Source organism: Mus caroli, unplaced genomic scaffold (assembly GCF_978045245.1).
Source record: "Mus caroli unplaced genomic scaffold, Mus_caroli_1 scaffold_4, whole genome shotgun sequence".
NCBI classification, from domain to species: Eukaryota; Metazoa; Chordata; class Mammalia; order Rodentia; family Muridae; genus Mus; species Mus caroli.
Genome location: NW_028227259.1, coordinates 100,185,504 through 100,316,595, shown reverse-complemented (window position 1 = coordinate 100,316,595; position 131,092 = coordinate 100,185,504). Strand labels below are relative to the sequence as shown.

At 37.8% G+C, this 131,092-nt stretch overlaps 1 protein-coding gene and 1 pseudogene across 5 annotated transcripts; one reads left to right on the top strand and one right to left on the bottom strand.

The window, feature by feature from the left end:
• Positions 1-31,948: 31,948 nt before the first annotated feature.
• On the bottom strand, positions 31,949-32,386 carry LOC110295413 (interferon-induced transmembrane protein 2 pseudogene; annotated as a pseudogene).
• A 9,942-nt stretch (positions 32,387-42,328) lies between these two features.
• Cnot6l (CCR4-NOT transcription complex subunit 6 like) lies at positions 42,329-129,711 on the top strand. Of its 5 annotated transcripts, none has more exons than XM_029476935.2 (12): positions 42,329-42,412; positions 72,371-72,492; positions 75,242-75,428; positions 77,433-77,518; positions 93,488-93,577; positions 101,108-101,176; positions 104,829-104,986; positions 107,413-107,567; positions 113,961-114,112; positions 117,256-117,483; positions 120,234-120,436; positions 122,650-129,711. In XM_029476935.2, the coding sequence occupies exons 2-12, from the start codon at positions 72,381-72,383 to the stop codon at positions 122,860-122,862; spliced, it is 1,653 nt and encodes a 550-aa protein (XP_029332795.1). In that variant the 5' UTR covers positions 42,329-42,412; positions 72,371-72,380; the 3' UTR covers positions 122,863-129,711. The 5 variants fall into 5 exon arrangements, with proteins under 5 accessions (XP_029332795.1, XP_021017945.1, XP_021017944.1 ...); XM_021162286.3 differs by lacking the exon at positions 42,329-42,412 and adding an exon at positions 44,416-44,479; XM_021162285.3 differs by lacking the exon at positions 42,329-42,412 and adding an exon at positions 44,663-44,727.
• The last annotated feature ends 1,381 nt before the right edge of the window (positions 129,712-131,092 follow it).

The following is a 131,092-nucleotide window of genomic DNA, read 5'->3' as shown; positions in this document are numbered from 1 at the left end:
TCCGTCTAAGAACATACGCAAATTCTCCTGTTGCTGGCTCTTAGATTCATCTCATCTCCACAGCTGGAGTCAGTTGGTCCTCACCTGAAAATGTCTACCATGAGAACACAACCATCCAGTCAGAACTCACAAAATGTAATAAGCTTACACCAGTATTATTATTAAAACAATGTCCTGTATAAGTTCAATGTGCCTTATTGCCTGCTTTGGTCACCAGAATCTGATGGCATTCAACAAGTAAGATCCAGAGTTCAGATATTTGCAGATAGATAGATGATATTCATTAGCTTAAGACTTTAGAAAAACTATAAATTAAAAGCTACTCTGAAATGGGCACTCCATTATAATGATCATGACTTCATTATCATCTTGACTGGATTTAGAATTATGTAGGAGATTGAGGAATACCTCTGGGTATTTCGGTAATGATATTATTTCTAGAGAGAATTAATTAGTGGGGGAAACCCATCCTATATGTGGGTAGCACTGTCCTGTGGGCAGTGAGCCCTGTGAGCTCGGACAGAACAAAGGGGAGATGAGAGAAAGGCAGCTGGCAGCTGAGTGCTGGCTTCTTTCTGCTTGCTTTTGGTCATGGCACAAGCCACTCTGCTATGTGTTTCCCCAGCTATGATGGGCTAAATCCTGTAAAACTATAAGTCAAACTAAATCCTTCTTGTTTTAAGACATTTCTGCCAGTTATTTTGGTCACAGTAAGGAAAAGATAACATATACCAAAACTCTGAATGTTTGATACATAAGAATCCTTCCTTGCTAAAGAAAGCTATTTTGGTTAAGTGGGGGATATTCTGGAGTCAAACTTCCTGCCTCTGAATTCCAATCCCGAGTGTGTGCAAAACGGAGCAAGTAGCTATAACCCTCTGGGCCCTGTTCCCTTATTTGTGACATGGGGATAACAATGAGATAATTTTCTGAGAACTGTACTAGAGTGTCTGTCACAGAGTCAACCCTGAATGAATACTAAACGTTGTTATTAAAGAACCAGATAAAATTCCTAGTCAGAATGAAGAAAATGAAGCATCTGTTTATTAAAACCATGCATAATATCCTCGTTCCCACACACGCTAGGATAGTGCTTTTACTAGTATTTTCAAAGTCGCTTGTCTATGTCGTTCATCTTAAAATACAAGGTTTGCCGGTTGATTTCTAGGAAGGCTTAGCCACTCCAGCAGTCCTGGCAAAATGCCAGCAGCCTCCCTACTTGGCTAGTTTCCCTGGGGGAAAAATATTTAAATATGTGCTTAAGCCTGCAGTTGTTTTGATCCACATCTTCAGACTTCTTCGAGCATTTCCCAGTTCATTGGGAAATCTGTACTTGAAGAAAAGCTACTTCCTCCTGTTCGAGGTTAGAGTTGAGAGAAAAAAAAATAAGGAAAAATAAAGAAATCTAATTCTTTCTCTTTCACTTCTGTGTAAGAATTACTAAGAAAGCCTCATCAAACTCAGACTGGCCACTCTCCACCCCAAGATCTTCTGATCCATTAAGTATGGAGTAGGAGTCTGAGCATTTGCATTCTGGGGTGATACCTAGGGACCACACATACAAAAACTCCCTAAGAAACATTTGCACATGTTTAACATTAACATGGCGAGGAGTGATTATTCTGTATAAAACACATAAAATCCTCCCATGGACAATCGATCTCCTGTTATCTTCTCTAACTTTACTCTGACACTTCTAGGTTTCAGCATCAAAATTCTGCTGCCAGTAGGCATAGTTTCCAATGCTTGCCTGCCAACCGTGATTTTAAGTATTACCAATGCTCATGTTGCCTTCCCATATTATGGCCATTTCAGAATCAGGTTATGGTTAATGTTTTTACTACCAAGAATGATAGCATTTCAGTATAAAAGTTGGAAGTTCTGTGAGTGACATAGTAGAACTCATATTATCTTGTCTCTCAAAGGCAGGAGCTTCTTTGCTTCTCTAGGAGTCTGGCTTAATTACAGATTGAACTAGGGGATTCAGAATTGTGCAGTGCTATGCTAAGAAAAGCTTAACAACTGGTTTTACAGTACAAAGGAAATGAATTTGTAACACTTGCACATTTTCATGCTGTAAATTCTCTCACAATAATTAGTTTCAAGCTGTTAATCTTAAAGTCAACCAGGTCAACAAACCCTTGATAATTTTTAACTTGGTTCTCATATGGCTATACTATGCTATTCAAAGTTTCCTAGTAAAAAAGCTTTTAAAGACCTCTAAACCAAACCAATTCTTTCTTGTCCCACACTTCTCAAGATGTATGAATACTAAAGTCACCGGAAAATCTGATTAAGTCACCAGGAAATCTGATTAAAACGTAGGTTGTGATTTGATAAATCTTTAACAAGATCAGAGAGGCTGATTTCTAGGAATGTACAATGTGGCTAGCCCATAGGTTCTACTTTACGTACAAAGGTCCCAATAACAGCAAACAACAAAATCGGTATTTCTTTCAGTTTATCTGCTTGTTTGTCTTTGTGTTTTTGAGAAAGGGTTTCTACACTGCACATCAGACTGGCCTGAAACTTACTACATTGCCCAGACTGGTCTCTATCTGGCAGAAGTATTCCTGCCTCCCAAATGTTGGGACAAAATCTACATCACTATCATTAATTCTAAACCATATTGTTTTGCATAGACTCGCCTAATAAGGAATAAGCTTAAGTAGAGTCCTGCATTTCTGAGTCTGTACTTCATGGCTTCCATCTTCAGTGGCGAGAGAAACCTTCCTGTCCCACCCACCTACATCTGTTTCTGGTCTAAACTTCCTCTCTCACTTAGATAAAACTTTCCAGGCCCAGTTATTTGAAACTTCTTTTAATTCATGTTGAGGCTGAATTCTTCAATGAAGCAATGCTGGGAGGTAGGGCCTAGTGGTGATGTTTGGATATTTAAGAGAGTAGAGCCCTCACAGTGGGTTGAAGTTTTCCTTCTGGGGAAGGTTAAGTGTGTCGGGAAGTTAGCCCTTCTGTCTCTTACATGTGCCTGGTCTTCCCTTTCCGTTTCTTCAGGTTCCCAGTTGGTTTATGGCCACGAAGCCCTCATGAGAAGCCAAGCAGATGCCATTTCCAAGTTCTTGAACTTCCTAGGCTTCTTCAGAACTCAGTCAGATAAAGCCCTATTTTTTATAAGTCACACAGCCTCAGACATTCTTCTATAGGAAGGGAATAGAAATTAAGGTGCCATTTGACACAAGGAATGACTGTTCATGCCTGATCATAATTTGGCTCAAAGAAAACAAACAGCAAGGACAAAAGCCCTGAACCAATCATTTCTCTCTTGATGCTGAGATTGAAAGAGACAGACTGAAATGTTTAGGTGGGCGGATTTAAGCTGGTAAAGCCACCCGGGAGATTCAGAGCAAGGGAAACCTTGAAAGGCAAATGAAACCTGCAGGGACCTAGAAGCAAAGAGTGAGTTACATGAATCAGTCACTTGCAAGAATAGAGATGGTGTGGGAATGGTGGGGGAAAAGCAGAGACTGATAATGGGTGGAGGAAAGGGACCCCAGGCCAGGAAGATTATCTCAGGTGCCTCAGCTCCTATTACAGTGCCTATCAAGATGCTGGGTCCCTGTTCTTCCCCTCCATTCTTGTGAGAGCCTTTGTCTGCCCTGTGTGCTTCTACAGTAACTCTTTATCCCCTCAAAATAGTACCCGTGAATTTTTTATATTTTCTAAAAATAAGAAAAGTAGAAAACCTGTAGGAGTCCGCAGGGTACAAAGGCGCATGCCTGTAACCCTGGCACTTAGGTGATGGAGGCAAGGCAAGGGTTGAAGCTTGAAGGCCAGTCTGGGCTGGGCAGGGAATTCTGGGCCAGCCTGAGCTACAGAGTATAGCTACTCTAACTTTTCATTTATTACAAAAGAAAGAGAGAAAAGAGAAAGAAAGAAAGAAAGAAAGAAAGAAAGAAAGAAAGAAAGAAAGAAAGAAAGAAAGAAAGAGAGAAAGAAGGCAGCACATTCACACCCCCACCTCTGTAGGAATCTCGCTGTTCTAGTAAAAACTGTGTGAATTGACAGCTCTACTCCAGAATTAGTAACAAACCCTAACCTCGTCATCTCAGAATTTGAAAAGCTTTGGTTATCTTCCAGCTACTTCATTCACTGCAAAGCTCAGATGAATTCTGGTGAAAAAGGTGAGAATTCTGAGATGTAGTTCGTCACATTTGCAGTCAGTTCTAATTGTTAGATAAGGGCTCTTGCAGATACTAAATTTGAAATCTCCCCCCCCCCCAACTTAAACCTTTTGGAATGTTTTTGGTCAGTTTTATTTCCACCTGCGGAACTTTCCGGAACATGAGGACATGCATGTACCCTCTTTTAAATCTGCCCTTCATTTGGCTGATACTCTCCTAACTCTAGTTATCCAGTTTTTCCTTCCTGTAGGGGGAGGGGGCCAGCAAGAAATTCTCACTTTCCTGGGGTCTTACCAAGGACTCCAGTCTGCCTGTCACAAACCGAACAAAACACCCCAAGGCAATAATACTGATTTAGCAAATATTGTTGCCACCTAAAATTGCATTAACTTCTGCAACAGTTCTAACGGTGTCACTTACCACTTGTTTTCCTTCAGCATTTCTTCATTTATGATGAGAAGTTACCACAGATATCTTGAATTTTGAATTAAACTAGACAGAAGCTTTTTGATGAACTTTTTGCTTCCCTATTTTCATATTCTAAAATATCACTAAAATAGGGCTAGAGAGATGGCTCAGAAGTTAAGAGCACCGACTGCTCTTCCAGAGGTCCTGAGTTCAATTCCCAGCAACATGGTGGCTCACACCCATCTGTAATGGGATCTGACGCCCTCTTCTGGTGTGTCTGAAGACAGCTACAGTGTATTTCTATATAATAAACAAATAAATCTTTGAATAAAATAAAATGGCACTACCAACACAAATATAATACATGTCATATATGTATTATATAAGTTTTCTAGTAATTACATTTAAAGAGTATAGAGAAACACAGGGGCCAGTTGGATGGCTGAGTGGGTGAAAGAACTTGCTGCCAAGCTTGATAGCCTGCTTTTAATCTCTGAAACCCAATCACTGAAGGAGAGAACCAACTCCTGGACATTGTCCCCTTGTGGACCATGGCAACATATATCATGTCAACAGGGACCATGGCACGAGTGTGTGTGTGTGTGTGTGTGTGTGTGTATGCCCATGCACACACAAGTACCCACACAAATAAATGCATATTAAAAAAAGAAAGCTGATCTTAATAACAACCAAATATGCCCATAAGTGTAACATAGTCAACGTAAAAATTGCGATATTTTCCATATGTTTTTATACTAAGTCATTGGAAGTATGTGCTTTTCACTTGAATGTAATTTTCACTTGAAGCACAGACTACATTTCAAATATTTATCTGTGCCTACTTTATCGACCAGCACAACTCCCAAATAATAGGAATCATTGTGATAGCTGGCTCTTACTGAATACTTACTGCATTACAGCCACTGTTCCAAGTGAGTTACATCATTTAACTCCTTAAATCCTCACAACACCCTTCTGGGATGGGCACTGTAATTATTCTCACTTTACAGATGAGGGGAGGAGTCACTGAGGAGTTAAGTAACTGGTCTAGCTAGTTAAGTTAGGACTCGAATCTACAATGACTGGCTCTCGGCTCACATCCTTACTGTGTGTTGTATCATACATATATGTCACATGGGTCACTGTGCTAAGTGCTAAACATAAAGCATTATGGGTAACCTCCTTTTACAGAGGAAGAAATAAGGCCCGAGATGTTAATTTCTTGCCCAGGATGACAAGTTGTTAGTAGACCCTGACATCAGAGCCAGTGTATCTAACTAACCTTTGAACTTTCCACCTCCACTTCACTGCTACCCCCAAACTCTGGGGTTTACACATATTTACACCCGTGAGTCAATATGTTTGTTGCTGATAGTTTAAATGAGAGAATGACCAGATAACATCAGTGTGTGTGGGAGAAAGCAAGCAAGTCATGAGCACACTGTGTTTTGATCTTCAAAGCTAAGTATGTTAAGTCACAGGCAGCAGCAAAACACTAATTAGAGTGAACTATCTCAAACACATGAGAAGCACCTGAAGGAGTAAAAGTTGTTTCAAACATTTATCTAAAATACGGAGACATGTGTGTAAAAGAAGCTGTATACAACAAGAAAAACAACAATGCCAACAAAGCAATCCTCAGAAAGACATCTTCTTTTTACCACAGTGCTGGGAACTCACAGAGCAGGCGAGGAGACAGTAGTGGCTGGAAGGAGGTGATGCCCCTCCTTCTGTTCCCTGTGGCGTTACTCTTTTGAAAACCTGCCATTCTGTCCTTATACAAGTTCTAGACCTTGCTTTTCCTTTTAACTTTTAGGTCATTTTGAGGTTGAATCCCTCACCAAATTCTAGCATTGGGGGTTAATAAAACCTTCCCAGTCTCTAGGCATCTCTTTTTTCACTGCTTTGGAAATTAATCTGAGGTTTTTAGTGGAACTTGGGAAATATAATGATTTTTGTTGTTGTTGTTTTAATGACTGAGTCTTCCTATGTTCGCCAGGCTGACTTTGAACTCTACATTTTTCTGTTTCGGGGATCCTAAGTGCTAGGATTATAGGCTTGTGCTACCATGACTGCCCACAGTGGGCAAGTGGTCATGGGTGGCAAAAAAGGCCACTGAGCACGCCCTGGGGAATAAGTCAGTAAGCAGCCTTTCTCTGTGGTCTCTGGCTCAGTTCCTTTCTCTAGCTTCCTTCTTTGGAATCCTGCCCTAACTTCCCTCTGTCGTGAACCTAGACCTGTAAGATGAAGTAAACCTTTTCTTTTCCATGTTGATTTTGGTCAGTATTTTATCACGGCAATGGAAGGCAAAGCAGGACCCTGCCTATTGTTGTTGTTATTATTATTATTATTTTATACAGAACATTGAGTTCAAATACTTTAGCCTCACCTGAGCACAGTAGTATCACATTTTTGTCACAACTGTTTTATTCGTTCCTCTGATTTTTCTGTTGCTACTACTGGGTTAGCATTTTTCCCCCCATGGTATAACTTAGGTATGGAGTATTCCCCAAAAACCTTATGTGCTGAAGGCTTACTGTCCTATTTGTGGGTTAAATAATTGGGTGACGACTAGGTCATAGGAACTCTGACCTAATTAATAGGTTAATCCATTGATGGATTTAAGCTTTGATAGCATAATCAAAAGTAGTGGGAGATGGGACATGGTTCAAAGAAGTAGGTCACGGGCGATGAGTCTTTAAAGGCCAATCCCTGTCTGCCTCTTTTGTATCCTAGTTGTCAAAAGATAAGCATCTCTTCTTTCACCACACCCTTTTCCGTGGAATTCTCTCTCTAGATCCAGGATTATGAGACCAGCCTCACGTTGACTTCCTGAAACTGTGAGCCAAAACAAGTCTCTCTTCCCTGAAGTTGTTATCTTAGGTGTTTACCACAGTGACGAAGTGTGTGATAACCACACCCTGGTTACTACATGATAAAGACTGCGGAATGGTAGAGAAAGAGGGTCTAGTAATTAGTTTTCTCACTGCAGTGATCACAAACCTGAGCAGAAGCCACTTAAGGGAAGGTGGTTTATTTTGACTCCCAGTTCAGAGGAATGCAGTCCACCATCAACAGAAGAAATGGCAGTCGAGTAAATCTGGTTTGCGGTGTCTATGAGGAAGCAGAGAAGGGGGATGCTAGTGCCCAGCTGGGTTTTCCCTTTTCAAACTTTTTTATTTAGTCTGGGACCCCAGTCCATGGAATGGTAATACTCACAGTTGAGGTGAGCCACTTCTCCTTAGTTTTCTCTGGAAAACTCCCTCAAAGAAATGCTCAGAAGTGTGTCTCCTAGGTGACTCTAAGTCTGGTCAAGCTGGACAATGAAAACTAATGATCACAAGAAAGAAATGGACTAGGAAGATTCAACAATCAAGGAAAAGCTAAACTTTCCATACATGATCAACTAAAAAGGCATGCCTCTACGCAATGCTTTGATTTCTCCATCAGAAAACAGAGATGGCAATATTTTTGTAACATGACTTTTCCACTGAAGTTCTCAAATTCAGTGACTATTCTGAATGACTGTAAGCTTGCTAAATGTTTAAAAAAGGTACTTTTCTATCTTTTCTGGAAGACAGAGCAAGCCCTAGCCAAGCAAGGACCAAGGGGATACACAAATGATTAGGAATAGGAAATATTCGGCATCCTAAGCTCTCAGAAAAACTAGGTTTATTTAGAAAAAAAATAATATTCAGTGGCCCCATGAAAATAATCATGACTGGGATAGGTATATAGATAGAATATAATTTTTGAAAAGACTTTAATAATGTTTTATGCCCTAAGTTATATAACTTCTTAATTTGTAACAGTACGGATAAAAAACAAGTGACTCTTTAACATCCAAGTACAACTCCCTAAAAATACACTAGCAGACTACACACTGTGGACTAGAGAGAACAAGAGGCCTTGTTTCTCAAGACTCTGCCATAGGTAAAGGCCCAATACCTTTATGGTTGGTAATACAAATAGGGAGTTTTCAGTGTTGCCACAGCTTACCACGTAAATAGCACACAGTGGATTCAGGAATCAGTGGTTATACAATAGGAGCACACTGCTAAATACAAGCCTTACACATGTGAGACTCCATAGCCTGAGAATCAGATATAGACACACAAATGACATCCTGGCATCCTCCAGGGGTCTTTGCATGGCTCTGGTGAGGAGCAGTGGGACTTGAGGTGAGTGAGAGCACTTGAAAGGCAGAGGAACTGTAGAAAAGGGGAGGGGACTCTGAGTGTGTAGCACAGGCCTCTGCTCTACCCAGTGCCTTCCAAGTACCAATGTCAGAACTCAGGAAGGAGAAACAATACAAATATGTGTAGGGTTGGCGTGGTGGTGCACATCATTAATCCCAGTACTGAAAATCTCCATGGCCCTTTAGAAGGTAACAAGATACATGACTTGGAGAAAAACAGAAAGACTGTTGCCATGCAGGGACAACTTTAAGAACAGGCATCAGGAGCTAATAAAGAGCCTTTGAAGGTGTGGAATATGGAGTCAATAATTACTGTGGGGTCGCAAAGGCAGGGGAATGGTTTAGAAAACATGAGCTGCATAGGTATAGCCATCTGGTAATATAAGCAGGTACAATTATTACAATCATGTGATATTTGGCAGGCTTTATTCTCTGTTTCCTTTTCCTAAATTTTCTTCTATTAGGATAAGCAGTTTGTCTCACTGTATCTTTTTTATAGGAGATTTTAATTTTAGGTTAGGAATTAAAATGACAGGTGGTACCCCATCCCTTAACTAATTATTAACTGAGTTAACCGTGAAAACCTTTCCTGCCACGTTAAATCGCATCAAGTCATCACAGCTGTTGACTGTTTTCCTAGCCTTCGATGCATGAGACTTAAACCTGGTGTTTGCTTCTCACTTTTCCAGACAGGGGTTCACTGTATAGTACAGGCTGGCCTGGAACTTAGTCCAGACTGGCCTCTAATTTATGTTAATCCTCATCAGCCTCCCAAATGCTAGGATTAGAGGACCAAGCCACCAAACCTGGCTAGAATTAAGTAATTCTCATAGGCTACAAGAAGATATTATGAGGTTCATTGTAAATTCTGACTAGACTATATTCACGAATAACTCTCCTTTGCCATTTATGCTACCTCTTTCAGATAATCTAATAGGTCAAAGTGACAATTTATCTTTTGTGTTACTGTCCTTATAGACAGTTGTAAATTCCTCTGCTTCATTATCTTTATTCATTTTTTTTTCTAATAGGCTTTCCCATTCTTTCCATATTCCAGTGAATTAGTAGTCAGGTTTCCTTTTAAGGAGCACTGTAGGACTGGGATACAGCTCAATAGTAAAGTGCACGTGTAGTACAGATGGCGTCCTTGATTCATTTAGGAAAGCAACGGAAGCAACCTGCGCGAATAAAATCCAAAGAGTACGTTGCATCCCAACAGCATCCAGTCTTCACCCTTTCTACCCTGCGTGGTACCCATGACAACATCCTTTCACGTGGAGAGCCTAGAATTGTTTGTCCGATGAGTTCTCATTGAGCTTGGCCATAGAGGGTACCAGAGGGGTAAACACAGTGCAGGAAGAGAGAGAAGCCGGGTTGTTCTGCAGCTCCTTCCGGTCTGGTTAGCCATGGAGATGTCCACATGCGTTCAGCCACAGCACTCACTTAATTCCAGTGACATAATACGGCTCTTGATCTTGTGACCTATGTGTCACTGGAGCTCCCACACGTGGAGTCAGTATTTATTTTCAATATTAATTTCAACATTCTTTGTTACCGTCCTTAATCCTTCCTACACCTCTGTAAATATTCTATCCTATTAAACCCGGTTGAGTTAAATTCTTTGAATTTTCCTACTGGGTCACTGGCCAAAAGACCACTAAATTGGATTGAAGTTGAAGGATAGGATAAACAAATGGAATTATTTATATTGGGGGAAAAAACAACTAAACCCTATGCTACTACTAATAATTTCTTTAATTCAAAATAGATATCACAGAGAAGTTAAACTTTTTGAGATCCTGTTAAAATGGACATGACTTCTTAAATATATGTTGACGTCTGTGCCTTGCATTAAGAACCTGCTGCCTCCAGTGGTCTATTCTGTGTAGGTCTTTGCTAAAGACCTTTCAGATAGATATAGAGCAGCCTTGGCCCATGCTTCATTTCCCTCTATCATAGTACGTGTCAAGAAAAATATCCTGAGAACTTCCAATGAAACTGCTCTTTATGCCCACCAGCACCCCCCAAAACACACATTGTATCAGAGGCAAGCGCTGCCCCCTTGGGATGTCCTTAACAGAACTGTTTGCTTCCCCAGCCTGAGACAACTGTATTAGCTTTTCCTTTGGACCAAATCCTGGAGAAAAGCAACTGGGGGGAACAAGGATTTATTTTGCTGAAAGGCTCTGAGGTCCCGATCTAGGGGACCAGGGACAGAGGGTACAGCAGATCAAAACTGCTCAACTCCTGGCAGCCAAGAAACAGAACAAAGACAGGAAATGACCAGGACAAGGTGTGCCCTTTAAGGACAGGCTGCCAGTCAACTGCTTTTGATGATTAAGAGCAACCTTCTGCAATTCCACCATCTTCCAATAGTCTGTTCCAGTTTTGGAAACATACCTTAGGTCAGAGCTCTTCTGGTCTAATAGTTTCAATAGCCCCTGAATCTAATCATTTGACAAAGATTCTCACAGTGATGAAGAACCTATTCAGAACATGGTCTTCCTGTCCAGTGCTCTCTCTACCTCCTCCTCCTCCCTTGAAGCATTCTTTCTTGTACTTTTGTTCCCTAAGAGGGTTGGTTTGGAGCAGGCGATTCTAGCTCCTCTCTTCGCTGTATGATGCTATGCCTTGGATACATCTAGATCTGACTTCTACCAACTTTCATTTGCCCCAAATTAGTTTTCAAGTGGCAAGTACATCATGAGGTTTAGGAGCTTAAGACTCACAGAAGAACCACAGAGGATATTACAATCTAACCTTTAATTTTCTCCAGTAGCATGAGTTGAAAAAAAAAATGGGTCTTTGTTATAGTTATCTAGCAAATAAATGACTATTAAAACATGCCTAAACAAATAACACTCATCTTTAAAAAGAAATAGGAATCACACAAATTCATTAGTATGCGTTGCTGATATGGTATTTTCTAAAGTAATTAATAGATCTGATGAAGATGTTGATTTGTAGTCTTTACATAATAAATAGCCAGGAGACCCGGCCATGCTGAGCCTAATTTAGACAGTCTCAAAATGTGCTGGAATGAGGTGAACATTGCAGTTTTGAATGAGGCCCTAGCTCCTGGAGCACCATGTTCCTCCTTTACTGCAGTGCTTCTCCACAGTCTCCACTCATGCATAGCATCTGCCTATACTCAGCAGACACTTAGCTTTGCCACCTCTCACCCAGCTCCTTTTAGAAATAGGTTAATAAGAAATAGGCCCATTGTTTCAAAATAAACCTCGTAATGGTCACTGCATTAGGCCAAACCAATGAATCAAAGCTTTGAAATCATTAATTGTAAGGATCTTGTGGAACAAATAAGAGAGGTAAGGTCCACTTTTTATATTTTAAGCAATTTTAAGGTTACTAGCATCTAATATATAATGTATATATCTAATATATAATATATAATGTTCAAGTATAATTGAACATTATATATGTTCAATTGTATTTGTGCAACTTGATTCTGTTGTAACTAGGGCATAACTTTGGTATGTCAATGAAATCCTTTTCTCAATTTTCCTATTCAAACTGCTTCAGGTAAAGGTTTTAGAAAATTTCACAGAACTCACTAGCATCATGCTTTTTAATGGAATGAGTTATTTGAATCCTATAGTGTTTGATGCATTTTGAGTTAGTTTTATATTTTGTAGAATACAATGCAGTTCCAGCTGATACATCTTTTGTCTGTGGTTCAGGATTTTTGTTTGAAACCTAATTTCTCCTCCTCCTCCTCCTCCTCCTCCTCCTCCTCCTCCTCCTCCTTCTCCTCTTCTTCTTCTTCTTCTTCAAACCTATTTTCTTTTTTTTTAGCATTCTGTTTTTTTAATTTATCTTTTTAATTAGGTATTTTCTTCGTTTACATTTCAAATGGTATCCCAAACGTCACCCAGACCCTCCCCCACACTCCCCTACCCGCCCACTCCCACTTCTTGGCTCTGGCGTTCCCCTGTACTGAAGCATATAAAGTTTGCAAGACCAAGGGGCTTCTCTTCCCAATGATGGCCATCTTCTGCTACATATGCAGCTAGAGACACGAGCTCCGGGGGTACTGGTTAGTTCATATTGTTGTTCCACCTATAGGGTTGCAGATCTCTTTAGCTCCTTGGATACTTTCTCTAGCTCCTCCATTGGGGGCCCTGTGTTCCATCCAATAGTTGACTGTGAGCATCCACTTCTGTGTTTGCCAGGCCCCGGCATAGCCTCCAAGAGACAGGTATATCAGGGTACTTTCAGCAAAATCTTGCTGATGTATGCAATGGTGTCAGCATTTGGAGGCTGATTATGGGATGGATCGCCGGATATGGCAGTCTCAAACCTATTTTCATCTAATACATTTAAACAATTCAATACTATATATAAAGAAATATAATGCAATATCTTGCTTAATTTATGAAATTGATACCATACTGTGGAAATTTCTAACTGGATTTGCCATTGGGGAAGCCTTCTTTCTTTCAACAGTGCTAAGTCTTTTAAGACAATACCAATTTAAACTTAGCCACATTTGAGTCTCCACTGAGTTAAAAGAAGAAAGAAAAAATATTTCACTTAAATCAATTAGTCACACTCCCTCTCATGGATGCATTCAACACTATGGAAATGTATCTGCAATCTCTCTCTAGTCTGTCCCATCATTTCTCCAACCGCAGTTTCATGTGGGAGAGTTTATTTTTATTGCAAATTTGTTTATGGTTATTGCTGAAGTATGTGCACAAAAATGATTTTTAAATATAAAAACTAATTTGAGCACTTTGGAAAGCCATGATACAGATGTAGCCAAGCTACGTCACCACTGTTGCTGCCAGATTTTGGATAAGAAGACAACAGAGGTTGTTTTAGTCAGGGTTTCTATTCCTGCACAAACATCATGACCAAGAAGCAAGTTGGGGAGGAAAGGGTTTATTCGGCTTACACTTCCATACTGCTGTTCATCACCAAAGGAAGTCAGGACTGGAACTCAAGCAGGTCAGAAAGCAGGAGCTGATGCAGAGGCCATGGAGGGATGTTCTTTACTGGCTTGCCTCCCCTGGCTTGCTCAGCCTACTCTCTTATAGAACCTAAGACTACCAGCCCAGGGATGGTCCCACCCACAGGGGCCTTTCCCCCTTGATCACTAATTGAGAAAATGCCTTACAGTTGGATCTCATGGAGGCATTTCCTCAACTGAAGCTCCTTTCTCTGTGATAACTCAGCTGTGTCAAGTTGACACAAAAATAGCCAGTACAGAGGTCATAACTGATAGAGCCCTTGCCTAATATGTGTAAGGCTCCATCTCTTGCAACTCCCATCCCTGCTTCACACCCCCTGCAAAAATACTAGCTATCTGTGTGAATTCATCTTCATGTTGCTTTACAAGCACATGGTCCACTTTAGTGCAAATGTTTATCTCGCCTACTAGATGCCAGACAAAGGCTCCAAGTGCTTGACATAAGTCAGCTCATTTTTTAATTATCTTATCAGATGAACACTGTTGCTGCTCTCATTTTATAGAAGAGGGAATTAAAGCATTAAGAAGTTAGGTAGAAACATTTTGAATTTGTGGTTTGGAGCCTGGTTTTGAATCTAAGCGTGGATGTATTGTATGTATGTTATAAAACATACAATACATATGAGTGTGTTGTATGAGGCAAAGGTAACAATCCACAGCATCAATCAACAGAGCCATGTGGAAAGGAAGGCTTAGTGAAGTGCATCCCTCAGATATCTTCCTGTCTCCTCAACTGTCATTCATTTGCAAAGCCATGGCTTCTAACTGAACTAAGTAAGTTTTCTTTAATCAAGAGAAGCATATATAACATTGACTCAGGCTAGAAAGAAGCTGTGACTTCTTATAGTATAAAATACAGAATTTGATATTAAAATTATGACCTTTCAGCAAATAGTGCTAGGATAATTGCACACCTACACTATTGGAAATAAACTCTTACATGTACCTCACACTTTAAAAAATTAATTTAAGATGGATCATAGAAAGAGATGGAGATAAGCAAGCATTATGGTTGGGCAGGAGGAACTGCATAGCAAGGTCCAAGGCCTTTTGGGCTACTCTGTCACAAAGAAACAAGGAGAGACAGGGTTTCTCTGTGTTAGCCCTGGCTGTCATGGAGCTCCTCTGTAGACCAGGCTGCCCTCAAACTTGGAGATCTACCTCCTGAGTGCTGGGATTAAAGGTGTGGGTCATCACCCACTGCTCGGCCAGGATCTTAGCTTTTAAAAATGTGTGTGCATGTATTTTGCTATCTCCCTAGCCCAAAGTAACTTAACTTAGACTTTTTTGTATCGCATGGTGTATGTGTGAAGGTCAAAGGACATATGGAAATCTGTTTTCTCCTTTCATCTTGTAGGTGATTTGAACTCAGGTTGCTGGGCATGGCAGCGTCTCACTAGTTCATGTACCTTGACTTGAAAAGGTGGCAGTATTTTATTTTTGTGATAAAATTATTTTATCAAATCCAGGTGAGAGAGAGGGAATTAAGTCAGAAGAAACACTGAAGAGGAAATGAAGATACATACACAGATAATTGACAGGAAACAGAAACAGGATTTGTAAATATATTTATTTATTTATTGCAGGATGTCACTGCATATCCCTGGCTACCTTGAAACTTGCTAGACCAGGCTAGCCTTGAACTCATAGATATCCTCCTGCCTCTGCTTTCCAACTGCTGGGATTAAAAGCATGTACCATCTCACTTGACTAGGACTTAAAAATACGTAGAAAATAATATCTAACTGGTGTCCTTATCTTACATGTGTCTGAAGCCGTTCTAGCCACTCTACATAGAGATGCCACATATGTATATCAACTGTGACATGAGTGCTGTAGTTTCATGTCCATCTTCTGAATAAGGAGATAAATGTGTTAAATGTGTTTTGCTCAAAGCACCACACTTTCAGTCTAAGTCTAAGAGATGACATGTAAACACAAAGTTTGGCTCCTGGTTTTAGCCTCCCATATTTCTATTATACTGCCTCTGAAATCACCAGGCATTCATCTAGTATCTACTCAGTGGACATTGTGTGAGACACAGAAGGAAAAAAAAAGAATATTTTGCTTACAAGAAACTTATGCCGTTGCTGGTGAGTCATCTTTTCAGCCCCCACCTTGTTTTGGGGACAGGGTCTCTCCTTGCCTGGAACTCCCTGACTAATCTTGGCTTGCTAGCCAGAGACCCAGGGCATTTGCCCATCTTTACCTCCCCAAATGCAGAATTACAGGGGTGCTCCACACACCTGGCACTTTGGTATATGGGTTGCAGGCCTCCACCCTTGCATGACAAGCACATCACCAGTTGAGCTATCTCCCCAGATCTTCAACATTTTAAGAACGTGTGTAAGTTCAAAGAGTCAGATTTTCATTACTTAGATTTACTCTCAGTACATCGAATCTCAGGTCTGTATTATGTTATCCAGAAGAATTTGTTCCACGGAGTAAAAGAATATCACAAATGGATGTTTGTGATGCCTCAGATATATTCGTGGTTTTGTATGGAATCAAAGTCATAATAATAGTATGCATTTATCAGTGTTTTTTTTTTAATTGAAACCCAATGCCAGCAAATACTTGTATAAAGATCTAAATAAAACCAAGAATTAGAGTTAAGAATAGGAAAAAAAAAAAAACAGATTCAAAGAACATTCGTGTACTACACACAACTATGAAAAAAGAGAGACTGTGTGCCTTTTAGTCCAAAGCTATAATTCAGCATTGATGTCAGCCTAGCTGCTCTATGGGTTGCATATACCAGGGGAGGTGCTAGGCGTAAGTGGTAAGCACTATGAGTAGATTGTGTTCTAACAATTATAGACTACAAAAGAAATTTGTGGTTTTGAGAACAGTTTGTCATGTAGGTACCCAATTCATGTGAAGGAAAACTGCCTTTCAAACCACGAAGAAAGTAAATATCTAAAGCCAAATAAACACAATAAGGGTTCAAGTGATTGTCACATAAACTGTGTGTTGGGGTGAGTGTGGGGGCTCATTTCAGCTCAAGCAACAAGTTTCTCCCATAGCAACTAGCTTAATTCTAACCACAGAAACAAAACAAAGAAGAAAAACAAACAAACAACCAGGGAGAGCAACAATCTTGGAATAAGACAAAGAAAACAAGACAAACTTTGGCAAATTGCCCAAAACTTAATTTTTGTGTTTTTTTTCCTTCAAAATAAGCATCAATTTAAAAAAGTGAAATTCAATAAATTATTTAAGCTGTACCTGAGTATTCCAGCTCCACTTAAACTTTATTTTCTCTTTCTCAATCTTTCCAATCTCTCTATTTTCCTCTCTTGCTCTTTCTCCATACAGAACAGGCTGAGGGTGACATTTTCTCTTGGCATTAGAAAATAAATATCAATTTGTACATGTAAGGTCTATGAAGCCATGTTCACAGCAATCAAGACATTTACTATAGACAACTGTAAACTAAGATACTAACCCACACCTTCAGTATGTACCCCTCCCCCTCTTTGGGAAGAAGGCTGTGTAGCTCTGGCTGGCCTGGGACTCACTATGTTGACCAGGCAACCAGGCTGGCCTTGAACCTGCATGGCAATCCTTCTAACCTGCATCCTGAGTGTGCACGACCACATTGAACTCGGAAGCAGGCATTTATCTGACTTACTCTTGTCATCTTTTCTTGCCAAATTGTTACCAGAAACAAAATTTGTTATTTATTGTTTCAGGAAAAAAAGATTTGAGGAAGATAAGGATTTGTGGGCTGTCTTTTTGTTCTGAAAAACAGGGTGGAGCTCAGGGAACCAAAAAGAAGCCTGGGGAGATGCATTCAGTGGATATTAAACCTATCTTTGTCTTTCCTTGCCATTGGGATCTTTTTTTTTTTTTTTTGGGCAAAATTTGAATTTCTTTTATTTTTTATTTATTTTTTTAGAGACTCTTTTTTTTTATTATGTATTTTCCTCAATTACATTTCCAATGCTATCCCAAAAGTCCCCCATACCCCCCCCCACTTCCCTACCCACCCATTCCCATTCTTTTGGCCCTGGCATTCCCCTGTATTGAGGCATATAAAGTTTGCAAGTCCAATGGGCCTCTCTTTCCAGTGATGGCCGACTAGGCCATCTTTCGATACATATGCAGCTAGAGACAAGAGCTCCCGGGTACTGGTTAGTTCATCATGTTGTTCCCCCTATAGGGTTGCATATCCCTTTAACTCCTTGGGTACTTTCTCTAGCTTCTCCATTGGGAGCCCTGTGATCCATCCAAGAGCTGACTGTGAGCATCCACTTCTGTGTTTGCTAGGCCCCGGCATAGGATTGGGATCTTAAACAAAGCATTTATTCATCCATACATTCACTGAAGTATTCTCTTTGAATTCAGATGCTCGCATCAGAGATGTTATGAAAAGTAGCTAATTAAATAATATCAAAGAGCTTTATCAGGTTGGTGTATCACTCTAGTAGAGTATTTGCCTAGGATAAGGCCCAGGATTTGTCAACATAAAATCCCACGTTTAATCATTTCTTTAGAAACTGAAATACTCTATTTAACTTATTTGTTTAATTATTTTTTATATAAAATGGTTCTTGAATATAAGTGTGCTGGCTAGTTTTCTGTCAACTTGATAAAAGCTAGAGTCATTAGAAAGAAGAAAGGCTCAGTTGAGAAAATGTCTTCATAAGATCCGGCTGTGGGTAAGCCTATAGGCCTGTAGTGTATTTTCTTAATTATTGATTGATGAGGGAGGGCCCAGTCCATTGTGGGTGGTGCCATCCCTGAGCTTGTGGTCCTGAGTTCTGTAAAAAGTAGGCTGAGCAAGTCAGGAGGAGGAAGCCAGTAAGCAGCACTCATCCGTGGCCTCTGTATCATGCTCCTGTCTCCAGGTTCCTGCCCTGTTTTAATTCCTGCCTTGGCTTCCCTTGATGGACCGTGATATGTAAGCCAAATAAATCCTTTCTTCCTCAAGTTGCTTTGGTCATGGTGTCTCCTCACATCAGTAAAAACCGTAAGACAATAAGTAAGGGATTTTTTTTTTTTGTAAGATACATTTTAGAGACACTTTTTTTTTTTTTTTTTTTTTTTACTAAGCAGGGAAACCTTGGACCATGACTTAAATCCTTATCTCTTAGGTTTTATTGTGGTTTCCAAATAGAAGAAGTCAGATTGATTCATCCACCTAACAAGTATTTATTGATCATCTACGATGCATACAAACATAGTTTCTCACTTAAACAAAAAATTAGGCACACTTCTTTGGATGTACCAATGAAGAAGAAAAATGAAGATGATTTTTCTCCCCAATGCTTATAAACATAAATCAAGTTGGGAGAACAACTTTAGAAAAGTAGGCTGAGCAAGTCAGGAGGAGGAAGCCAGTAAGCAGCACTCATCCATGGCCTCTGTATCATGCTCCTGCCTCCAGGTTCCTGCCCTGTTTTAGTTCCTGCCTTGGTTTCCCTTGATGGACCGTGATATGTAAGAAATTTAGAAAATGGGGAATTTTTTTCCATGTCACTAGGAATGGAACCCGGGTTCTTGCTTATGCTGAGCACGGGCTCTACCTCTGAGCTACATTCCTAGGGCCCCAGAGAACTTTCTTCAGTCTGAGAATCACCTCCATTGTCCAAATTATCTGGGTAACAAGCTTATTTTCAATTTTGAATTTTAGAGACAACATGACAAAAGTAACACTAAAAACCCCAAAGAAGAGTGGATATTCTTTTCTCCCAGTAACTTCCCTCCCCACAGAAACAACCCTGTTGCTGTGCTTATATGTCCAGACTTTCTCCCTCCATGCACTAAATTACAGTAAATGACCCAAGAAAGTGCAATTTTCCAAAGCCCTCCTAATTGTGACAGTCCATCCCTTCTGCAGTTGATGAGAGCCCAGGAGAACTGTGGTGAGCTAATGAAGTCCTGAGTGAGCATTGTTTGACAGGGGCTCAGTAGGACAGCAAAGCCTTCCTCTGGTCTGAAGGCAGATGTTGATAGTGTATGCAGAACAAGTGCACTTCCCTACCATCCACAGCCATGTTTAAAGACTGCTCCACAGCAGAGCATGCTCCTGCTGAGATTAGCTGAACCAGACTCCTTGTTCAGCTGTGCACATTAACCCAATCTTCCTGTTTAGCTGTATCAATAACTCTGCCGCCCTGTTCAGCTTTAGGACAAACATGCAGAGATTTCACGTGCTGCAGCTTCTCCATCAGAAATTCTAGACTACCAGACCCCAGCTTCTGTGCGTCTGTGTGTTTTTTACCACCCTAATTATGTCAAACCCTGGAGCCAGACAAGGACACAGCACAGGACCTTAAGCTAATCAAAGATTAACACCAGTTTCTGCCTTTTCCAAATGATCTGCAATCTGTTGTGCTTCTCTACCATACATCCATAGAAGAAGAGTTGGAGACTTCAAAACTGCTGAAGCTTGGCCACTACTCTTGGTAGTGTGTTGTATCAACCTGTTAATAATTCCTAGATTTGAAATTCATGATACCACATTATATCTTTCCAGCCGTAAGATATTCAGCATGTCCCCATTCCCAGCCAGTCTACTAATGTGAGAAACTATCACATCAGTATATCAATAAATGCTAATACTGATTTCATTGGTGATTGCTTTGGATATTTGATTAGAGAGACTCTCTTATAAGCAGTGCCTATCAATAAAAAAGCCTATATCCAATGAACTGAGGCAGAAAGTAGGAGGTGGGTCATCTATCCTCTTCCTGCCTGTGTCCTACCTACCTCTTATTTCCTATCTCAGTTCATTGGCCACAGGCTTTTTTATTGACAGGCATTGCTTATAACAGTTTCTCTCTATGTTACTTTATACTAAAAACAAATACAGTGAGAGGATACTAAAGTTAAACTTTCCATTTTAGGCTGAGAGCTAGAGGACTTTTCCAAAATCAGACAGCTGTTTAGGCAGAGACAATTAACCAGGACCCCATGGGTCTGTGTCCAGGAGAGATCATATCTAGGAAGAACATTTCTAGGAACAAGAATAATCTCTCCAAGAAAAACAAAACTTTAAAAGAGAAATATATTAAAGGTAGTATGATTAGATGCTTAATAATCTTTTGTGGCTTCCAAGAAATTACTCCCAAGAGCAGAAAAATAGAGTGATGTACAAGAAACATCAAAAGTAAGATGCACAATTTACTCTCGTTTCTGAGAAAAACATCCTAAATTCTCCATGAAAACTACTCCTAAGAGGTTTTTATCTCAAAGGACTTTCTAACTACCAGAAAGAGAACAGTAATAGCTCAGAATTCTGGGAGCACAAGAAGAGCCTGCTGCATTGCTTAAGCATCTTGGACATTACAACCTGTTCTGTAAAGGGAGACTGACATGTCTGTCTGAACAACCGCACCACTCTGCAAATTGATGCTGTAGAAATACAATTTGATGGAAATAGGAACACATTGGAATTTTAATCCATATCTTTGATAAAAAAAAAAAAAACATTGTTTTTAATTTTAGGTGCAGGTGCCTATGGAAGTTAGAGGCATTGGATCCCCTGAAGCTGGAGTTCCAGGTGCTCATAAGCCATGTCACTTGGATGCCAGGGATCTAACTTGGGTCCTCTGGAAGAGCAGCAACAGTTCCAAACCATGAAGCTGTCTCTTTAGGCCCCTGATCTGCATCTGAAGAGACTTGCTGACTTTTTAAACCTGATTTTAACAATTTCATACTCTTGGAAGGACAAACAGTTCACAAGCACCTAAGATACAAAAATGACCGTCATGCAAGTATCTTAAAATACAATGTAGAAGAGCAGGGAAGTCCCAGAACTCACGAGGAAGCTTGGAAGATGTGGTGACCACTCGTTATTCCCACACTCAGGAGGCAGAGACGGGATCTCTGATGCCTAGCTGAACTAACCAAGTGCTGAGGGTAAGCTATAGGTTCAATTTGAGAGACTGCACCTCAATAAATAAAGTGGAAAATAGTCCAGGAAAACACCCCTGTCAACATCAGACATGCACACATGCCTGCACATACATAGAACACTGGCATGTGCACACAGCTGCTCAACTTTGGGCTTCCATTTGTACACATGTATATATGCATGCACATGTGACCATACACATGCAAACATGCTCTCACACATGCACATGCAAAAAAATGAAACAGGCATGGTGGTGCATGCCAATAATCCAAGCACTTGTGTAACTGAGGCACAGGGCTATGAGTTTATGGCAGACTATGGTAAATAGTGAGACCCTGCCTAAGTAAACAAGACAAACAAATGATGAATTTTCACTACAAATATTTTTGGCTCAAGTCTGCTCTTATGTGAAAGTTATAGTAAAGAAGAGATGTTTATATTTTTCTTCGCCTTTAGCTGGTTTGCAGTTTATCAACACAGCAAGGCAGCAAGATGCATCTGAGCATCAGCCATCTGCAACATAGACATGTGTGTAGCTACTGAAGACTTCCAGAAATGATGTACCATGAGTCTTTCATTTCTATATCACTTGTGCTTTGTAATTTCCATCTAATGTTTCAGTTTGAAAAGTAATGCTTCAAATTCACTTAGAGTTCAAGGAAATTGTGAGGAAGGGGATGGAAGCTCAGTGGGAGAGACGTGTGTGAGGTCGTGGGTTTAATCTCCACCAGTACAGACATCAACAGAAGGAAGGGAGGGAGGGAGAGAGGGAGAGAGGGAGGAGAGAGAAAGAAAATTGCCAAACTGACTGTCAAATGTTATTCTATTGAGACAAATATCTTATTCCACAATACCTTGACTGAGAACAGAGAATCAGGTCAACCAGGAATGGTGGCACAGCCCTTAATCCCAGGTACTTTGGAGGCTGAGGTAGGAAGATCCTACCCAGATAGTGAGGCTTTGACTCAAAATTAAAAAGCTTAAAGATTTTAGGTATGTATTGTAGTGGTGGAGTACTTGCCTAGCATGTGCAGGGACCTGGGTACAGTGTGTGTGTGTGTGTGTGTGTGTACATTACTGGTATATTCCCTTTACCCTTTAAGCTTTTATTTTGGTATTGGCATTGGTGAAGACAATTGAATGCTCACTAATCCATCCCTTGAAGCTAATGCCTTTGGATCTAATACCATTATTTAGATATAGATGTCACTTTTCAGTTTTCTCTAGTTCCTATGCTTCATGTAGCATGGTCTTCAGTAATAGTAAGGTTTGAGTTCTATCAGATGAAAAGTTTAGGCCTCTTGGTTATCATAGAAATAATAATTAATTTTCTATACAAAGGTGTAGCCTCCCCTCCCCAACCTGAAACCTGTTTGCTCAGGTTTCAGTATTAGAGAGCATCGGGGCGGAGCCTGCCACTCAATCGTTCTGCCACGCCCACTGCTGGAGCCTGCCACCTAGCTGTTCCAGAGCCTTCACGTGTTCACCTGCAACCTTACTCCAAGATAATTTGGCGGAATTGGGCCCCTCTCCTGCTTCATAACTGAGTGTCGTAATAGTAAAATTGAATCTTGATCAGAATGACTGTCTTGGTTACATCTTTCTTTTGCACAGCCTAGTCCCCTCCTCTTCTCTTCCAGGTTTCCAAGATGCCTTTCCAGACTAGAACCCAGACATGTGAGCCGCTGGCCGGACACAACACAAAGGTTTAGTGAAAAGTATCTCTACAGTAGAAGTTGTGGTTCAAATATTTCAAATAAGTACCTTTCTATTTTATCTTACTCTGCTGTTCCTCGGTCTTAGCTTGTGTCTTATTATATGCCTGAAACTCAGTGTGAAGCTGAAGCTGCCTTTGAACTCATTGAAATCTTGCTGTCTTGGCTCCCCAAATGATGAGACTTTAGACAAGTGTCACCACTCCCAGTTAAAAGCATATTTAAATGTAAATATAAATGAGTTGGTGGAATAACGTACCACATGAGAAAACAGAAGGCTTATGCCCTAAAAGATCGAATGCTTGAATTTGAAACCAAAGCTGCCACATACAAAGAGCTTTTATGACTTAGAGACCTTGTTGGTACCTCTATCCACTGGGGAGGGGCATTGCAGCTTGAACCCAGGGGCTCACACATAGTGCACTACTCAGCCCCCCTCCCAGCCACCTCTACATTTTCTACTAAAAATGATAGATAAGGTCATGATGCAATATTGTTATGAATATCAAATGAGCTGATTAAACATAAAAGCATTTCAAAATTGTAAACCAGCAGACAAAAATCAGAAATATAGTAATAAAATATCTGTTAAAATTCCAAGTACTATTTCATTTATTTTTATAACATGATAACTGGGGAGATTTGGAATAGCATTTCCCTTTTTGTTTTAATTCATTTTATTGAACTTTTGCTATATAGTTCAGATCTGAAGTAACTATTGTCCCTGTGGTTGTAATGAGAAAATTCTATGTATATTGCCTATAAGATATCTCTATCCTTAGTAATTTTATCCAGTTTGTGTAGTATGTTTCAGAGCAAAAATACACCAACACATTAGGGACAGACTTTTATCTTCACTTATAAATGGTTTACTACTAATATCTTAAGGGAGCTAGTTAGGAATATAGTAATGGTAAAGCTCAGGCTTAGCATGTGGGGTAACCTGGGTTCAATGCCTAACAGCATACATGGAAAGAGGCTAGGGGAGAAGAGGCGGAGGGGAGGAAGGAAGGGGATGAGGAGGAGGAGGAAAAGGAAGAGGAAGAGGAAGAAGAAGAAGAAGAAGAAGAAGAAGAAGAAGAAGAAGAAGAAGAAGAAGAAGAAGAAGAAGAAGAAGAAGAAAGGAGAAGAGAGGAAGAGAAGGAGAAAAGAAAAATGTCTTCTAGGGAAAATGTAAAGCTCTGAAAGATTATTTTACCAAAAGTTAAGACTAGCCAACTTGAAAGAAAATGGAAAAAAAAAAAAAAAGATAATCAAAGAGAAATCTCCCAGGAAGATTCTTCTCTTGCCAAGAAGTATGTTCTCAAAGCTTATTTAAAAGAGATAGAAAAGAGCTATCGCTGTAATAAGAAGAGTTGATAAAAAAGCATATAAGAAGAGTGTCAAGGGAGAGAATCGGGCAGGGAAGACCGGGCATCAGAAGCACAAGTGTTCTTAAGGGAGAGGAAATCTGAACAATGCTTCAAAGGAAAAGAAAGGCAACAGCCCAAACTAACCTGAGGTGACATAGCAAAGAGTTGTTTATGCCTGTGCCTGTGCCTGTGCCTGTGCCTGTGCCTGTGCCTGTGCCTGTGCCTGTGCCTGTGCCTGTGCCTGTGCCTGTGCCTGTGTCTAGTCATTTGGCTCCCTCAAGCCAGCTGCCACATCTTAATAATCTTTGTGTCCTCATAGCTGCTAGCTCTGTTCTTATCTCAGAAGTACTGTGTGGGTGTTGAGTTGAACACGAATAAAAGTGACCTGTGCTGAAGTTCATACAACAAAAAGACCAGAGACAAAGCTTTATAATTACACACTGGCTCTTTTATTCACACACTCTTCCAGAGCATCCTGAGCTAGGAAGGCTCTGAGGGCATAGCAACAAATCTGTTTTCCTTTATAAAACTCATGCATTCCAAGTATAGCATTAGAATTTCCTGATGTTTCGGACACAGCTGTACCACACAGGCATGTCATTTCTCCCTGCTTTTCTTCCTATTAAGATCTCTAAATGGAATGATGTTGGGACAAACATACAGGAGAGAAAGAAATTCTGAACCAGGCATTATGGATAAATGACTTTCTCCTGTTTTCCCAAATTACAGCTAAAATAGTTTACTACAGACAGGGGTGGGAGGTAGGGTATTAGGGAGATGGGGTATTAGGGGGGTGGGATAGTAAGAGGGTGGGCAATAGGGGGTGGGGTAGTAGTGGGTTAGGCAATAGGTGGCGGGGTATTAGGGAGATAGGGTATTAGGGGGTGGGGTAGATGGGGTAGTACTGGGATGGGCAATAGGACATGGGGAGGGGAGGTGGATGATGTTTAGTGTTAACTGTCAGCATGACAGGATGTAGATCCTCTGGGACACAGGCCTCTGGAAATGCCTGTGGAGAAGTATTGCACTAACTGAAATAGGAAGACCCACCCACCGTGAGCAGCAGTCCTCCTGGCTGGGATTCCAGGCTGTTTAACTGGAGAATGGATGCTGAACAGCTGCCCTCGGTCATTGTGTTCTGCATCCAGACTGCAGAAGCCCTCGCCCTTGACTTCCCTGCCCAGTGAATTGGAGTCCAGAGGCACAAGCCCGGTCTCCTTTGAACTGTTTTTGTCAGGGCATTTTATCCCAGCAACAGGGCAAGATGCTGAGACAGTGAGTGGGTAAGTCCTTGTGATGGCAGCGCTTGTGCTGAAGCAGGAGGATTGCTTGAGCTCAGGAATTTGAGACTGACCTGGGCCACATAGTGAGAGGCTGCCTGTAAACCAACTAACTACTTAAAAGGTTGAGTCAAGAGGGTTGCTGGAGCCCAGGAATATGAGGCCGGTTTGAGCAATACAATGAGACTCGAAAACATAAACAAACAAAAGATTCTCTGAGTGTGGTGTGTACTGGCTCATACCTGTAATTCTGTCTTGCATGAAATAGTAAGATCATAAGTTCAAGGCCAACTTGGGCTATACTGGGTTTCATGTTGAGATCTCCACCACCACCCCCTTTCTCTCAGTGTAAATAGTAACATGAATTTCCAGAGTCTGTGTTGAAGTTATCCAATTTTGCAGAGCTTATGTACCACTCCAGAATACGGTTACAGGTGGGGAATATAAAGGGAGGGGAATACAAACAGGGGGCTGGAGAGACGGCTCAGCAGTTAAGAGCACTGACTGCTCTCCCGGAGGTCCTGAGTTCAAATCCCAGCAATCACGTGACTCACAACTGTCTGTAATGGAATCAGATGTCCTCTTCTGGTGTGTCTGATGAGAGCTACAGTGTACTTACATATAATAAATAAATAAATCTCAAAAAAGGAAACTATATAAAAAGTAAAATTAAAAAAAATACAAACAGACGTTATCTGTATCCTTACTTTTAGACTTCCTGTTTCCTGTTTAGTATCATATTGTGGATGAGGGGAGTCATCTTTTGCTCTTAAGTGTTTAAAACCTTTTTATCGATTCTTTGTGAGTTTTATATCATGCACCCTGGTCTAGGTCATCATCCTGACCCCTCATATCTACCCTTCACTCTTGCACCTCCCCCCAAGAAAACACACACACACACACACACACACACACACACAAACCATAGAAAACCACCCCATCGTGGAAGCTGTGGCATGTCACACTGTGTCCCACAGTATACCCCTCTGTCCACACATCTTCACTTGCAAATGTTCATTGCAATGAGTCTGGTTCCAGGTCTCTGCTTCTATGACACCATCAATATTGCATCTTCACTGGGACTCCTCCTGGTTATCCTGTTATTGCCCTGTGTCATGGGGATCCTGCAGCTTTGGATCAGCAGGACCAGCCCTTTCACATGCTCCACCAGTTCAGAGATGATGTATTTTGGGGGTGGGACAACTCAGAGCCCTGGATCTGGACCTGGGTGGTTACTTAGCTGCTCAGCACACTGGCTCTCCCTTATCCTCAACACCAAAGTGAGCTCTCCAGCACAGCTCTGGCTAGGCTGCCCAAAGCTGCCACCGGCAGAAGGCAAGGTCAGCTCTCCTGCTCTCATGACTTCAGGGCGGGCTTACCCACACCCATACCTCCAGAGCCAGCTCCACTGTGCTGCCTAGTCAAGGCATGGGGCCCACTCTTCCAAGTGGGACAGCCTGTGAGGGGCTGGGTCAGCTCTCCCAGTTCTCACACCCTTAGGCTGGTTCACCTGTGCCTTTACCATCAAGGCCAGCCCCACTGTTGCCAGGTGAGATATAGGACTACTCTCCAGATGCTACAGGCAGAGAGGGGACTGGGCTAGCTCTAAAGCTCTCGTGCCTTTTGTAATTACTGCAGGTGGGGGTGGGTGGGGATGAGCATCACCGGAGGGGAATCATCTTTAACAACAACTATTTAATGGTATATTCCCAAGCATTTGGATTCCATGATGTTTGGGTGTCAGATCATGCCCTATTGGTTTGGGTTCACTCAGTAAAGTGTTTCTGTCTGAAGACTCTCTTTCCTTGGAAACTATCCACAAGAAAAATACAGTTCTTCAGACAAAAACTCTACTTGCTGGTTGCAGATACTTGATGATAATTGCATCAGAACACAATGATCTGAACATCCCTCGAAGACATGCACACGTATGCACAGTAATAGAAGAGGTGGGAACATTAGCTCTCTACCATGAAGCATAACTCTCTTTTTCCCCCTTCCCTTCTCCCTCTTGCTCTAGCCCCACTCGCTCCGGCCAATTGGTTTTTTATTTGTTTCTCATTATGGATGGTTGTGATGGATGTGAGCCATGTGGTTGCTGGGATTTAAACTCATGACCTCAAGAAGAGCAGTCAGTGCTCTTGACCGCTGAGCCATCTCACCAGCTCGAAGCATAATTCTTTAATTTCTTCTTTCACTTCTCATTAGATAAATGAGCTGTATATGTTCCAAAAATAACAATTATAAAAACCTAAAAAGAGTTGATTATTTCTGGGAGCCCCTTCATATTCCATATTCATATAGTCCAGGAAAAATGTATGTCCATAGCTTCAAAACTGAGTCCCCCCCACTCTCTGATTGAAAACGTGTTAGTCAACCTTTTGTCGTTAAAACGAGATACCAAAAGTAGGGCAATTTTATTAAATGTTTTAGCTCACAGTTCAGGAAGTTAGAAGTCCTAAAAGTTTTGAGCAGGGTCTGTCTGATAAATGTTAGGGTTGTCTCTGTTTTTCTCATTTGAGTGTGTGTGTGTGTGTGTGTGTGTGTGTGCGCGCGCAAATTCAAGTACATTCTCTGCTCCTTATAACATCAGAGTTCAATTAAAAGGGCTCCACTCTAATAGCCAAATATGACCTACTCACTTTCTGAATGTTCCACCTCTAAACGCCATAGTCAGATCAAGTTTTCACCATCTTAAAAAACATTACCTTAAAGCATTTGAGGATCAACTTGGCATGAGTTGGAGGCTGGGAAGGACAAGCCACATTTAAACCACAGCTGCACCACAGAAGGCAGAGGGTTACGAGGAAAGGATACCAGGAAAGAAACTCAACTCTTCTGCCTTCTGAAGTGCTTCCTGCGTGTCCTGTCAGTGTAATCCCAGGAATGCTTACAAACACCACCTCGTCGAATCCGTATAGCTTCATAAAGTAGAGCTTAGTTTGCTCCTTTCTGTAGGGTTGAAATGAAAACTCTGAGATGTAAGTGAGCCCCCTAGTCATCTTCCACTGCTGGTCCACGTTTAGAAACCAGCTTAGAAAGAGTCAACGTTACTGGGCTCATCACCTCGAAAGCTTCAGTTCATGGTCAGTTGTCCCTGTTGGTCTGGGCCTGTGACAGCATACTATCGCAGGAACACGTGGCAGAAAAAACGTGCTAACTCATAGCCTAAACTTAAAGGAGGGAAAGAGGAAGAGACTAGTGTCCCACAGCCCCTGCCATCCTCTCCCTTCTCCTAATGTTCCTCCCCCACACTCTTCCTCTTCTGTATGTTGTTTGGTTGATCTTGCTTATTTGGTTTTTGTATTTGTATTGGAACTGTGTGCTGGCGATTGCTGGAGTCAGGACTTCACACAAGCTAAGCAGGCTTTCTACCCGTGAACTTCCCTCCTCCCACATCCCCTTTGAGAGCATGCGCCTGGTGGCCTGCTTTTTATATGCCCCACCTCTTAAACTGTCCAACAGACCTTAAGTGGGAGTAAACTGGAGTCAAGCTTTTTACACACGAGCCTTTATAGGTCCAAACCATATTGAAGACTGTTCACTTTAACATGGTTAAAATTTTTGTGCCAATTACACTGAACCATTGAATCCGCCGTCATGTAAATCCGTCGGTAGTCACTACGAGTTTGTTATGTACAAACATTACAAGGCATTATAGAAGAAATAAAGCAGTATATATTCCCTGTCCCTCCGATTGCTTCCGTTCTAGTCACACACACACGGTGATGGTGGTGGAATGGGACTGACTCTAATAATGAAGTCACTCAGAATGAGGGAAAAATATTTTGAGAGGCAGGGTTCTCATGTCTTAAAAAGCAAACAACTGACGAGGACGAGGAGAGGATGAATATGAAACCGTGTACTCTCTCGGCGTGTTGGTGCAGGTTTAAAATTCCCAAGCTCCGTCAAAAATTGAATTTGCTCGGTTATATTGAGTCATTTATTCAGAGATAGCCTTAGGGTAGGGACATTAATTAAAACCAATTGTAGCAGATCCAAATACAGCACAGAGCACTTAAAAGGCTGGAGGAAGAAGGGGCGGGGAGCAACCTCCCGCGTTAACCGATGTGAATTGTTCTACAGAGATCAAAAAGGAAAGGCGTTCACCGAGGAAAAGGCGAGAAGTTTGATCAGAAGGTAAACAGAGTATGAACCAAGGAGCCTGGCCACTCTAAGACTATACTTGGCAATATGCTGCAGTGGCTAAGCATATGAATTCTAACAGCAAAATCACCTGGTTTGGATGCTGGGTCTCCCGAAGAAAGTTACTTGACATCTTTAAGGGGGAAATAATAATAATACTTACCTTATATGGTGCTGATAAAGGTCAAACACACACACAGAGATGTACAAACAGACACACATGAAAAAAAACTATACTTTTTTGATAATATTTTACAAATTACTTTTTAAAAAAGCCAATAACTGCACTTTTATAAATTCAAACAGAATTTATTAAAAGTAAACAGGGTCTGTTGTTATGGTTCCATGATTTAAGAAAATGGTGTTGAACTGGGTAACTATCTAATTAGTTGGTAACTTCTAATGTCATATTAAACAACAGGAATGTTATTAGGTGATCTCTAAAATACTTTCTGTAATTACAGCTTGTAACTGGCATGTCCTTATTTATGGAGGAGAGCACTGAGAAGTGCTAAGGTAGCTTTTTAGGCAGGCCCATCTCTCTCCTGATCAGGAAATAATACTTGAGATAGGTGAAGATCCAAAAATTCTCAGGAAAGCCCTGTACATGGCAGGATGCATCATATAAGACTTTGAAATGTCACTATGAAAAGTGACAAGTCCTTGCCATCCAAAGTCACCCATGAAGGCAGGTGCTGTAGCTTAGTGTTAGATCCCTTACCTAGAATATCTGAGGCCATGAGGTCAATACTCAGCCCTGAGGAAAAATCCCCTCTGGACAAACAGGAAAAGCATGTTTACAATGTCTGAGCCTAGAGTAAACTCTGTTTCACTCATAAAGTACTTGGGACTTTTGAGGAAGAAGATTAATACTTTTTTAAAAAGATATGCAGCTATTATGTAATTTAAAAAAAGGATATAACTGTTTTGCTTGGAATTTTCCCAAGAGTAATTCACCATTTTAGAAATATCATGTCATTTTTATGACCTACCACACCTATATATCTGTTGGTCTGCTGTTATAGTCATGGGATCCACATTAAAGCTACATGTAGATACAAGCTTCTAACGTCTTTATTTTGGCATTCATTGTAGTCAAGTCTGAGCACTGCAATATAGTATTTAATGATAAATTACTTTGCTTTTAATTACCCTATAGCTTATAACTAAGGCATTATATTATTTTTAAAGAAATCATTTGTGTACATAAAACATGTTATTCATGTGTACCAGGTCAGAACAGGTCAGGATAATAAAGAAAGATTACAAAATATTTGCTGTTAAATGAGAACGTTGGACCTGAAAGAATTGAGCAATATACGTAATGGCATTACATGACATGAACACTGTAACAATGAGTGGAAAAAGTAAATTTCACAGTATAAGCTATGGTTCATTCTCACACACACACAGAGATGCATAAACAGACACACAACAAAACCAAAAAAAAAAAAACACACAAAAAAACCCCACTCCATTGATAGTATTTTACAGACTATAAAAAAGAGAGAGCTAGTAATTCCACTAAAGAGCCCTCTTCTCTGTTCTCCTGCAGTATTTTAATTCATGTTCCTCACTTCAAGCACAGACTGATGGCAGTGTAGTGTTTGGATTTCCAGGAGTCAGATGGAAAACGAAATTTATGTTCTAATCCTGGCCAACTCATTTATCCTGCCCCCACCAGTTTTCTTTCTTTCTTTTAAATTATTTGATTTTCTTTTTGCTACCACGTGCACTTTATTGAATCCACTGTGGACAGATATGTGAAGGTAACATTTGCATACGCATAGGATAAAGGGTGAAGGCTTCAACCTAGTGGGAGGGCCAGATGTGGATCGTGGAACACAGGGCAGCTAGAATCCAGAATGTGGCATCCTTTGTGAAAACGATGGAAAGACTATCACAGAGGTGTTAGAGAAAATAATGATGCAGATAATGACCATAAGGATGCTGAAGATCAGGGAGCTGATATTCAGGCACTTGGCAGTGGAGGCGTAGGCCTGGGCTCCAATCACATTGCCCACCACCGTCTTTCTGTCCCTGGACTCCACAGAGTAGGCATAGGCAATGAAGCCCAGGCAGCAGGCATTGAAGAAGAGTGTATTGAACAGGGACCAGACCACATGGTCAGGCACAGACACCTCTCTGGGCATGTTGATTACGGTAGTCCTCACAGCAGCTGAGTTGTTGGGTTCCCCCAGCTCAGTCAGCCCATACTCCTCTTTGATTGTCTCATAGCTTGGAGGAAGTCCGGCATTGGTGGGCAAGAAGGCTTTAGAATTGTGGCCCATGGTATTGACTCTGGAGCAACTGCCCTGTCTGGAGGATGGCTGCTGCTACCCTGGTCTATTTGATTTTCATATATGATATATATGATGAATTTTACTACTTTCCACCTTCCATTATTACCTTCTCTCATCTCTCTCCTCCCACTGAAACACTTCTTCCCAAGCCCCTCTCCTGGTTTCATGCCTTGATGTGTGTGTGTGTGTGTGTGTGTGTGTGTGTGTGTGTGTGTATTTATCTATATGAGTGAGAGAGAGCACCACTGAGTTTAGCTAGAGTTGCTAGCATGAGCAGTGTGTGTGTGTGGTCACTTACTGAAGAATGGATAAACTTTTCAGAGGCTGCACCATTGAAGAAAGTGACTCACACCGTGGTCCCACCCTTCTACAGCCTTACCCTACCACCCCACCCGGCAACCATTAGCTTCTAGTAGTCCCCCAGTGTGAAAAACCAGAGACTTATCCTGGAGATTAGTTACTTTAGAATCACTGTGACTTGACCACATAAACAAGGGAGAAAAGATTTATTTTGGTTTGTGCTTTCTGAAAGATTTCAGTCCATTTATAGTAGAAGAGACAAAGAAGCTCAGGTCATGGTGATGGAGGCATGGGTTCACATCATGGTATATCAGGAGGTAGAGGTCCTAGATCTGAACAAGTATAACCTTCAAAAGACTCACCCCCTATTGGCCTAATTCTCTCAGCTGGGGTTCACCTTCTAATGACTCAGCAGTCTTCAAAATTGTGCTGTGCTACAAGATGGGGACACACTGCTCAAAACATGGGCTTGTAGGTGACATTCCTGATTCATACTATTACAATAACATGTGACTCTAAAGGGCTACCCAGTTGGGAGGGGAGGTGGGGAAGAACTGGGAGGAGGAGGAGGAGAAGGAAGAAGAGGAGGAGGAGGAGGAGGAAGAGGAGAGTAAACCATAATCAGGACATATTGTATGAAAATCTATTTTTAATAAAGGAAAAAATCTATAAATAAACTTATAACCATCCTAAGTAAGCAAGTAAACTACAACAAAACAAAGACAAAAATCAAACCAAAAACCATTGCTGAGTGTAAGTTTACATTGTGCTTCCTAGCAATGTGCCAATAAGCATCAGTATGACAGGACATAAGGGTGTTAATAGTTATCTATGTTCAGTATGCATGCTAACTACTTTTCTAGTTGCTGTTGTTAAATACCTAACCAGAAAAAGCAACTTGAGGAAGGAAGAAGGGAATATTTTGGCTCACAGTTTGAGAGTTCTTGAGGAGTTGGGGGGAAGGCACTGCAGAAACTCACAGCTAAGCAAACCACTGAGGAAGAAAAAAAGGAATGTGGCTGTTTGATTGGCTTTCCCCTTCTCATTTTATTCAGTCCAGGATCCCAGCCTATGAAGTAATGCTTACCATACTCAGGTTATGTCTTCCATAGATCAAAGACACTCCTAGATGCGTGTTACATAGGTCAATCAGGATTCAGTCTCGATGACAATGGAAATTATCCAGGACAATATATTAGGGGAAAACACCAGGATAAACAAAACAAAGTATGTTGTTTTAGTAAAACTTAACTAAAACACTGTGTGTGTGTGTGTGTGTGTGTGTGTGTGTGTGTGTGTGTGTAGTTCTTAGGACCAAACCTAGGGCCTCATATGTTTTGGGCAAATACTGTGTCACTAAGCTAAAGTCATAGACCCAAGACTTCTTAATATTATTTAACTGGAGTAGTATCGGTTTTGGAGAGTAAAACAATGCAGTTGATAGCATGTCGGGATTATTTTTGCACATAATCTCCCCTCTCCCTACACACTGAGAATGTCTGGGAAAATGATGGCTAGCACAGCAGGTGTGGGAGCTGACTAATTAAGGTAATGTGGGGTATTTCAGAAGTTTTTGTCTTCAAATGACAGTTCCCACTGTTTTTCTTTTTCCAGGCAATGTAACATGCAAAGGGGAAAGGGTTTTGTGTAGTGATTCTCCTAACTTACATCATATGAAGATATTCAGACTTGTAACTTCATCTTGATAAAAAGGAGGAACCGAAAAGGTCAACCAGAGAACACAAATTAGAATGTGTGAGGAGCATGAGTCATTTTAGAACTAAAGTAAAATACAGGCTCCCTCTTCATAGCAAAAAATCAGCTACCTTGAATAAAAGTGAGAAACACGTGTGCTTGGTTCATTCAGTTCAAATGCTGAGCTTTGGAACCACAAATGTAGCTATAGAAAGAATGTGTTAGTACATATGGAAGAGTAGCAACAAGGCACTGGAAAATTTGTGATAGGGGCTGGAGAGATGACTCAGCGATTAGAAGCACGGACTGCTCTTCCAGAGGCCCTGGGTTCAATTCCCAGCAACCACATTGTGGCTCACAACCATCTGGAGTGGGATCTGATGCCCTCTTCTGGTGTGTCTGAAGACAGCTACAGTGTACTTGTATACATAAAATAAATAAAGAAATCTTATGAAAGAAACTTTGTGATATTAGAAATATTGTTCTTTCCTGGATCTTTTGGGGGAATAGGCCAGCAATCGAGACAGGCTAAACAAAGAAGTGGAATACAGCTCTGAAAGAACACAATGACAAGATTATCCATACACAGGAAGAGCATAGTCCTTTGATTAAGATCACTGTAAAGTCAGCCGTTGGAAGGTTTCCTGATTCATTTGACCCGAGTGTATTAGCACTTGGTTCTGTCATCCCTCCTCTCCTTTCTCTGGTCCTCCCACCACTTCCTTCTTTGCTGCTGGTAGGGATTGAACCCAGGACTTTGACTTTGCTTAACTTATGTTAATCATATGGCCTACCAATAAGTTGTCACCACCCAGGTCAAGACTTCTTTCATAACACATAAAGTTCCTGAGGGCAAACCAATACTGAATCCTATACTTTACCCTTACATGCATAAGTCACTGAGGTTGATTTCTGGGGGTGGGAGTGGAGCATCACCATTCGATCTAGGATTAAGTTTATTTAGTGTGCTAAACCAGATTCTGTACTATTTAATTGGATAAACATGAAGTACAGAACACACCTATGATGTATTATAACAAAAAATGTTTCATTTTAATCCAGTTAAACCTTAACTATAACATATTGTTTCCAGAAAACAGAGGAGACAATGGATCAAAACTAATGCCAATGTTTGTCTAAATAATCAGCCAAACCAGAAGTTCAGCGTTGTTTGGTATATTACTTCAATTGGCATGACTGGTTCCTTCAATAAGTCAGGATTATAAAACAGGGACTTTCAGATAAAGTCAGACTTAAGAGCCATATTAACAAGATGCACTATGGGATCCTAGATTGGAGAAGGGTTGGGAAACGAAGCTTTGGAGACCATTTGTATATCTGAAGGAAGCACCGCTCATCATGTAGATAAGGCTCACCATTGTTTCTCCTTCCTGCAGCTGTCTCTTGACAAACTCTGCTTTTCCATCTTCTTATACATGACAGGATAGATCAGCTAAGCTATCCTATTCTCATAGGAAGGATCCCCTACAGAGCCCTCAGCATAGCGATGTAGCTAGTTCAGCCTTCTCCTCACAGAAAGGGAAATGCTGTTACTCTGAAAGTGGGTGTTTCTGTTTCAGATGAAGAGAAGCAATTTCCCCAAGATCATATAATAAGTAGCAGAGCTGAAAAATTGGTATTTGGCTATATCCTTTTCTACAGTCATTGGGTTTCACTACACCTAGTTTACATGTCAGAGTACCGTTCCTCTGTGCTGTGGGCTTTCCAATAGGGATGAGGATATGCAGGGTTGTGAGAGCATCAAGAAGGCTGTAGGAATCCCTAGGGACAGATGATTGAAATAACTCTTTTGAGACGGTACAAATGGAAGGTCAAATAATGGAAGCGTAGAACAATGCCAACAGTGTCAACAACAACAACAAAAGACTGGGAAAGCCGGGGTATGTGTAACAAGCTTGGAGAAGACCTAGGGAGAGTGACAGAGACACGTGCTGAGTTTACAAATGTGGAAATCCAGGTTATAAGCATCCTTGAAAGGCAGTGGGGCACCCTGTACTATTTACAGGTTAGGTAACAGATTTATGAGCATAAAATCCACATGTTCCTAAAAGTCCAATGGTATCTGGAACAAGAAAAGGTTCTTACTCTTAAGATGAAACGGTTTTTCTTTTTTTTTCAATTTACGGAGTAAGGGAATCCATCTATTTGACATCCCAGAATTTCAATATAGATGTTCTTGAGGATACCCAAAACAAACTCTACTGACCTTTCAGCGAGATCAAGAAACAAAGGAGAAAAGGGAGTAACTAATTATGAGCGCCTGAAAACAGACTATGAATGTTTTCTTGAAAAGGCCTTACTTTCATTTAGATGAGCTTATGCTAAATAGTATAAATAGTCTAAATAGTGTGCTTGCTTTGCTAGCATTAAAAGTTTCGGTTATGGGGCTGGAGAGGTGGCTCAGCAGTTAAGGGCATGGACTGCTCTTCCAGAGGTCCTGAGTTCGATTCCCAGCAACCACATGGTGGCTCACAACCATCTGGAATAGGATCTGATAACTTCTTGTGATGTGTCTGAAGACAGCTACAGTGTACTTATATATAAAATAAATCTTAAAAAAAAGTTTTGGTTATAAAATCGGATATGCCATCTTCATTCTATTTCTCCGGACCCTGAGCCATTCAGCGTTGTAGTGTGACAGATCCTGCCTATGCTGCCTGGAGGTTTACTTACGTGCTTACCAGAAACAGTTTCTCAGCTCACTTTTCAGGTATTTAATGACCTTTCATTAAGTTTATGGCTAATGAAATCTAAGCAAATATTTTAGGCAGACCTTTCAGGAAACTGCTTACAGGGGAAAAAAAACTTTTGCATTGTCAAGAAAATAAATTCCATAGTTAGAATTCCAACCTCCATAGCATCTTTTCCTGTCTTTGAGCAGAAGAAGGCCCCATCCTAGTATATGAGTTAGAAGTTCTTCCTCTGAAGTACAAGCAACCCTTTAGTCGATGGAATTCTTCTCCCATCCTAAGCATAAATTGTCATAAATTGCATAATTATGTGTGGTGGGCCCTGACAGAAGTACTAGCCTACGAAACAGCAGAGGAAGTCACACTTTAAAGATAACATGGTCCTATTATTCAGAACTGTCCTGGAATTGGCCATTAGCAGACCTTTTAATGTGAGAGCGAGAGAAAAAAGTTATTTCTGATTTATTTTACTATCAGATAATTCCTAGTAAATGAAGACAGCATGGGCTAGATGTGGTACCACATCTGTAACTGGCGGTTGGAAGACCGAGGCAGGAGGATCCTGAGTTTGTGGCTAGCCTGGGCTGATCTACATAGTGAGTCCCAGAGCAGCCCAAGCTACATAGTGAGACCTTGTCTTGAAAAATAAGAAACAAACCAAAGATACTGATGGTATGATTGGAGGAGGGCTACCACTGATCAAACATTCATAGATAAGGAATTTCAGATTTTATTATCTGCTAGGGATAGAGCTCACAGTAAGGGATGCCAGGCAAATATGTACACTCCTAATTAAAGGATACTGTTCCCTGGTTGTTCATCTACATATTATATAGAGATAGTTGGCCAAATGGCAAATGGGAACTGTGCTTTGATAGATCATATATACAGAGAGCCTCTTAATTTATTGTTATAAATGGGCTGTCTGCTTTGTTTATAGACTATGATTCAATCCATGGTGGTGATGACAATGGTAGTGCCTTATTGTGCCTCTGTTTGGTGACTTCCCAATGTATTTTGCAGCAGTTAATCTTCTTGGGACCTTCTTGAAGAAGTTAGGTCAGAGCTTCCTTCTGGCCCCACACTCCCAGTAAAAAGATTAAGACTCAAAGTATATTTACAAATACCTTGCCCATATAGCTAGGCTCTACTCTGATTAGATTATAGCTTAGTTAACCCATTTATTTTAACCTACATTCTGCCATGTGGCTTGTTACCTGTGCTTGGGTATTGTGAGTCTGCCTCCTCACATCTTCCTGAGTGGTTCTTCCTGTGTCTGGCTCTATCCCAGAATTCTCTCTGCCTCCCAGATGTCCCACCTTCTATTTCTTGCTAAGCCATAAGCCATAGGCTTTTTAATTGACAGGTGATACATCCATACAATGCACAAGATATTCTTTCTATACATTCTCTCTATAAAAAAACCCATAATGATCAATTTAACTATACTTTCTATACCAGACTTGGGCATGATTGCTGCCCTGTGTCTGCTCCCTGCTTGGAGTAGGAAATATCTTGAGGAAATATCTTCCTCAAGAGAAGGAGCACCATAGAGAATGGAAATTACTGGGAAAACAGATAGCAATATAGACGACAGATATAAGGAGCAGTCTAGCTTACTAGTTTAGTTTTTTAATTAATTTGTTTTAGACAGAGTTTAACTATGTAGCCCCAACTGGCCTGGAGCTCACAGAGATACATTTGTCTCTGAGTTCTGTGATTAAAGGGTGCATCATCATGCCCAGCTAGCTAGTCTAGGTCTCATGTGCTTGCTTGCATGTGCTATAGTATAGGTGCTGAAGCAAGGCTTTGAAAATCCTATAAAGACCTGCAGGGTACAGTAATCGATTTTATTGATTGGAGGTGTCACATGTCAGCCACCTCCCAGTCTGATAAACTGAGGCATGAGATGTTTATTTTGTTAGTAATGATGGTCCAGCTAGGAGATTTGTGGACAATAAGGAAGTACTAGAAGGAGTGGTAATGCTATTGATGGGATTGAGGAGCAGGATCTAGATACAAAGTAATCCAGGGCTTGAAATAGATAGTTCATAAAGAAAACGGACAAGGACTATGAAGGACTCTGCTTACTGTTTTATGGTGGGTAACGTATCATATGATACAATAATAACATGTGAAACATATTCATCTATCAAGAGTTGTAGTTTGAACGTGAAATGTCCCTTAGGCTCATGTGTTTGAATACTTGGTGCCCTGCTGGTGGTGCCATTTGAGAAGGTCGTGGGACCTTTAAGGGGTGGAGCTTCGCTGGAGGAAGTGGATCACTGTGGGAAGCTCAGGCCTATTCCCTTCACTTCCTGCTTCCTGGCTGTGGATGCTTTGTGACTGACTGCTTCCTGCTCCTGCTGCCGTCATGGATTGTATCCCCTTGAACTGTAAGCCAGAATACACTCCTCCTCCTCCTTTAATTGCTGCTTGTCAGATATTTTGTCAAAGCAACAAGCAAAGTAACTAACACACCAAGACAGTTGTTTAATTTTTGGTGAAATCCACAGCCAATCTGGAGACAGGAACAAGGGCAAGGGCAATGGAAAGAGTGGATAGGCCAGGAGAAGAAGCATTAAGTCACCCATCTTGGATGTACGTACCCATGGCAGTTGGCACCTTCAAGTAATAAAATAAGAAGCATCTCAGTATGGTGCATGGTTGTAATCTGAATCCTTGGGAGGGTGGGGTAGGAGAATTGCCACAAGTTCCAGGTTAGCCTGAGCTGCACAGAAGGCCACCATGCACCATAATGTGAGACCTTGGCTCACAAACAAGCAAGCAAACAACAACAAACCCCAGTGACTTGAAGAATAGCTTGGTTGGCAGAGTGCTTGCTTAGCATGCACCAAGTCCTTGCTTGGTTTGACTATGTGGTTAGCACCACATAAAATCAGGCCTGAGAGTCCAGTCCTGTAATCAATGCATTGGGAAGCAGGATGATCAGAAGCTCAAGCTCATCTTTACTACATTGTAAGTTCAAGGCCAGCCTGGGGTCACTAGATTCTATTTCAAAACAACCACCCAGAACCCATGTTAAGAGTGTCAGTATGTGAGGATGAACTGGAGGAGTTAGAGAAAGGGGAAACCATAACCAGGATATATTGTATTGGTAAAGAACTCTATTTTTAATGAAAGAAAAAGTATGTCAGCTGTGGTAGTGCATTTTTGTTATCCCAGCACTTGAGAGGGGTAGATAGGTGTATCTCTTGGGCTTGCTTGTCTGTTAGCTTAGCCTACTTGGTGAGGTACAGTTCAAAAAAAATCCAACCAACTAACCAACCAAACAACTAGCCAACCAACCAACCAACCAACCAACCAACCAACCAACCACTAACAAGAAAATCCCTAGAAGCCAAACCTTCAAAAGCAATCAAACAAATTAGGTGCATAACTATTGAGGAATGACTGACCCCTGATCCTGGGGTTGTACTTTAACTTCCAAATACACATATGTAGGTGCACCACAGACACGTGCAAGTTGATACTTGCAGGAAATGAACACATGCAAACAAACATAAAACCCGCAATAAAAACAAAACAACAAAAAATATATAAAAAAAAAATAGAGAAAGGAGAGGGGGCGATATCGAGGACAAGAGCATAGAAAATGTAGTTCAGTGAGATGTAGAATATGTCAGGTCATAGAAATGTAGTTTAGAGGTCCTATAGGGAGACCTGGAAAGTAAAACCAATACAGATGATCTCAATGTGTATCTGTGTACATTTATGTGCCATGTTTGTATATGAGTGGTCACGAGCACATGTGTGATATGTGTGTGGGGGCACCAAAACACTTTAGCTGTTGTTTCTGAGGTTCTAGCCGCGTTGTTTCGTCCTTTTTGCTTGTTTTGTGCTTATTTTTGAGATAGGGTATCTTACTGCCCCAGGAACTCTCCGAGGAGGCTAAGTTGGCTGGCCAGTGAGTCCCAGGGATCTGCCTACCTTCCAGTTACTCCTGGCTCTATGAGGATGTGTCCCCACACTCAGCTCCTTTTTTTGTGGGTTCTGCAGGATCAAACTCGAGCCTTCTTTCTTGCAATTCGAGCACTTTACTGGCTGAACTATTATCAAGGACACTATTTCAGAGTTGAAGTTTTTGGCTCATGTATTTATGGTGCTGGGGATCAAAACTAGGGCCTTGTGTGTGCTACAGAATGATAAGCCAATGAACTACATTCCAGACCAAATTATAGTTGTTCATATTCATGAGATGGGATAAAATGTATTGAACGATCTTACTAATATTTTTTAAGATTTATTTTTATTTATTTATGTGTTTGGTTCTGTGTATGCTTGCCATGTGTGTGTAGGTACCCTTGGGGGCCAGAAGAGGGTGTTGAATCTCCTGGAGCTTGAGTGACAGGCATTTGTGAGATGCCTGATGTGGGTGGCAGGAACAAGTGTAGGCAGGGCTCTTAATGACTGAGCCCTGTGTCTGCAGCTCCAAGTTACCTCTTTAAAAGGATAAGCTTTCCTTCAACCCATTGATGTATAGTTGTACTTATTTACAGAATATATTTCTCTAAATGTGTACATTGTTGAAATGATCAATTCTAGAAAGTTAGTGTATCCATCGAGATAAAGATGAGTAGTCATCAAGGAGATAAAACTGGTGCCCAGGGAAGTCAGGAGAGGATGTTAGATCTCCTAGAACTGAAGTTAGGGATGGCTGTGAGCCCCCATGTAGGTGCTGGGTATCAAACAGAGCCTCTGAAAGAACAGCCACTTAGCCACTTAGCTCTTAACCACTGGGCTATCTCTAAAGCACACCTCCCCACCTCCACCCTATTGGGGTATATAAACATCCACATTCTTTATTCTAAATGTTCTAATTACCCCTCCCCTGTCTTCAATGACTGGGAAACATTTACTACTTAAAACTTAAGACACCAGCAGTGAACATTGACCCTGTAAATCTGAGCCTCAAGACCAGCAAGCCTCATCATTTGTCAGTACTCTTTCTATCTGCAGCTGCTCTCTGTCTTCCTGTTATTAGGCAGTAGATGGTGGGGAGTATCAGATGGCTGAGGTAAAAAAACCACCAACGATTTCCATCTGTCCTTCTAGGCATTGTTCATCTGATTTGTGTCACCTTTCATTTTTGGCTCCTTCTCTGAGAACTTCCTGTTTATGTGTCAGCTTCCTCTGCAAGCACTGTGCAGTCCACAGGCATGAGGACTGTAGCGGTTTGACTGTCTTTCCTGTGCTGGGAAAGAACACAACACACCTGGTATGTATGTGTGCTTACTGTGCAGGAGCTAGAAAGCTACCTACAGGCATTTGGAGACATGTGAGACATGTAAGTATCACATTTATCTGACTTAAATTCTGAAGTCTTTATTTTCCCCCTTTGCAACATTTGCTAGTCTTTCTATTTTGGGAGTTATGTGTCAAGAAATTTACTTAGTCAGGTGCTATGCAGGCAGGTTCACTATCCTGGCCTCCTGGGGTAACTTGTTGGCTTTGTTGTTTACAAGGCCAAAGATTACTAATTACTATTAGTATCTTATCAGGTTGGACTAAACCAGTTGGGATTGAATAGACTTCTTGCATGATTAAGGCCATCTTAACACCTCTTACATAAAGTGTTGCTGTGTGTGTGTGTGTGTGTGTGTGTGTGTGTATGGGGGGGTGGGAAGGAGGATTGGGGGAGAGGTTGCTAGCAGGAAATAGAAACTGAACCAGGATGGAAAAAAGGTAGCTGGTAGGTTTTTTTTTTTTTTTTTTTTTTTTACCCAGAGGGGCTTTTTCACTCATTCACACTTCCTGGTAACAAGAAGAAAGTGCAGTTCTGTTCTCCATAAATAATTTGCATTTATAATTGCACCCCCTTCCTCTCAAGAGATAAAGGCTTTAAACATTCAATAACAAGGCCTGAGATAAAGGCAACCAACACGGTGCCTTAAGAGTGCTGAAAACAACATATATTTGAGGATAAAACATATTGAACGGTGTAATCGACTCTGGACCGGCGTCGGTAAATACCCAGCACAAAGCCATGCGCCGGGAGAGACCGAAAAGTGCAAAATCCAAGGCACATGCAATTTGCTTCTAGCTCTGTTGGTGGAAGAAGCTTCAGGTGGCACAAGTAAAATCCTCCGGACCTAAAATAGAAAGCTCCATTCACACGGTAACCAATAATATTTCCAGTTTACACTTAAATGTTTTCACTCCGTAACGGTCGCAAACTGCCAAATACAATTTTATCGCGAGAGAGGAGAATTAAAAATAGGACGGGGTTATCGCAGAGCGTCATAGGCTTTTAAACCCACCTCCCGCCACGCAACTTACACATGCTGTTTTTAAAAAAAAAAAAAGAAGTCAAGAAACCCACTGAGGGTGTCAGAAAACATTTCCTTGGGTCGTTCCACCTCACCTGAGGTCTCCTTAATAAACCACCCAGAATGCCCTGAGCTCTGCTGTGGGCCTGCGTGGGCCAGGGTCAGGAAACAGTGCAAGCATCCGCGTGTCCCTTCCCCATCCCCAGCATCAGCACCTAGGTTCTGCTAATCGTACGAGTCTTCTCGGCTTCTACCCTCCACTCAATCTAATAAAGCAGAATTTTTTTTTTTTTTTTCAAAACACCAGCGAGGGCGAGGGTAGGAAGCGAGCCAGGCGCTTGGCCGCCCCGCGCGCACGCGCACCTCCCGAAGCGCGGCGCGCCGGAGCCCCGCCCCCTTTTCCCTCACCCCACCCCTCGGCGCCGGGGAGTGACTGACTCCCGCCAGCCCCTCCACGTCAATCAACTCTCCTCCTCCTCCTCCTCGCACTCTCTGCACCTTGTTATTAATCTCTAAAGCGATAGCGCCTGGACTTCTCTCCCCGGCCCTCGGGGTTGTGAGCGTGTGTGAATTAGAGCGAAGGCATCGAAAGCTCGCGTCTCTCTCTCTCTCCTCCCTCTCTTTCTCTCTGCTCGGCCCCGGCCTCGGCAGCGACCCGGCTCGGCATCAACCCCCGCGGCGGCGGCAGCCTCAGCGCCAGGAAGCCAAGGCCAAGGGCGGGCTCCGCGAGGCTTTCGCAGCGGCGTCTCGGGCGACCGCGGGCCCTCTCCTACGCGTCCCGGTTGCCCCGGTCGTGCGCGGCGCGGCCCGCGTCCCCCCTCCCCGCCCCCCGATCCGTCTGCTCTGCGTTCCCTTCGGCCGCCCTCCGCCGCCTCGGTGGTTCCTCAGGCGGCCCGGCCCGGCCCGCCCGCCCCGCGTCCCCTCCGGCCGGTGCCTCTCCCCCCGGCGGGCTGCCTGCATGTCTTTACTGCCCTCAGCCCCGCCGCCACCGCCGCCGCCGCCTCCCCCGCCGCCGCAGCCCCAGCAGCAGCCGCCCCGCCGCCGCCGCCGTCGCCGCCGCCCGGACCCTGGCGCGCTGAATGCAGGTGAGGAGGGGGCGCGGGCCTCGGCTCTCGGCCCTGCGCGCTCGCCTTCTGGGGCCCGGCCTCCCGCCACCGCCGCGGCCCCTCGGGGTGAGCGGGCGGGCGTGGGTGTTTGTGTTTGCGTCTGAGGTCTGGAGGGGAGCATCTGTGGGGCCCTGGTACGCGCGCGCGTGTTGTGTGTGTGTGTGTGTTTCCCCAGCCGCGGGGAAATGGCTGCTGGTGCTCGTTCTGGGCCCGCGGAGGAGAATGAGGTAGAGTGTTTCCGTGCCTCGGAGTCGGACCGGGAGTGGAGCGAGGGGGAGCGCGTCTCCCCGGGGAAGTGAGGTGGGCGAGGGACGAACGTGTGTGGGTGTGTGAGTTGGGACTTTGGCGGGCGGGAGGCGGCCCCGCGGCGAGTGGGTGTGCGTGTGTGTCGCGTGTGTGTGTGTGTGTGTGTGTGTGTGTGTGTCGGGCGGCGGGAGCCGGCCCGCGTCGCCTCAGGGGGCGCGGGTTCCCGGCCGTGTGCGTGTGGGGAGGGGGACGGAGTCGGGGACCCCAGAGCGTCGTGGTCCTTCCGCTTCGAGGCCGGGGCTCGGAGCCTCACAGGTGAGAACGGCTCGGCGGGAACCCACGCCGTGGACGCGGGAGGCAGTGCGGCCCCCACGGCAGCGGGCGGCGGGCAGCGGGGGCTCGGGCCGCGGTTCCCGAGGCCGGGGCCGCGGCAGGAAGCGCGCCGGCCTGCAGCGCGGCCTAACCGTCTTCGCGCCCGCTGGCTCGCCCGCCCGCCCGCCGGCCTCCCCAGACGCTCCTGGGACTCCGTCCTCGCGCGGGCCCCGGGCGCTGCCCCGGGCCTGGCCAGGTGAGGGTCGGGGGCGGGACACGCGGATCGTGGTCGTCTGTGCCGCCTCCGCGTCTCCCAAGGGGAGAGGAAGGCATATTTTGGCGTTCTAACTGCAGGCCTTTCCAGGCTGGCGTGGGGAACCCGAGGGAAAGTGAATCAAAACAGGAAATCTCGGAATACGTGGGGTTCGGATCTCCTCTTTCCGTCCTTCCTTTAAGGCTGTGCGAGCAGAGGCTTGAGTAAATACGTTCTTTGTTGTTGATGTTGTTGCTGCAGATACTTTATCCTTGGTTAGATTTTTCACCTCCCTGGAAATCACTCTGGAAAGGCAGAGAGGAAGAAAGGGAAACTGGCCTTGTTGGCCTGTGGTGTTGGTGGGATTGGATCAATTTTGTGAATTTGAAATGGCTTATATCCTGCCTCCTAGAGGGAAAGGCGTGGACACAGAACTGAGGAGGTCAGTGAGGAAGAGGAAGTTCCCAGAGCTGTCATCTTAACCCTACCGGCGGCTTATTTAGCTTAGACTGTTTAGGCGGATTGTGTTCAGGAGTTTAGCTGAGCTGTTTGTACACAGTGAAGGCACGCTACAGCAGTTTTAGATGCTACCTTACTGATTCTCGTTATCTTAATTCTCCATGGAGATAGTCATGTGCAACCAAACGTGTTTTTCCTTAAGTCTCCCAAACCTAGATCATCAGCCTCTATGGTCAATGTATTGTGTGCTCCTGGAAAGCTATCTTAGAAGAGTCAAAACAAAAAGCGGAAATAAAGGTAAATCTGCCACTGAGTGAATAGGGCATTTCAGAACTGTATGTAAACGGTATTTTAGTGGCCGACTAACCTCACTTTTTATTTGGGTCTAGTTAGCCCACACAGCTAGACCTTGACTGTGGGTGGAGTCACACAGTACAGTATCATTTGAAGCTTTTAGGTCGTGGTCACTGAAATGACCAGAGATTGCTTTTTTTCTGAACCTAGGCTCACAGAGAAACAGTATGTTCTTCAATGGGAGGGTGGGGGTGGGGAGAGGAGAAGTAAAAAGCTGTTTTCTATCAACTCGAGGAACAGCCGTGTGGAGTTTAATAGGAAAAGGGTCTTAACTTTTACAGACTAGTTAGAACCATGGCCATGTCATTAATACTCATTCTCATGTTCTCTTGATGTCTAGGATTTGTGTATCTGTTTTCTTGAATCAGGAAGATGATACTCTTTTAGTAAGGTTGTGAGAGGCGATTGAGAAAACATGTTTGGCATATAGTAGACGCGATCTTTTACTACTGCTACTGCTCTGATTATAAGTATCGAAAAGAGTTTTTAAGTACAAATACTCATTAATTACCTGTAGCAATATTGCTTAATTGTGAGTTAGGGGTCGAGAAAATACAGCTGGGGATGCAGCTTTGTATACAAATATGTGGGCCCTGGGTTTGGGTCACAGCACTGAGGAGAAAAAGTATTTAAGAGGTCTTTAATATACATACAGTCTATGTAAGCATATGAAATGTCCTTTTTTTCCCTAGACATAAAATTGTCAATGTAGCCTTGCATGTTAGTTTATAGAAAATAGCCAAACTTGCTATATTTATTATTTTTGATTAGTTTTAGTTTCGTTACTTTTTAATGAATTTTAAAACATAGCCCCTGGGAGAGGATCCTAAGTTCTGTATGTTGATTACAATCAAACATCAGAATAGATGAAAGAAGTAGATTCTATATAGAGTCACAAACAATAAATGTTACAAAACTGTTACATAATTCTTTTAGTTCAGGTTGACTGATTCTTGTAAATAAAACCGTTGGGAGCATCTTTCTGAGTTTTTCTACCATCCTATAATAATTTGCTGTTTCTATTTTGTATAGAGTGGGTAGTAAATGTGCTATTTATTGAGTTTTAATTTTTTTTAATTTAAATTTATGTTTTTGGAAAACCATAATGGTGAGGGGTGTAAAGTAAAACCAGTGGAAAGGTTAGAAGAATTATACTTTTTAAAATTAAATGTGTGTTTGTTTTTGAGAGTCTTGTCTTGTAGGGCAGGTTTACCACAGACTTATAGTCCTCTCGCCTTAGCCCCCTTATGGCAATTAGAGGCATTTGCATTTCACTTGGTTCTAATTTAAGAGGTTTGTTTGCTTGCTTGCTTGCTTGTTTTATGTTTTAGGGAGTGAGGATAAAGACAGTAGTGAGAATGTGTGAATGATTTCATTAAGTTCATGTCCCTTTAAAAATACTAGTTTGGGGGTTGGAGAGGTAGCTGAACGATGAAAGGAACATTATTTATACTCTTTCAGAGGACCAGAGTTGGGTGCCTAGTACCCATGTTGTGCAGCTCACAACTGACTGACAGCTGTAGGGGATCTCACCCTCTTCTGGCTTCAGAGGGTACCTACATTCAGTGCACATCAACCACATATAGATATATACACATATAATACAAAGCAAGAAAATGAATCTTCAAACGCTGTTTTCCTAGTTAGATCTTATCTTTGTTTTAATCAATGATCTTAGTATTTTCTAAATTTTGTAAGTTAAAAGTGAAATTTTCTAAAGTTTCAAAATATTCGGTGAAAGTTTTAAAATATTCGGTGAAAGTTTTAATAACCAGGCTTTGGAGATGGCTCAGCAGGTAAGAAGGTTGTGAGTTCAAATCTCAGCAACCACATGGTGGCTCACAACCATTTGTAATGAGATCTGATGCCCTCTTCTGGTGCGTGTGAAGACAGCTACAGTGTACATATGTATAATAACAAATCTTTAAAAAATTATTATAAATATCCACTGAAAAATTTGACACGCATGTGCGTGCACGTATACACACACACACACACACATACACACTTGTAGGGACAGCTTTATTAGAAGGCAAATATACTTTCATTTATCTAACATACAAAGTTTTAGGTATCACTATGGCATTTTCAAACAAAATTTGTTTTGATTTCACCCCATCTCTCCTACCCTTTAATTCTCTTTGTTTTTATCTTGACCCACTTTATTGTTTCATGTCATATATGTTCTTAGTCGTCCTGACCCTTTTCCCTCCTCATGATCTCTTTACTTGTTCTTGGTGTCCATTCTAGTATTTTAGGCTTTACCCACATTTATTCCCCCTTACATCTATACAAGCTAGGATCTGCATATAAAGAGAATATTGGTTTGTCTTTCTGCATTCGGCCACTTGACTTAATACAATGCTTTTCAGGCCTATCTTTTTTTCCTGCAGATTTCACTTTTCTTTACAGCTGAGTAAAATTTCACTGTGTATATATACTACATTTTCATTATAGGTATCTAGATTGATTCCATTTTCCTTGTTATCATGGCATCTATGCTGATTCCATTTCCCTTGTTATCAGGAATGCAGCACCAATAAGCATGTTTATTACTGTTGTAGGATATAGGGTCTATTGAGTTATAGATCTAGGAGTGATATAGCTGGGTTATGTGATAGTCCTGTTTTTATTTTTTTGAGGTAATTTCTATAACAGCTGTATTAGTTTACAATCCCACCAGCAGTAAGTAGGGATTCCCCTTTCCCTACATCCTCTTTAGCCTGCTGGCACGCGCCTATAATTCCCAGCCCTTGTGAGGCAGAGGCCCTATAGAATATAGTGAATCCCTGTTACAGAAACCAAACCAAACAACCCCTCTCCCTAAACAACAACAACAACAACAACAACAAAAAACCAGCCCCCTACTTCAAGCAAACAAAAAGGTGAAATATTTAGAGAGTTTATTTTTATTTTTGTTTTTGTTTGTTTGTTTGTTTTTTTGAGGCAACGTTTTTCTGTGTAACAGTCCTGGCTATCCTGGAACTCTCTGTAGACCAGGGTGGTCTTGAGCTCATAGAGCTGTTTGCCTCTGCAGTAAATTATTCTAAGTGTTGACATATCTTGACTTTTATTATTACTATTATTATTAATTGGATATTTTCTTTATTTATATTTCAAGTATTATCCCTTTTCCCGATTTCCCCTCCAGAACCCCCCTAGCCCATCCCCTCCCCCTGCTTCTATGAGGGTGTTCCCCACCCACCCACCCACCCCTGCCTCCCGCCCTGGCATCCCCTACACTGGGGCATCGAGCCTTCACAGAACCAAGGGCTCTCCTTCCATTGATGCCCGACAAAGACATTTCTCTGCTACATATGTGGCTGGAGTCATGGGTCCCTGATTATTTTATGTATATGAGTACACTGTAGCTGTCTTCAGACACACCAGAAGAAGGCATCGGATCCCATTACAGATGATTTTGAGCTACCATGTGGTTGCTGGGAATTTAACCATTGAGCCATCTCTCCAGCCTGGTTAGTTTATTTTTAACACTGGAAATACTCGTTCTTTTTGTTTAAAGTAAAGAAACTATAATAAAGTTAAAATGGAATATTGTTTAGGGTTTGAGATTTAATGTTACCTAAGGGAGCTTTAAGTAACCTTTCCAGAATACTCATTATAAATACCTTTAATTAAGAGGGATTGGAATATTAGGAATTTCTGTATTTATTGCTAATGATAGGATAATAAATTCAATACACAATTTTAGTGCCCTAATGCACTGGTTAGCATGGCAATTTTCTGTGTGGCAGTCTTCTTTACAGCTCCTTAAGCTTTGTGACTCCTCCATTCCTAGGATCTTGGTATTCTGCTTATTGTTCATAGACCTTTTTTTAGAACTGAAAGCGACATTTCCCCAAATTTCATGGCAAGAATTTTTCATAGCGCACTATTTAAGTATAATGAGTGTGAGAAGTAGCCCTGGACACATTGTTTAACTTCACTGCAAAGGGCTTCAGGGTATTATTTTAAATGATATTACATACTTGTAAAAGTATAACTGAAAGTTGAATTATGATACTTAAGAATTGCTTTCCATATTCAACGTAAAACTGAGGGAAAAGTTGGAGGAAAGGAGAGGGGGAGGGTGGAGAGAAATACAAGAAAATGGGGACCATAATTCTAATATGTGAAAGACTTGAATGGCATGTGAATTTTAGCAACTATTTAAAAGTTGGCAACTTTATGAGCACTTAACAGTGTTGTGAATTTGGTAGGCATGTCCTTTACTCTGCAGTAATTGATGGTCATTGTGGTTCACTGGGTTCTGGCTGTTTAATGTATTTCCTGTATTTTGAAATCAATTGGGATCTGTGAGCCAGAACTCTAAATTTTAGTTTATGGAGTTTAATTTCACAGAGCATATTTTTAAAAATTTCTTTTACTGTTACTATTTACACTCTAAAGAATCATTATTTACGTGAACCTTGGCATGTTCTACTGTTTGCTTTTGCTATTTTATAATTTTAAAGTCACTAAAATAATACATGTGAATCTTAATGTAGAAACAACACTAAAATCATCAAATAACCCTCTCCCCACCATAATTTTTAATCATGTGCTTCATGATAAAAATGCTACATCTTTGTTTTACTAGCTGCACTAATACCTTCTAGAGATGGATTTTTATCTCTGGACAACTTCAGTTTTAGTTGAATTATAGTTCATTCTTTTATTGCCCAGAAATCTTAGTGTGAAACTCTGACTTATCTTTACTTACCTTTCCCTAAGAACTTGACTGTGTATCTCTGAGTATTACTTAGCTTAGTTATTTAATTTCTCCTTTCCCCTCTCCTCCCCATTCCTTTCCTATCGTTTTTCCTTCCTTTCCTCCTCCCTCCGCCCTTCCTGTCCCCTCTTTCTCTGCCTCCCTTCCCTCTGAGGAAGATTTTTGAGTAGTTTGGTTAACTTCTTCATGGTAAATATTTCTAATGTTTTGCATTTTGAAAATTAAAAACCCTATTTGAAGACCCATTCTGTACTCATTAATATACCCGATTCTAAAGTGAACGAAGGAAGATGTAGAGGAGACATTGTAAAGCCAATCGAGGCCTGTGCATACATGCATGTCTGTTACTTTCTAATTATAATGTTCATTATACTTAAGCAAAACAAAACCCCTAAAATTACCTACAGTATATATTCATATTTAATGCAACATCTAGCAAATATTTGAAAAATAGTGAATTCTGTACAAAATGGAAATTTCTAGTCATTTGGTTACTATGACAAAATAGCCAAGAGAAACAAAGGAGAGAAAATTTATATTAGCTCATGATTTGAAACGTTTCAATCCATAGTTGATTGGCTCCATATTTTTGGACCATGGCAAGGCAGAGAAAAGCTGTTCTTTATAGTATCTAGGAAGCTGAGATGAGGTGGGAACAAGACATATCCTTCCAGGTATGCCCTCAATGACACACTTCCTCCACTTGGACCCATTTCCGAATTTCTACCACTTCCACCCCAATCATGACATCAAATTATTAGTAGAATCTATTAGTAGATTAATCCACTGATGAGTTGAAAGTCCTCATGACATCTTCCTGTAGCCCATCAGCTGCTAACTAAGCCTTTCATACAGAGCCTGCAGAGGACATTTCAGACTCAGAGCATAACAATAAACCTTGAAATAGGGTAAAATTGTTTCATATTTGAAATTTTTTAATCAGGAAAAGTATTATCTAGTTGGGTGTCTTAGTTTACTTTTCAATTGCTGTGAAGAACTCCTTCTCACATGACCAAGACAACTTAAACGGCATGGTGGTAGATAGAGGTAGGTGGATCTCTGCTTTTGAGGCTAGCCTACTCTACAGAGTGAGTTCCAGGACAGTCATGGCTACACAGAGAAAACTGGTCTGGTCAAACCAAACCAACCAACCAACCAACCAGCCAAAACCCATTTGATTTGCAAGGTAGAGGCAGAGAGAGAAAGCTAACTGGGAATGGTGAGGGTTTTGAAACCTCAAAGCCAACCCCCAGTGACACACCTCTTCTAAGGCCACACCTCCTAGTTCTTCCCAAACAGTTCAACTAGGAACCATTCAAGTGTATTAGCCTATGGGGGCCATTCTAATTCAAACCAGCACACTGGTATGGTGGCATACCTGAAATTTTAGCACTTGATGGATTTAGGCAAGATTGAATCTAGGGTGCCAAGCATGCTCTCTGTGTGTCTTTTCACTAAGTTATAATATTCAGCCTGCCTTCTTCCTTCCTCCTCCTTCTCTATTGGATCACGTCTTTACTGTGGAATGGAATTAATATGTTTTGATTCTGAGTACCAAGGACTAACAAAATTCAAGCTCATAGCCCTTACACATGTAATTTGAATTAATCTTTCTGAAAATACTGTGAGATAGACAGTATGATTCACATTTTCTAATAGGTTAAGAATTAGATCTTCTATTTTGTAACTGTCAGAAATTCATTTAATTTGTTTCAGTTTCTTCATCTGTAATAGGGAGATAATAATAGCATTTATCTTAGAGATGAATAATGATTTAATGATGTAATTCTCATAGAGTGTTTACAATAGTACCTAACATCTGTAATAAAAGCTTTAACTTAACTTCAGTATATGCTTGCTATTACAGCTTCTTACTATTAGTAAACTTATATTTGACATTTCCTGATTACAGTGAGGCATGCTTGATTCTAGAGTGCTTATCTTATTAAGAGGGGATTTAAGTTTGGTTACAGCAAACAAGTGAATATGCTAGCTGACAAAAACATTTAGTATCGCTACACACAGAGTACATAATAGGTTTTAACTTACAGGGATGAATAAGCAGAGGTCTTTTTTCCCTTAATGATGAGAGGAAAGGAAGACAAGAAAATAGGTTACAGCAACATCTTTCTCTATCAATTTCCATCATTGTCCTCTTTGTTCCTTTATACATACTATTACTGGACAGATTTATATAAATTTCATTGCATCTTTTATTTCATATGTAAAATGCTTCAATTATAATAATAGTTACTATTCTCTTGTTACATATTATATACTAGGTTGAATTCAGTGAAGAGATGTAAATATTTTGATTTTTGGATCTTTGTTTTATTATTTTTTTTCTCATAATTTAATTTTTTCCGTTGAGGCAGGATTTGACTTTACAGCCCAGGCTAGCCTATAACTCAAGACATTTCCTTGACTGCCTCAGCCTATCTAGTTTTGGAAGTATAAATGTAAGCAACAATATCCAGCTTAAGGTTATTTAATTAATACTAATATTTAAATAACCTTAAAATTAATCTTAAGGTTTTAATTATTATTTAAAGATATAAATATTAATAACTACTATCAAGTCAGGATATAAGCAGTTTGATATACCTATGCTAGATTTAAATGAAATAACATGTCTTTTTATAGTATTGGTGAAATTGATATTACTAATGCCTATAGTATATGAAAATACTGAAGTTTAACAGATTTCATGAAGGTCTCATATGAACAATTACGTTGTTGGAATTCTTAGACCTGTGTGATTCCCAGGTTGTCTTTCTGTTGTATAGTCTTCCAGAAATAGATGCACATTTCATGGCGTATTAAGGAGGGCCCATCAAGATCTTGTCCTTGCTTACTTTTCCAGTTTTATTACTTATTACTCTTTCCTCTCACGTATTCCCCAGGTTAGCCAAAGTGAGTGACTTACAGTCTTGTCAATGCTTTAAATGTGCCTATAGTACCTTATGCTTTATGACCCACCCCACTGCCTTCTTTAATAATTCACCTCAGGTGTTACTTACTCTGGGAAACCTTATCTGACACTTCCAGGCCTTGCTTTATGATTTCTCTTGTATGGCTTTAACATCCTTACGTTCCTCTTTGATAAAATTTGCCACAGGGTCTTATAATTACCTGGTTTATGTCTTGACTTTTCTAATAAGAGTATGTCATTTTGAAGAGTGCAGATGATGTATACTTCATCTTTATGGTTCAGATGTTTGAAACATAATAGGGAACATGAAATGCTTGCTATATAGTAAGAACTTAGGAAATATGTATTAAATTAATAAGTGCCATTGTAAGCAGTGGTAATTACATCAACAAATATCTACTTGTGGATGTTAAGTGTTTAGCAAATCAGTTTAACTTCTGGTTAGATTACATGACTTGAATAGGAACATGAAGTTAATTGGGAAAATTAAAGCATGATTATAGTGGGATATGTGCCTAATAAGGAATATTAATTAATTTTGTCCTTAAGTCATTGACATAGATTTCAACAAAGCAAGCATTTTTAAATACATAAACTGAGATTTCTTACTAATATTTAAATTAAAAGTTATAATGTGGCTTTATTTTAGAGGACATTCATTAGTTAACCATACTAGTAGATACTATATAGCTTTGAAATCTTATATTTACCTATACTATTAAAGATATTGGGAGCAATTGGATGATTTTGAGCAGGTTAGTAACAAAGTTTAAAGTTTACTCATTCTTTTTGCTGTGCTAGGAATTGAACCTGGTCTTGCACAGGACAGGTGAACACCCTGATTTCTGAATTTTTTTTAAGGAATATTATAACCTGGACACTTGAAGAGGTCTTTATATGGGTTGTATAGCCTGATCACCAGCCTAGTCAAGCCTGAGGGGTGTAGCTTTCGTTCTTCAGCAGAGAAGCTTAATTTTGCAGCATGTGGAGGCCACTACAGAGATCCACAGCTGATGAAAATCAGAAAGTGAGAGTCTAACACCAATTGGTCTATCTGCAATACAACCTGTACATTTAAGGCTCAGGGAAAATCATAGATGAGGGGTCAGAAAGATGGTAAGAGCCCAGAGATCCAGATTGCCTGCTGCAAGGACATGACTCAGAAGCTGAACCATGACATCTCAACAATATGATTACCTAAACAAGACCTGCATAATGACACCATTCAACATGCCATTGTGGGTGGGTTAATCTTACAAGATCCCACTCCTATATGAGGAGCTTTAGGTAATCTGTGGCTGCTGAGAGAGGGAGAGTTAAGTTTTATCAAGTGTCAGAAATCCTAATACCCAATTCTGAGTGATTATTAGCCCTAATAACATTTTTGAGTAACACTAACATATTTGAGTAACACTAAATAATGGACCTAATAGGGTGTGTGTGTGTGTGTGTGTGTGTGTGTGCAGGTGCCTGCAGAGTCCAGATACATACATACATACAGATTAAGTGATAAGTTTTGAATTTGGGAGAAAATCAGTTTAACATGGAGTTGGATATTGGAAGAGTTGGAGTAGAGAGAGTAGAAATGATGTAACTACACTACTTATACGAAATTAAATTAAATTTCAGTAAATTGATATTTTAAGTTAAAATATAGTCTGATAGACAAGAAATCAGTTGAAATGAGAATGGGAAGAGAGTTTCTTTTAACATTTAGAATTACAATATAAATGGTTAAGTCAAGAAATAAGTTCTAAAGGTGTGGTAGATATGATCAAGACGTATGAAATGCTCAACTAATAAGATTTATGTTGGGATTAAAAAAAACTTTCAAGACCTATCAGCTATTTTGTATGATGGAGAGAGCTCAGAGCCAAGTCAGAACATGATGAAGAGTCAGTTCAGAGAAGGAAATTAAGAATTTTTTGTTTGTAACTTTAATATTTTCAAACCCTATTTTTAATGATGGTTCTTAAATACTTTAACTTCCAGTTTAGCCCACTACCCACCAGAGGTAGTGGGAAAGAAAGGATAAGGGAGAAGTGGACCTGTTTAGAAAGGTTCTTTGGAGCAACTCCCATCTGTGTTGTCTGGAAATCGGCAGTTCAGTCCACAGGTCAGCAGCGTCAGCTCAGTCCACTGGCAAACACCTCACAGATACACCAGCAGTCTAGTTCAGTAGAATCACCACAAATCAACAGTGGTGGCACTAGCTAGCAGAGACAGCCAGGCCTCAGTTAGCAGGAGGGACCAGTAGGAACATCAGAAGCTTTCAGCTGTGCCTCTCTTGGGAAAATGAAGATCAGTGAAGATTTGAGACCCAGCTTAGCACAGCTAACTATACCAGCAAGCCAAACTCAGCCTCTGTCACTGTCTGTGGAGTCCTATTTATACCCTCCAAACATCATGTGTTCTCAAAGGGGTTTTTGCACATGCATCTGTCTCAGCTAACATCACTCTGCCAATCAGCCTGAGTTGGAAGCAGCAAGAAACTTCAGCACACCACCAGAATATTTTTGGTGCATTTCTTCTCTCTATGGAGTCCCAACAAATGCAGCCTAACTACACAAAGTAAGGTAGACTAATACATGCGTGTTATTAGCAAAATCCTTCATCAGGTGTCCTTATACATGCCTGCTTTAGCATGTCTGCTTCAATGTCTCTCATGTCTGCTTCAATGAAACGTTTCTTCATGTGTTTGCCCCAGTAAAACACCATCCAAATGACTTTCCAAAGAACACTTAAGTTTCTGCTTAATTTGTTAGTGGTGGCACATGTTTTTTTACCTCAGCATTTGAGAACCAGATCATCCAGATGTCTGAGTTTGAGCCCAGCCTGGTTTCATTAAGGCCAACCAGAGCTACATGGTGAGATCTTGCCTCAGAAGACAAAAATAAATGAATAAATAAATAAATAAATAAATAAACACATTTAAAAATGTGTTAGAGAAATAGGTTGGTGTGTTCTGTACTGGACTGACTTGTGTTTCCTGAATTTAGGCTCTCCTTAATTCTTGATTGAGTGTATTCCTGGCCTGTGGGCTTCAGAGATTCTTAACTTTTGCTAGGTTTTGAGAACTCCACTGATAGCCTAGGGAAGGCTGTGGTTTATTTGTATAATTGAAGGTAAATAAAAGAAAATAAATTGGATTAAAAGGAACCTGTTGGGCTGTGTATTTAGCTGATTTGGTAGATCTCAAGATCCTGGGTTGTATTGGCGTGTGCCTGGAATCCCAGCACTTGAGAGGTAGAGGAAAGAGAATCAGAAGTTCAAGGTTATCCTTGGCTACTTAGTTCAAAGACACCCTCTGATACCATACATGAGACCTGGTTTCAAAAACAGAAACAAAATTAGTTCTTCCCTCTAAAAATCCCTAATGAAACAAAACTAGTAAAATACATGTGGTAAAAAAGTATATATACTTCTTTCTTAGTGTATTTAAGAAGATATAGTGAGTCTAATATCAGCTATAATTATGAAGTAGTACATATTATGAGATTTTTAAAACAACTATAATATGATATGAACAGTAAATTTTTTTTGACAAAAATCATAGTTATGATCACTACTATGTGGATTGTCTATGTCTGTATGAAAAAGTACTGTGTTTTAGTGAATACTGTGGTACAGTTTTTTCCTATACAAATTCAGATTCCCTGACATTCATGGGCCAAAGATTAACAACCTATGCTTATTGTCTTCTGGGTTCTCTCAACTTTATGTATTTTTGTCATAGTTATGTACTTTTCTTTACAGATGATAGTAATTTTACTCTTTCCATCTTTTTGCAAGTAATACATGTTTTTTTTAAAAAGAAAAATTTGAAATGAAACTAGAGGATAATTTCCTGGTTATTTTATTTCATAGTAAGACTATTAGTATAGTATATAGAAATATTATCTAGGCAATATGCTTTTATATAACCATCAAAACATTTCATATAAATAAAAGAATTATATTACATATGATGTTTTTAATTGGAATACCATCATATTAATTTTTTTATCTAGAGGTATGTTTTATGCTTTCAAATTTTTATGTGCTACATTAAGTGCTAAATTCCTATTTTAAAGTGTATCTCAATGATTTTAGCATATTCACATTATTGTGACTATATCACCTATGTGTAGAATATCCATCAGTCCTAAAAGAAACCTGATATGGAATATTATCTCTATTTCCCCTTTCTGCTGGGAGCTATCAACTACTTGCTGGTGGTTTTGTTGTTTAGAACATTTTTTTTTCCCCCCAGACAAGATTTCACTATGTAGCTCTGGCTGGCTTAGAACTCACAGAGAACTGCCAAAATTTGCCTCCCAAGTGCTGGGATTCATATTTGGGATGTTTTTGTTTTTGTTTTTTTGTTTGTTTGGTTTTTTTCGAAACAGGGTTTTTCTGTGTAGCCCTGACTGTCCTGGAACCCACTCTGTATGTAGACCAGGCTGGCCTCCAACTCAGAAATCTGCCTGCCTCTTCCTCCCAAGTGCTAGGATTAAAGGCATGCGCCACCACGCCCGGCTCATATTTGGGATTTTTAATGGAATGCCTGTTCTAGGCATTTAATAAAAGTAGATCATATATGTGATCTGTGTAGTATGTAATATTATAAAACAACCCATGCTATTGCAGGCTACTCTCTAGCCTCCATGGCTTAGCCCCTTGTCATGGCTAGCCCCATGTGGCGGCCACCCAACTAGTGGTTCACTTGCTGAGGAACCTGCTCACATTCCCAGCCCTCTGCCCCTCGTGGTTAGCAAAGATCTCCATAACCCAGTGAAATCATAACTTTAGAGGCCTGTAATTTATCAGTCAGATTTATATTAGGAAATTCTCAATCCACAAAACACCCACATAATGAACTCAGAGCCAATTGATATTGATACACGCTACCCACCTAGATTGGACAAATTGTCCTATATTATTCTATCCCTTCTATGACATTTGTTGCTACCTGTTTATAACTACCTGTGGCTATTTAAAGCCATGTGGATTGGGTTCATCCTCTCCTTCCGCCATCTTCTTTCTAAAACTCAGCCCGCCTTCTTTTTCTGCTGCCCAAATCACAGGCTCTAGCCTTAACTTGTGCCTCCTCTCACCTGAATCTACACTTTGGTGCCCAACTTCTTTTTCATTTAGCATAATATTTCAAGAATAAGCCACTTGGTAACAGGTAATAATACTTCATTTTTTTTGAGACAGTGTTTCCTGTATCATTTTAATTCCCAACATGTCATGGATGTTATGTAGGATGTATAGCAAAGTATGACCCTAAATTCTGTATCCTCCTGCCTTCACTTTGTAAGTGTTGCCAGTACAAACATGTGTATCAGCACACCAGTTGATAGAGTGCTGGGAATGAAATTCAGGACTCTGTAGATACTAGGCAGTCTTTGTATGACTGAGCTACATTCCCGGTTCTCATTCTTTGTTATGGTTAATATGGGGTTAACATGTTTTTTGCATATGTATATTTTTGGACTATTTTAAATATTTTTGCTGTAATAGTGTATAGAATTAGTTGGGACATATGTTTTAATTTTTCTTGAGTATATACTTAAGAATGAAGTTGCTTATATAGTAACTCTGAGTTTGGAAGTCATTGATGTATGTTTCTATAAGTCATTTTTAATGGCTTCACTTTAATATATTGATATACTGCTCCTTCAGTCTCTTGCTAGTTGATAATTTATGATGATTATCAAAACAAAATAAAAAATTTAAATGTCTTTGAATACTTTTGTATGTGTGTAGGTTGTTTGCTTGTGTCTGGGAATGCCTGATATAGGCATCTAATGAAAGTAGAATATATATGCGATCTGTGTAGTGTGTAATGTTAAAAAATAACCCATGCTATTGCAGGCTACTCTCTAGCCTCCATGTTATGTGTGTATGTAGGCCAGAATACTGGGATGTTTTCTTCAGTCATACCTCTAGAGCCCACATGGCTTCTGGGGCCCTGAACTCAGACCCTCATGCTTTCCCAGCAAGTACTTCACACAGTCACCTCTGCAGCTTCCATATTGAATGCTTTTTAAAAAATACTAATTTATTTATGTATATATATATATATTAATGTGGGAGTGCCCTGTCTACATGTATACCTACATGCATTAAGAGGCCATCGGATCTCTTTATAGATGGTCGTGAGTCACCATGTGATTGCTGGGAATTGAACTCAGGACCTCTGGAAGAGTAGTGTTATTAACCATCAAGCCATCTCACCAGTCCTTGAAAGCTTCTTTTAAAGGATAAATTTCTAGAAGTGGGCTTGCAGAATCAAATAAGGATATAATTTTGATAAATCTTGTCAGATTACTCTTTAGAAATACATAAAATTTTACTACCATGGGTTTTGGGGCCCGAAAACACAAAACTCAGTGGTAGAATGTTTGGCTTAGCAAGAAGCATGAGGTCCTGACTTCTGTTCACAGTATTCCTGAAAAAATTTTATCAGTTTTTTAAAAGCTCCTTCTTTCTCTAAGCTCTCATTATGTTATTAATCATTGCTATTCAGAGAATAGTCATATATTTAAAAAAATATTTAGTTTTTTGCTAGTGAGGATTTTTTTTGTCTCATTTTGTATTCTTTTAATACTTTTACATTGTTTTGTGACTTGCCTGATCATGACATTCACCCTAAATATTCCTATTGGAATTTATACTTTTTTTTTTAACTGAAAAAAGAAAACTTATGTTTTAGAGTAACAACAACATCAACAAATATCCCATTGTACTGATGCTTATAAATATTTTAGAGAGTTTTTGTTACAGTTTCTGGGGTGTCTTTTGACTTTACTCTTTGCTTTATTAATATTAAACTTTTTGCTTCATTTATTTTTTTAAAGATAGTATCTTACTGTATTTAGGCTTGGCTATCTTGAAACCTTGTATGTAGACTAGGCTAGGCTTGAACTCAGAGATCTGTCTACCTCTGTCTCCTGAGTACTGGAATTAAAAGTGTCTGTCACTAAGCCTCCTTCATTTTTAATTTTACTGGTCTTTGCCTTGCTGAAAAGTTGTCTACATTAAAACTGTAAAACTTGTCTTTTCTCTCTTGTTTTCTGTAATGTACAGAACTAAGCTTGGGATTGCTTAGGAGGAGCTTACATCTTATAGCTGGACTTCACTTATATCTCATAGTTTTGGATTTATTTTGTTTTTCCAAGTTAAGGATCAAATGATATGCTAGGCAATATTATATTCCTGAGCTATATCTCAAACACTTAATCTATGTTTAAATTCTGTTAACTACTTTTTAGGCTTTTGACCAAAATGAAGTGGAGCATTGTTCTTACTAGTTTGCTATCTGATGTGTTCTCTTCAAGAACAACACACACACACACACACACACACACACATTCACACATATATACACACACACATATATATGTGTGTGTGTGTGTGTGTGTTTGAAGTAAGGAGATGGATAGGAACATGCTATACATTCATTCTATGTACAGACTGGGTATTGCAGGAATAGTGCATTTTGTGGGGACTTAAAAGAAATTATATTTAGGCATCATCTGTGGGATATTGATTGTTTCACAACTTTTATTGTATCTCAGTTTCCTTATCTGTAAATTGACAGTTAATATATAATTTATAAACTTAGTGAAATGATATATGAGAGTTCATGCTGTCTGGGCATTTAGTACGTGTTTTCTTTTTCCAATTCATAAACCCCATCTTTCTTTATCCTACTTAAAGTTTGGTCCAGAAGATAAGACGAAGTTTCAAGATATTGTATTCAAAACTCGAAAAGTCATTTGGGATTAGTACTGATTAAAAAGGATAGCAAATCTTCAGTTATTTATTAAGTCATTTTAAAAGGCATTTGTTCAGTAGCCACTTTTTAATAGGATAAAGGTTAATTTAAGCTGTGTAATATATATAAAGAATGTGCGCATGTATATACATTTAGAAAAATTTTATTCATCAACCTGATTAAGAATTACTCAATCCAGATTTAGTTCTCAGTGGGCTCCTTTTTGATATTTATATGTATTATTCATTATATTACATTGATTTTTTAAAATGTTTTAATTTTTGGGGGGCAAAGTAATAAAATATTTTGTAAAGAGATGTGAACTAGGAAGATGTGTATATTTGTCATAGTTCCAAAACAGTAAGAGTTTAAAATTTTATTTATAGTTTTGAGATTATAATTTAGTTGGCAACATTTCTCTTTCCTTTCATCTTTCCAAACACTCCCATATACCTTTCCCAGTTCTTCAAATTCATGACCTCTTTTTTTATTGTTACTACATGCCTATATGTATATTGTATATATACGTATCCCTAAACATAACCTGTTGGGTTTACGTAGTGTCACTGTGGGTATGTTTTCAGGACTGACTGGCACTGGAAAAATCAATTGGTGTGCTCTTCCCTGGGGAGAGACATCCCTCCTGCTCTTCGCTTTACTCAGTTGCCTGTAGTTCTTTGTGTAGGGTCAAGGACTTGTGTGAGTTTTCTGGTCCAATTTGACATGTTTGTTGGTATCTTTTTGTTCAGCTCATGTTTGGGTAGACATGTTGGTGAGACTTATCAAGTATAGCTTCTGATGTTACTAGGAGATACAATCTTACAGTTAAAGTGCCTTATGTGGCTCTTAGCATCTTTTTGCCTGCTTTCCTGCAGTGTTTACTGATCCTTAGGTGTGGGAGTGTCTTGTAGATGTATCTTTTGGTCCTGAGCTGCACAACTCTGCATATATATTTTGTGTGTTTTGTTGCTTCTGTAGAGTGTCTACCTGCCAAGAAAACAGAAACTGAAGTCAGGTTCCTGGACCTTTGTAGAAAATGAACAAATAAATTAATTTTCTTCTGATAATATATAGATTTCTTCTTTCAGTGGCTGGCTTTTGTTTTTACTTTGGGCCATAGTATGGGAACATTCTTGACTTAGAGCCTTTGTGAGTTCTCATGTTTATTTTAACCATTTATTTTAGGAACTATTTTTTTTTTGATTTTTAATATTTTTATTACATATTTTCCTCAATTACATTTCCAATGCTATCCCAAAAGTCCCCCATAGCGCCCCCCACTTCCCTACCCACCCATTCCCATTCTTTTGGCCCTGGCATTCCCCTATATTGGGGCATATAAAGTTTGCAAGTCCAATGGGCCTCTCTAGGAACTATTTTAAGGTTACCACCCCTTCCTTCCAAACCTTGTTGGCTTGACACCTTTTGATAGGTGTTTATATGAGTAGAATAGATATTTTGGTGAGAAATTACTTATGCTCCCTGCTTCACCATCATCACAAGGTTGATTTCTTTGTTTTATGCTGTAGTGGACTTGTCTATATGGTATGTGGCCCTTTTACAGTCACTCATGTAGTTTGTCTCATTTTGTTTATAGAAGCAGAGATGGTTTCATTTCTAGGATTATCTGAAGAACAAACGTTGGTGCTGTAGGATTGTTTGCCAATTTTCTAGATTGTACTGCTGATGGATTTTCTGTACTGCTAGTGGGATGTTCTCTGTGCATAACTTGTTATTAATTAGCTCTTTTAGGAGATAGCCTGGAGGGAGGAGGAGGAGGAGGAGGAGGAGGAGGAGGAGGAGGAGGAGGAGGAGGAGAGAGAGAGAGAGAGAGAGAGAGAGAGAGAGAGAGAGAGAATATGTATGTAATTCACCCGTTTGTCTGTCTAGACATGGTTTTACTATGTAGCTCTGGCTATCCCAGAACTAACCTTGAAGATCAGGCTGGCCTTGAACTCATGCATATCAGAAGGCTGGAATTCAAAGAGTATCAGAATATTACATTGAGCTACTTATAAGTGTTACAGTTGGCCCTTTCTTCTTTCCTATTGTGTTTTATCTAGGTTTGTTTGTTTTTGTTTTATCTACACATCCTGTCCACAACTACTGATTCCATTTTACTCAGATTTATCCCAGTGCCTTGTCCCCATCACTTGTGAGCTTTAAAATTTAGCCATTCTAATAGATGTTCAGTCAGCTTATTTACAGTTCCTTGATGCTTAATGTTTAACATCTTATGTTTATTTACTTTATTCTTAATATGTGCTTATTTGTTCTACATGTATCTTTTTTTTTTTTTTTTTTTTTTTTTTTTTTGGTTTTTTGAGACTGGGTTTCTCTGTGTAGCCTTGGCTGTCCTGGAACTCACTCTGTAGACCAGGCTGGCCTCGAACTCAGAAATCCGCCTGCCTCTGCCTCCCGAGGATCAAAGGCGTGCGCCACCACGCCTGGCTACATGTATCTTTAGTGAGGAATCATTTAAAGTCTGTGCAGGAGATCAACTCATATCCAAGGTATATATTCTACCCTGAGATATACCTGTAGTTCCTTTTAAGATATTAGATTGTTGTAATTTGTAAGGTTTTTTTTTTTTGGAGTGCTTTTTACTGATACATATTTTGAAAACATTCCTAATATCATGATTTAGTTTTTCAAATAGCAGATGCTTTAATTGTTTATGGAATGTATTTGCTTATTAGTAGTATTCTTGTATGGATAATTTTGTTTCTTTGAAATTTTTGTTTAAATTATGGACTTACAAAATTTATTTTTAGAACTTTTTTCTTTTTTTAAATTTACATTGGTTTTTCTGCCTCCATGTATTGACATATATGTGAATCCCCTGGAACTGCCATGTGGGTGCTGATTTGAACCCATATCCTCTGGAAGAACAGCCAGTTCTCTCAACCACTGAGTTGTCTTTCCTTCTTCTCTTTTAGAATTTTTATACTGTTTGGTTTTACATTTAAGTTCATAGTCTTTTAAGTTTAATTTGAGGAAAGGTATGGGTTAGGGTTTAGTTTTGCATATTAGTATCTCATTTAGCATTTGTTGAAAATTCTATTCTTTCTTGAAATTCTCACCTTTGTTGAAAATATGTTGGTGATATATGTGTGAATATATTTGGAATTGGTTCTGTTGTATTATTAGTACCAAACTAGCTAGGAAACTAGCTTCTGATAAGTGTTAAAAAAAAATGTGCTCATATAAATGTATTTTTTTTTTAAAGAAAAAGTCTTTAAGAAGAAATAGTTTGGGACACCATAAATTCTTTTTTACATATATTTTAGAATCAGCTTTTTAAAAATATGATGTACTAGTGGCAATTTATAAATGTTGCTGTTTTCTTTTTACCTGGCTAGTTCCCAAATAATTGAGACTAGACTATTTTATTTATTTAACAAGCTTTAAGGGCACAACAGCTGAGCAATATTATTCTTAATTTTTTAAAAAAGTTTTTATTAGATAATTTCTTTATTTACATTTCAAATGTTATCCCCTTTTCTTGTTTCCCCTCCGAAAACCCCCTATCCCCTCCCTTCTCCCCCTGCTCACCAACCCATCCACTCCTGCTTCCTGGCCCTGGCATTCCCCTATACTGGGGTATAGAACACAGGACCAAGGGTCTCTAATACAATCCTTTAAACTAGTCGGGCTACCTCCCAGTCAAAAATCCCAATGATACTTGTATTTTAGTACTGATCTTGCTCTTTGGACTCCAGGTGTTTTCTCATGGTGTTCCCCCCCCCCCCTCCCTGGGGGGAATCTCCACTTTCTCTCTTTCATTTCCTCTTTCCCTGGCTGGAAGGAAGTCCAGCCCTAGTCCCTGCCCTGCTCAGTCATTGGATGAACAGCTTTTATTGACAAATCAGAGAATAATTGGGGAGCAATGTTTATACAATACTGAGGCAGGAGATTCTCAGAATAAGGATTGCAATCAGATATGCAGGCAGAGAAATCAACATTTGAATAATACAAGGATAGTCTTTACACAGTAAATAGCTACAAGATGGTATACTGTTAAGGTGAATAGATGAATTAAGCCAAGAAAATTGCTTACTTGAGACCCATGGGAAGAAGTGAGAGGTGTTACATCTAATGTACTAGAAAACACGTATGAAGGATAAGGCAGAAAGCCAGTATAGTAGTTGTTTTTCTTGTCGTTGTGAGCAAACACTTGCCACAGACAACTTATATGGGAACTATTTAGTAGACATTTTCAAAGAATTCAGGCCATGGCTTTTGAACCCGTGAATTTAGGTAAAACATGGTGGAGAAAAAGTGTGACAGGGGAGTCTGATAAAGCTGACAGGAAGCAGTTAAAGGAAGGAAGGCATCCTAGGGATATGTAAGGTCATGGCTTCTGTGACCTTCTTCCTTCAAATACATCCCAGCCCTCACAGTTCCACACACTTTTAGGAATCTGTTTAGATTTTGAATCCATCAGCAGAACAAAACATTTCTTAGGTCAGGTCCCTTATGATTCCAGTTCTTTTGAAAACACCTTCAGAGATGCATCATGGGCATGCTTTATTAATGAAGTTACTTCTCAGTTTAGTGATAGTGACAAAGGGAAATGTCAGAAGTCATGATTCTGGGAGAATTGATTTATGAGGATTTTATTAACATTCACTTTCTGGAGGATAATTAGAAAAAATGAGAGACAGTGAAGCATAATGGTTGTTAGGAGACTAAGATCTAATTAGGATGGTAGAAAAATCATAAGGTTTGGTTTTTCAAATTGATTCTTATCTGATAGGAGTTTTCGTTAAATTTGAACTGATGGATAAAATAGCCATAGTTTTAGGTGCTTTTTGTCACTGCTATTTTCTATTATCCTAAATACAAGAGAAAGATTATAAACATGTACCAAAGGAATTGTGTCCCGATTTTTTTATAATTTACTTTTAAAATGTTAGTACATTTATTTATGTACTTGTTATACATGGGAGTAGTGGTGTGCCACAGTATATTAGCAGGAGTCAGTTCTCTCCTTCTACCATGTGGTTCTCAGGGATTGAACTCGGGGTCTTATCTTAGGCTTATTAGCAAATAGATACTTTTACTCTTTGAGCCATCTCTGTTTTTTTTTTCTTCTTTTTCTTCTTCTTTTATTTTATTTTATTTTATTTCTTCCATTAGCATTGTGATATGATCTCATCCTTTTCCAGAAACGAAATTTTCCTCCAGATCTCTCTGTATTGACATAAATATCTGGAATACCTTTGGAAAGCCATACAACATCTCTTCTTAGTCTTTATTGCCCTTGTCCCCATGTTTTTTGTTTAGGTATACTTGGGATATGAGGTAGAGCCCTAAGAATAAATGAAATAAAAACAAGACATTGAATTCAGTTATTCTTGAGACCAAAGAATTCCCATTATGGATGTTAACTAATTTTTGTCAATAAAAATTGTAGACATAAATACCATTGCCAATATAGAAAAACCATTTGCTATCACTTTAAGTTAAATATACATGTATATGTTAACTTATCTTAGTCTCATTCCCAGTATAGGATATTTGTTATTCCTGTTCTGGGAACTCTATCCTTTTCACCTCCTTGACTATTCTATAGGTTATCTATTATTAATCGCTTTTACTCTTTATGAAAAGATGGTTTCCTTTATAGCTGTTTTCATTTTAATATAATAATAGTATAAAACAATGCAACTATTTGATTAAGGGGAAATATTAACAAGAAATGTCATTATTTAAAGGATTATTTAAAAATAAAATATTCTATGTTTTCAAGTAATCAGACATTGAAGCATTAGGACATGGTACAATGAATGACAGCAGTAGAGAGTCACTGACTATTTCTTTCCTCCTCCTTTTCTTTCTTTCTCAAGCATTGTCTCATGAAACCTGGACAGGCCTTGAGCTGGTCTCAGACTAAGAGGTCTGCCTGCCTCTGCCTCTTGAGTGTTGGAATTAAGGATGTGCACGTGCACGTTCAATCCCAACCCATCAAAGCCAATTAATTAATTTTTAGACAAGGCCTCTATTTAGTTAGGACTGGCTTCAAACTTTTCAGTCTTCTGGGTTCTGGGATTGCAGACATATACTCTTATATTCAGCAACTAAATACTTCTTGAATAAATTAAATTGATTAGAAACATGGGACTTCAAAAGTTGAAAGGTTATTTTCTTCATAATGAGGATTTTTCTTTGTTTAAAGTGGTCACATAGCTGGAGACATCAAAACTTGAATGGTTGTATTATATAGACAGATCAGTGCCATCCATAGACCATTGGTTCAGGAGTGGATCACTATCAATCTCTAATTGATCCAACTATATGCGGTGCCATTTATTTATTTATTTATTTTCCTCCTCCCCCTCATTCCCTTCTCCCTCTTGCTCTGGCCCCCCTGCTCACTCCAGCCCATAGGTTTTTTTATTTGTTTCTCATTACAGATAGTTGTGAGCCACCATGTGGTTGCTGGGATTTGAACTCATGACCTCGGGAAGAGCAACCAGTGCTCTTAACCGCTGAGCCATCTCACTAGTCCGTAGTGTTATTTATTAAGTACCTTTTTAAAAGTATCAGCAGGTCTAAAGATAATAGTTGGTAATGTGCTTTTTTCAGGTAAGGTGTAAATTTATTTTATATATTACATATATATGGTATAAAAATAACTAGTGGTTAATTTAGGTATTGGTTAGGAAATAGGAACTTCAAAAATGTTGTACTACAAATATTTTATTTGGATAAATAAGATAAGCATATACTTATTTTCTCAGAAGGAAACCTTGTACTGTCAGATAGAAAGGATCAAAGTGAGAATCAAGCAAAAAATAATTCATGTATGTGTTCACCCCCCTTCACTTCCCTTTGTTTTGGAGACAAGTCTTGCTGTGTAGCACAGGCTGACCTCCTGTATCCACCTTCTAAGTACTGGGATTACAGTGATATTTTACTGTTTTTGGTGTTTTGCCTTCTTTAACCACTGAGAATAGATGCCATTATAGGACAGCTTTGTTTGAGAAATGTATGCAGTACTATAAGCCATTGAAATTTCTCTAAAATGTAAGCTGACATATCATACATACTTACAGTTTTTGCTAGCTTTTCTATCTGACATCATCATTTAATATCTCTGTAGAAACAGTATGAGTTTAATGATTTGTATTTTAGATTTGTATTGTTAGAAGTCTTTTGTGAATTACTCTTTTGGTGATTTGTAACATTCTCTATTACTCTCCAACAAAATCATGCTGAACTACAGAGACAAATTAATTTCAACTTGTGAGAGGGTAGCCGTGGTTTAATATCATAAGACTTAGATGTTTACATATACTTGAGGCTGGTCTCCCCTGGACTTTCCTCCCCCTCTCCTCCCTCTCCCTCTCCCCTTTTCTCTCCCCCCCTCCCCCCTCTGTTGTGTATATCTGCACTATATAGTGTTGTTTAATTAGCTAACAGTGATAGAGATTCAAACTTGGTTACTTTAGCATAGCTTACATGAGAACTAAGAAGCAGTAATAAACTTTCTTATTCAGTAATAAATGACTAATTTCAGAACTTTTACAGGGGGTGTCCAAAGGCTGCACAGGTGGTATAGTAAAGGACAAAATAGGTGAAATTCAAAGCAACTTGTGTAGTTAGTATTTAGAGAACCACATTTTTTCCTAGTTTTTTTTCAGTGTTTTTCCTAGTGTCTTATAAGGTTTAAATACTTAAGATACAGTGTTGTTAAGGGGCTTTTAGTTTATTTTGTTACATACTCAGGGCCTCCAGGTTGTCCTAATGTTATTATCCTTTGGAAATTGATGTAAGATATTGTAAAAATTGGAAAATTGGGAAACCCAACTTAACATCTTACCTCAAGAGGTAAAAGCTCTTGCCTAGCTTGCATGAGACTGTGGGTTTGATGTGTACCACTGTAAGAACAAAATATACAAAACAACAACAACAATAAATACAAAGAAAAAGCCCTGTGCAGCTAGGTATGATGGTAATGTCTATAGTCTCTGCATTTGGAAGGCTTAATCAGGTGGATTATGCACATAAGGCTTCTAATGTGATTGAGGCAAGTCTGAGATAGTAAGAGCTTGTGTAAAACAACTCTCTAAACAACACTAAAAATAATTCCTCCTCATCTTGAAAAGAAAATATGAAGAATTAGCTGTTAATGTTTTCTAAAGTAAACCATTTCTCTTTCTTTGGATGGAAGCTGCTCATCACTCAGTGTTTAAACCCTACACTGGCTTGTATGCACAGTTACTAAAAAACATAACCAGCACTTAGGGATTTAAATTATGTTTGAGCTTTAGGGAAAAGAGTAAGGAAATTCAAAGAATCAGCATATTTACATTGTGGGCAGCATCCAAGGGAAAGAAAATGGCAATTACACCTTTCTAACTCAGGCCTCAGGAAATTAGAGCAGTCAAACCCATGGTAGCTTATTGTGGTGGGGAGCAGGAATGGACAAGTATAGTTTATTTTAATTTATAGTTTAATTTACTCCATCTCCTTCTCTATCTCTTTAGAATAGCTTAAGTTGATTCTGCCTTTGTAGGTATAGTTTTTTGACCAGGTGATTGACTTGGCACAACTGTAATGTTAGATCTCTGCCTAGGCCAGAGAGTCTTCACCAGAAGGATGTTTTTCTACTTTAACATTGTAACTCCAAATAGCACAGTATGATAAGATTACGTTTGAAGAGTTAACTTAGGGACTGGAGAATTTTACTGTTAATAAATAAACAAATTAGGAAAACTTGCCCTCCTTTAAGTAAAGGGAAACTGACGTGAGAAATTTTGATGTGATCTTATAAACTAGCTTTGATTTCTTGGTACATGATGGAATACTACTACTTTTTTTTTTTGATATGCAACAAGCTTAAGACCTCCTGGAAGTAACTCTTATATTTTGAATACTATTTAACTTAGAAATAGATACAGATTTGGATACTTTGTTTAAGGGCACATGTGAGAAAGAACAAAGAAATATGAGCAAAGAATCCTATAGGGCTGAGAATGCAGCCTAGTAGTAGAACTCTTACATGGCATGTGCCAGGCCCCTAGATTAGATCTGTTACTGACAAAATAAAACATTATGCCAGCTGTAACTATATATGTAATATGTGATAAGGATAACATGTAGATACTTAATTTGACACACATGACTTTGTTGCTTGCTGTTTGATCTGAATGATCTGAAGTGGATTTTATCTTCTGTTTGCTATCAAAGCAGTAGTTCTAGACCCCTGGAGTAAAGTTATTTTTAGGGCTTTTTTTCATATTTAGCATATTTGAAGTGATTTTATGATTGGTTTAGTCAGCATTGATTGTGCTGTGATTATGGAAACAGTAGCATGAATTTTGTTTCAGTTGGCATGGCTCTGTAATTTACCTAGTTAAGTACTTTTGAGAGCAAAAGGGAGTGCCAGTAATTACCCCAGGACAACAGGTTTACATTAAGACTGACTATGGCAGATCAAGTTATGCATTTACCTGATTAGGATGTGGTGATGGCATGGAACAGAAGACAAAACTCAGCTTGCTGTGTGCAGGTACTGCATGTATGAGTTATTGAGAAATTTGCCTTTTCTTTTATCTTTCTAGACTGCCTTATGAGGTCCGCTTTCCTTGTAGTTGGAAGGCTATGTGGAACAATCTGGACTATGTTCTGCTTTGTTTATGATCAGCAGGAATGAGGATCCTGTTTCATCCACAAACATAGAATGAATCTTGAGCATTGTCTAAACTAATGCCAGTGTCAAGGGGGAAAATCATAGTTGTAGGTATGAGATATTTATTACTCAGATGGGAGTTAGAATTACACTATTCTCTGAGACTAGTTGAAGTTTCATTAAATGGAAACTAGTTGTAAGACCAACTTTTCTAGGAAAGTAGTGCTGTTAAGCACAGGGGAAGGAACTGGGGAGCAACACAATGTTCTCTGAAGAATCTACTGTGGTTGCTTATTTGCATTTCCCCTTAGGCATCTGTTAATGAGTTTCTTCAGAAGCCTAGAATATTGTAGTGTTTTTCTTCCAGTGAGAATATAAAATGATTTAACTAGGGGCGTTGTTCAAGAGTACACCAAGACAGATACTGTGGGAACAAGGCATTTCTTAGAAGAGTTTTTAATCCACTGATGGAGGGACAGCAGCATGGTGGAGGCTTTGAGTGAGTTCAGGACGCCAACAACAGAGACTCTGGAGGGATCTCTGAAGAGAATCAGAGTCCACTTATCAGAGAAGGGAGATTCAAACACCTTCTGAGAATGGGGTTCAGCTACAGCCAGGTTCTCAGATTCCCTGGCAGGAGACAAGGAAGGGAGACTGGAACAGGCTATGGCACCCCTTTGATGTAAAGTCTTTTCTCAGGTGAGAGGCTCTGGAAATGGCAAGTCTGCTTGCTCTATACTCACAGATGAAGTTCTAATAGGGTACCTGTGAATATTTGTGAGAGTCTTAGAGCAAAAGGAGAGAAAAAGAAAGAAAACTTAGCATATTTTTTTCTTTTTTAAACTATATTATTTTTAATTTAATTTTTATTTGCTCATATTCTCCACATACACATTGATTCCCCTTTCCTCCAAAATGATGAATTTCCTCAGATAACTATAATAATAGTAATAATTTTTAATAAAAAGTAGTATGTGAATGTGTGTGTGTATATATATGTATTTGTGTGTGTTTGGGGAAAGGGTTGTCAGAAGACAACTTTCCAGAGTTGGTAATCTTTCATTGTGGTTCCTCACCTTGAACTCAGATTATTAGAATTATGCAACAGGCACTGTAACTGCCTGAGCCATCTTGCTGGCCCTGACTGTAATAATTAATGATCCTTTTCCCCCCACAGACTAATAGGGATGCCAAAGGAAAAATATGATCCTCCAGATCCTCGCAGAATTTACACCATCATGTCCGCAGAGGAGGTAGCCAATGGGAAAAAATCTCACTGGGCAGAGTTAGAGATCTCGGGTGAGTGGAATCTGAAGCATTTTATCTGGAATATAATAGCTACAATTGTAAAGAGTATTGCTGTATTTATAGGCTCTTTGTTGTGTTTTAACTGGAAGAACTAATTGGAAATACATAAGAATCCTGAGGCACTTCTTTTTAGATCTTTTAAAATATTTTTCTTTCTTGTTGAGATTATCTTGAGCAAGGGTAGCCATTTACATTTAAAGATATTCACAGTTTGGTTTCTGAGTAAAATTAGGTTCTATAATACAATAAGTCTTATGTTGACATTTCCAGAGTAAGTTTTTGCAAATGAAAGTCTTTGCTATCCTTCTTTGCCAGCACTGAGATAATAAAAGAAGGAAACCTAGGTGACTCTGTCTGTGTAACAGACACCAGCTAAGCTATGAATAGAGCATGCTCAATAAATGTGATTTGAAGAATTTGGATCCCTGTCTGAAAGTGAAAAAAAAAATCATAAAACTAAAACTGAAGACATTGCATAAAATACCTAACTGATGTACTTCAGAGTTACCAAGATTGTTAAAAACAAAGACAAAAAGTGCCTTAAGTCAGAGGAATGTTAAGACATGCTAATTAAAAAGCCTGATTTGAATTCTAGAACAAAAAGATATAAAAACAGGTAAATTCTGAATAAAGCCTGAAGTTTTGTTACTATTACTATATCAATGTTGGCTTCTTACTTTTAATAAACACACCATGGAATATAAGACTCTAATGTTGGGGAATTTAAGCAGAGTTCATATAAGAACCTCACATTATCTTGGCAACTAATAGTATTATAAAATTAAGCTTATTAGAAATAGAAGATCACTTTTTCTTTTATGAATTGCCACAGAACAGATTATATGTAGAATGTGATCAGGACCCCACCCCCATTGGCATTGCAGTACCAACAGCAAGACTTAACTTATTCATATAACTGAAAGGAAACTGGGTAGATTGCTGAATGCTCATCATTCCGATGGGAGCAGATCTCAGCCTTGGCAGCTTACTGACAGTTTAGCCCCTATATACAATTCCTTGTGGTGGAGGGTTTTTGTGTATAGTATAGGATGCTTAGTAGCATACTTGGCTTTTACCTAGCAGATACCCTGTATACTTCTTTACTTATATCAACCTAAAATGCCAAAGTCCTTTGAGGAAAAGAATTCCTCCCAACTGAAATTGGTGTGTTTAAGTTAATGGAAGTTTCTCTTTTACCCATAGCCTCATCATTGAATACTTTTGTTTTTCTATTAAGATGCAAAATCCTAGTTGACACTTTGTATTTGATTATATACAGCAGGAAAGAGTCTGGTAGAAAGAACCCTGGATAGAGGATAGAAATAAACATTGAGTTTAGTTATATAAACAAGATAACATTGTTCCTTTGAAACTTTGTGTTCTTCAGTTTCCATTCCCATCTCTCATCTAAATTTTTTTTTATGAAAATTATATATACTTAAATAATTACTTCTTGGGTTTGGAGAGATGGCTCAACTACTAAGAACACTGGTCTTCTAAAGGATACAAGTTTGGTTCCTAGCACCCAGATCAGGTAGCTCTCAAGCACCTCTAACTACAGCTCCAGAGACTCTTTAGCAGTTCAGGCCTCTGAAAGCACCTGCATTCATGGGCACATACCCACACCAACTTGGATATAGACACTTAACTAAAGGTAAAATAAATCTTAAAATTATTGCTTTGCTTTTATGCAATTTTGTAAAATTATCTTTATGTAAATTATGCATTATAGTAAATAATTCTAATCAGGCCTGGAATGTGTCTCAGTTGGTAGAGTGCTGGTCTAGTTTTCACAAAACTTTGGCTTGGGATTAATTCCCAGCACCAAATAAACTTGGCATGGGGGTGCATGCCTGTAATCCTATCACTTGGTAGATAGAGGCAAGAAGAGCAGAATTTCAAGGACCATCCTCATCTATATAGCAAGTTGGGGGCCATTCGGAGTTACATGAGAGTTCTAGCAACTTAGAAGAGAGGATAACATCCCATTTTATAAAACCTGAGGCTAAATAATTTGCCCAGACCTATGTTGCTAATAAGTGGTAAACTAGAACTCTGAAATAGGTTTTCTGATTTAGTACATGCTTTGTACCTGCGGCTTACAGACCTTGATGTGAAAACTGTTTCCTTGAGAATGTTGCATTTAATATAAAATATTAAACTACAGTTGTTAATCTCTAACTATAACATCAGAATTTAGGGAAAATGTTTTCTTTTGGGACACTTTCCTAGTGGCTAATCCAAGGTTGGTTTTAAATAATAATAATTCATTTTTTATTTAAACTTTGTTGACCAATCCAGGCTCTGGATATAGATACATCTTATATTTGTAATTTTCATTGAGTGTGAGGAGTATTTTGTTATGATTTTAAAAAAGTAAAAGCTCAAGCCTGTTTTACCACCAAAGCTCAATTTACCCTTAAGTTTTATCCTTTGGATCTGGCTCTGAGAGAGGTCCAGTAAGCCTCACTCAATCAAGCTCTCTCTCCCCTCTCCCTCCACTTCCCCTCCCCCTCCACTCCACCCCCCTCCCCCATGAAAAGTGTGACCGTTCAAAGTGGGGTGAAATTAAAGGAGGCTAGATAATTTAGCGGTTGCATAGCTTTGCATACAAAGTTAAAAATGTCAAAGATAAGATGATATCTCTGTATGTTTGCCACCTTTTCTAGCACTTACCAATACTTGGGATTCAGATTTTGTCGTGGATCTAGAGTTTATGTTTTAGTATTTTGCCTTTTAGGTAGAGTGCGGAGCTTAAGTACATCACTCTGGTCATTAACACACTTGACAGCACTGCACCTAAATGACAATAACCTTGCTCGCATTCCACCTGATATTGCCAAGCTTCATAATCTGGTTTACCTGGATCTGTCATCCAATAAACTCAGAAGTTTACCAGCAGAACTAGGAAACATGGTGTCTCTCAGGTGAGGAAACATTTCATTATATACAATTACAAATCTATCAAATAAAAAAGTTATGGGATGCTATTTTATGGTGGGATTTCTGTGTCTGTGAAGATCAAATGACAGAAATGGTGTTAAGCACAGTGCATGAGTTGGCCTCCATTTAATATTTCTTTTCCTTTGAGTTATAGCTTCCTAACACAAATTTCTTATAACAGACTTAAGATAGAGGAAGTTAAAAGTCTTAGTGTGGAGTCAAATATGATTTGCTTATAAACGAAATGTTTAGGAACAAACTTCTGTTACAAAATATATGTTTATATTTTTATAATACAACTCTTTATTGAAGCCTAAAGACTTGATTAAAGTGAATTTATAGTTAAGACATTTGTTCTCGAAACAGGGTCTTGCCTGTGACACCCTAGCTGGCTCTTGCCTCCCAGGTTTGGGGACAGAAGGCATGTAAAACAACAGTGGTAGCATTCCTATAGGAGGAAACATTTTAGGATCATATTAACTGTTTCCAAAACAAGAATTGCTTTTTTTTTTTTGATCTTACCTATTGACTTAATAAGGTTTGTAAAAGTTGCTTTTACATGGTTAAAATTAATAATGGTTATGTTACTTATTCGTTCTTTTACCACCTCCTAACTGGTTATATGAATTCTTTTTTTGTCTTTTATTAATGAAGGTGTTATTTTTCATAATCTGTTGAAAATTTCAGTTACAAACTTAGATTTTTTTCTTTTTTTTTAATTAGATTCTTTATTTACATTTCAAATGTTATCCCCTTTCCTGGTTTCCCCTCTGAAAACCCCCTATCTCTTCCCCTGCTCACCAACGCACCCACTCCTGCTTCCTGGCCCTGGCATCCCCCTACACTGGAGCATAGAGCCTTCACAGGACCAAGGGCCTCTCCTCCCATTGATGACCAACTAGGCCATCCTCAGCTAGAGCCACGAGTCCCTCCATGGGTTTTCTTTGGCTGGTGGTTTAGTCCCAGAAAGCTCTGGGGTTACTGGTTAGTTCATATTGTTGTTCCTCCTAGGGGGCTGCAAACCCCTTCAGCTAGATCTTCTTATCTCTTTCTTTTCTGTTTTTGTTTGTCTTTGCTGATCTGTTTTGCGCTTTAGGTTATATATTCTATGTTAGTGATTGTTCTCTAGAGAACATTTTATCTTTTAATATTTTCATTTCTTTTTTTTAAATACCATTTATATGTGTGGGTGTGCACAAGTCAACTATCTGTATGTGGAAGTCAGAGGGCAACTTTGTGGGAGTTGATTTCTCTCCTTCCACTGGGGGTCTGGATGATCAGGCTTAGGTTGTTAGTTAGGCTTGGCATTAGATGTCTTTACCTACCCTTTTGCCAGCCCACTTTTTATGTTTTCTATTTAATTATCATTAACTTCTATGATACACTGTCTTGTTTTGAATTTGTGTTTTTCATTTTTCTTGTATGTTGACAACTAAGTTATAGTAGATGATATGTAGGCAGTTGGCTGCAAATTGTAGTTTGTCCTCAAGTTTATTTTAGAATTTACTTTCTTCGTGCCAAGTGGTTATGGCACATGCTTTTAATACTGGCACTTAAAAGGCAGAGGCAGGAGGATCTCTGTGATTTCAAGACCAGCCTGATCTGCAGAGCAAGTTCCAGGATAACCAGAGATCTACACAGAGAATCCCTGTTTTGAAAAAAAAAAATAATAATTTCTTCTATAAATTAAGCTTGGTTCAAGGTCTTACAGGTTTGGGGTACTAATAACTCATGTCACTCTGATTTGCATTATGTGCAATTCATACCTCTGAATTTAATCTGTGCTATAGAATGAGTGAGTCATAGAAATATTTATTAATGATAGTACTTTAATAATAGGGTATATCATTTTAGGATTAGTTTGAAGAAGTGCCTTGAATATAAATATCACTTATCATGTGTTAGAAGAAAGACAATGAATGACAAATGCAGACATTAATAAAGCATGTTATATTACACTCAAATCTTTAATTTTTTTTTTTAAACAGGGAATTGCTTTTAAATGACAATTATTTACGGGTGTTGCCTTATGAACTTGGCCGGCTCTTCCAGCTACAAACTCTAGGTTTAACAGGTGAGTGACTTAAAAAAAATAATAAAAGACAACTTAAAACTCCATATTGAGGTATTATGATGCCTTTAAAGATCATTTTTGTGAAGAGTACAGGTCAGTTTTAGTATGACTGAGAGTGTGAGAAGGATTTGTTAAAGGTACCGGAAATGTAATAGTTGAGATAAATGCTGGGATTACAAATATAAGTCACCACTTCCAGCTTCATTTTATATTGTATATGGTATGCTAAATCTTACACAGTTAAAGAAGTTATCTAGGCAGAGGTGGGATAATGGGGCAATTCTTGTTCTTGATTTAAAAGTTATGGAATGTTTGTCAGTTTTATAGTCTTAGATTATAAATCTTAGATTCTAACCTCTTTATAATTATAATTGTTTTTAATAAGGATAATTATTTTCATGTAATTTATGTATACATTTACATAATTTATATAATAATTCTTTTAAATAGGAATAATTCTAATTGCAGAAAAGCCATTTTCTACATTTCTGATTTATTGATAGACCATTAATGATATATTAGCAATTTGATATTGGACCTAAAAGACTTTAATTTTTGAGCCAAGCAACATTCCTGAAATAACAAATGTTAATATTTATATGATTTTTCATGTTACCTCCACATCCCCAAAGATATCTGCTATACTACCAATGGAATGGGGTATTCTGATTATTTGTAAATTTTACTGTCTTTTATTTTATTACAGTCTATAAAACTAGGTATTAAACTAGTGGTTCTAGGGCTGAGCATTTTACTCAGTGGTGAAGTGCTTGCCCAACATACAAGGATCTGGGTTTGATCTTCAACAACATCAAAAACAAAACAGAAAACCAAAGTAACTACTCTTTGGCTGGTCTTCATTGAAGTTGCTTTTTTTTTTTTCCTACTAACACAAACTCATTCAGTTTTCTTCTTTGACCAAATGATCAAGATTGTCAGACTAAAGAAAAACAACACTCAGCTATATGCTAATTACTCAAGTAACAATTTGAATTAAATTACAAAACATCTTCTTAAGGTGGTTGTTAGCTATTCTTAACCAACTATAACTTAGCCTTGTTCTTGCCTATGGAAACGTTTTTGTTTTTGTTTTTTTTTTTTTTTTATTAAACTTCAATTAGTTCTGTTCTAAATTTAAATTAGTGGTTTTTTTATTTCCTCTTGAGTTTTTAGTATTTATACATGTGTAACAAGGTTTTGTTTTGATTTGTTTTTTTAAAGGGTATAATTCATTTATGGTTTTTGCACACTATACACATAGCCTGACAGTAACAGTATAGATTTCTTTCTTTCTTCTTCTTTTTTTTAGTGTAGCTAGGGTTAACATCTCAAGTGCTAAGATTATAGGTATGTGTCACCATTTCTAGCTGCATATCTAAATTCTCAGATTTAGTAGGAATGTTCAGCCTGTACTCAGTTTTCTCTGATGTGAGGATCTGCTTCGTTTTCATTCAGTTCCATTTTCTTTTCAACACATTATTTATAGAAGGGCAAGGAAATTTAGAAAGGAGAGCTAAAGCCTTTCCTGCCTTTTAACATTTCTTTTTTTCTTAAGTAGTTGATGGAATGAAATGCCTTAATAAATGACAGCTTTATATACATATACACAGGAACATAAAATTTGAAATGATTTCTAAGTGATTTTTTTAGATACACTGAAGTATTTTACATGTAATGAGAGAAAGAAAAGTGGGTGAGGTATTCTAATGGCACTGTGAGATACAGTATGAGTGAGCAGCCCCTCTGATTGATGGTGTTTGTTAACTGTGACGAGAGCGCTGGTACAAGCCTTTGATTGCAGCACTCAGAGGCAGAGGGGGGCACATCTCTGTGAGTTCAAGTTGAGTTTATGCTACTAAAGAGCTCCTTTTTTGTTTGCATGTTTTCATGTCAAGTGCCTGAAATAGTGCAGTAGAGTAATTGATAGGCTTGTCTGAGGCTGACCATGTTTCAAGTAAGTAGCAAACACTGTCCCAAGCTACATAAAGCTAGTTATGTTTTCCTTGGGAAACAAGTTACATGGTAGTTATACTGCAGTTGCCTTGACCTATTTAGTTGCCTACATAAACAGTTACAGGAACTTTCTAGTAGAAACAATTAGATAAAGGTCTAAACAAGGGCAGTATACTAAGAAAGCATAGGACTTGGCTCCCAAAAACACCTTTTAAGGATTTTTTTCTTTAATTTTTGAGACTAAAGTTGAACTTGTTTGTTCATTATTCTTACTTAAGGGTATGGTGTTTTATGCACTTAATCTCCCAATACTTGGAAGGCAGAGGCAGGCTGATCTGTCTCAGTGAGTTCCAAGCCAGCCTGGTACCATGACATAGTAAGTTGCAGACCAGTCAGGGCTATATAGTGAGATTGTGTTTCAGAAAAACAGTATCAACAACAGTAATAAATAAATGAAACAACAGCAAAGGAAAAACAAAAAAACATTGGGCAAATTCTGTATTTTTCATATAAATTGTAATATGGTTGAGTGAATTTGTTCTTTGAAAGTTTGGTAAAATAGGTAAAACTATCATTACTTGTGTGTAATCTTTTGGAAAATACTTTCTCAATATATTTATAGTAATAGAATAATTATTGCGAATTAAAAAAAGTTTAAAATTATGTGTATTTGCATGTGCCCATGTGTGAGGTTTTGCTTGTGAATGCAAAGCCCATGGAGGCCAGAGGAGGTACTGAAGCCTTTGCATCTAGAGTCGAGTGATTGTCGAGTGAGCCGTGTAGGGTACTAGGAATTGAAATGAGTCCTCTGCAAGAGCGATGTATGCTCTTAACAGCCGAGCCATCTCTCCAGCATCATGACTGAGAATTTCCGGTCTTTAATGATTCAGTTTTACTAAGCTGTTCTAGCACTACAAAGTGGAACCAAACTGAACGTGAGCTTTCATTCTCCGACCTTGTCCATGGTTGAGTTGGTCAGTTACCAGGACGCTACAACATCCAGCTTTTTTTTTTTTTTCTTTTTAAATTTTTACTTCTTGTGTACTGAATAAAAGGAGAAAAAAAAGAGTGACTGTAATCTTGATATATTTTGAGTCTATTTGTACCTGTATTACCTATCATTTTAAGCAGTTTTTAAGTTTTTCTTCTCTTATGTTGTATCATTCACATTTTGACTTTATTATTTTTCCATTGTTGCACGTTGTATTTACAATTGGGAATATTTTTCTTCTTTTTTCTTTTGAGATAGTGTCTGCTGATATTAGCATGCTTGCTTCAAATACCTTGACTCAAGTGATACTTTTGCCTAGATAGTAATTTCTTATTGGATGAATAGTTTGCAAATCTTATTTTGTAGGCTGCCTCTTTATTGTACTGATTCTTTTCATGAAGATGTAATTCTGTTTTTTTTTATTTGTGATTTTGATGTCATATACAAAAGTCTTTGTGTATTAGTATGCCAAAGCAATTCCCTTATATTTTCTTATACTATCATAGTTCCATATAGTAATTGTTTCGAATTGCTTTTCTGATTGGTGAAAGATAGAGATTATAGTCTCACTCTGAGTCAGCTTATTATGCATGGGTTATATGTGTTCAGGAGTTTTTTCATGCAGATTTTACAATTTGTTGGTTTTTTTTTTTAATTTTTTTTGCCTTTAGTAGTTAATAATAATTCCTAATGATCCATTGATGTTTCTGTGGTATTGGTAATACTACTACCTTTTTCATATCTTTATATTTTTAAAGTGTTTTGTAAATCTTATTTTAAATCTCATCTTTATTCTTTCAACCTACTAAGTTTGAGCTCTTTTTTTTTTTTTTTTCTGATTCATCAATAGGTTGCTTATGTAAAATGGTTTTACTTTTTTGATATAAGTTCTTAGTACTATTTCTGTATCACATAAGCTTTGGTGATGTCATATTTCCATTTTATTTCAAGGAATGTGGAAATTTCACATAAGTTCTTGAAACTAGAAGGTCTTGGGGTCATGTTATTTAGTCTTTATATACTCATAATTTTTATAGTTCTTTAAAAATCCATGTAGTCAGAGAAAATACATAATTTTGTATTTTACAACTTTGTTGAGAAATGTTTTGTGGTGTAATATATTATGGACTATTCTGGTGAATGTTCTCTGTGCTGATAAGCAGAATGGCATTCTGTAGTAGAGTGAAATATTCTATAAATACCTATTAGGTGCACTTGGTCTATAGCTTACTTCAACTCTCAGTTTTCTGTTTTCTTTCTGGCAGATCTGGTCATTAGGAAGCATGAGATAGTGAAGTTGGTGTTTGATACATGTGTATTTCATAATTGTTTTATATTTTTATCATTGTATAAATCTCATTTTCTTGTAATTTTTTTAATTTAAATTTTGATATAAATACACCTAGGCACTCCTGGGTTCCATTTCCATTGAACATCAGCTCTCACCCCCAATACTTTGATTTTAAAAAATAATATTTCTTTGACAATTTCATGCATGTATACAGTTGATTATATTTGTCCCCAGCTCCCCTCTCCATCTCTCCCTAGACCCCATCCTAGTGTGTCCTCATCCTACATTCATGTACTGTCCCTTTCTTTTGGGAGGGGGATCCACTGGGTTCCAATCAGTGGCCTCTTTTTGGAATGCTGACTGATGCTGGCTTGATCTGTATAGGTCTTATGTAGGTTATAACCATAGTTATATTGAGTTCACAAGTGCAACCACAATTCCGTGTTTGATGACAGCATTTCACAGCACTCCTTGTCTTCCAGCTGTTATACTCTTTCTGCTCCCAATTCTATATTTCTGAGCATTGGGGGTCAGAGGATTGATAAATATGTCCCATTTAAGGCTGAGTACTCAATAATCACTTATTTTCCACCCTTTGACCAGTTATAAGTTTCTGTATAATAAACTGTTGTCCACTGCATGGAGAGTTGTTTTGTCCAAGGCTGCAAGCAGCACTAATATATGGGTTTAGAAGGTAGGTTGACAGAATGTCTGCTTAACAAAGCATAAGTAACATTTGATTAAGATTTACTGTGCCTGGCATGAAATTCCTCCTGTAGAGCAGACTTCTGATGCAATCAGAAAGCAGTTGGTTACCTCCATGGTATTCATACTTCTATCATACCAGTGGGTACATCTTTCCTGGCATGTAGGTATTGTAGCATTCTGCATACTCTGTTGAGTATTAATGACTTTTTCTCCTCCAGTGGCACTATCCAGAACTCTGAACATCAGCCACCAGGGAAAATATTTTCAGGCCATTTCCAACTCAATTTATCTTTGTTCTGCAAACAAAATGTTTTGTGTGTTTAGCAGTAGGTTCTTACCATCTAGTTATCTTTGGCATCCAAGAACAATGGCAGTAGATTGTGTTGTTTGAGGGCCTCTGGGTCCCCTCACCATTAACTTGTAGGGAGTTTTCCCATACCTGCCACTGAGATTTTAACAATCCTTGTCTTCTGAGAAGCATTGTCCACCCAAGCAGGGTACCTGTGTTCAACTTTTTCTTTTGAAGTTTACTTTTTAATTAGCTTACAAAATAGTAGGTTTCCGTAAGGACTTACTTCCATCTAACCTTAGTTTAGTTTGCTTAACCCACGTCTCAGCACTCCTTCACCTGTCCCCAACTTAAACCTTATTAAGTATATTCTATCCCTTAAGCCCTTAAGGTCTCTTCTCTTTTTACCTCTCATGAGCACTTTCCAGCTTCCTGACCACTAAAGACACCCCAGTTTAGAAATACAGCTCTTCACACCTAAGATATATATTGGGGAAGTAAATTGTGGTTTTCTTGCTGGGCCTGGGTTATTCCACTTACTAAGTATTCCAGTTCCATCCATTTCCCTGCAAATTCTATAATTTCCTCCATCTCTGTTTTTACAGTTGAATAAAATTCCATTGTGTATATGTTACACATTTTCATTATCCATTCATTAATTGATAGACATTTACTAAGTAACTGTTGTGAATAGGGCAATAATGAATATGGATGTGGATATACTTCTGTAGGCATATATGGAGTCCTTTGGGTATATATGCCCAGGAGTAATATATCTTTTTTCAGGTGTTGAGAGACCACTTCATTGATTTCTGTAGTGGCTATACTGGTTTACATTCCCACCACCAACAAGAATTCCTCTTTCCCCACACTCTTGCCAGCATTTTTTACCATTTGTTTTTATTAATCATAGCCATTCTGACTGAGGTAAAATGGAATTTTTAAATAGTTTATATTTACATCTTCCCTGTGTTTGGTGGTTTTAACGCTTTTAAAAATGTTATTAGCCATTTGTATTTTTTCCTTTTAGAACTTTGCTTAGTTCCATGATCCATTTTGTTAAATTTTTGTTTTGTTTTGTTTTCTTGATGCTTGCTACTTTAGTTCTTTGTATATTCTAAATACTAATCCTGTGTTGAATATATAGCTGGAAAAGATTTTCTCACTCTGAGGCTCTTCATTTGACTAACAATTTCATTTGCTATACAAATACTTTTTACATTTTATGAGCTCAGGTTTGTTGATTATTCCTGAGCGATTGGAATCCTATTCAGAAAGTTCTTATCGATACCTATATCTTGACATGTGCTCCCTACTTTTTTTTCTAGCAGTTTCAGAGAGCATTAATAATCACAGTTAATCTTAAAAGGTATGTATTGATTCCTGTTACTTTGTTGATTTTGCAGCATTTGTTTTTTTTTCCCCTTCTGTCTTGCTTACCTATTATTCTAGCGTTATTTTATGTCCTGTGGCCTTAGAGATAATTTTGTTTTTCTCTAGTCCAAAGGATTCCTTCAAGTTTTTTTGTTTTTTGTTTTTTGTTTTTTGTTTTTTGTTTTTTGTTTTTTGTTTTTTTTGTATAGCTTAGTAGTTATGAATTTTTTAGCCTTTTAAAAACATTTTTATTACATCAAGTTTTACTTTTTTCTTCAATGACTACTCTTAATTTTATTAGTATACCTGTCTGGGTTGGCAGTTGTCTTTCAGAACTTGAAATACATCTACACAGGCTTGCTTGGCTTTTATATTTTCAGTTGAGTAACCTGTTTTATTCTTGATGGCCTGTGTATGACTTGGACTTCTCTTTTACTATTTTTAAACTTTATTTTGTATGTTTAGTGTTTTAATTAACACATGATCAAGGGAGGTTCTCTTTTCTTTGATTTTTTTTTTTCTTTTGTTTCTTCCTCCCCCACCCAGTTTGGTATCCTAAACGCCTCCTGTGTTTGAATTAGCACCTCCTTCCCTAATTCTAGGAAACTTTCCATCATGATTCACTTTAACAATGTTTGCTGTGCCTTTCAGACTTTTCTATATTCCTTATTCATAGGTTTGGTCTGTTTAAGCAGTGTCAGCATGCACCTTAGACTTCCCACTGGTCTAAGTGTTCTCTGTCTGTCCTTGTTCATTCCACAACCCCAGCCTCCGCCTCAAGCTCTCTTCCTACATCTAGGGAATTCTCTTAGGATTATTTAAGGCATGTTTCGCCTTTAGAACTAGGTTCTTTTTCTTTTATTCCTACCATGATAAATTTGGTCCTTCCAGAATTTTATTTATGCCTTATTTCCACTGTAACTTTCTTACTGTTAGAGCTTTGTCTCTGTCTGATTGTTCTAGTTCTACTTTTTATCCATGCCCAGATACTGTGTCTCTTTGATCTATGCTATTGGCTGAGACCTAAGAGCCTTTTACTTTACTTGACTTACTATGCTTTTTAATATCCAGCATTTTGGCTTCTTTCTCTCTTTCTTCCTTCCTTCCTTTCTTTCTTTCTTTCTTTCTTTCTTTCTTTCTTTCTTTCTTTCTTTCTTTCTTTCTTTCTATTCGTGTAGAATTCTTTTTTATCTGGCTTTGTCCTGCTTATTTCATTCAACTGTTTGTGTCCTCAGTCAGTAACTTTGTCTTTGATTTATTTTAACACACTTAGATTTCTGGGATTTCATCTCAACTTATTATCTAACTAGATGCCATGACTGTAGGCTCAGTGATTTTAAAAAGAGTTATTTTTTTCCTTTTTATTATGCATCTGGTATTACTTTGTTTGGTTTTATTTATGTATTATCAGTTTTCATTCTTCAGTTGAAGTATTTGCAGTGTTCATGTGGGCCTTGTATGTGGTAGAGTTGAGTGTATAGTGAAGACCTCAGTTCCTCAGTCTAGGAGTTCAGGGTACCTGTTGTAAACTCTGGATTATTCCCTGGATAGGATATTAACTGCTAAAGCAACCACAGCGTCTTGTTACTACAGGTGTTAGACTAGTCAGTTAATAGCAATAACCTCATTTGAATTTAGTAAATGTGGGAGGATAAACAATCAAGGGTGGTATAGAGAATTCTCATATTTTAGATAATAAAATAAGGACTTGGAGGGTAAGGATAAGGATTAAATATTAATCTTGAAAAGAAAACAAAATTGAAGTGGGTAAAGTAGTTGGGGGTTTACTGGTTTACAGATTTTAGAGGTTGTTAAAGCTATGACGGCACAAAGAGGCTAAGGAGGAGAGAGAGAGAGAAGAAAACTTGTAGGAATATGGAGTATTTAAGATGTGGCTGAAGCATATAATAAACAGTGGTTTATAGTAAACTGGGTAGAGAGACAAACACAGTCCTGAGACCTAACTGAGCAATCAGACAAAACCATCATCATAACTGTAAGTACAAGAGTGGAGATTAAGTAATAGAAAGTAAAATAAAAAGGATGCTTATTGAGTAAGTTTTTGTGAGTAAGTAGAAGTGAAGTTCTGAAATGGCTATGGATCCAACAATCTCCATATGGTGCCTGTGCAGGAGTGGAGAGTTGAAACCTACTTTTCATCTATTTGTATGGCAAGGCCAGTTTCTTGTATGCTGTTCAACTAGTAAGCTAAGTGAGGATGTGTCCATGATACTTTACTTTTCCTTCTCTTTTGAAAATTTTCTTTATGTTGGATTTCCCATAGTTTTTCTAGAATGTATTTAGTTGTTCAACTTTAGCATTTGTCCTACTTGGAATTTGGTAAGGTTGATGGATATGTATACCAATGGTTTTCATCATATTTGAGATGGTTTTGGCCACAAACTCATTAACTTTTTTTCTTCTGTTCTTCTGGGACTCGTATCATGTGCATCGTTCATGGTATGTATCTGAGGTGCCTTTCATCGTTACTTTCTTTAAAGACTTAGAATCTCCCATGTCTGCACCTTTGGTCCTTTGGTCCTAGCTGTTCAAGATTCGTTGTTGAGCCATTCTAGAGAGTTGTACTGTTTGTTGTTTTCTATCTTTCTCGTTTTCTTTGGCTTCTTTTTATAGATTGTCTTTTTGTTTGTTTGTTTGTTTTTGATATATCTGTTTTTCACTTGGTTAAAATATCAATTTGAAACTGTCCCTTGATATTTGTTTTTGAGACGGTTTCTCATTGTTTGGCTTGTGATGTCCTTGATTTTGTGATCCTCCTATCAGCCTTCTAATATCAGGGATTATATGCTTGAAATTTTAGAAATTTCAGACAATTTTTTGAAGCTCATTACATATGCAGGTAGTTCTCGGGTTATGATGGAATTACATTCTAATAAATCCCTTGTAATTGGAAAGGGAATTTATTGCACCAAAATCAGCCACAGAGTGCACTGACGATCAAGATCCCTGTGGTCTGTGCCTATGTGGAACCTGCAACTTGTTATAGTTGCCTATCATCACAAGATAGTTTACTACATTTTCTGTAGCCTGATAAGATACTAGAATTGAAGTATGGTTTCTTCTAAATACATACTTCTCTTGAACAGTTCTAAAGCTTAAGAGCTGTTAAATTGAACCACCGAAGATCAGACTGTTGGTATTTTAAGTAACTGATAGGCAAGGTTTTTTTTTTTTTTCCTTTGTAAATTCATTATCTCCTCCCTTAGTTTTGCTCATTGTGGTTTTTTTTTTTTTTTTAAATCTTTATAGTTTTTACTTGTTTGTTTCTTAGAATTGTACTTTTAAGTAAAGGTGACAATTCAGAAATCAAATTTTTACCTTGTTCTTTGTTATATGCATTAGTGTTATTTGCTACTTTTCTTCTTGCTTTAGTTAATTTTCAGAAGCAATACTGTATTGTGGCCACTAAAATCTTTACCCAGAGTATTAGTCAGCTAATGATTTGTCTGAGATTGTCTTTAAATGCCTATAACGGTAAATCTTTACTCTTTGTGGTTCTGTTTGGAACATACTTTCACTACTAAGCAGGAACTTTACAAATTCTGTTATCTTTGTTTCCTGCCTAGGCATAGTTTCAAGGTCAGAGGTGAAACTTGAGCTGTGTTTTAGCCTTTTCTCTATATAACCCAACCCTTTGCATGTGGATGGTCAAGCCCTTATGGATACTGTATTCTCAAGCTTTTCCTTTGGTCAGTCTGTTGTTTGTTCTGCCTCTTGCTGTCTTCCCTACTTCCACATAGCTAAAACTTGCCAGTAGTAGTTTTCTGCACTCTGTTATCTCTTACTCAGGCATGTGGAGAAAAAAACCTTCAGCTATGGACAAGTTAGACAAATCCCATGCAGACCAGAGAGTGACTAGTCTTTATCAGATGGAACGGGAAGAGCTCTAGCTCCGCTGCTCTGATAGTGTGGATTACAAGTAAAACCTTCAGAAATCTTTTCTCTTAATCAAATTTGTCTTTTCCCTTAAATGAATCCTCTCTGGGTGTTGCAGTCTTTTGGTAAAATTTTCAAGATGGCAAATAGAGTAATGTATTGCTTAAAGACAGGACCATAGTCTTAGAAATACGCTTTTTGGAACTTTATCTTTGTGTGACTATTATAGAATATATTTATGTAAGCCTAAATAGCAAAGCTAGGAACCTCTCATCTCTTGATGCAATTCAATCCATATGGTAAATATGAGATGGCGAAGTTGCTATGATGTAACAGGGCATGTAATTTACAATATTTTTAAGTTTGTGGGAATAATATGTTCTAGTATACTATAATACATGAACAAGTAACAGTTTTATTGTCATTACATATTATATACACTACATAATAGTATATTTTATAATCTTATACAATGGGAGCACTGCCATGTTTAACACCAACATTACTACAAATACTCAAAAAATGCATCATGCTTCAGTGTTACAAAGGCCATAATTTGCATGGAATGAAATGTTTTCAGCTTCGTTGTAATCTTAGGGCAGGAACTACCATTACATATGTCATCTCTTACAGATAACTAGCTCTTACTCTTGTATCCAGATAGGATGAAATAGTTGATTCTGAACCAAATATGAACTTTCAGATTGCCATGAGCATGTTCGATAGTACAGGAGATCAAGATGAACTTATATAGCTATAGAGCAAAAGGAAGCCATTAAATCAATGCATTTACCCAATTCATTGGAAGAGGAATATCAGATAAGTGGGAATTCTCTTCATAGACTTTAGATGCTACCTTATTCTTAGCTTTAGGGCTTATGGAAGCTGATAGTTTACTTAAAATAGTATATCCTAAAAGTTGCAGCCATGTTAGGTCTAATACAGGAATTGGTAATAACTATGAAAGGGCAATCAAGATAGCCTAGGATAATTTTGTCTATTGATTTGTAACATTCTGTCTCTACAATTACATTTTAATCAGTCACTCTCCTGAATCTTCAACACAGATTTAGCCATGTTACTGATCTAAGTTGATAGTAGAACCACTTTTATTTTTATTAGTTTTGTTGTTGCTTTTATGGAGTTGCAGGTTTATTTGAAGGGCCTTTCCTATGCTACTTTTGACTACTTTTTAAATTTTGTTTTTCTTGAATGAATGTTTAACATGGCTATCTGAGAGGCTGCATCCAGCAGCTGATTCAGAAGGATTCGGAGATCCACAGCCAAAGGTGGATGGAACTTGGGAACTCTTTACACAAGAGTTGGGGGAAGGATTCCACAGGAAGACCTACAAAAGTCAACTAACCTGGACCCTTGGGGGGGGGGTCTCAAAGACTGAACTATCAACCAAAGATCATATACTGGCTGGATCTAGACCTCCCTGCTCATATGTAGCAGATGTGCAGTTTGGTCATGGGTATGGAACAGTTGGAGCTGGGGCTTTTCCAAAAGCTATTGCCTGTATGTGAGATAGGTTCTTATAGCTGTGCTGCTTTGTCTGGCCCCAGTGGGAGCGGATTCGACTAGCACTGCAGAGAGTTGATATGCCAGGGTTGGGGGATACTCAGGGCCTCCCCCCACCCTCTCAGAGGAGAGTGGGAGGAGGAAGGAGGGGGTGACCAGGAGGAAAGGCAGTGAGCAGGATGTAAAGTGAATAAATAAAATGAAAAACAAAACAAAACAAAAAAGAAATTTATCCATTTCTCAAAGCAATTTTCTATTCAGTTCTCCTTTAGCCAGGTTTTTTGTTTTGTTAGTTTGTTTTTCAGGTTTTGACTGGTGCTATATTCATAGTTTCTGTTGATAAATGAGAATAAGATTTGAAATCTCCAATATATTTTATATCACATCTTGGTAATATTTTGTTTTTGTTTTTAGCTTTTGAAAGATGTCCCCATTCTTGTTTATCTTCTGGTGTGTTTGATCCTTTTATTTAAGGTCTTCTGTTTGTCGTTATCATGGTCTAGTTTGTACTACAATGTATTTTGTTAAGTGATATCCTTTTGTAAACTTCTTTGATTATATTGTGTCCTGTATCAGCTTACTCATTATGTTTTTCCTTGAATTAGTATACAAAGTTAAGGGTTTGATTACAGCCTTTTCCTATATATGTACACAATTTTACTTTGTTTTTATTTAATCTTCCTCTTCCAGTGTCCTCCCCATACACCCTAAGCAATCTCAATCTCTCTCTCTCCCTCCCTCCCTCCCTCCCTCCCTCCCTCCTTCCCTCCCTCCCCCTCATTAAATTTATTTATTTATTTGCTTGACATTACAATATCAGTCTCCCTCCTCCCAGTACTCCCCGTGCAGATCATCCTCCCATTCTGCTCTCCCCTTCTCCTTTGAGAAGAGGAAGCCCCCCTCTAGGTATCCATCACACCCTTGCCCCTGCACATCAAATCACTGCACGACTTGGTGCATCCTCTCCCACTGAGGCCAGACAAGGCAGTGGAACCAAGGGAACAGGATTCATAGACAGGCAGGCAGTAGATTCAGGGACAGCTCTTGCTGCTGTTGTTGGAGAACCCTCATGAAGACCAAGCTGCTTATATGCTACATGATATGCAGGGGGCCTAGGTCCAGACCCTGCTTGCTCTTTGGTTGGTGATTCAGTCTCTGGGAGCTCCCAAGGGTCCTGTTTAGTTGACTCTGTTGGTCTTCCTGCCATCTTTTGAGTTCCTCAGTTTTCTTCCAACTCTTTCATGAGACTCCCCAAGCTCCATTAAATGTTTGTGTATGGGTCTCTGCATTTCTTTCCATTGGCTGCTGGGTGGAGCTTCTCAGAGGACAGTTATGGTAGGCTCCTGTCTGCAAACATAACAGAGTATCATTAATAGTATCAGGGATTGGTTCCTGCCCATGGGATGGGTCTCAATTTGGGCCAGTCATTGGTTGGCCATTTCCTCAGTCTCTGTTTTGTCTTTGCCCCTGCACATCTTGTAGGCAGCACACATTTTGGGTCAAAGGTTTTGTGGGTGGGTTTTGTTGTCCTTATCCCTCCTCCCAGCCTGGCTACAGGAAGTGGCTACGTTAGGATCATATTTCTGACTGCTAGGTAGCCCTCGTAGTCACCCTGGGGCCTTCCCCATTCCAGGTCTCTGTCATGTCTTAGAGATTCCCCACCTCCTACTCCCGGCCAAATTTACTTTTCTCTCCCCTGCTCTCCCTATATCTGATCTCCCTCACACCCTACTCCCCTCTATACCCCCTTTCCTTCCCAGTTTCCTCCCTCCATCCACTTCTGATATAGAAGATGTATATTTTATTTTTCCTTCTGAGAAAGAAAGAAATCATCCTCCTTGTTCTTTGGCTTTTTTGGGACTATAGTGTAGTGTGGAAATCCTATATTTTATGGCTAATATCCACTTACAAGTGAGTAAATACCATGCATGGGTTTGGGTTACCTCACCCAGGAAGTGTTTTCTAGGTTCATCCATTTGCCTACAAAATTCATGATGTCCTTGTTTTAACAGCTGAGTAGTATCCCATTGTGTGATTTAACTACATTTAAAAAAAAAATCCATTCTTTGGTTGAGGGACATTTAGGTTGTTTCCAGTTTCTGGTTGTTATGAATAAAGCTGCCACTAACATAGTTGAGCAAGTGTCCTGTGGGATGGTGGAGCATCTTTTGGGTATATGCCCTTCCTGGGCTCATTTGTTGATCTCTTATCTCCAGCTCATCTCAAGTGATCCTCCTTTTAGGCCAATTTTTTAAAACTTGTTTTCAATACTTTATAATTTTTTTCTATTTATAGATTGGCCAACCCCCTGTCTTTTGGTATAGGGTTGTCTATTATTTTATTTGTTGTATGAGAGGCTTGAACCGCTTCAAATAAATAGTGTTCTCTTGTCTCTTCTGTTTTTGTGTTTGCCTAAAGACTCATTAAGCAATGTCTAACGCCAAAGGCTTTTTCAGCAGTAATCATCTGTTATTGTGAAGGTACACTGTTGATGTAGTTATAAATATGAAGGGAAAGGAGATTTATCAGTTGATACAAAGATTTAAGAGACCCTCAGTTGAATGTTTTTCCATCTGTTACTGAAAACTAGAGGGGCCTATGTGGAATACTTTCCCTCCTCTAGATCTGTTTTCTTAGTGGTAGTACTTGTGGACGACATAATCAGCAGAAGTTTGGATTACCTATTTTTGGTTATAAGGATAGGAGTAGTAACTTCAAGTTCTTCTACATTTTGGACCAGAAACCAAGTTTCTAGTCATTTTTTTCTAGAGCTCTAATGTATAAACTCTCTTATTTTAAAGTTTGTGTCTTTTCCTATTCAGTATTCAGCATTTTAAGATCTGTTTATGCTCTTTGGGTAATTTTCCTGAATCTGTTTTTCCTGCTTACTGAGTTTTCTTTTCAGTCTAATCTACTGCCTACCTCATTTGTTGGAGTTTTTCTTAACAACCAGGAAACTCCCATGTCTACATCTTTGATGAGTTTTACTTTTCTGGATCTGAATGCTAGATAATTGTTGCATGGTTACATCAATCAATTTTTCTTCATTCATTAAGAAATATACCTATAAAAATTTGTTATTGGCCAGCCTTGGTCTACAAAGTGAGTTCTAGGACATCCAGGGCTACACAGAGAAACCCTGTCTCAAAAAAAAAAAAAAAAAAAAAAAAAAAAAACCCCAAAAAAAGATTTGTTATTGGTATCTTGTTATTTAATATATCTTTTTTCTTAATACTCAAGATATTTTCAACCATGTCAGAACAAAGTTTTCCTTTCACATTTTGGTGTTATCTTGACAACAAATTTTCTTCTCACTTGAAATATTTGCATTTCCTCATGTATAATGTCAATATAAATATTCCGAGGAGACTTCTCTATGTAAAACAATTTGTTTTTATTTTACATTTATCTATTCATGTGCGAGGTTGGCACATGTTTTAGTCACAGGATAAAAATATAGTTGTTGGTTCTCCTACCATGTGGTTCCTGGCAATAAAACTCAGGTCATCAGGTTTGGCAGCAAGCAACTTTATTCTCAGTCAGTTCTCTGGCCTGAGGCCTCTTTTTATACGAATCACTCATTCTTTCTTAAATAGAATTGTTATGTTTTGGTTAGCAAACTATTTTTAGAGGTAATGTAGAGTTTATAAGGTAATTTCTAAATAAACCATGATTACTATGTATGTGTTTATGAATATGTATGTATGTATTTCTTTTTGACAAATGCAGATTTTAGGATCATACACTGAAATCTGGAAATAACTCTTTTGAAGTTACTATTTATGGCTGTCTTAAAGTATTTTCTTAATATATTCATATAATTTCTTTAGATGTGTGTCACAGATAAAGCAGCAAAATTCAGTTTTGGAAATTACTATGTTGTTCTATAACATATCCCCTGAAATTGCAATTGTCATGTTTTATTCTTGTTTTCTGTTTAAGGCAATCCTTTATCACAGGATATTATGAGCTTATACCAGGACCCAGATGGAACCCGAAAGCTACTGAACTTCATGCTTGACAATCTTGCAGGTAACGCTTACTGACGAAGCATTGAACTCTACAGATGCTATCAGTAGCTGATGCACCACACACTACTTAGACAGCTGCTTAGAGGCTTGGAATTTCTGGCTTATGTAGTAATTAATGAAGTAGGCAGTAATTATGAAATTTATGAAATTTTTTTCCATGTGTGAGTACTTTCTGTTTATGAAGCAATATGATGAGAGTTTTAGTTATACTATCCTGTAGGAATTTTTACAATTTACTACAACTATGGCTACTACTACTATCACTACTACTACTTACTACTACTATTGCTACTTCTGAGATAGTCTTACTGGAGCCCCGGAATGCTCTGGACATTATAATGTAGACCTGACTGACTTCAAACTCACAAGATAATCACTTTCCTCTGAATGTTGGAATTAAAGATACAAGATGGATTCATATATGTCACACATGTAGAGGTGTCAGAGGCCAGAAGAGGGTGTTAGATTCTCTAGAGCTGGAATTGTAGGTGGAAATAATCTGTCTTAAAGTGCTAGGAACTAAAGTCAGATCTTTTGAAAGAGTAGCAAGTGCTCTTAACTATAGAACCATCTTTTTAGTCTCAGGATCTTTACATTTTGTAGTATAAACATTGAGATAAAAATGGCTAGTAATTCCAAGGCTTATGAACTCAAGATTGTCTTAATCACTAAGATAAATAGTTACTTGAATTTGGTACAGACTTTATGTAAAAGTTTAGCTGTACTACAATTGGTTTTTTTTTTTTTTTTTTTACTTTCAGTATAGTGTTCAGTAAATTAAATGAGATAAACAGTACTTTATTATAAAATTGGCTTTCTGTAAGATAATTTTTCCAACTGTAAGTTAACAAATATTCCGTAGACCTTTAGATATACTACCCTAAGGTATGATTCAGGTTAAATGTTTTAAATACTCTCTTGATTTAGTCCAGAGGGTTTGATTAGAACACAATCCCATTATAAATCAAGGTTTGTCTATAGTTCAGCTCATTGTACATATGTGGAACATTTGTGAGCAGTCTTTAAGAATACCAGAGTTACAGGACATTTACAATGGTTGTAGTCCGTATACAAATTTATTTTACATAAGAAGGCTATTCTGTATATAATAACTTATTAAAATTTTTTGATATTATTACTTCTTATTGGCTTACTTAAGCATTGAAAATGTGGGTATAAGTGTGAGATTAATTCTAATTTACACTTTTTGAGTAATGTCTTTCTAAAAATATACATATTTTGGTTGTGTGTGTTGGTTTTGTATATGTAGGGTCCATGAACTTGAATGTATGGGTATGAATACCTGTGTGTGTGCACATATGCTGAGTTATACTTTCCCCTCATTGATTACCTGGAGACAAAGTTAATCATTGAACCAGAATTAGCTTTTTCAGCAATCTTGACTGGCCAGCAGCCTTCTTGGGATATGTCTGCATACTAGTGTATGCAGGTACAACCTCTTTTTTTTATGTGGTACTGGAAATTTGAGCTTAGGCCCTTATACATGTAGAATATGCACATTTTTTTAACCACTGAGCTATCTTCTTTGTCTCTACATCTGGCCCCTTAAAAAATTAGAAACCCCATTTATTTAATTATTTATTTAACAGAGATTTATTATAGCTTTGGCTGGCTTAGAGCACACTATGTGGACCAAACTGGCCACAAACTCACATAAATAATCCACTTGTTTCTCCTGTCTCCTAAGTGCTGGGTTGGAGTAAAGTTACATGATAGTCCTATATGTGTATGTTTTTAAATTTTACTCTGAACCATTTGTTGATAGTTTTATTGTTTCATTGCTGGTTTTAAATGCTGCATGAGAAATCAAGTGTGGAGCAACTGATGTAACTCAGTAAAGAGGCTGCCTAGCATTCACAGAGCTCTGTTGATTCTAGTGCCACATAACCTGGGTGTGGTGCCAGCATGTATTTGAAATCTCAGCACTTTGGAGGTAGACAGGTGATGATCAGAAGCCTAAAGTGATCCTCAATTACATTTGAAATTTAGCCTGAAATATATGGAAACAGAAGGAAACAATATTTCCTATTTAAAAAATTTTCATACAGTATTTTTGGATCATATTCTTTCTTCTTACTCAGCTCCTCCCAAATCCTACCCACCCAAATACATACATGGTTTTTCTATCAAAAACAGAAACAATGAAAACAAACAAACAAAAAATAATATAAAAAATAAAGCCACCGGTCCTTCCAAATGTGTACTCTTTGGTTGGTGGTTTAGTCCCTGGGAGCTCCGGGGGTGGGGGGGGGGTCTGGTTGGTTGATATTATTCTTTCTATAGGGTTGCATAGGAACCCTTCAGTCCTTTCTCTAACTCCTCTATTGGGGACCCCATGCTAAGTCCAATGTTTGGCTGCGAGCATCTGCCTCAGTATTTGTCAGGCTCTGGCAGAGCCTCTCAGGAGACAGCTATATCAGGCTCCTGTCAGCAACACCTGTTGGCATCCAAAGTACTGTCTGCGTTTGGTGACTGTATATGGGATGGATTCCCAGGTGGGGCAGTCTCTGGATGGCCTTTCCTTCAGTCTCTGCTCCACACTTTGTCCCCATATTTCCTTTAGACAGGAGTCCTCTGGGTTAAGAATTTAGGGGAGCCTCTACAGGTTCTCCCTCCCCTTTGTTGGATATTTCAGCTAATCTCATCCCTGTTGGGTTCTGAGAGCCTCTTGCTTTCTTGGCATCTGGGTCTTGCTTGTGGCTATCCCCAGTTCCCATCCCCCATAGCTACACACCTCTGTTCAAATTTCTGACCCTCCGTATATCATCCCTGTCTCCTCTCATACCTGATCCTGCCCTCCATTTTCTCCCTCTTCCTCCTCTCTTCCTCCCAAGTTCCTCCCACCCTCTACCTCCTGTGATTATTTTGTTCCCCCTTCTAAGAAAGACTGAAACATCCACATTTTGGTCTTCCTTCTTGAGCTTCAGATGGTCTGTGAATTGTATCTTGGGTATTCTGAGTTTTTGGGCTAATATCCACTTATCAGTGAGTGCATACCATGTATGTTCTTTTGTGACTGGGTTACCTCACTCAGGATGATACTTTTTAGTTCCATCCATTTGCCTAAGAATTTCATGAAGTACCACATTTTCTTTATGCATTTGTCTGTTGAAGGACATCTGGGTTCTTTCCAGCTTCTGGCTATTATAAATAAGGTTGCTATGAACATAGTGGAGCATTTGTCCTTCTTATATGTTGGAGCATTTTTTGAGTATATGCCCAAGAGTGGCATAGCTGAGTTCTCAGGTAGTACTATGTCCAATTTTCTGAGGAATGGCCACACTGATTTCCAGAGTGGTTGTACCAGCTTGTAATCCCACCAAAAATGGAGGAGTGTTCCTCTTTTTACACACCCTTGCCAGCATCTGCTGTCATCTGACTAAACCACCAACCAAAGAGTCCACATGGAGGGACCCATGGCTCCAACCGTATATGTAGCAGAGGATGGCATTGTCTGGCATCAATAGGAGGAGAAGCCCTTGGTCCTGTGAAGGCTCGATTCCCCAGTGTTGGGGGAGGACAGGGCAGTGAGGTGAGAGTGGGTGGGTGGGTGGCAGAGTACCCTTATAGAAGCAGGGGGAGAGGGGGCGGGGGAGGCTGAGGGGGGCAGGAGGGATCCAGAGGGGAAACTGGGAAAGGAGATAACATTTGAAATGTAAATACATAAAATATCAAAAAAAAGTAAAATAAAATTAGAAAAGCATCCTTTCTGAGTTGGCCAGCAGCTACTTCTGGGTATAGGGCCTGCTCAGGGATGTGGTTGAGTGAGAGACTTTGGAGCACTCAGCCCTGAAAGGGGTATCTTTATCAGATTTCTTCCCTTGAGACTCTTGGATCTATGCAGAAAAAGGAGTGGAAAGGTTTTAAGAACCAGAAACGGTAGATGACTCCAAGGGGGGAAAAATGTGCCTATATATATGGATGATGGTTTGATGATAGAAGTATAAAAAGTTTTGAGATCAAAGACAGTAAAACTTCTCCCTTGATCTGATTATATTTGACTGCATGGGTGGTTTGTTTTTTATTAATTAATTTCAGATATCCTTTTCACAATGCTGTGATAGGAACTGGAGAAGTGACTTAGCCATTTAAAGCACTGGTTGATTTTTCTAGAAGACAGAGGTTTAATTTCCATACCTACATGGAAGCCTACAACCTTCTCTTCAACTTGATTGTATTGTGGTTAGAGAATGTAGTCTTTTTATTAAAAAATTTAATACCTTATAAGCCAACACATTCTTAGTTTTTGTAGGTGTTAAGCATGCACTTCAGAAGAATAGACTTCTGTAGTTGTTGATGGCAGCATTCTATTATACCAGTTTATGGTTGTTGGTGATACTGTACTAATGTGATTAATGTATATTTAATAATTTAGTTTTACTAATTGTTAAACTGTTTAAAATTGCAAATGTACTTGTTTCTTATTATCTACCTCAGAAGTTTAATTATGTGTGCTAAGGATACATTTTTGTGTATTTCATTCATTCCTAATCTTTTTTTGTATCTTTTTAACTTAGTGCTTCTTTCTTCTGTTTGGTTTATATTTTGTTACTTTTTGTAACTAAAGGTAGTAACTTAAATTATTAATGGAAATCTAGCCTCTTTTAACATAAATATGTGTGTGTTATGTTTTCTTTTTTGTTTGTTTTTTTTGTTTTTTGAGACAGGGTTTCTCGGTATAGCCCTGGCTGTCCTGGAACTCACTCTGTAGAACAGGTTGTAATTGTGCTGTAGTTATGCAAGCTTTTTTTTTCTCTACTCTACTGTCAACTTTTGCTTCTCATTTTTGTTTTTTCAAGATTTCTTTTGGTTTTTTGAGACAGGCTTTCTCTGTGTAGCCCTGGCTGTCCTAGAACTCACTCTGTAGTCCAGGCTGGTCTCGAACTCAGAAATTCCCCTGCCTCTGCCTCCCAAGTGCTGGGATTAAAGGCATGCGCCACCATGCCCAGCTCAAGATTTATTTTTATTTTGTGTATATGAAACTTTGCTTTCATGTATATATGTGTATCATGAGCATTCCTGATGACTGAGGAGGCTAGAGGAGGGCACCTGATACCCTGAAACTAGAGTTAGAGAAGGTCATGAGCCGCTGTTTGGATTTTAGTGTACTAAATGATTTTAACTGCTGAACTTTCTCTGCAGCCCCTGCTTCTGGTATTTTAAGCTGTTGATTGGCACATACATGTTTATGATTGTTATTGTTCTATTTTATTTTTTAATTTTGGAAACTACTTTATCACATATTAACGTAGCCATTCTTGGTTGTTGAAAAGTTATTTTCTAATTTTCTCTATTGTTGTATTTGAAGGTATGTAGAATACTTGATTTATTTTTTATTCACCTTACTAAGATTTTATTTTGCCTTTTAATTTAACTAAAGTTTAGGTATTCTTACTGGTACCATAATAGTTCTTACAATTTTCTCCTTTGACCATCAAATACTATTTAAGAACTGGGAGTGAAGTGGTAATGTTAATGCTCCTAGTTTTATCTTTTTTTTTTTTTTTTAAATATATTTTAGTTTTCCTTCTCATATTTTTCTTTTTGTTTGGACAGCTTCCTTTAACACTGGCCATTCTTTAAAGGTAGATCTATCTGTTAATGATCAGTCTTTTAGCTTTTCATGACATTCTGACTTTTATTTCCTCTTGATCCTCCTTTCTACTAATCTCAGCCACACAGTAGTTTGGAGTATCTAGGGTTACATGCATGCACCCATGACGAGCTCCTTGATTTCTAAAGGATAGTTCTTTTGTTGTAGCCATTGAAAAATGTAGTGTTTCCTTAGGCTTCCAATGGAATTTAAATTGGTGTTTTCCTATAGGTAATCTGTTAGGTCTTTGATGTTTCTGAAGTTATTTTTCTAGTTCTCAGAAATTTAGTTAGAATTTCATCAAATTTATTTGACTTAAATTTATTTACTTTCTTTGATTTCTAGTTGAATGGAAATTTTTATCCATTATATCTTAGAAAACTTTTCAGCTTTATATTCTTTGTTCTAGACTATTAATGATAGGAATTTAGACATTTTTATAATTCCATAAGTAATTTCTCAATTTATTTTATTTTTCAGTTTTTTGAGACAGGGTTTCTTTGTGTAGCCCTTGCCGTCCTCCTAGAACTTGCTCTTTAGACCAGGCTGGCCTTAAACTCACACAGATCTACGTGCCTCTGCCTCCCAGCTATTGGCATTAAAGGCATATGTCACCACTACCCAGTGTATTTTTGTATTTTCAAAGACTTTTTTCTGTTTTTGTTTTTTATTATTATTTTTAACGTATATTCGTTCATTATAAAAGTCATTGATTTTTTTATTTTTTTAATCATTTCAGTGGTCTCAGTTCTGGTTGAACAAGGTGGGTTTGAAAACGTCCTCACTACTTTATGGCATAGGATTCTTCTGAGGGAATGAATGGTCCTGCTGCAGATGTAACACAACATCATAGATAATTACTTCATCTTGGGGGCAGGAGTTTTCTGGAAGGTTGTATTTTCCTGGAATTCAAGGTGATGACAGGATTAGGATAAATGTCTGGAGATCTTTGGCAACTCTGGGATGTGACATTACAGAAAGTTGCCAGTGAAGTACCTCAACTTCTTTGTTTCCTCAATTCTGAAGAGAATGAGCTAGCCACTCTTGAGTGAAATTGACATTATAAAACAGTGAAAGAAGTCAGGAGTTGGTGAAGCACACCTCTAATCCCCCAGCACTTAACAGGGGCCAGGGGCAGGGAAAGGGGCAGGCAGATAGGTGAATTTAAGCTGAGCCTGGTCTACTTTTGAGTCTGAGTTCCAGGACAGTGAGAGCTACACAGAGAAATTGTATCTCAAAAACCACAAAACAATGAAAGAGCAGGTAATGAAAGCCTCATTAGAAAACTCTTTATTTACATTCATTTTCTTTTTCTGTTTTAAGATACTTGCTTTACCGGTATGTTAAGTTTTTACATAGCTTTAAGTTTGCAGAAGGGAACAAAGATAAATCATGACAACCTATGTAATTAAAACAAAAGATTTTGCTTAATGTTTTAAGTTTAAGGCACTTTTCATAAAATCATACATGTGGAATTAATCATTAATGAGTTTTTTAATGTCCTTTTCTAATAGTAAGTGCTCCGTGTGAGATCAGAGGACAGCTTTCAGAAGACTCCTTTCTTTGTGTCCTGTCGCTCTCACTGCTCTCTGTACTCCATGCTAGCTGGCTTGAGCTTCCAGCTGATCCTCTGGCCTCCTCTCATCTCTCTCATCTTAGAAGAGTGCTGGGATATACAACAGAATAAGGCTTTTTACATAAGTTCCAAGGATTCAAGCTGAAGTAACAGGAATTTTTACCCACTGATTCCTGCTTTTTTTGAACTCTTAGTTTTTAAGTCTATGTTCAAATCCAGGATTGGATTTTTAGCCTACTTGTGGGCTTAAATCACAAATAGGTAGATTTGGTATTAGAAACTAAATGACACTGATTTCATACACATAGAGGATTATTTTGTTTTTAACTTTTTTCTTTCAGTTCATCCAGAGCAGCTTCCTCCGAGGCCATGGATTACATTAAAAGAACGAGACCAAATTCTGCCATCAGGTAGCTTTTCTCTCTTTTACTTTTAAAATAAAGCTCTATTTGAGCTTGTGATTACAGGCTTTCATTTTATCTACCATGGGTATAGATGTGCCCAAAAGTGTTGATAGGATAGACTAAAACAACATCAAGATAGGCCTGTTATACAAGTAAACACCTCTTGTCTTTCACATTGCTGCACTGGGCTAGAAAGTTATTCTTTGTGATGCAGCTTATTAGCGCTCTTAGGTGGTTCTTCTAATGAGCAATAGTAACCTCGCTTCTGAAAGGCTCTACGTTTCCTAGGTACTTTACCTTCTGTGAGAGGAAGACTGGCAAGATACTTAATGTTTAAGATAGTGTGTAGAAATGTCAGAAGAATTAATTGTAGAAATGGTTCAGAGTATTTCATAACTCGAAGGGCATAACTTGGCATATCTGAAACAGTAATATATGAAATTTAAGCCATTATGTCTTTTTGCAGATGGTTAACAGTTTTACCTTTTTGTAGTACTTTTAACTGCGTGGTAAGACATTTTAGGTTTGGAAATGCTACTTAAAATAAGTTATAAAGGGGCCAGAGAGATGGTTCAGTGGTTAAGTGCATTTTTTGCTCTTGAAGAAGACCTTTGTTCAGTTTCTAGGGCCCACATGGCAGCAGTCATCCGTAACCTAGTTCCAGGGAATCTGGTTCTCTAGGATATCAGGCTCTTTTGAGATGCATATATGCAGGAAATCATGCATATACATAAAGTAAAATCTTTAACAAAATTGTGAGATATTGTTTAAGTGCCTTTTAAATGACATCCATAAATATTTTTATGATACTTAATTTCATTTTAAAATTAAATAAACATTTTTAGCTTTCATAGGTTAGACCAATTACTGAACACTACTACTTTAATGGTTTTTAAGGGTTAGAAGTTGCTATCAACATTTTGAACAATATAGACCTTTCTGTTTCTGAGTTGTTTGGTCAGGGTGTTCTTGTTGTTGTTGTTGTCATCCTTATTTTGTTTTTAAAGACAGGGTCTCTCTATTTAGGTCTGGTTGTCCTGGAGCTTGTTGTGTAAACCAGGCTGGTCTCACAGAAATCTACCTTCTTCTGCCTCCCAAGTGCTGATATTGAAAGTGTGTGCCACCACACCTGGCCTTTGGCTTTATTTTTACTTAAACATTCAGAACAAAATATTTCAGTATTGGGTAAAATGTAATAAGACTTCTTCATGCTTCTCTTTGTATTTTAATGATGCTGAGAAATAACTCTTCACGATACAGTTTTGTGTCTTTCACAACTATAGGAAAACATCAGCCTGTTAAATAGACATTGTTTCAAAATTTCCACAAATGAACATTTGTTTTAGCATGATACATATAGAATGATCTAAGTAAAGGAAATCCTTCATGTTTTTAGAGGGCCTTGAATTAGATAGATTGGTTTGCTGTAGTGTGGTTTATATCCTTTCTACTCTACCCTCCTCCATCTTTCTTAGAAATGGAAGGCTCTTCCTTGGTTAGATTTCCATCTTCTGTTAAGTGAAATTAAGCCAGATACTGAAATAAAAATATTTTGTCTTTTGTATTTGAAATTTAGATTTATGAAAAAAATTCACATAAGACATGAAGATAGATGGGAGGAAACTATTTGGGAAGAGAGCAGAAGGGAACCCTATGGGGGGCATTCAACAGGCGCTGGGGTAGTCAGGGATAGGTTCATATGAACAAAGTATCTTAGGTACAAAAATGTCAGTGAACATACACTAATTAAAATGAAAACCAGTGTAAAGGTTAGTTTTTTACATTAAAGATGAACATATATTTTGAGCTCTTTAATCCCTTCTTGAACACAAATGAACATAACTTAAAAGGCTTCTACTATTACATAGCCACATATCTATTAAGAAAAGGAAGAGATACATACAGCTAAATATTAAGTAGTCAGTGATTCCTAGAGTAATGTTTTCTTAGGGTTAACTGTGATGAAGAACCTAGTAAAGATTTTCCTTAGTTTGGTACTAACTGAGTAGATTCTGAGTGTCAGTATTGAAAAATGCCCCTTTCTTTTGCTGTATAGAGAGATGTGTGTAATAACTCAGGTAGTGTAGAGTGATTGTATACTGAAATTATTTTAATCATTAACTGCAATAATTAGGCCCAATTAGAGAAAAGTCTTCTAGATAGAAATGGAAATTGGAAATTATATCTGCAGCTTAATTAATTTCCACTTTAAAACTTGTAAAAATTGCATTAATGCAGAATTTAATCTTTGTTAGAGAAATTTCCACTCCTAGACTTTTCTAGAAAAATCTTACATCAAAAAGTCTCTATATTAGCAAAACCAATAACTACAACAATCTAAGTAACTTCTTTTCCTCTTCAAATCTGGATAGGCAGAACATGCTAAACTCGGGGTACTAACTTTCACAGAATCGTGGCTTATGAATTGTTCAGGGTCATTTCCAAAGTAAATACAAAGGATATAAATAATTCCAACTGAAACGTAGACTTCAGTATACAAAATGGCCATGAATCTAACACTTTTCTGTCTTTTCTATTATTGAAAGTGAACCCAGCTTCAACAAAGTTACTTTAACTTTAGTTGCTTAGAAATTTATGAAATTGATGGTTTTTAACCATGCAGGTTTATTAACCTAAGTGCTATCTTCTTGAAAATATGTATGCCAAAAACCTAATGCTCTGACTTAGCATAGGGATATCCTTTGTATCAGGGTTTCTTTGTTATTTAATGGTTTTTTGTTTGTTTGTTTGTTTGTTTTTGTTGCTGTTGTTTTTGAAAACCATCTACATGGTGACTAAAATGGGTACCTAAGATGAAGAATATTTTAGGAAATTTAGGCCTTATTTTTGTTTAACATTATATCTAATTTGAGTCAATTCAGGATTTTGTTAAACTTTAATTTCTGTTTCACAGATACTTAGGGGTCAGAAGTGGTGGGTTTCCAAGTATTAAGGTGATCATTAATGCTGTTGACTCTCAGAGCATAATTTAGAGTAGTGAGGGAATCTGGATTATTAGTTTGCTACATTTGTGGTTGTGGTTTTTAATAAGTCAGAATCTTACAGAATAATAACTTTACTTCAGAAATGAATATTAGATTGACAGAAAGGATTCTCTTATGGCTAAATTTGGTCACCCTTTTTTGGCTTAGATTAGTAGAAATATTAATAGGTCCCTAAAATGTTAGCTATCAATATTTTGATAAAAAGTAAAGAAATTAGAACACTTTAAATTAAACTAAAATTTGTATTTGTTTTAATTTAAAAAACCTTTCTCCATAAATCACATGCAAATAATTAATACTCTGATTTTCAAAAGTTGAACTTACTAAATTTTCTTCAAAATTTTCAATATGGATAGTTAAATTTAGACTGTTAAACATTAGCGCATTGTACTTCAATGTCATCATAAGATAGCACTGTAAGTGAAATTGTCTTTAACTTGAAATGTGAATGTAAAAGTCATAGAAGATACTACATTTTTGAGAAATCCTGCATTCCAAGTTAAACAAAAGTAAATACTTTATCATAATTTGCTTCTCCTGGCATTTTGCATATGAACTGTTTTTATGTGCTTATGCATGTATATTCTTGATACTGAGTAACAAAAAGTTGCCTAATTTCCTCCTTTTTGTCTGTTTTTTTCTCCCCTTCTTAGCATCATTCACGGTTATGTGTTACAATGTGTTATGTGATAAATATGCTACCAGGCAGCTATATGGCTATTGTCCGTCCTGGGCATTAAACTGGGAATACAGAAAAAAGGGAATTATGGAAGAAATTGTTAACTGGGATGCAGATATCATTAGTCTTCAGGTAACACTATAGAAATTAAATTGTGTTTAACCTAAAGATGAACTAAAAATAGTAGAAAATCCTACCTCTGGGGGGAAAAAAGCCCATGTTCAAAGCAAAACTGAAAAAGAATATTTTTTTTCTCCTTTAAAGGGGCAATAATTTCAGTAAAACTGAAAGAGATTTTCATAGTGTAACTATATTGCTGACTGAGGACACATGTATATTTATTTTCATTTACTGTTTTCTGAAATTAATCTTGCCTCCTATCCATGTTAACAGTTCCTTGTGAGCATTTTATTGGAATTATTGAAAGAGAAAATTTGCAAATGAGTCTTTCAGGAATAAAAGTTTTACTTAAGACTTGAGTTCAGAAGAAGAAAAATTTCTTAAAGATGTTTCTTAATCATTAAAAAAACCTGCCCAGTTAATTCATAAAATTTATTTTACTTGATGAACTATTTCTAAAATTTAGACCTGTCTGAATGTTTCTCTTTTTTAAACAGATCTGTATTGGTAAATTTTTTATATCTGTTTGACTTCTCAAAAATAATTTTAAAATTCCTTTTCAGTTTGTTTAAATACTTACTAAGGGTTCAAATCTCTCAGGAGGTAGACCACTCACAGAAGACGGGCTCAGTTGTAGAAGTTGCTTACATAGCCTTGAATTGGAGAGGAGGACTTTTCACCTTTCTATTTAAAACACCATGTGTTGAATTTAACTGAAGAAGAAATATGTATTCTTTGGAAATTGAAATTTCTTTTCAACATTTAGCAATAATTAGCCCAGAATTTTGAGTATTTTTTTTGTTTTTGTTAGTAATTTTATTGATTTCAAAGCATCTTATTTTCATTTGAAAAAATTCATATAGACAATTATGTTTATTTAATTAGATACAGCATGATACTTAAATATATGTGTACACTGTGGTATGGCTTGTTCATATATCCATCACCTCAAATAGTTAAGGATGCTTTAAAATTATTGTAGTATCTTATACATATTTAGTGTTTCCTGGGAAGAAAGCTGATGACTTGCTTTTTGTTTTTTGGTTTTTTGGTTTTTTGTTTTTTTTTTTTTGCTACACAGTATGCCCCAATCCAGCCATGGCTATGTACTGAGGCCCCATGTCAAAAAACAAAAGAAACACGGAAATCTTTTTTTTTTTAATGGAGTAGCTTGGTAATTATTTTTGTATCTTACATTGAGAGTTGGGAGGAGGAAGCATATGCAGTTGGCTGTGGCTCACTGTCCAGCTTTCTCTTCAGTATTCATAGCACCATGCTCAGGCCTTTTAAGTCAAAGGTAGTTTGAAAGATAAATCTGAATTTAAGGAAACTTTTCTTTTGTAAAAGCCATAGTACATTATAGAGTATGCTGCAAAAGTTGAAAAATTAGAAAGTGTGACTAAGGAAAATGTGAACTATATATGAAAGGCCTGAAGTATTTTTATATACTTTTTTTGTTCTTTTCATTTAGTTAAAAGTATTTTAATGAATAAAGACTATAATATTGGCATATTTTCTTTATCCACTTATTACACTTTTTCATGTTACTCAAACTCTTAAAATCAGCAGATGAATTACAATGTTTAAATTGTAGAACAGTCATTTGGAGCTTTTATTTTTTTTTTTTTAAATCATGCTATTGAGAGCACCTTTATATGCACATATCATCACTTCTACATTTTTTTGGAAAGGTTTATTTAAAATATTCTATGGATCAAAGAATAAAATCTCTAACTTAATTATTTAAATTAAGAGACCATTTTTTTAAAAAAAAATTTATTAGATATTTTCTTCATTTACATTTCAAATGCTATCCCAGAACTCCCCCATGCCCCCGCCCCCCACTCCCCTACCCACCCACTCCTATTCTTGGCCCTGGCTTTCCCCCATACTGAGGCATATAAAGTTTGCAAGTCAAGGGGCCTCTCTTCCTAATGATGGCCGACTAGGCCATCTTCTGCTGCATATGCAGCTAGAGACTTAAGAGACCATTTTATGATCTGAAATTTTAGATTTTTATTTTGTTATTGCTAATAGTGTCTTTTGCACTCTTCAGATATCATTTCTTTATACCACAATTTAAAAGAATAATTTAATCACTTTTCTTTTTACAGGAAAGATTCACTATTTCCTATCACTTAATATGTGATTTATTTAATTATATTGGAGTTAACCCTAATTTGGGAAACAGGAAAGCTGAGATATAATCTTACTCCTGTTGTTAACCAGTACAGTGAACATGAGAAAGTCATGCCACCTTTCTTGTGCCTTCATGGTTAAAATACTGCACATGTCAAACACAACTGCTTATGATAAGATTGCTGGATAATATGTTACGTAAAGTGCTTTGTTGTAATCAATTCTTACTCATTACAGAATATTTTTATGTCTTAACTATTTTCACTGTCCTGTAGATAACAATTTTTCCTTCATCTTAGGAAGTGGAAACAGAGCAATACTTTACTCTCTTTCTGCCAGCATTGAAGGATCGTGGATATGATGGATTTTTTTCTCCAAAGTCACGTGCCAAAATCATGTCTGAGCAGGAAAGAAAGCATGTGGATGGTTGTGCAATATTCTTCAAAACAGAAAAGTGAGTCAGAAGAGAAAGCACAGCAATGTACACTTAATTACTTTTAACTTTTTTTTTCTTGGAAAAATTTTATATTGGTTATTTTATTTATTTATACTTCAAATGTTAGCCCCGTTCCTGGTTTTCCTTCTACAACCCCCACCCCTGCTTTTATGAGGTTGCTTTTCCACCCACCCATCCTCCCACTCATGCCTCATTGCCCTAGCATTCCCCAACACTGGGGCATCAAGCCTCCACAGGACCAAGGGCCTCCCCTCCAAATGATGAGGCCATCCTCTGCTACATATACAGCTGGAGCCATGGGTCCCTCCATGTGTATTCTTTGGTTGGTGGTTTAGTTCCTGGGAGCTCTAGGGGGTCTGGTTGGTTGATACTGTTGTTCTTCCTGTGGGGTTGCAAACCCTTCAGCTCCTTCAGTCCTTCGCCTTTCTCCTTCATTGAGGGCCCAGTGCTCGTGTTCGCTGCAAGCATCCACATCTGTATTGATTAGGCTCTGGCAGAGCCTCATAGGGGACAACTATACCAGGCTCCTGTCAGCAAGCACTTCTTGGCATCAGCAATAGTGTCTGGGTTTGGTGTCTGCAGATGGAATGGATCCCCAGGTGGGACAGTCTCTGGATGTCCTTTCCTTCAGTCTCTGTTCCACTCTTTTCCTGCATTTTTCTTAGACAGGAGCAATATTGGGTTAATATTTTTGAGATGGGTGGGTGGCCTCATGCCTCAACCGGTGGTCATGCCTAACCTCTGGATATGATCTCACAGGTACTCTCTCCCCTTTGTTGGGTATTTCAGCTAATGTCCTCCCGGTTGGGTCCTGGGAGCCTCTTGCTTTCCTGGCATCCGGGACTTTCATTGAAAATAGTCTTTAATTTGATTCTAAAAGAGTAAAGCTAGAAATTGCAATACTGTTTTTCTTAGGCAGTGTACAAGAAATGAAGATATTTATTATATTGTTATTGGTAGATTACTGTGAAATTTTGAGATGGATTTGAAGATAACAGTTTTTAATGTATTTCCATAGAGTAAAACATCAGTTATATGTAAAGTATAATTAATAACGGCAATATATGATATGGATTTCCTTCTGTGATTTCATTTTCAATTAATATTTCATTAATAGTAATATTACTGTTCAATATTAAATATAACTAATAATTTACTTCCTAAATGCATATTGAATTCTTTTGTGACATGTCTTTGCTAAGCACGAATAAGTTCTAGTCTCATTAGAACTTTAAATATAGCAGGAAAATGATAGGAACACAGAACAATCAAACAATAGGACCTGTATAAGAAAGTTCTAGTTCTAGGATAAGGAGAGGGCAGAAGCAAAGCATAAGGCTCAGGGAAGCAGGGAGTGAAAAGATTCGCACCACTTAGTGAAAAACAAAATGCACACAACTGTGAGAAGTTGAATTTCATTCTTAATACTTTGGGCTTAATATACTAGACAGTTACTTACATACAGGATAGCATATATGTGTTTATGCCCTTTTTCTAATATTTCCCTATTTAAACCCCATTTTAACAAAATCAGCTAGTTTTTTTTTCTTATAATACATCTTTCCATCATACCAAACTACTTTATGTGAACAATATCAGTGAATTTAAAAAATATTTGGCCTAATTCTCACTTTTATGTATCTAATTTCTTGTCTTTTTTCATGATTTGTAATAAACATTTTAGTTTTAGAAAAAAGTGTAGAGCTGTATAATATTTAATAGAGAGCATACTCAGTTCACCCCCTTTTTTGCAAGTTTTATTTTATTAGATTAAAAACCCTTTCAATTAATTATATGGCTTGTCTTGTTTAAATTTTAAAGTGATTCTCAGTGGTAGGTAGACAACCTTTTTCTTAATTTTTTTAAATAGATAATGAAATGAAGACACAGGCAGATAGGTTCCATGAAGAAGGCTACATGACGTCTTACTTCATAATTCACACCATCAACTTCTATATACAGTATCTTTTAGGCTTTTTGTTAAGCTCTGATACTATTTTTACTTCTTACAAGGTTACCTCATTTGGAAAATTTGGCTTAAATTTGACATTTATTACCAGTGTTCATAGAAAAAGTTCTTTGAAACACTTAAGTTTAAAAAATATGTGGTAACAGTGAAATGTTAAATTAAGATCAACCTATTGTCCTGCTTGCTTCCCTTCCTTCCTCCATCCCCACTTTCTTGTTTTTCCCTACTCTTTCTCTCCTGATCTGTCTCTCTATGTGGCCTTGAGCTCACTGTTCAAGTGCTGGGGTTGCAGGTGTGTGCCACAGCATCTGGTTCACATCCTTCTAATACTTTCTGGATAATGTGGATGACTTTTTGTTTGATCACTGTTTTGAAAGGAGAAATTTAAATTCCTTGGTAATTTACTAGAGGTGGTTAATATTTTGCAGAACAGTTATAACTGCAATATAGGACACTTTTAACCATTATAGTTGTAGATTCATTCTTGGATTATTACAGTACTGTGAATTTTTTTTTTAAATAAGTACAGAGGAAATAGTTTGTTGCATTCTTTTTCCTTCCCTTCTTAGCTGTCTCTTTCCTAAATAGTATAGTATCATGGAATGCATAACAATGAAGAATTTTGAGTGTGACACATTTCATTAAACCATTTGCTAACAGTCCAAGCACCCTACTTTTGAAGACTGTTTCTTCTGTTCTCTAATTCCTTAGTTGACTGTAGTTCTTCATCTGGGGGTGAGGCTTTAGGGGCCCCACTTTTACTCTCTTCTTTCTTCATGGCAGAGGTAATAGTACAAAGGCTAGGAAATCACAGCTCTACTAGTATTTAGTCAGCTGTGTAATCGTGAGTAAGTTGTTTGCACTTTTAGATCAGTTCTTTTACTTGCTTATTCTTGTAAGAAACATTTTATGTTGTTTACAAAAGTAACAAAGTAAAAACGATAGCTAGAAGGGTATTTTGATTTCATATTCACTTTCAAAGTCTCTTAAATCAGAATAGACAGTAATTTTTATCAAAACACTTATCCATATGGTGAAAGAATGGAGTAATTTTTGGGGGGTAAAAGCTAGGATATATATTAAAGACATATAAAGAATTAGAGTACAGTAAAATATTCTAGTGATTTCTTTTTAAGATGGGAGGGGGTCACTGATTGTTGAGCTTAAGGCTTCAAGCACTTCAAACAGGCACTCTGTCACTGAGCCACACTAACCTGCCAAGATTTAATGTGGCAGTCTCATCAGGACCTTTTATTTTAGGTATCATAAGCATCATTTGTTCTTAGTTAAAGGTACTGCAAAATTATATTTTGATCTAATGCCAGAAATGAGTTTTGCTTTGTCTTTTATGTCAAATATGATCTACAGTAGGTAAACATAATACACATACATGCATTTTTTTTTATATGTAGTGTGTATAGAGAACTGCATTAAAGACGGATTTTTGTCTAGACAGGGTAGGAGAGGAAGAGAATACCAAGAGGAGGGGGCAGAGGAGGAGATGGGGAGGGTAAAGCACAGGTGGGACAACAGCTTGGTGTCATTAGACGCCTCACTGTCATCACATAGTTTTAAAATTTATTGTTTCAAAGAAAAGTTTCTATGAACATTGCTAATAAATGATAAATTCAAGGCATTTTTCCCGAATGAGGTAACCTTTTAGATTTATTGTGTTAGTTATTCACAGTTGCTGCTCAGTGTTGTCTCTCTAGCTTTAAGTGCAATCACATGGCAACATTCTAGAATTCATCCAAAATTAATTCTAGACTGTACACTGTTAAGAAGTTGTTGCTTCTTTGTTTGAAAGCTTATTTTGGACATGTTCTACACAAGAGATTCTTCATAATCTTTCTCAAATATATGGTTTTTTTTTTGTGCTGTTATAGTTTTGGTTTTGTAGTCATATCTGTCTTGATTATGTTCTTTATATACCCACTTGAGCTTCTGCTCAAATTTTTCAAAAAGGTGAACATACAGAAAAAAACACAGAACTAAATATGATAAAAAAGCTTTAGGAATGCTGCTTACAGAGTACACTAACCAGAACAGAATCATCAGGTGAATCTGAAAAACATGGCAAACTTAACACTTTACATATTACCAAAGATTGCTAGCTAAAATTAATAACTGGAGAGTAACTATAAACCAATGCATGCTAGTAAAAGAAAAATTCCAGCACAATAGAGGAATTTTAAAATTTCCTGTATGGCTTTCTGTGCAACAGAAAGTAGAAGCCACATGGAGCATATTTTGTGTATGGTAGTTGGAGAAGATGTGTCTTAAGTTAGTGTTGGTAGAATGCAAACAGATTTTATTTATTTATTTATTTATTTATTTATTTATTTGTTTGTTTGTTTGTTTTAAAAACTGAGTTTCACTATGTAGCATTGGCTAGCCTGGAACTGACTGTAGACCAGGCTAGCTTTGAACTTAGATCTTCTTGTTTCTGCCTCCCAAGACCTAGATTAAAGACATGTGCCACTACACCTGTCTTTATTTTTATTTATGTGTATGTCATGTATAAGTGGGTGTCCATGGAGATCAGAGGAGAGTGTCAGGTCCTATGGAGCTAGAGTTACAGTTGGTTGTGTCATTGCCTGTTATGCATGCTGGGAACCAAAGTCTGTCCATTTGAATTTGCAGCAAGTGCTCTTTACTTATAATCCCTGTTTATTTTATCTCCAGTACCATTTCATACTCTGCCATATTCCCATTCATTCTCATCCCCCCCCCTCATTTATCTGGTTTTGTTTGTTTGTTTTTTTAGAAAGCTATTTGCTGTTTTGGGATTTCCCCCCACTTTTACCTGAAATGCTCTTAACTTCATTCTTCACAGTGATAGCTTTTTCAGCTTAAGGACTACCTCTTTTACCAGAACAGGGTGAAAACTGCTTTTTTAAAGAACTCTGGGTTTGAAATAGGCCACGTGACCAGAAACATTACACTTTATGTATTCTGAGCACATCTGAGACATTCATAATTGGAATAAGAAGTTGATAGGAAGAATATTTTATCTAGCATGGTATATTACAACATTGCGAGCTTTATAGTTAATAATTTTGAAGGGTTGTATGTGGTTTAATTTTCAGCTCTAGAAATGATTATAAAATGGTAGGTAGATTGTTATGAAAGCAAAACGTGTCTTTGAAAGTCTAGTGAAAATTAGTATGTTAAGCCATGTCTGTTAGAGCATGTTCTAAACTCATTTCTAAGGATCAAAGGCAGGAAGAGAGAGTTAGCTGCAAGTTCAAGTTTAGGGGCTCTGGCTTACCCCAAAGAACTATTTTGGTTCTCTAGATATTTTAAAAAGTTAATAAAATTGGGTAACTGATGTTAAATAGTATCTTACTTTTGGCCGCTAACACTCTAAGACCATGATCAAAAGCAACTTGGAGGAAAGGTTTAATTCATCTTAAACTTTAGAAGTAATACTTACTTGATCATTAAGGGAAGTCAGGGCAGGAAACTGGAGGCAGGAACTGAAGCAGAGGCCATGGAGTAATGCTGCTTACTGGTGTTTTCCATCTATGCTTACCAAGTCTACTTGGTTGTACCACTCGGCACCACCTGCCCAGGAGTGAACTGTGCCTTCTCATATTAACTTGCCTATAGGCTGTCTGATAGAGGCTTTTTTTTTTTTTTCTCAGATAAGTCTTGCTTGTGTCAAGCTGACAGAACAACCATTACAGGCAACCTGACCAAGTTCAAGTTCACAGTTTTTAAATGTTAGCATTAGATGAATTTGTATTATATCCTACAATTCTACTATAACTTGCCATCATCACAGAGATCCATTTTTTTTTTGTATAATATAATTTATTTCTCGAACACTTACACCTAATTAGTCTTTCTGTAAAAACTAGTCAAGGATGTGATCATTTTTAGCTGGGAAAAAGATCATATTCCTGTATTTTCTTGACTGTTACCTTGATATGGTATTTAAAAATTGGCAAGTAGACTTTATTCTTTCTCTTTTAAGCTGCTCATTTAAGATTGTATGTACCTTTAAATGTAAGGAAAATCTGAATAGTAGCTTAAGTACATGAGTTTTGTATACACAAGAAGCATTCTAGAGAGAACTGGCTCAGCTGCTTCCTCATTCTCAGAAGATTGGCTTGTACCCTTCTGCTTAGTTCACATTTAGTATTAGTCCTTTAGATATTAAATTTCCCCTACTAGGAAGCTAGTAGGGGAAAAGACATAAAAGGATGAAGAGGATATATATTTCACATTTGCTAGATGGGCCTTCATAAATTGTTTATAGAAACCATATTTCTTATTTCTCACTGGCCAGAATTATATAATGTGACCATCTGTAGCTATACATTATCAATAGTGTTTATACTCATGCCCCCTCTACTTTTAATGTGTTAGCCTGATAGTATAACTACCCAAGTTATCTGAATTTATGTGCCTTTTAGATTTACATTGGTGCAGAAGCATACAGTGGAATTCAACCAGGTAGCAATGGCAAATTCAGATGGATCCGAAGCAATGCTAAACAGAGTAATGACGAAAGATAACATTGGCGTTGCTGTGGTGTTAGAGGTCCACAAGGAGCTTTTTGGAACAGGTGAGTGCCATCTAAATAGATTTCTTAAGAGAAGAGAATCTTATTATTATTACAAGATTATTTTCTTATCTTGAGAACTATGAAGGAGATGGAAAAGAAAATAGCATTAATTATGTAAAGTATTACACATTTCTTGTGAATTCTTGTTTTATTCTATAGTTTTTGTCAGCATTTTTACTTAACAGGTAATTTCTGCCCCTTTAACACACCATTCATTGAGAAAATTCTTTGAAATAGGGTATGGTTTGGTTAGGCTGAATTAGCAATTATACTTAGTCCTCTCTTGAAGTTTTAGCTTCACGAGTGTGTACCCTTTGTTTTTTAAGGTTAAATAGTTGGCTTGCTTTCTTTAATTTCTTTGTTACATCTCAAGTCTTTGTCAGGGTGAGAACAGTATCTTTTATCTATGTGATACTTTTCAGAGTTTTTAGATTATTTATAGCTTCCCAGAGAGTCAGAAATTCATTGTATACTTGGCATTATCAAGGTCTTTCATTGACCTCTCTTCTGCCTGCCTTGGAACACTATTATGTTTTAATGTCTCAAGCAGAACAAGCTGATAAGACCACATGGGTACACTTCTCTTCCTGTGCTACTTTGTCTGGAGTACTAGTTTAAATTGTTCAGATGACACATAGTATCAGATTTCCTTTTTCTTACAGTTTTTTAGTTTATCATTAAATAGTCCATCATTAATGTGAGATTTTGTGTTTACTTCTGTTTTAGCCTTTTCAATTTTTTTTTTTTTTTTTTTTTGTCTTTTCCCATTACATTGTTCTGGTGGGTTTTGTTCTGTTTATTACAATGACCCTATTTTGGAGTTTCACGCCGTTTTAATTTGCAGAAGAGTAATTCTAAATTATGTAATAGATACTTCTACTTCCTAAAACTTGTCCCTTTCCTTATAAAAGGAAAATTTAATAGGTAAGAGCAAATGGATTTTTGGGACACATTTTTATATTTAACATAGTGAACATGCATTTATAGACAGAAGTGACAGTTAAATTTCTAGGAAATGGAGACAGCATACAAAAAGTTGTAAAGTATTCCTTCAGTTTCATATAGCACATTACTTTGGTAATTTATTTTCTCAACATTGCAAAAAGTTACAGTTTGGTGAGATAAGAAGGAAACATAATTTTACCTAAATATTAGACTTAGAAATTAGGCCTTTTTCTTCAGAGTTTGTATGTGTTTCAGTGGAAAAATCTGAACTATTTTTATGTACATTTCAATAGAAATGTTAATTTTGAGTGTTCACTTGATACTTCAACAGCCCAAAAGTACATAAACTTTAAAAAAGGAGAAATTCTTGATTACATTCTAGAAATGCTAAGTGGCATTGGATTTTCTGCCTTGAACTTAGTTTCTTGCTACTGCACAATACTTATCCATCTTGCATTTCACAAGCTTAATAGTAAAAGTCTGTAGCAAAAGTGAATAACAGTATTTGAACCTACAGAAAATGAAATAAGGAAATAAATTTGCTATCCAAATAAAATTAATCTTACAATGAAAATTATGAGACTAGATAGTTTTTTCCCCCCAGTCATCTTTCTGCCAATAACTTATTAAGTTTACTTCTCACACTTTATATTGGATTTATTACCATGTCCACCATTTGGAAAATATTATGTTAATGTTTATTTTAACAGAGTTTTAGTGGAAAAAAGAATTTAAAATTATCTAGCTGGTTATCCTTTTTCAAATTAACCTAAGTATCAAAAACCCTAAGTGGCAAACTAGCCTGAGTCCACACAAAGTAATTAATAATAAAATCAACTCTAAAATGAAAGTATCCAGAGTTTTGAAGCACACAGTTTTAAGATTAATGCCTACATGGACGCACACGTGCGCGCACACACACACATGCGCCTGCTACCCATGGCAGTCTGAAAGTGTGTTGGATCCCTTGGAAGTAGAGTTACCAGGTAGTGGTGAGCAGTCTGAGTGCTGGAAACAAAACCCTTGTCCTCTTCAAGAGCAGCAAGTGCTTTTAACCGCTAGTCATTATCCAGTGCCACAATTTCCATTATAAAATTAATTTTACTGGAGAGATGGCTCAGCGGTTAAGAGTGCTGACTGCTCTTCCAAAGGTCCTGAGTTCAAATCCCAGCAACCACATGGTGGCTCACAACCATCTGTAATGAGATCTGACGGCCTCTCTGGTGTATCTAAAATTAATTTTATTTGGGAATTTACTTGGGTGACACATTTGTTTCCTTATTTAATTTTCTGTTAGTGATTTTTGCTATTGACCTTTACTACCAAGCTTGTGAAATGCAAGATGAATAATTATTTGTTGTGCAGTGGCTAGAAATTAAGTATTAGTTAATTCACCTGGAAACAACTCTCACTAGATATTATGCTATTTAAATAAGAGTCACTTAAAAGTGCTTGCTTCATGTTGGAGAGATGCCTCAGCAGTTAAGAGTATGCATTGTTTTCCCAGAATTTGGTTCTTAGCACCTACTTTGGGTGGCTCCCAACCACCTTTCATTTAACTTCAGTTCCATGAGATCAGATGCCCTCTTCTTGGCCTCTGCAGGCACTACACTCATGCACAAACCCCATACTCAGATACCACATACACACAGCACTTAAAATTAAAAAGACAAACAAAACAAACAAACAAAAAAACCAAGTAAAACAAAAACAAAAAATATGCTTGGTTAAACTAACAACACAGCAGATGAAAAGTACTATAACCCAGATATTGACTATCTCATGTAATAATTTCTACCTTAACCATGTACAGCAGGAATCAGCAACACTGTCTATAACGGTGTAGATACTAAATATTTTTGACTCTGTGGACACATAGGGTCTCTTTGAAAATGTAAGACTGAACTTAGCTTACCAAGGCTATACGTGGAAATATATAGTAGACTAAGTTTTATTCAATAGGTTACCATTTGTTTACATGATTGAGATGAATAACTTAACTAATATATCATGGTTTCCAAGATTACCCTTTAGCTTCTCAGATAAGTTTGAGATGAAAATCAGTATAAATATATAGAAAAGATTAATGAAGTGTAGCTATGGATTTTTTTTTTTCAGAAAAGTTTTAAAGTACCTTTTTTAAAAAAAAGAAACATGAATATAACATTCTGCATCTTTTTTATGCTGTTTAAATTTAGGTATGAAGCCTATTCATGCTGCAGACAAACAGCTGCTTATAGTGGCAAATGCCCACATGCATTGGGACCCAGAGTATTCTGATGTGAAACTTATTCAGACCATGATGTTTGTCTCAGAGGTTAAAAACATTCTGGAGAAAGCCTCAAGTAGGCCTGGCAGCCCAACTGCAGATCCCAATTCCATCCCGCTGGTGCTATGTGCAGATCTTAACTCATTGCCAGATTCAGGTATTTACCACATCTTTTTTCCCTTGCTTTCAGTTTCACATTTAGTCTTTATTGGAAGACCATCCAGCTTCTACAGGGCTCTTCTAAATTAAGGAACATACCAGTTGGAATTTGAGAGATGAGACAGTGACTAATTGATAAATAAATAAATAAATAAATAAATAAATAAGGAAACTGCTTCCAAAGGAGGGTTCAGGCTTAATTAAGTGAAACAAAACAATGAGTACTTTTGTACTTTAACTATTCCTACTCTTGCTCTTAACTGGAAAAATGGTATGAGATGTCCTCAGACTTTGGAAGTGTTGTATTTATAGACGAGGGTCAATAATTGATGTGATGGCTTGGAATTGAATGGTATAATCAGTGCCTGCCAAATTATAAGAAGGGAGCTGGGGGAAGAGAATGCCCTCTCTCATTCTGCTCTCACCTTTCCATCTTCTGCCAGGGCTGCCCATTAATCAAGTCCAGCCAGAAGCTATGGGGGTAGGGGAATGTTTGCACCAATGCGGGATCAACCTCCCGAGGCACAGAGTTAAGCAAAGGTGGATACTCTTTAGAGAATATTCATCACAGATAGCTGTCTCACTTAATAATATTGATAGGTTCTCTGTGATCTTTCTATACTTACTACTAGTTTTAGAAGAATGATCACAATTCTAGCAAGATGGTATATCACACCACTGGACTACTTTATGTCTGGATATCATCTTTGTAAAACTTAGTTCTCCATTTTAGATCTTGAATTTCAAATGCAAAACAAAAGAGTGTAAGTCTGTACTATTAGCAAAACATATTCCAAATATTACATATTATTAATAAGCTGTTAATCCTTACCAGGAATCAAATCCAAGCTTATTGCATGTTAGGCAAGCATTCCTAGCCATCAATAGTATAAATATAAAATAAATACCCATATTTGGAAATTGTAAATAGTCACTGAATTTAGAAAATATCTTGTTCATAGTAAGTAAATGATGAGATTTTTGCAAATATTTGGTTTTGATCTCTAGGCCAGTTTGCCCCTCCCAACCTCCCATGTGTATGTGCACAGATACATTGTGGTATGTGCATGTGTGTATGCTCACCCACTCAACAGAAGTCAGCCTTGTGTGTTCCTGAGGTGTCATTCATTGTTTGTCAGACTGGGTCCCTTCCAGTCTAGGGATCACCAAGTAGGCTAGGCCTACCTAGTTGGCCAATGATCCCCAGGGATTGTCTGCTGTTCACCCCCAGTGCTGGTATTACAAGAGCTCTCCACTATAATTGACTCTTTTTTCTTTGGTTCCGAGGCTTGGGCATGAGCATCATGCTCATGCCTGCATGATAGTCACTTTACTGACCGAGTTGTCTCTTCATCCCACATCCCTCTTTCTTAATTCTTTACAAAAAATAATCACTTAAATTTCTCTAAAAGTACAAGTTTTTGTTGTATTATTTCACATGATTTCCTAAAGCCATTTATGATAGCTATTAATATCACTGTTACCATAGCATAGCTCACTGGCTCAACTCAGACTGTCCAGGGTTGAACCCTGATTATTTCTTAGCAGCTATACATGTTATTCATTATGGATAAAGGGGATAAACGTATTATTGGCCTCATTAAATTGTTTGTATGCCTAGCATATCATAAACGCTAGATAAATTGTGGTTCCTTTTGAGTTATTCACGACACTGATACTCATTTTCCTTCATATTCATTTGTCATCCTTAATCATTAATAGATGAATTTAACATTATTGCTAAGTAATTATAAAAGGGGAGAGAGAGTTGTGTTTGCTAATTTGGTGGAAACTTGAAGCTGATACCACTTTCAACTTTTTATACACATCTAATATTTTTGGTCTCTGGCATAAAATGTTTTTCATAGGTGTCAGACTGAGACTTAGTTAACTCAAAATAAATGAGGGGTTGGAGAGATGGCTCAATGGTTAAGATCACTGGCTGTTTTCCTAGAGGGATGGGGTTTGATTCCTAGCACCCACATGGTGGCTCACAACCATCTGTAATCAGTAATTCTAATTCCAGGGAACCTGATAACCCTCTTCTAACCTGTGGAGACAGACTTGCAACTAAAACACTCATATACATAAAATAGTAAAATAATAATTAAAAAATAAAGATTTTTCTAAGCTAACCTTGGACATTGCACTGTTGAGGATGAAAAACCTGTTTTTATTGCAAATAATTTTTTATTATAAGTGTTTTTTGTATATTTTCCTATGTTGTTGATTGACCATTTTGAGTACTGCTAAAGACATAGTAGTTTAGAGTAATATTACCAAAGCAGTTAATGTCAAGACCTTTCTGGTGAATGCTCTCTAGATTCTAGAAGTCATCTGAACCTAAAGAACTACTAAGGTTGACAGTATTACTAGTGATCCTGATACTTTCTTCTGAAGTAGGCAAATGCCTTTTAGTGATGTTAAGTTATATGAAATTGCTAGTGTTTAAGAATTTAAACACCAGCAACAAGAACCCATTCTTTTATTTGTTTTGTTTTTGAGATGGGATCTCTTTACAGAGCCCTGGTTTGCCTGGAGTTTCCTGTGTAGACCAAGCTGTTCTGGACCTCAGAGAAAACAGCCTGCCTTTCTGCTTCCTGGGTGCTAGAATTAAAAACATGTACCATCAAGCCCAGCTAAGGGTTTTATAGGATTTAAGGAAACTCTAACCATCGTGTGTAGAATAAGATTTAGTAATACGGCTTTGCTCTAAACATTAAAGGGTAGTGTTCTTTATTCTGCTAGGTGTTGTGGAATATTTAAGCAACGGTGGAGTAGCTGACAACCATAAAGACTTCAAGGAACTAAGGTACAATGAGTGTCTTATGAACTTCAGCTGTAGTGGAAAGAATGGAAGCTCAGAAGGGAGAATCACACATGGCTTCCAACTTAAGAGCGCCTATGAAAATAACTTGATGCCTTATACCAATTACACCTTTGATTTCAAAGTAAGTAGCAGTCTGTGGACTAGCATCTGAACTATTTCAAATAAAAGCATGCACATAAAAAAGTAAACCCTTATGATGAAGAGTCTGCAGGGCTCTGGCCTCTGCCAGACCAGGCACGCAAATGTTTCACAGACATACATGCAGGCAAAATACTCACAGAAATAAAAGAATTAGCATGGAATCAAAAACAAGCAAACAAATACAAACTAGTTTAGTGTCTGGCTTAAATATACAACTAAACAAGTAATTTTGTTGGGTTTCATGATCACAATTGATGTCATTTAAATTCCTTTTTTAAATTTTTATTTGTTGACATTTCAGATAATAGTGATAATAGCTCATAGTTCTAAAACTTTTCTACTATGTATCAGACACTGTTGACATTCAGTCAGTCTTTACCTGTTTATTACCACCTGTGCTTAGCAAGAATTTTAGCACCTCATAAAGCTAAGCTTCCCTGGAATGAACATACACTATTCTGTCAAAAGTTTTCTTTGAATATCTTATTTATCTTATGATTTCCCAAGTTTCCTGTAGGAGTAGAGTTAGAGGTTGTACTTAATGTCAGTCTTATCTCTGTAGTTGCATTAGTATATTCCCACGTCATCCATGGAACACTTCAGTTTTTAAAAGAAAAGGAAGTCCTGCTGTTCATGTTCAGAACAAGATACTCCTTGATGAACTGATGGCAATGGCTCATTGTGGTTACTCCCCTTTTGTTTATTTCCTGATCATTTTGTCTACTTGTAGCTCTTGTCTTTACCTCTATTTGACTTTCTGTCATTTTCAGAATGAGTTGTACATCTTGTTCTATCCTAAAAAATACATATATAGATAGAGGAAGTTGTTTAGTATACAAAGCTTAGAGAATTTATAATATAATACAAAAGGGAAATATTAAATAGGCTCACTCACATTTTCAATAACCTTTTTCCTTTTTTGTTTTGTTTTATTTTTTGAGACTGGGTTTCTCTGTGTAACCCCGGCTGACCTGGAATTGACTATGTAGAACAGGCTGGCTTCAAAATCATAGAAATAGACCTCCCTTTGCCACCTGTGTGCTGGGATTTACGGTTGAAACCGCCGTGCCAGCCTCCTTTTTTCATTTTTTTAATTCTTTTGAAACCAAGACAGGAGGAAGAAAGATTTGTATTTTGATATTAGTCAGCTTTCATAGAAATGGGACAAAAACTGCTTAAAGTTAATACAGTTTTACTAGTACATAAATCTATCTGTTTATAGCTTGCATTGTTTTAATCACTCATACATGGTGATGCACAGTTAAACATTTAACTAGCTCTCTGGGGTAAATAAGCCTTGATTGGTTGTGTTTTCTGTGGATTATGTGCTTGTCCAATCCAATGTGATACTTTCGTTCATATTGTTGGGAAAGGTACTGTTCAAGTTAGAAATCACCAACTCTAGTATTTTGTAGAAGTTGAAAGAAATACTTCTGAACTTTACTTAGTGATATATAGTTTAAATCCTATGTTTATAATTATAATATATAATATTGCAAACATAATCCAGAACTAATAAAAGCTCCCCAAAATATGTGTTTAGTAATTAGTTGTTATCGTTGTCTTAGTATACAGTAGGTTAAGAGAAAATATTACCTTTTCCATACTTTTTAGAATCTTACTTTTTAACTCGTCCATAAACTATAAACAAAAAAACAAAAAACCCCACAAAATTTGGCATATTAGTTTAAGCCTTGATCTTCTGAGCTGGTCTAAAATCACTATTTCTTTAACATATCTTCAATGCATTAGGTGTTATAGCACATACCTGTAATCTCAGCATGTGATAGAGTGAGGGTCTTGGAGTCAAGCCTAGCTGGATTACATAGCAGGGCTTTGTTACATTAAATGAATAAATTTCACATGTAGAAATACTTCTTTCTACTTGAGTGTGGGCTCTTTGCTATAGTTAAATACTAGGTTAAGTGAAATCTATGCAGCTTGGAACAGTGAAGGCACATTAGTTTTGCTATTTACTAATCCCATAAATTAAATCATCTAGCTCTGGGATATAATATAATAACCCATCAAAGATTAGAGCCTTGTTGAATCTACAGTCAGAGTAACAGGTATTGGGAATACAGGTTTTCTTACTTAATTTATTCCAAAGAAAGAATTGTTCTTTTCATGGAGTTTTTCTCTTTTTAAACATATTTTTCTTTCCCCTTTGTGTTCTCCCTAATCTCTTTCCAGGGTGTGATTGACTACATTTTCTATTCCAAGACTCATATGAACGTGCTTGGTGTCCTGGGGCCTTTAGATCCTCAATGGCTGGTTGAGAACAACATCACTGGGTGTCCACACCCTCACATCCCTTCAGACCACTTCTCACTGTTAACACAACTTGAACTCCACCCTCCACTCCTGCCTCTTGTCAATGGTGTTCACTTGCCTAATAGGAGGTAGTGGAGTACAGCCCCGCAGAGACGGGGATCTGTTGCTATGGACCTGTACAGTTGTAAATCAAAGTATGTAGGAGTGAAGTATGGCCATCTTTAACGCTGCTTCTTCAGGTTCCTTTCACTATGTGTTTGCTATAAGACTTTGTATATTTTTGTGCATACTGATATCATTTGGCACTAGGGCTGGAACCAAAGTATTGCTGTCTGTCTGTATCTATCCAAAAGTTTAATATACTTTAAAATTGGATTTATTTTCCTATTATATTAGGAACCAACATTCACAATTGATAAATCACTAATTTGAGACCCCACACCAATGTTGTTCTCTAAAAACAAATACATTCTTTTGAATGTTTTCAAATAAGCCAATCATTTTTGTAGAAGGTGATTTTTTTAAAAAAAACTCCAAATACTAGATTTTCAATTGAATGATGGTATGCCTTATAGGAAAAACTTTGAGTTTCTGTTTTCTTTCATAACAAGCTGACTTTTGGCTCTCAAGTCATTTGCACATTATCAAAGCACTTAAATTTGCTTGATTTGTACATTAAATATGATATAGCCACTAGCTATAACAAGACAGTTTGAGAAATGAAAGACAATTGCATAACATGCTTTAAAATCAAGCATAGTATGTGACAGTTTGTTGGCCAAATGCTGGTTGTTTTGTTTGAGGAATCTTTTCTCTTCTCTTCTTTCTTTTTTCCTTTTCCCTTTCTCTTTTTTCTTTTTTCTTTTCTTGTCTGCCTATTAGTCCTAATCTTTTTAGAAGTATTAACTTTAAGCCCATCTCTCAAGTTCATTTATAAGGAAATAGCAGATAATACTGCCATATATCTTGAAAGTAAAATTTGGTATTTTTAGGATGCCCACAAAATTAGTGTCTGGTATTTTTCATTTTCGTGCCCAAACTTTTATTTTCTGTCCGGTTGTACTGGAAAAATATGATCTATATCTTTACCACTGCAGTTTAACACTTAAGGAAAATTGCTGAATGAAAAGCCCCTGGTCAGTTTCAGAAAGGGAAAGCCAGATAATATTATACATGTTTTCCAAAGTAAGTAAAATGGCTCTTTGTTTGTTGTTTGGGTTTTTTTGTTTCGTTTAAGGTAACAGTAGAGATGATTTGGAGGAAAGGACAGATTTGGGGACGTAATTGAAAACCTTGGATCATTTTTTCTGACTCTAGCTGCCAAATGGCCATCATATGCTTTTAATCTTCGTTGCCATACTGTCTAGATTTGAATTAAGCTACTGTTTTATTCCCAAAGTTTGATGCCTCTAGATGTATTGGGAACCCCACCACCACCACCATTTATTGTTGGCCAGGAGGTGCCACTTGAAAATCTTACTTAAGAGGCAGAGAGCATAAACACCATTTGTGGGGAGAAAATTAGTTGGCAAAATTAGAAAATGTTAATTATGGCACAGTAACATTGGAAAAGGTTGTGTCTGTGTTTTTAAGTTTTTCTTTATTCTGCTTTTTTGCTGCTATAAGAGTTTTCTGAAATTTATATTGTAAACTTTTCATGCACTTTACTGTTTCTAGTATCAAAATGTGATATTTTTAATAAACAAGAAATTTTCCATTATGTGATGAAATTTAAAAAGAAAATAACCTATATTTGTGTCTCACTAATATATAAAGTACAAGTCAAATTTAAATTATTTAATTAGCTTTAAATATATACAAATTGTCTCCTCTTCCAAACCTGACCTCTTAGGCTGTTTTATTAGTCTTAAATGATACATTTCCTGTGGTCATTTTATACTAATTTCTTCCATAGTTTACTGATCAGGCTATATAAAAGAATATTTCCCGAAGGGTAATTTTAGTGGGATGAGGGTGGTGGGGTGATGTAATATCACGCAGGATTGCATCAAGAAGAGCTCTGTAAAGCCTAAACTCCCTTTAAAAAGTGCCTAGTGACAGAGGCGTTGTCATCTATTGTAATTGGAATGTCATTGTAGTTCAGCAAAGTTTGATGTAAATAAAATATTCTTTTAAAAATGTTAAAGTACCTGAATAAACAAACAAAAGAAACCCTTGATGACAGATTTTCCTCAGTGTTCAGGTATCCCTTCTTATATACCTCAAGCATCCAACATCTAGCCATGAAGATTGATTACCTGACGCATAGTACTGGAAAGTAGAATAGCATGAAAAACTTAACTGTGTGGACATTACCTTTTTCTGTAATCAGCTACTGTCTGTTTAATTTTCTTCTGTTTCGGGTGGGTTTTCTTCTCTGGAGGTATGTGCACTAACAGAACACCCTTCTTTTTTTCATAGATGCATGTTAATTAGCAATGTGAGCAATATTTCCTACCATACTTCACTCCCAATATTTTTGAGATGTTTGTATAAAATGAAATTTAAAGTTCACTTATGATTGTATATGAACCACAGAGGAGCCCATTTATTAATACAAATCTTTTTTAATAGTTAAATGTAGAGGGGAAAATAAAAAAAAAATGGGAAACATTGTAAACAGCTTAAGTTTATTTTGTGTATGATCGAGGCACTCTGTTGCAAGAAGGTGTGTAATTGGGTCTCTCTGCTTCCAAATGCACTCTTTCAACCCATTCATTATCCTGTGTATTTTAATGTGGTTTTCGTAAATGTTGGTAGTAGCTCTGTTGAAGTAGGTGATTGTGTTTTGTTTTGGGTGGCACACACCTAGGGCATGTTATCCCAAATTTCATGTGCACGGTTTCCCTTTAGCCTCTTGCCCAAATTTAATACACTGTTTCCCCTCGTTCCCTTTGTAAAAGGAGTGGTATCTTGTTTTGAGCTGCCAGTTCAGATGATCAGAAATGCTGCTGTCCTCAGCATTGTCTTGTTAAATGCATGCCATTTGGAACTTTGGCAGTGAGAAGCCCAAAGGACAAGGTGAATGACATGGTATATATTCAATAAAAGTGAAATATATATGCTCATATACTTTCTAGTTCTCAGAATAAGTTAATAAGCTTTATGCCTTTGGGCTGCTGCATATTTTATCTGATAAGAGAAAATTTGGGCATTTTTAGATTGTGCTATGTATTTTTTTAAATGTTCAATATGATTTCTGGTAATTGTCTTAAGAACTGGAGTGTTAAGTTTATTAAAATGGTGTTGTTAGAAGAAGGGGAAACTGCACTGTTTGCCATTATAAAAGTAATACAAGTGCATGTCCCGTCACCCACTGTCAGGCATCAGTATCCTCATAGCTTTACACACTCTGATGGGGAATATTGCAGCATTCTCAGGACTGACATCTGGAAAAGGCTCAAATCACTTACTGCTCCTTGCTTGTTGACTTTGTTTTACAATATTGTGCCTGGTGTCAACTTTTAAGCAACAGCACTGCCTAAAAGCAAGCAGAGAACAGAATCCCAGCACCGTTCTATAGGCAACTTTTTAGAATTCAGATACAGTAAATCTGTTCAAGATTTATGATGTTTTATGTAAAAAAATTTTGTACTACATAGCTGAATATTTTTGTTTGATTTATTTGATGTAAGGCGTGTGAACATTCATTTGAATATCACATGTTAAAGTCAGGTATGGCACAATGGGCTCTGAGACCAGCTTCCCCCTGCCCCCCCCCCCATTTGCCTTGTTCTAATCTTTCTTTTCAAATTGCGTTTCTGGTATTCATAAGCTGATATTTAATTTTACTAATAAGCATCCTGTGTGAATGTACTTTAAAAGCCACTATGTTTTAGTGTTATAGTTTGTAGAATTATGAAACTTACCCTTCTCCCCCTCCTTTTTTTTTTTTTTTTTTTTTTTTGTCTTAAAGTCATAAATCACTGAGAAGGGAGAAAGTTAAAATTTAAGACTCATATCACTTGAATCTGTGGCAGATTATGTTAAAATTGAGGGTGTGGCAATTAAACCTAGAACATGGACAATATTGTGCTGTTTAAAAATTCTGTCTCCTGAGTATGTCTTGTCAATAGGTGAAATTTTAAGTCTGTATTGTACTTCCAAGAATTCGTAAAAATCGCAAATACCACCTGTATACTCATAGCAAATAGCAAAGGGAAGGGAAAGTACACAGAAACAATAGGTCAGGGATGTTCCTTGAAGGGGTTAGAGAACGTCATCTCTATTTCCTAGTGTTAAAATTTGATGTTGGCTTAATACCGATTTAAAATTTCATCTTTTATATTCTTGTGTTTTTTTTGAAATATTTTAATAGTTTTGCAAAGTATACTAACTGGTTTGTAGCTTCAGTCACAGAAAACAAATTGTATTTCAGTAATGGTCCTGTAGCAAGCAAGAATCCTTTGTCACATGTTCTAAGTAACAGACATTTTGACTGAAATGTGAGCTGTTGTGTTTGTAAGGTTTTCTTCTTCTCTCCACCCATAAAACCCAAAGTAACACCTTTCTAACGTGTTAAAAATTTGTTTACCGACTTTCATTTGGTTTGTATCCTATTTGTATGACTTTTGTGTATTAGAAGTAGATAAATTAGGTAGAGACATTAGACTTATTTTTCTAAATCAGGAACTTAAACTGAAGCTTTGAATTTGTAGACAGAGAACATTTATGCTTATGATTGTTCTGGAAGATTTTAATTTCTGTGAATGCACCATGATTCCCAAATTTAAAATTCAAACACAAGTAAATGATAGTACATCTTTAACCTGCTTATTTACCAAAGTTTAAGAATAAGGTGCCAAGAGCATCTTTCATAATTGTCACCTGAATGCTTAAAACGATTAAAGAAAACCCTTATGTGTTCTGAGCAAGAGCCACAGAAAGAAAACTAGGAAGGGAAGCAGAAGGGCGGGAGCCTGCTCAGGAAGAGGATACGGAAGAGCATGTATGCTTGTTCTGACCAAAGGCATTCATGTCAATGTCTCAGGTAAAAGGCCTGTAGGAAGAAGCAGATTCCAGGGAAAGTTTTATTAACCCAGTAATTTTGGCATAAGTTTGGTTAACTTGGTTTATTCTAGACTTGATTTATTTTTGGATCCAAAGGACAGACTGAAAGTACTCTTTATTTAGTAAGATAAGCTAATTTTCAAAGGATATGAATTAAGGGCGTGCCTACTAAATGTTGACTTCTATGGTGCAGCCTATAAAACAAATAGCACTGAACTGAAATTAGAAGTGTGCCATCAGAAGCCATGACACCTGGAGTGGTGGCGTGACACACCTTTCAGGAAGACGTGTTCCTGGTTATTTTCTTCAGCGGGATCCCTGCATTTGTTTGTTTTCCGTTTATCTGTCCCTTGGAAAATCATGGTAGCATCCCTCTGAAAGGTGACCCTTGCTCATGATTTCAGAGGACTTACGTATTTTCTTAGCTATTTTTTCTGTGTACCACGTTGTTTAATTTGTGTGTGTAGTTACTTGAACTCAGACTATTGGCTCAATACTGGTGTGCCAAACAATGGCTCTGCTTCTTATGGTACAGACTTAGTGTCCTGCTTACTGTTTTCAACTTTAATGCGGTAAGTGTTGCAGTGTGTGGGTTGCTCTTTATTCAGAAACTACTGTCCTTTCTCTGTGCTTAACTTGCTAAAAATAAATTCCCTTACCTGTGTAATTCCTGAGCGGTGCTCTGCTGACCTTTGAGAGAGGAGGGGTTTGGATGGCTGTTACTACACACTGGATCTGGAATTGTTTAGTGTTGTGAGTGGCAGATTTCTTAAAACACCAGCAGCACTGAGAAGTGCACTACGGGCATTTGTAAAGTTAGTTGTCCAAATGCAAGCAGTACTTTCATCCAAATGAGGTGTGTCGGGTTCAATAGGAGTACTTTTGAGTATCTCAAGGAGGACAAATGAGTAACTCTGTTGTATCTGAAGTGGGGTAGCCCTTTCTCCACCCCCCTTTTGTTTTTGTTTTTTAAAGATAAAATATACCCTTTCTTTCTTTGAAAAGGCCAGGATGTTTGATTATATTGACCAGAGATTAAGTCGTATCTAGTTTTCAACTATATAAGTGCCAAGTAATTGTCCATGGACATTTTAACCATTTGATTAGGGAAGAGATTATTTATTTTTGTTTCCTGGCATTAAGATGATTAATTTATTGTTTTGCATACACTTGAGTCATTCTGTGGCCTATATAGTGTTTTTGTAACTAACTATACAGTGGTCTAAAAGCAAAGCACATGACCCTAAGACTAAGCAAGATGTTTCAGTAGTTCTCCCCGTGAATACTTGATCATTTCTATTAATACTGTTCAAAGCAGATTCTACTGTTTTAGGTTGTGTATTTATTTTTCCCCCTAAGAAAAAGCGAAGCACTAAATCAACTTGTGTTCTGATAATCATTTACAATCTTAAGCTTTCCTTTCTTCTTTTCTTAGATGATTTAATGAAGTGCCATGTAATTGTAGCTTACTAATTAATGTTTGATAGACTGGTTCTGTGATATTCTAAACATTTAACCCTTTCTAGTCATCTCTGGAGAAGATGGTTCTACTCTCATTCTCTCTGATAAAATCACCAGCTGCTTTTATTTTTCTATTTATTACACAGTTGATAAGGTCTAGATCTTGACCGAACTGCTCAGCTGAGATGTTTTCAAAGTGGACACTATAGAAAATGTGTGTGCAAAAGGACACAGTTGGGGGGTGGTATTCTTTTTCATTAATGTGAACATTGACTAAACAAAGCAGTCCTGCCTTTTAAATCTTGTGGCAGCTCAGAAGGGAGGTGCTTAAGAACCTTAACTATTATGTCAGATGACAAAATACTTTTTTTCCATTTTGGAGATTGGGTACTGCTCACACATGATGTATAGGGCTAAATATATGCTTGTTTCCTTGCACCTGTGTACTCTTCCCCTTCTCTCCCACTTTTCCTTTCCCTGTAGGCAATAAATGGCCATTTTGCAACCGCATACTAGTCTTGGGTTTTGATTATTTGTGCTATGGGTTGGTACTTCTCTTATAAACTAGAAAACCAAGGTGCTTTACAGAAACCAATTACAAATTCAAATGACGTGAATATTTCTTGTTTTGTTTTCTTGTTTTGTGAAAATTACTTAAGAATTTCATATAGAATACATTTTGAAGTTATGTGTTATGCTTAGTCAGAAGAAATTCAAACTAAGGACGTGTATCACTCTTGAGTATGTATAAGATGGTATGTGATGTTCCATTTTGCAGATTTTTATCTTGATTTCTTGGTGATCGTGGGAGTTTATGCTAAAATGAAACTTCTCACCCTTGGGCCTGGAGTAGGGGTGAACAGAAGCCTCCTGCTGAGCTTTGGGAATGTACTACAAATATGAAGCAGCTGCCAGAGCTTAATGTCATTAGTCTGACTTACAAGACAGCCATCAGACAAACTGAGTCAAACAGTACTGAACAAGCTTGATAGGTTAGACCTGCCAAGACCCAGAATAAATTCATTCAGTGTTTATGTCTTTGATGAACAAGCTGCTGCAGAGAATTTAAAGATAATAAACTCCTTATCCTCCAAGAAATAATTTCTCAAATATTTTATATGACACAAGAAGATACTCAATTGTTTTAGTATAAAGGTAATCTTAGGATCTGGGAAAGAAGGCAAGGAGAGGTCGTACAGTGAAATAATTAGAAATTCAAAGAACTCTGGATATATTAATCTGAAAACTGTTTTTGAGATGTATGATTCACATTCAGAGAAGAAATTGGACTAACAAGTTTAGTATTTGAAAGAACACTTTAGATTATCTTGGAACAGATTGCTGGCATCTTTATCGATCCCCAGACTACAGAGCTTAGTGCCTACTTACTTGGAATTTGATACAAGGATTTGATACAAGTCTGTGATTGACCACAAGGTTCTTCCCAGAAGCCATTATGTTGGACAGCCTTTAAGAAGTCTTTTAAAAGCACTTGTGAAGTGGGTCTTGAAGTCCAGGTTTCAAAGTGTCTGCCTCATTAAGAAGCAGCTCTTAAGATAAGGCTTTGAAGTCATTTGCTACATGCTTGTGGACTTTATGACCCTGGCAAAACAGGCTTATTGGTAAAGTTGAGGCACTAATCTTCTTGGATTAGTTGAATGTGCCGGGGATTCAGCCCTTGTTTCTATATAGCAGGCACTTTAACAACTGAGCCATCTTTCCAGCATCTGAACTATTTCTCTAAAAAACCTAAACCAAGACAAAACTTTAAGTGAAGTGTTACAGTGTGTTAAGTGTTCTTAGAAAAGAATAGAGACCTGGGGAAAATGAAGCAAAGCAGTGGGACATTTTTGAGCTCATCTCTTGGGCACAAAAAACCTTCCTAGGACTC

Bases quoted from the DNA above. Each gene is read 5' to 3' on its own strand.
- Cnot6l (XM_021162285.3), top strand. The intron at 72,493-75,241 runs GTGAGTGGAATC...TTTGCCTTTTAG, and splicing joins GGCAGAGTTAGAGATCTCGG to GTAGAGTGCGGAGCTTAAGT. The intron at 101,177-104,828 runs GTAGCTTTTCTC...TCCCCTTCTTAG, and splicing joins AGACCAAATTCTGCCATCAG to CATCATTCACGGTTATGTGT.